A 136,370-nucleotide genomic window follows, 5' to 3' on the forward strand; every position below is an offset into this window, starting at 1 on the left:
CCCAAGAAGATCAGATTGGGCCCTTTACACCCCTAAATTGGTGGGGGGATAAAACGACCTTATAACTTAAATTTGGTGTGTCCAAACAGGGCCTACGTCTGTATGTTTCCAAGCATGCCATTTTCTTTATAAAATATCTGCATATGATTATTCCTACATGTTTAGAGTTTGTTTGCTGGGGTAGACTTGAAGTTGTCATCGATACAGGATTTTGAAAGAAGGAAAGCAGATGTCAATTACCAGCCAACCCACAAGTAGAGGATCTTTTATTTTAGAAAAATAAGAAATTATGATTGTGTTCTCTTAAATATCAGTTATTATTTGAAACACCCACCATTTGTATTTTGCGTTGTATTTCTTCTTTTTCATCTTTTTTCCCAAAATGCATCTACAGAGTTATAATGAAATACTTCACTTTAGACCTTTCAGATATGAAGTCAAGACATTACAATATAACCTGGTACCTCGCTCTCGCTCTCCATTGTTGTATGTAAACCAATCCTTTCTGTTGACCCCCACCACCACCACCCCTCCCCCCAAGCCCCCCTTCCCTCTTCACTCAAACATTGTTTCTCTATTCTTGAGCATTCTCTCTCTCTCTTGTTGAGGAACAATCAATGCTTGGGTTCATCAAGGATTGGGTTATGAGCTTAGGTAATGTGATTGGGCTACGAACAAATTGATTTTTTTCTATTGTGTACTTTCTCTTTGTATAATTCATATCCACAGAGCCATCATCTCTGATACGTTGCTTTGAAACTAGTGTTTTTGCCCAATCAATTTTACTTTTAACCTTCTTATGCATTACTGAAATTGCTCTTAAAGGTATATCTATGAGGTGAATTCTTCTCTTAGAAAGCTCAACTGAATAATATTGTTCAAAATCAAGTGAAACTAGAAAATGCAAAGTAGTCCTCCGTAAAACTTTTTGAAAAAGGGTATTAAGGAATTTGAGAATAAATATAAGTAGTAGAAAGGATAGAGATACTTTACCTAATTGGCTATATGGCCTTAAACTTCACGAATCATCATAGTTAGTGATTTTTAAGGCATTTGGAAAACAATTCCCAATTTGCGAACCATACCACAGTATGTAGCACTAATAACATTCTATATCGTGTTGACTGGAAAGTATATCACGAGACCATTTACCTTTGATACAAGGTGGTCACAATTAATCTTGATCATTGGATGTGAAATTGGGTCGCTACATTTATTTCATTGACCAAGCTCAAAGTTCAAAAGAAATTTTTTCGAACTTTGTGACACATCGAAGATATCAGATTTCATATCAAATGGTTATAAATAATTATGACCTCCTTGTATCAATGGTAAATGGTCTCATTGAATACAATCTCGACATGTATCATAGCTTGATACTTCCCTATTTCTCATGGTTTGGGGTTTCTTTATCCAGTTCCCAAGGATCCTTATAAATGTGGTTCCTTATAGTGTTTAAAAAACTACCCATCTAGATCAAGAATCGGAAACTATGATCGAGATTGGTGTGGGACGACTTGGATCCTTATCAGAATTGGGAATTGGTCTAATTTAGAGGGACTTAGCCAGTTTTGTCAGAGAACCAACAAATCTAATAAGGTCTGGGCGATTTGGATCTGCCGAATCAGCCAATTCCTACCTAATTTATTTTTTAATTATATATATATATATAAACTAATATCTATTATCTATTTATATATATTAAACGAGAGGAATACCTTCGCTATTCTTGCACCACATGTCCTTTTTATTTTCCAAAATTGCCCTCACTCTCAAGGTAATGCATCTATCCCTCTCTCTCTATAACACACACGCACTCTCTCCGTGTATCTCTCTCTCCCTCTCTATAAAAACGATAAGCATGATTTTTAATTTTATATTAGATATTCTTTCCTATAATCTCCTATCTCTCACTCTCTCTCCCCCATATTTCTCTCTCTCCCTCTCTATGGTTTTTCTATATCTCTCACTCTTTTTTTCCTAAAATCTCTCTCCCTCTCTCTATAACTCTCTCTCCATGCATCTCTCTTCTCTCTCTAACTCTCTTTCTCTCCACGCATCAAATCTCTCTCTCTCTCTCTCAAATCCCGTACATGAGTTTCCTTTTCTTATTTATATAGGATTTTCTTTCTTCCGTTCTATTTCATATATTATATAGTTTTATCTTCTCATTTATATGGGATTTTCTTTCCTCCATTCTATTTCATATATTATATATTATTTCCTATAATCTCTTCTCTCTCACTCTCACAGTCTCTCACAATATTTCTCTCTCTTCCTCTTTTCTAAAATCTCTTCCACTCTTTTTCCTATTTCTCTTACTCCCTCTTTTCTAAAATCTTTCTCTACAGTTTTTCTATATCTCTTACTCCCTCTTTCGTAAAATCTCTCTCCCTCATTCCTAAAATCTCTCTCTCTCTAACTCTCTCTCCATATATCTCTCTACCTCTCTCTCTTTCCATGCATAAATCTCCCCCTCTCAAATCCCTTATTTCTTTTTTATAGAGATAAATATGAGTTTTCTCTTTCTATTTATATGGGATTTTTTTTCTTAAAATCGACTCTTGTATCTCTCCGGATGAATTGAATCTCACAACTAGAAAAGATCACCCACAAAATTTCTACTCTTTATGGTTTCCTTAAATTCTCTCCCTTTCTACTAATTTCTCATTCTGTTATCAAATTCTCTCCCTCTCTACTGATTTCTTATTCTCTATTTCATTGTAGGTAATGAATCTTTTGGTTGCTATCTCAGCTCGACTTTGTTACATGGAAAATCCATCCAAAGATAGTGCAGCTTATATTGCATAATGTTTTCGATTACTCTTAATATTCAATCTTTTTGCTCACCCAATAACTTTTTCTGTTAGAGTCCTTTGCAGGTATTTAAGATTTAGGTTGTGTTCCTTAATATTTCGCATTCCTTTGTCTTTGTGAGCTTCCTGGTTGTATCTATTGCTCTGGAATTTTGTCTTAAATGGTTTCTTAACTAAATCTCAAATATAGGCAACTACTTTGGACTTTTCATGTTCGTTTACTGCTGTTTTTGTTTTGGACAATGCAATTTCTTCTTTATGTGATTATATGATACGAATGGTGGTAATATTACTATATCGTATTAGGGTGTCAAGGAATTTGAGTCCTAAATGATGATGACCTTCTCTTAGAGAGAGAGTTGCTTTCTCTGGCTCCTATGATTTATGTTGGACTTTTGATGGGAAGAGATGAAGAATACCAGATCTCCGAGGAATTGATGGCAATGTCGTGAGACTAGAGATCACAAAGATCAGGTTTTACCAGAACAACTGAGAACTCAAAAATAACTTCTTTGTAAGTGCCTCTCTATGGCCATGAAAATGCCTAGTTATAGATGGATGGAGGAGGTCGTTCTCCAACGTTCGGCTTCCTCTTGGAATCTTTGAGAAACATGACTCTCTAATCTTGGGAGATGGGAAGTTATCATCTACCCGTTGGATAAAGGCATATTCTCTCTCTAAGAAGCTTTTTAAGTGATAATTATGAAAACATTAAGATAAATAATAAGATAGAGAAATATGGGACATGTAAGGCCCCATAGCCACTCACACGTAGGAACATATCCTACTTGGCTATAAGGGCAAGATACATTAAAATATCATAAAGTTTATATCACTTAGTGGGTTTAACATTTATAAATATATCCTTGTCATGAGGCTTTTAACGCTAGCATAGTTATACATTTCATAACAAAAAATATCTAAAGTCATATCATAGGGTTTTTCACACTGATGCGATTTTTTTTCTAATGACCAAGACATCAAAGAAAATTATCCCATTTGGGATATCCTGACTTAAATATTCCTAAGTCCCATCAAACTTATATGCTTTGATAATATTTCTGAACTTAATCCCTTTGTTAAAGGGTCTGCAATCTATACCTGAAGATGGCAAATAATTTACAGTTATTTTATTATTTTCAATAATATCATAAATATAATGATAATCAATTTCAATGTACTTACCCTTAGAACTATAAGTTCCATTTCTAATTGATGAGATAGCAGCCTGATTATCACGAAAAAATTTAACTTGTCCGTCGACTATATCTAGCTTCAAATCATTTATGAAGCCTTTAATCCAAACGACATAACTTGTAGCAATGCTACAAGCAATATACTTGGCTCACATAGTATACCGAGCTACGTAACGTTGTTTCTTGCTAGACCAAGAAACACATCTACCTCTAAAGAGGAATACAAATCCTGAGATTGATTTTCTATCAGTTGGGTCTCCAGCAAAGTCTGCATCAGAGTACCCAGTAACCTTTAAGTTAACAGCTTAGAAGCACAACTTGTAATTTTTAGTTTTCTGAATATATTTGAGTATCATTTTTACGGCTTGCCAATGAGCTATTTTAAGATTACTCTGAAATCTACTTACAAGACCATATGCATGACTCAAATCAGGTCTTGTACACAACATGATATAATTTTTGCATCCTACAGCTTGAGAATATGGAATTCTTTCCATTTCAGCTTTGTCACTATCACTTAATGGGCACATTTTTTTTTACAATTTTAAACCTTTACAAACTAAGGTATCTATGGGCTTGCAATTTTTCATTTTAAATATCTTTAAAATACTTTCCAAATAATTTTGTTCAGATAAACATAGAAACCTCGAACTTTTATCTCTTGTTATTTTAATGCCTAATATATATGAGGCTTCTCCCATATCTTTCATCTCAAAATGGAAACCTAGTCATAATTTGGTACAATTAATCATGCCAATATCAGTACCAGCTATCAAACTATTATCTACATATAGTAACAATATAACAAAATTGCTCTCACTGTTCCAGACATATACACAATGGTCTAACCTATTAGCTACATAACCAATTTCAATGATTGCATTATGAAAAGTAATGTACCACTTCCTAGAAGACTGTTTTAGACCATATAAAGATTTATTAAGTTTGTATACTTTGTCTTTTTGGTCTTTAATTATATATCCTTCTAGTTGTTTTATGTATATATATTCTTTTAATTCTCAACTTAAGAACGTTGTTTTGACATCCATTTGAAATAATTCTATATCATAATATGTAAATAATGCTTGGATGATCTTAATAGATGAAAATTTTGCTACATAATCTACACCCTCCCTTTGGGTGAATCCTTTTGCTACCAACTTAGCTTTATATTTATCAATGGATCCATTTGCATTAAGTTATTTTTTTAGATTCATTTGCAACCAATATATTTTCTATCTTTAAGGAGGTCAACCAACTCCCAAACTTGATTTCTTTTAATATAATCAAGTCCATCATCTATGGCTTGAGTCCACTCAGCTGAGTCATGTGAGCTAATAGCTGCACTTTAACTTTGAGGTTCATCTATTGAATCCTTACTCGTTGAAGAATAATTATCTTCATTCATAAATACATTAAATTCTTCTAAAGTCATAGGTGGGGTTCTAGTTCTTTTAAGCTTATTTGGTATACTTGATTCAATTGAATCATTCTCACTAATTGTAGAGGGAAACTGTAAAACAGGGTCTTGAGGCCCTTATGTTTATCAATTTCATGTAAGTCAATAGGCTTACTTAAAATATTTTCATCATTTATCATCACGACTTTCTACTAAGGATCTAGTCACCTGGTTATAAAATCTATTAGAATTTTTTAAATAACCTATAAATGAGCATTTTATAGTTTTACTTTGTAATTTATCTCTCTTTTGTTGTGGTATAAGAACATGTACCCAAGAACCCCAAACTTTCAAAATAGTAAGCTCATGTTTTCTACCCGTCCATAATTCATATAGGTCAAGTCTATAGATTTAGTTGGAACACGATTAATAATATACATTGCAGTGTTGAGAGCCTCACCCCCAAAATGAGGTGATAAATTTGAGTGGCTCAACATAGACCTAACCATGTCTATTAGAGTTCTATTTCTTCTTTCAGTTACACCATTTTATTGTGGCGTATATAGCATGGTTGTTTTGTGAATTATATCATGCTCCTTACAAAATTCAGTAAATAAGGTGGAGCAATATTCACCTCTCCTATCTATGCGAAGAATTTTAATATATTTACCTAACTGATTTTCTACCTCAGTTTTATATTCTTTAAAAGTTTCTAAAGCATCATATTTTTTACTAATTAGGTATACATATCCATAACGTGAATAACCATCTATAAATGTTATGAAATATTTCATACCTCTATGTGTTTTTACATTTAATGGGCCACATATATCAGAGTGAACAATACTAAGTAGTTCAATAGACTTTTACCATCTAGGGAAGGAAAAAGTTTATATAGAGTCGAGGCTCTGAACAATCAAATTCGAGTCTACCTCAAAAATTTCACTAGAAGAGACTGTTTTGATGCCCAAATATCTTCAAATTCATCATCTCGACATCAAGATGAATGGACATGAGACAAAATGAATTTCAAGTTTTGGAAAAAGTGTATTTTGTAATGCACTTTTGAACCATCTTTCAAGATTTTTAAGTCTTTATAGATCTCTGGATCTACACTATTTTTAAAACTTTAAACTTTATAAATAAAAATGAAAATATATTTTAAGGCTATCAAAAAGATTTCCAATTTTGAAACCATATGTCTCGATACTATTTGAAGGTAGGCTCTAATTTGATTGTTTAGAGCCTATGCTCTATACAAACCGCACCCTTTAGGGAAAGGCTTTTTAGTTAATTTATCAGAAATACATAGCTCGCATGTTTTGAACACAATTTCTTCTAAATTTGGGAGTAAGCCTCTTTTAACCATTTTATTCCTTGTTTTTATTTATATGTCTTAATATTAAGTGCCATAAATATGAATTATTCATACACATAAAAGCATCAAAGAGGCATCAAAATAACCATAAAGAGATGAACTTTCGTTAATGTTCAATCGCTAAATATTGTCAATTTTAGTACCATACACCAATGCTCTAAAATGATTCCCAATGGTGACTCGACTTGACCTGAACCTTATTTCATAACCCTTGTCATAAAGCCTAAGGATAGATATCAAATTACGCCTCATCTTGGGGGCATACAATGTATCAGTCAATAGGAAATTTGTTTCTCCTAGTAAACACAACTTAAAAGTACTAACAACAAGTACAACACAATAGGTGTCATTCCTCATATAAATTTGTTGGTTACCGGCTACGACCTCCTTCAACTCCATGAATCCGTCTTTAGACCTCAAGATATGTCAAGTGGAGGCTGAGTTGACCCACCAATTCCTCAAATCATGGTCAGCAACCAAAGATTCTAGGACTACGCTGACCAAGTCATTTTTTTTATGTTGATTATTTCGAGCAGAGTTGTTATTTTGGTTCCTATTTTTGTTTTTCAGCTTATGACAATTAAACTTGATGTGCCCAATTTTCTTACAATAAAAAGAGGTTTTCTCAACTTTATTCTTTTGATTTTTTAAATTTCTCCCCTTTCCATTATACATATTATAATTCTGATTATTGTAAGGTTTATTAGAGATCTTAGAAGATGAACTTTGAGTAAAGTGGAGCCCATTTGATTTCTTCCTTATTCTCCTCTCAACTGCAATACTGAGGTGTATGAGAAGATTCAACATAGTTATCCCTTGTACATAATAGTTTAATGCAATTACAACAGGCTCCCAAGATGGAAGGAGACTGTTAAGGATAATGGACACTTGCATGCGATTAGGTACTGGATTTTCGGCCGCAACAAGGCCCTTTGTGAGCACTATCATTTTATTAACATGCTCGACCACTGTGTCTGATTCATTCATTTTCCAAGAAGTATATATTTTTTTAATAACAATTACACATGGGTCTCAGAAGTGGTCCCATATTTTTCTGATAGGGTACCCATCATACTTTGAGTTGTAGTGTGATCTTCAAAGACTAATTAAATCATCTTGCATAAAACTCAACATAGTAGTCCTAGCTACTTTGTCATCTTCTTTCTTCCTTGATCATTGACATTAGGCTCTAAAATTGGTGGTTTTGCATCTAGAACATAGTTCAACGTATCTTGGAATAGAATATATCTAATTTTTCTTTTCCACATAGAAAAATTGGTTCTATTGAGTTTTTAAGTTTTGATAGTTTTGAAATGACTAGCCTAAATGTCATTTTAAATTTTTTTAAATAATGCCTAAAAGCTCAAAAAAAAATTTAATTTGTATTTAAGAAAAAGGTTATCTGTTAGTATAATCAATACGTTCCCGACTTTGTATGGACAGTGACTTCAATGAAGAATTCTATCAAAAGGTTTATGTTCACACTGCTGTGATGTAAGAAAATCAAAAGGTAAGGAAACAATCTATTTTATGTAATTCTTGCACAAGACTAATTTTCATAAATATATGAATATGTTTTAGCTCTAGAGAGAGAGAGTCTACAATGATATTTAATATTTTTCAACAAAATTATGCCATAACATAATCACAAAAAAAAAGGAATTCACAAAATCAAGATCATGAAATTTTCTTACTTAAAGAGACCAAAGCATAAGATAATTATGCGATGCAATGACAATTATTATGCAAATAGAATATGTAAAAAAAAAAACTCTAAATCGTAATCGAAGCATATAAAAATGCAGCAGCAAAAAATAAATCATTGGCTGCAATTATATGTCTCTTTGTCTCTCTCTCTAAAATTCCAGCAACAATTTTGTGTCTCTCTAAAAATATCAAGAGGTTTGACTCTCTAAAATCCCAACAATAGCTCTATCTTTATCTCTAAAATTACAACAGTACTAAAAAATTCAAGGGTTCCTTTGTTCCTATTGCAAAAGCACAGACCCACTTGCTAGTTCAGAATTAATAATCAACCTGGTTGAGGCAGACCTTTGGCAAGGGAAAAGCTACTCGTTGGTGAGAGGAAAACAACAAAGTTTCCTCTTATCTTATTCTAATTCTAATTAATATATATATATATATATATATATATATTGTCCTTTATGAGTGGGGATAAACATGGAGAGAAAACACAATTGAAAAGCCAAAGAACTTGGGCTGATGAATTTTTGCCCTCTATGTCCATCCAAGGGAAAAAAATGGGAAGATAAGTACCTGATCGCTTTAACAGAAAAATAAAACTGGGATCGACCTTTATGGCAAAGAAAGAAATGTGGCTAGTTTGTTAATAAATATTAAGTTTTTTTTTAAAAAAAGCAAAATTCATAGCAAGATTCAAAGCATAATATGCATTTACTAGAACCAAACTTGTTTACATATATATATATATATATCAAGAATCTCACAAAGAAATATAACACTAAAACAATATGGAAGATAGAATCTGGCTTGCTCTGATACCAATGTTGGACTTTTGATGGGAAGAGATAAAAAACACCAAGCTCCCAAGAATTGATGGCAATGTCATGAGACTAAGGATTGCAGAGATCAAGCTTTACTAGAACAACTGAGAACTAAAAAATAGCTTCTCTGTAAGTGCCTCTCCATGGCCATGAAAAGGCCTAGTTATAGATGGATGGAGGAGACTGTTCTCCAACGATCGGCTTCTTCCTGGAATCTCTGAGAAACGTGGCCTTCTAATCCCGAGAGATAGGTAGTTATCATCTACCTATTGGATAAAGGCATATTCTCTCTCTAATAAGCCTTTTAAGTGATAATTATGAAATCATTAAGATAAATAATAAGATAGAGAAATATGGGACATGTGAGGCCCCATGGCCACTCACACATACCAACAATTTAAAGTTCCAACTGTGTAGGATTTGAATTTAAGGAATCAGTGTGTTATTGTGTTTTGGATGAATTTTTGTATTATATTTCTATAGTAACTGTAAAAAGTAAGTATTGGTAAGAATAATTTATTTTTATTAGAATGTTATGGTTATATATAATTGCAATTACAAATAATATTATTTTAAAATTTTATTATTTTTCCATGTGTACTCTCTCTCCTATTTATTTCATGATTGGATAGCAAATATGATATATAATATGTTTACATTATTATTTTGTAAGTACCTACATGCTTTCTCTTCTTCTATTGTGACTATTTTTTGTGGGTCAAACACATGATATTTCTAATCCATTGATGTACAAGATAAGGTTTTGATCATAGAATAAAGCGTTTCTTTTTTCTCTTTTTAAGTTTAGATCACATGTACATGCAGACATTATGGAATTCGTAAAGTTATCTGCTGTCACTAGGAGTTTTTGGATAGTACGAAGCCATGGCAAGAACGCCAGTCTTCTGTAACTCTACATTACATTTTCCCTGTCTTCTTTGGATTGGTTAGCGCCCTCCTACACATCTCCACCATACGCATGGCACAAGTTTGTAGCTGATCAGGACCATGAAATTTGAGGTCACGCTGTGCATGGGACTAGCCTTGAGCTAAACCAGTCAGATAATTCTAATCGCCTTGTCGATCGGATTTTACCTACTGGGTACTGAACGCGGACGGCTGCTACCTTTCTCTTCAGCACAAAAGAAGGGAAAGCATGTAGGTATTTAAGATTAAGAAGAATATTCATAAGTCATTTTTGCATGCGGACGTTTTAGCAATTTTAGATCCCTATATACTAGGGTATTAAATTTAGAATAAAAATTTCAAGATTTTGCTTTGAATTATTGTAGTGAAATTAAGGGTTTTGGTTTGATTATTATGATATTTCTATTATTTGCTAATGTGATTTTCAAGGGAAACATCAGGTAAATAGTTGCATAGTATTATCAATTAATTATCAGTATTTGAATTAAATATTACTTATTCTATTTTAATCGCATAGTGATAAATATATAAATTTAGTGATAAATAATGAACTTTTATGTTTTATATTTTATATCAATTAATAATATTTGTCAAAAAATCGTTAACATAAATAAAATTAATCATTCTTATTCAATTAAAAACAACTTAATAATCGAATTATGCCTTTTCAAAAATCTTATTTCAAAATGAAAATTTATTCAATTATAACTACATCATATATATATATATATATATATATATAAAGTGGGAGGAATAACCTCGCTATTCTTGCATCACGTGTCCTTTTTTATTCTATAATTGCACTCTCTCTATTATTTACACAGGTTAACTAAATTTGAGAGAGAGAGATAGAGCGAATGAGTACGCACAAGATATTGGTTGCACTAATATCTTTGACCATGTAAAGAAAATCAAAGAATTCGTATTAGAAATAGAAATGAGAACATTCCATATATTTTGCTTTCCTAAAATCTCTCTTCTATTCTTTCCCTATGTCGGGATTCTTTTTGTTGAAGGATTCACGATCAACCCTGCAATATCCTAATTTATTGGAGTTGTTTTATTTGTTGCTATTCTTTTGGGATGATAGCTCTGTCAAACCACGTTAAAATCTGAGTGTCTTCTTCTTCTTCTTCTTATTTTCATGGTATCAGAGCGGTAGCGATCCATTGCTCATCGTTTTTTCTTCATTGGCCTTCATCCAGTTGCAATATTTTGTCGAAACTTTTGCAGAAGGTCTAGCACGGTTCTGTGCAAGCTCTCTGTTGTGATCTATCATTATCGTTGCAATTTCTTTGACCTGGTGATGCAAGAGCCGGATATCTCTTGATGTATTTTTGCTAGAAGATCAATTGGAAGAAACTATGTTATTAACCTCTACAATTTCATAGATTTTTTTTTTTTGGTTGCGGCTTGTTATAGTTTTGCAGATTTTCCATTCTTTTTTTGACAGCAGTTCGCATCGTTTTGTTCATCTTCATTCTGTGATCCAGGGAACAGATATTGGGCGGATATTTTTTTCTTATTTGTAGAGATTTGTTGGTGCTACTCGGAGATTTGCTGCGTTCTGAGCAACGTTCTTCTCAGTGAATTTCAAGCTGATAAGGCTCTGCAACTCATCTTTGATGTGAAAGTTTTGAGAGCTCTTCCCTCAAGAAAGTTTGGCTTCATCGTGTTGACAACATCTGCTGTGAAAGAATGTTGGGGGTAAAGTCCTTGGCTTCTTTTACTAAATTGACTTTCACTCCCTTTCCATGAGTTTATTTTTTGGGTTGCGTTTTCCTTGCAGAATTGGTGGTTGTGTTCATCAGTTTTTTAATCTGAGATTTAGTTTTGGTGGAGGTGTTATTCTTTGTTATTTCTTGGAATTTCTTTTTTAATCGTCGCCTTTGTCATCTTCACTTAGATCATTTTTTTCTTATGGTTGATAAGGATAGTAAATCTAAATCTTCCACACATGATTTTGAGTCCAATGCTAGTATTAAACTAACTACTATCCCGCTCAATGGACTCAATTATATTGCCTGGTCAAGGGCTGTATCTTTGGCCTTGGGTGGAAAATATAAGTTTGGGCATGTCACTGGAAAGACAAAGGTGCCTAAGTCTAATGATCCTACATTTGAAGATTGGCAAGCCAATGATCAAATGGTTTTGTCTTGGATTTTGCTTTCTATGCAACCTGCAATCGCTGAAATATTCACCCACTCAGACACAACTATACAATTATGGGAATCTATTAAGTTTGTAGATGGTAATCAATATAATAGAGCTCGCATATATCAATTGAAGCAATAAATATCTCAGGTTAAACAGGAAAAGTCAGTAGCTCAGTCTCAAACCACTGTGGGATGAGTTGGCCACTTATACTCCTGCCACTATTGCTTGGCCGTCATCCAAAAACGTGTTGAACGAGACCAAGTTTTTCAGTTTCTTGCTACTTTAAAACCTAAATATGAGAGCTTAAGAAGTCAAATATTGTTGTCACCTGAAATCCCTAGTTTCGCAAGTGTTTACTCTACTATCTTAAGAGAGGAAACTAGGAAGAAAGTGACAAATCATGAAAAAAATAATACTGAGGTAATTGAGAAGTCTGCCCTTGTTGCAAATAATGAGAAATTTGAAAACAAGAAGTCTACTAATAACAAAACAAGAGGAGGAGATGGTTTTCGTGGACATAGTAGAGGGCATCGAAATAGAGGAAGGACCACCTTTAAATGCGATCATTGTAAAGCTCTTGGTCATACAAAAGACTGATGTTGGCTTTTACATCCCTACTTAAGACCGTCAAAGGATATAGGAGGTGAAAGAACTGGCTCCCAAGCATCCATAACTGATTCACAAATTACTTTGGAGAAAATTGCTCATTTTTTCCAACAGTATGGTAAGAGTGGCAATATCTCAACACATGACTCTCCCCAGGAAACAGGCAATTCCTCACCTTACTCTTTTTATTCTCATTCAAATATTCATTATTTGGTTATTGATTCAGGGGCTACTTTTCATTTGACTGGTAATCTTAAGTGCTTAACCAATGGGTCAATTATTCTTGTTCATGGTTTTGGAAAATCTAAAATTGTCTCTAACTCTCATGATTCTGAAGTACTGTTTCTACCATCATTTCCTTCAAATTTGTTATCCGTAAGCAAGATAACCAAATATCTAAACTGCAATGTTCTTTTCTCTCCTTACAATGTTGTCTTTCAGGATCGGACCATGGGGAGGAAGATTGGTGAAGGGAAAATTTCAAATAGATTATATATTCTCGATCAAGAAAATAAAGCCTTGGTGGCTAAGTATTTCAGTAGCAAGTTGTGGCATGCTAGAGTTGGTCACCCTTCTCATCATACTTTATAAATTTTGATTCCTAATCTTAGTATCGATTTCCATGGGTGTGATGCTTGTCAATTTTCTAAATAGACCAAACTTCCTTTTCAGAAGTCTATGCATGATTGTGATGTGCCCTTTCAGTTAGTGCACTCAGATGTTTCCGGACCTGCCGCGATTGATAGTTATTCTGAGCATAGATACTTTATTTTATTTATTGATGATTGGTCACGCGTAACTTGGATATATCTTTTAAAACCAAAAGATGCGGTCTTTTAAACCTTTAAGGAATTTAATGCTCTTGTGTCCAATCAGTATAATGCCAAGATTAAAAAATTTTGATCTGATAATGGCACTGAGTATGTTAATAAAAACTTTTCTTAGTACCTTACTAGTCTTGGCATTATATATCAAACCTCGTGTATCGAGACCCCCTAGCAGAATGGGGTTGCTGAAAGGAAAAATATGCACATTCTCGAGGTTGCTAGGTCTTTAATGTTTGAGAAAAATGTTCCAAAAGGATTTTGGTCTGAAGTTGTCTTGACTGCCTGTTACTTTATTAATAGACTTCCTAGTAAGGTTCTCCATGATAAATCCCCTCTTGAAGTTTTAAATAAAAGGAAGATTAACATCTCTCACATGCGTGTTTTTGGGTGCGTTTGTTTTTCTCATATTTTTTATCATAAGCGTGATAAACTTGATTCCCGAGCTAATAAGTGTATTTTTGTTGGATATTCCTTCACAAAAAAGGGTACAAATGTTATAATCCAATACAAAAAAGATTGTTTATTTTTAGAAATGTTCAATTTTTTTAGGATGAACTTTATTTTCAATCCAACTCTGAATTATCTGAAAATAAGGCTCAAGGGGAGTATCTTCTTCTAGTTCCTACTAGTCAAAACAACAGTTTTTATAAAAGAAATATAGAGAGTCAGAATATTGGCAATAGCAATGAGAATGAAGCTGGTAACGACAGTGACACTTCGAAGCCCCGTGACCCATCCTCCTGATCCTCCCCTTCGCAAGTCATCTCATGTTACTCACCCTCCTTCAAGATTGCTGGACTTTTTAACTTATCATGCTACTTCTCATCCTATTCAAAATCAAATTTGCTACAAAAATATTTCTTCAAAGTACTCTGCTTTTTTGAGTTCTATTTCTAATAATGTTGAACCCACTAATTTAATGATGCCTACTCTCAACATGTTTGGAGGAAAGCCCTGGAGGATGAACTATTGGCCCTTGATAAAAACCATACTTGAGATATAGTTCGTTTACCCAAAGAAAAAAAAGGCCGTTGGTTGTAAATGGGTTTTCAAAATTAAATACAATAGTGATGGTACCATAGAGAGACATAAGGCAAGACTTATTGCCAAAGGTTTTATTGAAACATATGGTGTGGATTATAAGGAAACCTTTGCCCTGTTATTAATATGGGTACAATTCGGATTCTGCTCTCCATTGTTGTATATTGTGGATGATCTTTGTGGCAAATGGATGTTAAAAATGCATTCTTTCATGGAGACCTTGAGGAAGAAGTGTACATGAACATTCATTCAGGTCATCCTAAAGAAGGAAATCCTGAAGTTACCTGTAGACTTAAAAGACTTTATATGGACTCAAACAATCACCAAGAGCGTGGTATGCAAAGCTGAGTACTGCTCTATTAAGTATAGGGTTTAAAAATGGCTCTGCCGACTCTTCCTTATTCAATAAGAATGGAAAAAATGGAATTGTTGTTGTCCTTATATATGTTAATGATATTATAATAACTGGTAATGACAAAGAAGGAATTTCAAAGCTAAAATGACATTTTCAAAACAAATTTGATATTAAAGATTTAGGACAACTCAAGTACTTCCTTGGAATTGAGGTTGCATACTTCAAAAAGGGAATTTTTATATCTCAAAGAAAGTATGTTTTGGATCTCTTAAAAGATATTGAAAAACTTGAGGTCAAACCTCTTGATATTCCATTCGACTTGAATAATAAACTTACTTCTGATGAAGGGGAGCCTCTTGAAAACATTGATAGATTTCAAAGACTTATTGGAAAACTAATCTATTTGACTATTACTTGACCAGTTATCGCTTATAGTGTTAGCCTAGTTAGTCAATTTATGTATGCCCCAAGAACTAGTCATATGATTATTGTTAAAAGAATCCTTCGGTATCTAAAATCTTGTCCTGGAAGAGGAATTTGTCTAAAATGTAACAATCACATTGATATTGTCGGATATTCTGATGCTGATTGAGCTGGATGCCCGAATGATCGAAGGTGTAACTACTACTGGGTTCTGTACAATAGTGGGTGGAAACCTTGTCACTTGGAAAAGTAAAAACCAAAGTGTGGTCGCCAGATCAAGTACAGAAGCCGAATATAAAGCCATGGATGCAACTACAAGTGAACTTGTTTGGTTGAAGTTTTTCGTTCAGGACCTCGGATTTTAAGTGAAACTGCCAGTGAAAATGTTTTGTGACAATCGGGTTGCCATTCATATTGCTTCAAATCCTGTATTTTATGAAAAGACTAAATACATTGAGGTAGACTGTCACTTTGTCCGTGATAAGGTTCAAGCTGGAATTATTAACCCTCCATTTGTTCAAAGTGAAGACGAACTAGCAGATATTTTTACCAAGGCAATTTCAAGGTCTAAGTTTTTACAAGCTTTGAGCAAGTTGGACTCAATTGATATTTATGCACCAACTTGAGTGGAAGTGTTGAAGGATTCACGGTTAACCTTGCAGTTTCCTAATTTATTAGGTTGTTTTAGTGGGAAAGCTTTTTATGTCTCCCTTACAACATAAAAATTCTATCCTCCCCCTACCATTGACCCGTCCATCTTTTATCAAGAGAGCCACTCATCATTTGATCTTATATCCGACGTCTCAAAGTATTTCATTTTTAGTTTTTTTTTTAATATAATTTTTATGAATATAAAATTTGGTACGTGCCATCTTCTCATTGGGGCGCACCTATAAAAAATATTAACAATAATTTTTCTATAAAAATTAATCACCAAAATACCCTTTGAAACTTTCAGGGGTATTTTTTTCATTTTATTTCATTGAAAATATTTTTTTTATATTCTTCATTAGTGCAAGTTTAATATAGGAATGGATGTCCAAATTTTGGTATCAAAATAGTTTATAGAAAAAAATTAAAAATAGAATAGTGTAGAGACGTGACATTGTGATGGGGAGCAATCTTAGCCCTCCATTAAAAAATAGACTGTTGGATAAGGGGGAGGATAGAACTTCTATGTTGTAGGGGGAACATAAAAAGCTTTCCCTGTTTTATTTGTTGCTATTCTTTTGGGATGATTGGGATCACAAGATCCTATTAATTTGGGGAGTTTCCTTCTGACTCGTTCTTTTGTTTTGTGTATAAATACCTTGTAATGTTTGATGAAAAGATATAACAAAAAGTAGTAGAGGGTTGATACTCGTGAATGTAGGCAAGCTCTGTCGAACCATGTTAAAATTTAAGTGTTTCCTTCTTCTTTTTTATCTTCTCATATTTATTTTCACTTGTTCTTTCTCCCTCTTTCCTAAAATCTTTCTCCCACTCTCTCCCTCAATCTCTCTCCTTTCTCTCACTTTCCCATCTCTAAATAAGTTTCACAATAGGTAATATATTTTACTTTCCTAAAATCTCTCTCCTATTATCTCCCTCTATGGTTTCCCTTTCTCACTCCCTCCGCAAACTCTACTGAAGGCAAATCTCTCGTTTCCTGGCATTGGTGCTCGACCTATGTCCCTTTTTTCACAGACGTTTTTTTCTTACCCGAAAGAAAAGTCAGTTCAAACCTCTGTGTTAACAATTAAGGTGAAGTACTTCGTCAGTTTACAACTAAAACCAATTACGATTAGTTCTTCCAAAACTTTAATTACTAAAATAATGTGGTAAATAATTTTCTTTAGTGGAAAGCATTTGATATATTCCATAGTCTATTGATATTAAAAATAGTTGGAATTTATGTGCAGATGCAATTTTTTCCATCGTAACTTTAGAGCCATAACCAACTTCTATTAAAAGGAGGACCATAGGTATCATGTATTGCTATGATATTCACGATGCCACATATGAGATATGATTTTTGTTATTGTTTAGAAATTAGATTTTTGCAATATTTTTTTATATGAATTTTAATTCTTTTTATATATTATTTTAATAGGGATTTTGAACATCTAATTTAGGAGATTTATTTTGATATATTATATTGTTGGCTTGAATAATTTATGACATTGACCTTTTATCTAAAAAAAAGAGCCTCAACATTTTTTTTCTTTTTTTTTGGATGGTATGAATAACTGGGTAAATATGGCTAATAATCAACAAAGAAGTAAATTTTTTTTTTTTGCTTGTAGATTTTTTGACACTTTTAGATCCCTATTTACTAGGGTATTAGACTTAGAATAAAAATTTTCGGGTTTTGATTTGAATTATTGTAGTAAAAAATTAAAGGTTTTGATTTTATTTATTATGATATTTCTATTATTTGCTAATGTGATTTACAGGGAAAACTTCAGGTAAATAATTACATATTATTATCAATTAATTATCAATATTTGAATTAAATATTATTTATTCTATTTTGATCGTAGAGTGATATGAAACTTTTATATTTTTATATTTTATATCAGCTAATAGTATTTGTTAAAAATAGTTAACATGAATATAATTAATCATTCTTATTCAATTTAAAACAAATTAATAATCCAATGATGCTTTTTTGAAAATGTTATTTCAAAATGATAATTTATTCAATTATAACTAAATCAAATCACATACAACGCACGTGCATAACACTAATTTATCTTAAATGATATGAATAACCTTAAACTTTCATCATTAAAAACCATAAGCAATATTTTCTTTATTAGTAACTTTGAATGTAAGGATATTTTCATCATTCAATTGGAGCCCCTGGAAGGTCAAATTACCTTAATTGTTCGAGCTTTTCAATCCTAAATAATGACAATTTGAAAAACCTTAGTGAATGAAAATAAAAAAGATAACATTTAGATGTTGGATCCAGATCATTTGACCCTTACCATACAAGGCTTCAAACCCTTGCAATATTTTCCCGAATATATTTTACTTTGGTCATTTTTTGCAAAAGGGTGCAGTTTCTGTAAGGCCTAGGTTTATGAAAACAAAGTAAAGCCTATCATCTGATCCTTATCTGAAAAGTAATTTGGGCATCAGAAATCTTCATAACAGCTCTAAACTAATTTCAATAGTGACTATCAAATTTGAAGCTAAAAAACTAGTACAGATCTTGCAAATCCGTGAATACTTATTTTTGGGGTGAAATAGACGGTTAATATAATGTATTACAATATATCCTATTTTTAGGTCTTGAAATCCTACTTTTTTTTTAAGGTCATAATATTGAAGGTTGATGCCTCATTGAGGGTATGACCTTTAATAGAACAAAATGGGGGACCATGATTCATGTAATCGACCACAATTAATTAGAAAAAGGATATGACGATGATGATGAATGTTAAAGGCCAAGGATCAATTTGAAGGTGTTAAAATTGCAATTTTTGCATTCACCCAAAAAAACTACAATATGTTTGGTATGGATGAAAATACTTCCAGAGAGATATTTTCACATGAAAAAACTCCTTTGTGTAATTAAGTACACACTTGTTTCATGTAAAAATATTTTTTGAAAAATATTTGCATATAAAAGAATTCTCTCATGTAGTTAGGTGTGAAAATATTTTCATACTAATTGGTCTCAGTGCATCTTTTTACACCAATTAGCAGTTAATTTGTGTAAAAAATATTTTGACACCTAACTATATGAGAGAATTTTTTCATATGACACTAAGTATGTGAATTTTATCACACTAATTAGCTCTAATGTAGTTTATATATATATCGGCAACAAGTTGGTATAAAAATACTTGCACATGTAATCATGAGGGGGGTTTCTTCACGTGAAAATAGCATGCCAAACTTACCCTTCAAGGTGAGGGCTTTTAGGTGCTCTAGCCCTGTGAAAACATTTTACTTTGGGAAAATAATGTATATATTTGTTATATTTATTGTTATTATGCGATTATCTCCAAGTTTTCATTATTACACTTATACTTGTTTTTTCAACTTCATAACAGATTTTTTTAAAAAAAACAGAGCTGTCTATTTTTGGTTTTTCAAAAACCCAAATGTTTAAAACTTTCTAAGTTTCAAAAATTAAAAAATAAGTGATTTTGATTTTTCAAAAACCGAATTGTGCCCCTTCTTGTAAGGGACATGATATTTCCTCGATTCTTTTTGTTTGAGTATCATGACGTTGGGGAGCCGGCTGTGAGAGCCTATATGTGCGAAAATGGCCACGTCTCAAGAGCATGGACTGGTTGGCCCACTTTTTTTGGGTGAATCTAGAGGGCCCTTACCTTTGGTAGGAACTGAACCAAATTGCCGAGCAATAAGTTGGAGAGACGGTTAATCTCAATTTGTTGCTTTTCGGGTGAATTGCATTTTTTCTTGATGTTGGTATTCTTTCTTCTGTCTCTAAGTTGAAATGCATTTTTCTAGTTTTGGAGCATCGAAATTCTAATGAAGATTATGTGATAATTGGATGTAGATAACAGATTTAATTTTTAGTTGCATTCCTTTCTATTCCATGTGTGACCGTTTTTATTTATTTTTCTTTGATATGTGACTTGTGTTGTAGTTTGTTTTATGGTCCTTCAGCTGCTATTGCACAAAAAGAACTGAGCAAGTCCCATGTCCCCTTGCAAAAACAAAAGTACAGTTTTTAAAAATCGAAATCAGTTAATTTTTTATTTTTGAGAAACCTCTTTGGGTTTTTTAAACTTGAAAGGTTTAAACATTTTGACTTTTGAAAAATTGAAAATGGGTAGTTCCATCTCTTTTAAAAAATTGTTCTTAAATTGAAAAAATGGGTATTGATGTAAATATAATGGAGGTATACATTACTTGCCCTTAAAACTTTCTTTTCGCAATATCAGTGTTCAAAAGATCAGCCGATTATTGAAAACATCAGGCAAGTAAATCGGGATCGGTCACTGGCCGATCTCGATTTGTCCTGATTCTGACACCCATGTATTCTGAAATTTTTTTTCAGTGTATAATCGGCTTATTTTTTGAACTAATCGGTACTAATCGACAATTTTTTTGAAAAAAATCACCCAATTTGTGCACTGTTCTAGTGAGACTTTTGAACACCATTCTCTATCATTGTAAAAATCAATTTGGGCTCTATCATTGTCCAGTTTCTCTTCCCAATGTTGGGAAGAGATCTTGGTTAGAAACCTTGTGAATAATCTGCAACATTGAGATTGAGATTTTTGTGCTTTTGGAGGTATATAAGACCCCAAGGTCACATAATTGGATTTCTTTCTTGGAGGTAAATGAATTAAGAATCAAGTGACACACCTGCTCTCTAACATGATGCCTTTAAAAAGCCGCACATGCAATTAATGACCGATTATTTATTACAACTTGTTCTACACAAAATAGCTAAAGCACAATATAAATGCATTTCATAAAATTCATTTAGTTTGTTAGTTGATTTCCAAAATAGCTAAAGCACAATATAAATGCATTTCATAAAATTAATTTAGTTTGTTAGTTGATTTTTCTTGCACTCATGAAGTTTTATGTCTATGTGAGCATAATGTATATTGTCGGCGATTTAATGAAATTGCACATGTAAAATTTATTGGAATTATGAATGCGCATATGTACTTCTAATCCTCTTTTTAAGATTTGAGTGGTACATAAAAACTATAATCCTATTTTTAAGATTGAGTTTTACATAAAAATCAAAGCTTAATTGTAGAAATCCTATGGTAACAACTCATATAATCTATTTTTAAGATGCTAATTTTTTAAGATGCTAATATTATGAAAGTAACAATCGTATGATTTTATCCATTTTTAACAATCAGGTGCAAAAATCACACGTGTACGTATGAGATTGAGATAAACACACATCTAGCTGCAACGATCCTAGGAGGGGCAGCTTTTGCAAGTACAAGAGAACATGCCCAAGTAGGTTTATTCATTTTAACTGTTTAGATAACTCCACAGATTTGATCATAAGAAGTATAATTTGCCTGATATATTCAAAGGGAAAATCCTTTTTTCAAAAAATTTTCAGGTTTTTTCTAAAACCCAATTATGCCCATAATAGTTTTTTAATCTTGCTTTTCTTATGTGACAATATAAATAAACAAAAGAGAAATGATCTTATAGGACCCTCCCCTACCCATGTGTGTAGGATCCCAAATGATTACCATTAAATTTGGCACGGATCTATATAAAAGTCAAGTCTCACACCCATGTGATAACTTTTTTAGAGATCCGTACCAACTTTAATAGTGATCCTTTGGGGTCCTATACACATGGGTGGGGGAAGGTCCCATAGGATCATTATTCTAAACAAAAAAAAAAAAAAATAAAAAATAAAATATATATATATATATATATATGGAAAAGTTTTTCCAACACTTATAGGTGAAAATGAATAGTATTTTTGTCTACCTTCATAACCGTCCAAATTTTATCGCGCGATCACGATTGTCCGGTAGTTTTTTATTTTTCATTTTTTTTTTCTACAAATCAGAATGATTTGAAATTTGGAGGTTATGTACATCTTAATGAGGCACATCTAATAAAAATATAAACAAAATTATCTGTGAAAAATAAATTGACCAAAATACCCCTAAAAATTTTCGAAGGTATTTTGATCAATTTTTTTGTTGTAAAATATTTTTTTTATAATTTTCAAAGATTCCCCTATTTTTTATGAATACACGTTCCAAATTTCAAGTCATTCCTATTTGTAGAAAACAAATGAAAAATAAAACACTACCGCACAATCGTGATCGTACGATGGATTTTGGACGGTGATGAGGATAGGCGAAATCATTGTTTATTTCCACCTATAGGGGTTGCCTAGTATATATATATATATATATATATATATATATATATATATATATATATATATATAATATTCTTTACCAAAATTATATGTTTTTGGAATAGTTGCAGCGGGCGATTTGATTAGAATCGGTCGAACTAATCGATTCGGGCCAGTACGGAGTACTCGGCCCGATCCGTTGTTTTGAGCACTGCTCAAAAAACATAGAAGCGGAGCCGAATCGCTGCTGGTTTGAAAAACGACCCTCCTGCGCTGCTATTGATTTGAAAAACGACCCTCGCTGCAGCGAGAAAGAAAGGCGACGCCCGTGGTGGTGGTGGTGGTCGTGGCAGTCGGTAGGCATGGAGTTTGAGAAGAGGAAGGGCATGGCTTTGGCAGCCTTGGCTTCAGAATTGGGCGATAAATCCCCTAAAGGATCAGTCGATGCCCCAATCCTTCTCTTGCTTCGCACCATCAACGCCATTCCCTCCTATTTCACCACCTCCTCTTGCTCTGGTAGAATCTCCATCCTCCTCCACCCTCATACCATTACGAAGAAGAACAAAAAGAAAGCGGGGGATTGGTTATTTGTGAGCCACGAGCCTGCAAATCCGGAAGCCGTAGTTCGGCTCTTGTTCGACGAGCAAGAGAGAGAGCAGGATGGAGGGCTTGTTGTGTTCAGATTTGAGCCATTCATTCTCGCTGTTGATTGTATTGATGTAGCCTCGGCCCAGTCCCTCGTCTCCACAGCCATCTCTTGTGGTTTCAGAGAGTCTGGTAACTCAATTTCAACCTCTCCTTCTTCGTACTTTTTGGTATTGGTTGGTTTTAATTTGTCTTCTCTAATGGGTATTTGTGGACCTTTTTGCTGCCATTTTATGTGCTTCAGTTTGCTTTCTATTTTGTTGTTGCGGTCATTCTTTTAGCTGGTCATCATTGGATTTCTGGTTAGTTGTTGGCTTTGTGAATAATTTAAGTGTGTATGAGTTGCTGCAAGTAATTCATTTTTTAATAGTGTAGAATTTGGAATAAAGGATAGTGTAGAATTTGCAATAAAGGAAACAATGAAAAGAGAGAAAAATCATAAAGAGATATACGTGGTGTGGCAATGGTGCCTACGTCTACAGAAGGTAAACCAGTATTTCATTTATAGGGATTAGGCTGGTTTACCAGAGATTTTATAGAGTTACAATTCTTGTCTTTTAGGTAACGAATCTCACTACAATAGTAATCCCACAAATAAGAAACTCAATATAGAAAACTTAGTATCTTGTAATATACAAGATAGGAAACTCAATATCTGATTTTTATAGCTGTCAACATTCCCCTCAAGTTGGTGCGTAGATATTAATGGAGCCCAACTTGAACAATATCTGATGGAATTTTGTCTTTGCAGTAGCTTTGATAGACATGCCTACAAGTTGGTCTTCATTTCGAGCATAAGGAGTACTAATAATTTTTGACAGAACTTTTTCTCTCACAAAGTGACAATTAACTTCTATGCGCTTGGTTCTTTCATAAAAAATTGGACTCGAGGCTATATGCATAGCTGCTTGATTATCACAGAACATCTACATTGAATTGATCGTTGGGAACTCCATATCTCGAAATAGGTATTTTAGCCACATCAATTCACTAGTACTTGAAGCCATAGCTCTATATTCGGCCCCTGCATTGGATCGAGCAACTACATTTTGTTTCTTGCTTTTCCAAGTAATTAAGTTTCCTCCGACCAATGTACAATAGCCGGTAATGGACCTCCTGTCAATTGGACTACCTGCCCAATCAACGTCAGAATAACCAATAATATTAGTTTGACCATTTGGTTTTATCCAAATACCTCTGCTGGGTGACGACTTAAGATATTTTAGAATTTTGTCGACAGTCTCCATATGACATGATCTAGGAGCATGTATAAATTGGCTCACAAGACTAACTGCATACATTATATTTGGTCGTGTCATAGTCAAATAATCAATCTCCCCACAAGTCTCTGAAAGTGGCTCACATCTTCAAGAGGTTTTCCATTTGTTGAATTCAGTTTGCAATTAATATCGATAGGAGTGTCAATGGGTTTGACTCCCAGGTTCCCAGTTTCTTTCAACATAACTAATACATATTTCCTTTGAGAAATAAAGAGTCCATTTTTTGAATGTGCTACATCAATGCCAAGAAAATACTTTAGTTGAACAAGATCCTTAAGGTCAAATTTCTTGTGAAGTTAATTTTTAAGTTTCATGATGCTTTATTTATCATTATCTGTAATGATAATATCGTCAACATAAATGAGTAGAACTGTTGTACCTGACAACTGTTGTACCTGAAGTTTCTCTTTTTGTGAACATTGAAGAATCAGCTTAACTTCTAAGAAACCGATACTCATTTGGCATACCATGCACGAGGTGACTGTTTAAGTCCATACAAAACCTTCTTTAATTTGCATACAAGACCTTTATCTTTTACTTTAAAATGACCTAAAGGAAGACTCATATAAACTTCTTCTTTAAGGTCACTATGTAAGAAGACATTTTTAACATCCATCTGATGCAAAGACCACCCACAATGAACTGCGATAGACAAAAGAACACGAATAGTATTCATCTTGTCAACTGGTGCAAAGGTCTCTTTATAATCGATTTCATAAGTTTGAGTAAATCCTTTGGCCACCAACCCGGCCTTATGTCTCTCAACAGCCCATCACTATTATATTTGATTTTATAAACCCATCTATATTCAAATGCTTTCTTTCCTTTAGGTAGCTTGACAATGTCCCAAGTATAGTTCTTGTCAAGTGCTTGAAGTTCCTGTTTCATGGCCTTCCTCTACATAGGTTGAGAAATAGCATTTTGAAAATTGGTTGGCTCATAATTATTAGAAATAGAACTCCAAAGAGTTGGGCAGTTATGATCCTGGTCATGTTCAAAACCCTTAGTCCTGGGCATGTGGCACAACGAAGAAGGGCTTACAGTGGGTCATCCCTCTTTGATGTCGGAGCAATGCCTAGGGATCATTTTTGTTGGCCAAAAAAACTGTGTGGTCTCCTATATACAATTGTAGGCATGTGATAGCAAGGGTCAAATTCTCAACAAACTTCTGCACATGTGTGCACATGGCAGCCGCATGGGAAGCGGCCTTATTGAGGGACACGTATACATTTGCATAGAGAGAACATCTTTTGCAATGTGGTGACAAGTGCTGGACTTGCTCTTAAAGGGGGGAACTGAAATCCACATTTTAAGATCATAGTCCCACTGTTTATTATCCAACTTTGATATACCAATCATGAGGCCTTACAACGAGACTGTGGGACATGGTACTTCGTTGGGTTGGATAAGAGAACAGTAGTGGATTATGGTTTCTGACGCCAGTGGAGTGCTCTTATTGTTGCTTGTTTTGACCTATTGGTACCAGTCTACTCTTAATATATTTTGTTTTTGGTATTACAAATGTTTATTTGATTTTTAATATTTTTTTCAGAATTTTTAAAATATTATTTATACTGTAATTTTTATTTTAAATTTATTAATGAATATTTAATAGTTTTAAATAATACATGTGGGACTAAGAATCCTGCTCCACATGTAGGACCACATGCACCCTAGGACCCATGCCCTATTTTTTGTACAACATATTTGACATGCTCTAGTTTTTTTGCTGAACTGGGGAGTACGCCACCTTTTCAATTAAAAGGAGTCACACCGAAATATTTTAACAAAAAATGGCCTCGCCCTGTTTTTAGGAGAACGGGATGGCACGCCCAAATGTTTTAACAAAATGGGGGCACGCATTTTTTTTGGAAAGGGGGGGTATGTTCCACTGCCATGATATAGTTTAAATTTTAAACTAACTTAAAACTAAGATGAGAAATCTAATAAGATTTGGTTTCGTGTATTTTTATGAGAGATCTAGAGATCTAGATAATATTTAAGTTTGATTTTAAACTTAAATGAGAGATCTAGATAAAGATTAAATTTGATTGGATATAAATTTTAATTAGGAGTTAGATTTGGTTAAACTGTAAGGGGATGACTGATTTTTGGGTTGGATGGCTTTGATTAATCTCTCACCCCATTGATTTTCTTATTATCCTAAAAGATTTAGCTGGAAATTACATAAGGTAATACTGAGATGAAATCTTATTCAAACTAGGAGAAAAAATTTTATTCAAACTACAAGATAGATTTTTGCTAGATTTCCTTCTATAAAATGATCTCGTTTAAACCTCTTTAAAACATGATTAGAGATCCTCTCTCTCTCTCTCTCTTTCTTTCTCTCATTCCCCAAAACAAGTCTCTTTCTCTCTCACGCCTCAAAATAGTTCTCTCTCTCTCTCTCTCTCTCTTTTCCATGCAAATATCCTCTCTCTTATTATTTCACGCCACCCTCTCCCTCTCTTTTAATCAAAGAGAAGAACGCCAGCCTCTCTCTCTCCTCTATATTTTGTCTTAAAAAAATAATATAGGTTGCCTTTTAGAGAAACCCTAGATCAAGGGTTTGCTGTATTTTTTTTAAAGGAAGGAGAGAGAAGCCCACCGAGAGAGATTAACTCTCAAGATCAGCCCTATTTTGTTCCTATAGGGTTTTTATAAACCCCAGTTTATTTTAGAGCTTTCGAAAACCTTAGACGAATAAGTATTGCCTACAAAGGAAGAAGAGAAAAGCCCGCTGAGAGAGAGCAACTCCCAAGATCAGCCCTATTTTGTTCCCTAAGGGTTTTTATAAACCCTATTTTATTTTTTAGCTGTTTAATACCCCAGAGAAAGAATTATTGCCTACAAAACTTCCTTATCTTAGAATTTCCAGTAACACCTGAAAGAGTAAAAGTGTGCAATTGGTCAGAGAATCGGGTGTGGCGTGTACTAAGTCCTGGTAGAGTTATTCCAGGAATCTTTTGGTATGCCTTCCCCTTCGTTTTTATTAAATTAAATGAAAGTTGTGGCTATGCAGAACTCAAGGGTATTAAATTCAAAAAATTTTCTTTTACTTTTATTCTAAATACCTGAATTCCTCTTATGTGGGCGACAATATATTGTTCGAAAATCAAAATAATGCCCTAAATACAACCTAAGATCTTTACTTTCATTGCAAAGAAAAATAGAAACTATCCAGGAACTTTAAACTATCTTCCACTAAAATTTTAGCACAAAATAAGTTTCTGACAATTTATAGAAAATAGGAAATAGTATTGAAAATAAATAAAAACTAGTGGGAACTTATTGAAAGATGCCTGAAGTTACCCTACCAAGACTTAGTACACTCTACACTCGATTCCTTGGCCAATGATGTACTTTTGCTCCTTAAGCTGTATTTGGAAATTCTAATATAAGGAAGCTTTGTAGGCAATCCTTCATTCTCTAGAGTTTTAGAGAGCTAAGAAAGAAACTAGAGTTTATAAAAATCTTATGAGAACAAAATAGGGCTGATCTTGGGAGTTGATCTCTCTTGATGGGCTTCTCTCTTCTTCCTTCAGAAAAGAATTCAACAAATCCTTGATCTAGGACTTTTCTAAAAGGCCACTTATATTTTTCTAACACAAACTATAGAGGAGAGAGAGGGTGGTGTGCTTCTCTTTGGTTGAAAGAGAGGGAGAGGGAGAGGGTGGTGTGAAATAATAAGAGAGAGAGGTCTTTTGCATGGAGAAGAGAGAGAAACTATTTTTGGGCATGTGAGAGACTTTTTTTTTTTGGGTGTGAGAGATAGAGAGGGAGGATCTCTAATAATGTTTTGAAGAGTTCAAACTAGATCATTTTATAGAAGGAAATCTAACAAAATCTATCTTCTAGTTTGAACAGGATTCATTTTCCTAGTTTGAATATGCTTCCTTCTCAGTATTGCCTTATCTAATTTTCAATTAAACTTTTTAGGATAATTAGGAAATCTGTGGGGTGATAGATTAATCGGAGCCATCCATTTCAAAAATTAGCCATCCCCTTACACTTGACCATATCCAATTCCTATTTAAAAGTTAAATCCAATCAAATTGAAACTTTATCTAGATTTCCCATTTAAGTTTGAAATCAAACTTAAATATTATCTAGATATCTAGATCTCTCATAAAGATATAGAAAACCGAATTTTAAGTTGGTTTATAATTTAAACTATATCATGAAAGTGGGGCATACCGCCCTTTCCAAAAAATAATGCGTGCCTCTTTTGTGGTAAGATATTTGGGTGTGTCACCACTTTCTCCTAAAAACAGGGCATGGCCCTTTTTTGTTAAAATATTTGAGCGTCCAACCTTTTATCTGAAAAGGTTGCGTGCTTCCGCTTTAGTAAAAAAATAAGGCGTGCCAAATATGCCGTGCAAAAAATAGGGTGTGATCCCTACGGTGGTCCCCACATGTAGGGTTGGATCCTTGATCCCACATGTGTTATTTAAAGTTTTGAAATTTTCATTAATACATTTATAATAAAAATTACAACATAAATAATATTTTAAAAATACTAAAATTTTTTTAAAAAAATCAAAGAAACATTTATAATATCAAAAAAAAAATGTACTAGGAGTGGACTGATACTAATGGGTCAAAACAAGTGACAATAAGGGCACTCTATTCATCTCAGATACCATGATCCACTACTGTTCTCTTTTCCAACCCAACAAAGTCCCCTGACCCACAGTCTCTTTGCTAGGGCTTATGATTAGCTTGTCAAAGTTGGACTAAAAATAGTGGGACCATGATCTTGGAATGTGGATTTTTGTTCTTCCTTTTAAGGGCAAGTCTGGTCCACATTGCAAAGGGGGCTCTCTATGCACATGTATACATATCCCTCTATAGGGCTGCATCCAATGCGGTTGTCATGTGTACATGTAGTGCGGAAGTTTGTCGAGGATTTAACCCCTGCTCTCACAGATGTACAACCGCATACAAGAGACCACATGGTTCTCTTGGCCTACAAAAATGATCCCTGGCTTCTCTCTGACCTCAACAAGGGATGACCCCACTGCAAACCTATTTGGTTCTGCCACATGCCTAAGGCTTAGGGTTTTGGATATGACCAGGGCCATAAACCATCCAATTCTTTGTCAATCAAAACACACACTCCCACTGAAGTGTATATTCTTCTATACATATCATTTTTATAAGCTTTCTAGGCCTTTAAAGGTCACAAAACCCAACCATTCCCCCCTTCGGGTGGTCAAGATCATGGAACCTAGACCTTCGCAGGACCCTTATGGGACGCAGGACCCTTATGGGACGCATAACATTTGGCCTTCCTTGCCCTCTCAACCCTTCTTTCCACTTGCCACCTTTCCTCTCATAGAGAGGATAAAATCATTTGGGAATCAAACCACTCTGGTTTGTTCTCAGTCGCCTCCCTCTTCCTCAAACTTACCTTCCCCCCACCTCGGGAATGCGATCACCCACCTCTTCATCCCCAAAGCCTAGAGTCCCTTTTTACCTCCGAGGATCTAGGTTTTCTTGTGGATTGCCTTGTGGGGAAGAGTTTTAACGGTTGACCAAAAGATAGGAGTTCAAATCCCCAACAGCTGTGTGATGTGTTTAGCTCAAGAGGAGACCAACGCTCACCTATTCTTACACTACCCGTTGGCGGACAAAATTTGGCAGGATACTCTCTCTCCAATTATTTAGGTGTCTCTGGGTGACCTCTGAGTCAGTCACCCAACTATTCTAGCTTTCAACTTTCTTGCTTGAGACTAAATCTGGGTCCATCCTTTAGAAAGCAATGACTGCGGCCCTTTGGGCCATTTGGAATGAGTGCAACAATAGAATCTTCCAAGGCCTTTATGCCCCATTTCACAAAATCAAGGAAACCATTAGGGGCATGGTGTTATTCTTGGCCGCCAACCATAGCCGTTTTAGGCTCATATCGATGTCGGATTTTATCATCAACTTAACCAATATCCTTCATCATCAGTCTTCAAAGGTCCCTTGCTTTGGCCTATGGAGGCCACCTGAAGAGGGCAGGATCAAACTCAACTTCGACGGGTCATCGTTGGGTAATCTAGGACTAGCTGCAATTGGAGGCATTTTTCAAAACCGTAAAGGGATCTCCCTACTCTCGTTCTCCTCCTCCATCAGCCACACGGACTCCACGGAAGCGGACCCTCTTAAAAGGCCTAAAGCTCTTCGATCACTCTTGGGGTCCTTCCCTTTCAGTAGAGGGCCACTCCAAGAATTTCGTTGCCTGAGTCTCTCATCAGTCAGTCCCCCCTTGGAGACTCTGTGTCACGACCTCGCCCCTACCATACTTGCCGGAGGGCGACAGAGTGCGGGATCACGATCAGAGGTCGCGAACGTCACTCAGGTGGGAGTGGCTCAACGCGTTTAGAAATGCAGAATCAAAGCAAACCATGAAAGAAAATAAAAACTCATTCATCAAGCATCATAAACCTGGACAAAATAAAACCATTTATACATATGCATTCTCCAAAAATTCTTTACAATTCTGTTCAAGGCGCTACAGGCCCAACAACAAAATTACAGTATCACACTCAAACAACACTGTGGCACTGCCACCAGATACCTACTATCAAAAGTTCCTTGATAGATCCTGAGCTTCAACCGCCTGCAACCACTGTCCAGCTGTTCACTCAGAATGGTCGGGTATCACTCTACACTGATGGAAAAATAAGAAGAATGAGCTAAAAGCTCAGTAAGTAGATCAGTGCCCTTACATTCCCACCTACATGCGCTCATATAATATAATGTGGCACGTGGATTATCACAGTTCTTGCGAGTCACAGAGTAAAGTCATGCATCACAATTCATTAGCAGTGTAAAACGGAGTATGTTTCAGATATCAGGGCAGTACATATTGTATGAGCTAACAATTATTTCCCCTCTTATCACAATAACAGGTCAGTACCCAAAAAGAACACACAAAGCACATAGGTAAATTCTAGAGTTGTCTACTCCCGAAGTAGAAGTCACATCGATCAGGCCAAGCCAATCCTGTAACTTGGAACTTCTACCTTCATTCAGGAGGGAGGACAATGACAAACGGGTGTCCCATTTCGTAATGTCCTCACTCACGCACACAATCCCCAAAGCGCTTGGGGTTTTCGATAGGCAGTGGTCTTGTAAGACACGACCCTCGCCTTATGCCTTCAGGCGAGAGGGCGTTACGCTACCATTGGGTGACCCAATGTGTAGTGCCCATTTAAATTCGGGGGGCACGACCCTCCCTGTTATTCAGTTTCTCCTCCCGACCCCATTCCTATCATTGGAGTTGGGGCATAGTCAATGATTGTCGGCATCACAATATCCCACTACTAATGGGTGGCCCATTGCATAGTGGTCAGTATCACAGTATATCACAGTCACAGTATAACAGTATCCCACTACCAAGGGGTGACCCATTGCGTAGTGGTCAGTATCACAGTCACACTATAACTATATCCCACTACCAATGGGTGATCCATTTCGTAGTGGTCAGTATCATAATATATCACATTCAGTTGCACTACGTACATGCATGCTCAAGCATTCATTGCTCATGCTTTGCCATTTCAAGAGTTTAAGAACATTCATAGTATCATAAACATGCATTTTTCAGTATCTTATGACAGATAATTTCAATCTCCTTATGAAGGGATTAAGCTATATTCAGAAACATCAGTGTCTAACGTTTGAATAATTTATATAACAGTTTGGGATTTACTGTCATTCCCATCAGAAATATGTATATACAAAATGAGACATGGCATTCAATTTATGAGGAATTTCAACTCAGTTTCAATTTTCACTTGAAGTAGACATATATATCTTTGGATCAAGATAATTTGAAGCTGTTTGTACATTATTTAATCAGTTAAAAGCCCAACACAACAAGAGCAACAGTTTCTGGAAATTGCAGCAATCTATGACAGTGACATGTTACACCAACAAGAGCATAACTCCCAAATTTTAGGGAATTCTGTGATGGTTTCAAAACCGAAGTTCAAGTAGAAACACATCTTTCCAACAAAGCCAATTTGAAAGCATGTGGACTCCATTTGATCGATCAAAAGCACATAGCGACAAAAGTGAATTTCTGAATTCTGCGAACAGTGATATATCCTTCTTATCAGGGGCTTAATTTTCAATTTATAGGGTATTTCGAGATGATTTCAACATGAAACTTTAATTAAATCCACAGATCTTTCAAATGGCAGTGGTTTGAAAGCAATTAGAGGCCATTTGGTCAGTCAAAAGCTCATGGCAAAAGAGGCAACAGTTCTGAATTTCAGTAAAATCTGCTAACAGTGACATGCTTTCACAAATTGAAGCATAGCTCCCCATTTATAAAGAATTTGAATTGAGTTTAAACACAAAAATCATAGTAGACACATGTATCTTTCAAATGGGGGTGATTTGGAGTCATTTGGATGTCATTTGCTTAGTCAAAAGTATGACGCAAAAACATGAAACCTCCCTGGAATTTCACAGTGTGGTCACAACAGGACCCTAAGATCCCAATTTATACTATATTTCAATATGAAACCTCTTTCTTCCTAAATTAGATGCATAGGAACACCATCCTACAAATTTTCAAGGAAATCAAGAAGAATATCAATGCTCATTATATCATGCAAAGGAAGGCCTAATTTCCTGAAAAACAGACCATGTTATGCATCCTTTCCTTTTCACAATTCATAGAAACTCGTACTTAAATTTCATGCTTTTATAATTAAGGACATGCAAGGTGTTGATCCACTTACCTTAAGTGCAAGTGTTCCCAATTTCCTCCCATAACTCACTCTTCAAGCCTCTCAAATTAGGCTCCAACAAAGGCTAGAAAGGAGCTGAAAATGCTAAGTGTTTTGGTTTGTAAGAGTGAGAACATGGCGTGAGGGAAAGAGAGGCTTATGTACTCCAAAAGTGTGAGGTGGCAGCTTGGGTTGGCTAGGTGGCATTCAAGCTTTCATGCAAATGGGACAAGCGGCGGGTGTGGCAGCGTGCAGCAGGCAGGTGGCAACCATGGGCCATGCATAGGCTCGGCGGTGTCGCGCATGGCGGCACTCTTTTCTGCTTCTTCTCACTGCCGTGCATGCTCATTTTCTCCTCTCTTCAAGTCGCCACGCGCACTCCACCGCGTGCGTCTCTTTCTTCTTCTCGCTTCTACCGCCGTGCGCACTCCGCCACGCACGTCTCTTTCTTCTTCTCTCTTCTAGCGTCACGAGCACTCCGCCGCGCGCTTCTCTTTCTTCTTCTCTCTTCTACCGCTGCGTGCACTCTGCCGAGCGCTTCATAGCCGCACGCTCTTCTCTCCTTCTTCCCTCCTTATCTCGCTGTGCACTCTATCTGGCTGGAAAAGTTTGGGTCGTTACACTCATCCCCCCATCAACGAGGAGTCCTCGCCAACTGGACTCAATTCAACCGAAATGGGTATTTTGCTAATCACCTAGTCCTTAATTATGGCCTTCTTTAGGTTCAAGAACATCCAAATATCTGCTTCATTTCCCAAAGCATACAATCCATCTATCTTACAATGTAATGATGGGTGAACTTTCCGGAGGGACTAGCTAAATTTGTTTCCTGGACCACAATATCAACCTTGCCTCTACTGCATTCTGACCGATGCATCCCAATAGCTTTCTTAATAGCTTCAAAGGACTTGTCTCCTTGCTATCCATTGCACCTGCACCCCCACCACAGCAAAAGAAAAATCGTTTTTGTTCTCATTGATGCTTCTTATGTGATGAAAACTTAGTTAACTACTTCCCCTTCTTCTTTTAGCTCTTCACCCTCTTTTTATGGAACCTCTCCATTATCTAGAATTTGGAAAACAATACACTTAAGCTATTGTAGTATTCTCTAGTCCATTCTTTCTATTAGTATTCCCGTGATTCACGGCATTGACTGCAATTCATTATTTACATTGTTTTTAAAGTTTCCTTTCTCATTTTGCATGAGGTTTAGGATCTATGTTGGAGCTACTTACCACATCCTTTGTTCTCTTCCATGGCCTTTGGTTTTCCATCTAGTTCCTATTAAGGACATGATGTGCAAGGGCAAATTCATAAATAGATTTTTATATTTGTCTTTGGTGTTTCACGTTCATATGTAATATTGACATTTCCCTGGGCATATTTGCAATATTACATTTTGGCCTTTTATATTAATATAAGGATGTCCACACCAAAATTAGTGTTGGATGATCCATTCATTCACCGATTGCCTACTTTCGTCTTCTTACCTTCTTGAATTATTTTCATGGTATAAGAGTAGAGGTTGAAGATCGATCCAAGGGGCTTCATTTGAAAGTTGTGATCGAACCCTAATTCTGTTTCCTTCCTTTCTTGAATATCAGACTCTAATTCTATTTTTCCCTTCTCTATTCTAACTCTATTTCTTGTCAAACCCTAGTATCTTTCACATAAGTTATTAATAGAATCATTCTTCTTTGATTCTAAATTTATTGGGAAATTTATCAAAACATCCATAAGAGATTACATATTCAATATTTTACCCATTTGGAACTATTCCAACTCAAATCAATTTCTCTACACTTTTAATCAATATTATTTCATCTTATTCATTCTCTTGTCGAAATCAAATCTAGAACTTTTTTATAATTCAGACGTGTTAACCCTATTTCACCCTATCATTAAGTCAAATGTGATCCAAAAATTCCAAGTAGGATCTGGCCACGTCATAAAATCTTTCTTGACCTCGATCTCCTTGCACCAACTCTATCATATCTCATATTTCTCTTTTCACTCCTTCTCATTCTTAATTTTGAAGTTGATTATCTTAAATAAAAAAAGGAAGAAACTTCATAGCCTACTAAAAGACCTATTCTTCCAAAGCCCTAATTCAAGAAATCTATATTCTTCTTCTAGAAGCCTAAATTCCCACCTTTTCTCAACTTTGAATTCGTACCCTATTTTTTTCTTAAACCCTAAGATTTTCTCCTTTGCATCTCAAATATGGTTTCCTCATATACTAATTTTTCTTTCTCCCCCAACATACTCCTTCATCTAGTATCTATTAAATTGGACTTTACCAATGTCATAATCTGGAAGAGCCGAATCATTTCCCTCTTACATGGGTGAAAACTGATGGGACATCATAATGGAACCTTATGTGCCCCCTTGGTACTCATTGAGGAAGTGATTGCACTTAAGATGGCCGAAAGAGATGAAACTAGTCTCCAACCTTGATTATGCGAACTTGTCCGCTTCAGAGCAATTTCTTTTGTGTTGGCTAAATCCAGCACAGTTTGTATCAAGTGGTAGATGTTTGTTCAACCAAATAAATATGGGATCTTGTCCATGAGCTTTATTCTTAATCATCTAAGGTATGCCTCATGTATATTCACTGTCAACGCAATAGTGTAAGAGAGAGAAATACTACCATTAGTTAGCTACCTTCAACAAGGTGAAGGTACTTTGTGATCAACTGGCTACCATTGGCTGTGAGGTTAGTGATGATGATAAAACACTCTACTTGCTTGGAGGATTAGGTGAAGAGTAGGACCTCTATGTCACACTGGACATGTCTAGACCACCTACATTTGTCCACCCTTACTGCAGCACCAACCCTTATTCAAGAAAATTGAATTGAAGGTCAAGGAATAAAGTGTTATATCTTAAATGTTAATTACTCGAACATTTCTATTAGAGGCCGTGGAAGAGGAAGAAACAACCTTTGCGGTGCACATAGTTGATTCTATCCACTTAAACAACATGGTGGAAATCAAGGATGTGCTGGTCATAACAATCAGTAAGGACATAATGCTCAGGGAATTTTGCTGGTTCACTTTTAGCATGCGAGTGCCAACCAGCTCATCATATGTTAGCTTACTAGGAAAACGCATCGAACCGCCGCCCAATGTTTCCATAGATTTCATTTGGTGTTTCAAAATAATGCAGCTGCCCTAACGTGCTCAATTGCCAATTTTAACATATTGCAACCTCGAACTTCTTCCCACCATCAAATACTTCTTGGATTATGGAGCGTGGGTGATAGTGCTAAGACCGAAAGAATGTTGGGGGGTTGAAATGGGTAAAATAAAATATGAGGATGGTTCAGTTGAGCGGTTCAAAGCAAGGCTAGTTGCAAATGTGTGGTTCGATTGAGCGGTTCAAGGAATATAATTGTTGGGTTATGGCCTTTCAAGGCCTTGACACCAGGAGTTTTTGTAGTTCTTGTTCACAGTGGGAGTGATTAAGAACACGTGACTCAGAATTTGTGTGAGCTAGGTCTAGAGTTGGTATCATAGAGTAACAAAACCTTATATCACAAGGCTTGAGTTTCAGAGGCAGCGAACTGTAGGGTTAAGGGTTGTCCCTAAGTTGGGGTCGGTATGAGAATGCCTCGTGATTGGGTAAGCCAAGGCAAGAGTATTTCATATTTATGAGTATTTTTGTATGTGGATCAGAGCATTTCTGTTTTGAGCATTTCTGAGCAAAGCCCTATGTGAGAAGGAGAGGCTCTAAGAGGACATGAACTACATCCCTAATGGTGAACCCTTCTCACAGCATGAGCGTGAACGACCATAAATGAGAATTCACTCATTGTCTGATCCACTGAGGAGAAACGCGTAGATGTATTAGAGAGAGTACTCCTGCATCTCGAGAGTGCATGTCCTTGGGGGTCTACCTATAATCCACTATAATTCCAAGACTCGGCCATCTATCTAACTTTGATAAGCCAAGCATGGGCCGCTGACAGATACTGTGGACCATGGTTCTTGTTGGGTTAGTTTCGTGAAAATGACTTAGGGTCTCGGAACTAACTGAGTGGAATGCTCAAATCAACAAGATTAGTTTCCTTAAGAATCCTAATTTCTCTAGAAAATTATTTTATTAGTTTCAAAACAGTGGAATATATTGAGTAATTACTGAGAATGTTTTTTTTGTGATTTTTTTGTGAATTTAGTTATTTTTATGATTTTTTCGGAGTGCAAAATAATGGTCTTCTGAAATTGTGTTGGAGAAATTCCATTCAAAGACATCCTAGACCTGGGGTCCAGATCTCCAATGGGCCCCCCCCGGGAAAGGGGACTTGTCGCATGGAATGGACTTTATTGGAATATGTCTTGTTGTTTTATACTATTTAAGTACTTTGCTTTGTCACACATGTGCACCCATTTTTGCATACATGTGTGTTGCCCACATGGCATAACATTTTAAGAAGCCGTGGTCCAGTGAGAAGGGGCTTGCATGTTAACTTTTTCTAAGGTAGGTTCCTTGATTGGTCATGTGTGTGAAACATGTCACATGGGTTTATGACATGCCACATGGGTTTATGACATCGATTATGATTATGAAATCGAGTGGATATTATTTAAATTAAGAGAGAAAAGCAATGTTTTGAATTAGAGAGAGAGTGTAGAGAATTGAAGGGCATACTCTCCTTTTTTTTCTCTCACATAATTTCTAACACACCATGGGCAATTATATAACGTGATTTAAATTGAAATTTTTTATTTTTTTTTCAGAATTTGAAATTTAGGAGGGAAAGTATTATCAATTTTATTTTTTTTTGAAATTTAGGAGGGAAATTAGTAATTAACTTGTACCATGGGATAAAGGTTAATCACAACTACTCATCAACAATAGCTTGTGAGTGGATGTGGGGCTAGGATTATCCCTCTCTCCAAGCCATAGACGCCCTCATATCAATAGTCCACTTTGATCTAGGAAAAAGGCCACCTCACTCTCATATACATTATCTCTAAAACCCTAATTCTCTTATTATGCAAAAGCATAACCTAGCCTTTCTAACCCAAACTTAGAAGGAAGAGAGAGAGCTTCCATGAGATTTGAGAGGAGAAAGAGCGAGAAAATGAAATGTTGTGCCCCCACTTGGTATTTGATTGCATACTCAATGGTGCTTTCTTAGAGATGATCTTTTTACTAAAGGGAGCTTTTACTCTGCATCAAGCCCATCCATCCCTGCTGTAAGTCTCCATCAACTGCAAGGTATAAGCCCCTTGGAGACCTCACTTCTTTGCACATTTGGTTGCCTTTCATGCATATGTGATTTGCTTCCATGCCTAGCTAATTTTACTACAATTTGTCGTGGTTTGAAGTAGTTTTGCTTGCCTCACCATGCACCACTCTTTTTCTCCATGTGATTTCACATTTATTCACATCTTATCTCCATGAGTATTCGAGCATATTTTAAGTGTTGCTTGCCTATTTCTAATGCTTCCCACTATCTAGATTAGACTGGACCATATTCTCGTGCTATCGGATTAGGGCAATATATTGGATGAAACTAAGTCCCTAACCGGCAAAGGTGACTCGTGACTTGTGTCCTTTGTGCACAATTTAGTTTTGTCCATCTATTAGGAGATTGGCATATTATTGTGTTCAAGACTACGTAATTTGTTTTTATTTGATAGCCTAAATGTTTAAGGGCTGAATTTGTTATGTAATATTGAATTTGGCCAATCTCCTTTTTTTGTGATTGCTTCCACTAGTATTGGATCAAGTTAAGGTATTGTAAAAGTCTTTTGGGGTATGTATATTATGAAACTTTGAGCTATGTAAGTCTATATATTGCTGAAAATTAAAGTTAAGAGTTGGTTTTGTTGCCTTCAAGAGAATTTTTTTTTAAGTTTTGTTACCTTGAGCAAGGCCTCTTGACACCCCATCAGTTATTAAGAAAACGAGCCAGGCTATGATGAAACATTTAGTCCTATGGTGAAAATAGGGCAAGAGGTGTTTGATTACTTGCAGTAGCCCATGATTGTCACAGATGGATGCTGAAAATGCTTTCATGCATGGGGACCTAAAAGAAGGAATTTATGTATAGAGCATCCAATGGTATACAGTGAAGGGTATCTATTACTCATGGAGTGCTCTTTAAAATGGTGGCATATATAGGTTGAAACCGGCATCTCTAGTTGCTTATTATCTCTTTAAGGGATAGAGCTGCAACCTGGAACTCCATCATATCATTATTTCCCCTCGTTTCATTCACCTTTTTTGGTTTATCGATCTTTATCTTTTTACGATCTTTTTGTGTGCTTATTTCGATTTTTAGATGTTGAGATTGGGTAATATATAATTCTTTTTTTTCGTTTCTGCTTTAAAACTTGATTTTTGCCAATATTACATTTAGTTGTTGATCTCTCTCACTCTCTCTTGTTTTATCTTTCTATGTAGATAGAAAGATTAGGGCATCAACTTGCATATTAATTTCTGATGATTGTTATTTAGGTATAACGGGTATTGGGAGGAGAATTATGGTGTCAATAAGATGCTCCATTCGGTTGGAGGTGCCATTAGGACAACTTGGTAGGCTCATGGTTTCGTCAGAGTATGTGAGATTCTTAGTTGGTCTTGCTAATGAGAAATTTGAGGAGAATAAGAGGAGGACTGATGCTTTCCTTCAGGCGTTACATATGAAGGTATCATATTTATACTGATCAGCAACATCAAAAGAAATTTGATACTGATCATCATTGATAGTTATAGTAATATTATATTTGTGTTTATGTGCTAGTACTTGTTTTAGTGAATGTGACTCTAGTAGTCCTTTAATCATTGCACTCTATTAAAGTTAATGTTAAAGATAAAAAAACAATTGCTCTCTATTAAATAGTCCTGTACAATTGGTCTCTATGGATGTCATTTGAGCCCTTCATTGCAGTGCCATCTTTTGTGAGTGCGAGAAACTGAAAATATCGGTCTTGATCCCTCTTGCACAAATGCCAAATATTGTTCGCACCTGAACTGAATTTTGACTAAAGCACATGCTGCCAGCAAACTAGCTATTATTATTTTCAAATGCTGCTGAAATGGCCCTAGTTATGTTCAGATGAACCTGACCTCGTTAAATCCATAAAACCAGATGTGGGCACGTAATTCTTGAAAGGGATGGTATAGTGTTCACACCATGTGGATGTTTGTAGGGTGCTGCACAAGCTTCAACAATTTAGATTGAACCTAACCTCATCCAAATATTATAAAATAATTGCATTTTTATTTTTTATTTGAAATTATATTTATCTGAAATTTGGGATGTAAATTGATTCTTATGTGGGGAACAAAATAAAAATAATAAAAAAGATATTTGAAAAAGATATTGACCGAAACATATTTAAGGGTACTTTGGGCTTTTTTATTCAAAATAGTTTATTACTATTCTCACTGGTCTCCCCCTTATAAAAATTAATTTAGACTCTAAATTTCACTTAAATATAATTTTTAAAAATATAATAAAAAGCGAAATTAGAGTTTGGCCATTGGATATGACATTATCTAATTTGAACCGTTGGAAGGGTGCTTGTTGGTCCACATCATGTGGACGAGAGACTTTCCCTTCTTGAACCTGCATGACACTGTTGTATCGGTTAATAACCCTTTCCAGCAAAGGAGAAAGTCTTAATAACATTGGTATGCCTTAGTTTTTTATATTTAGTGTGTCATGCTTTGTGTAATTTCAGCCTTCGCCAAAAGGGCCCTGGGAGACCTCCCGGCCGCCTGGGTGGCCATCTTTTCGAACATAGATTGCAATCTGCTTCCCCCTTATAAAACACTTGAATTTGTAAGCACACAATACGTGGAGTAATAGAAAATGCAACATGGTTTTCTTTTGGTAGGTAGATACCCTTTCTTCTTGTCTTTTGGTTGCTTTCCTCTTAATGTATTTGAATTCTGATCAGTTCCCTGAAAAAAAAAAAATCCATTTGGCAAAGAAATTTCAGCCCTCTGGTGGCCATGCATGGGCCAGATGTAGGAATGTGGCTTTCAAAGACATTTTCTGTTGGTCTCTTTTCCTTTTCTTTTTTGCCATATACTTGGACTTTGAACCTATCAAATTGAATTATAAAATTGTGGTCTTTCCTGTTATCCTTTCTATGCCTACATGCTTTCACTTAGGGATGTGATTTCCTCATTCCCATGTGTATGAATGCTTAATAGTGTACTGGTATATGGAGTGAGCCATTGGGATTGATCAGTATATATAGTATTTAGTACGTTTCCTCAGACTGCTGGGGATGATGTGGTTGAAACTTTTCACAATTGACCTCCTAAGGATTTGGTGCCTTGAGGTGGCATACGTGAATCCCTCACTATGAGTCAAACTCGATTGAAGGATGGCAGATGTGAACTTGGCTAGAGGATGTGAACTTGGCTAGAGGGGGGGATTGTGTTTGCGAAGAGCTTCTCACTAGAATATTGTGTTCAGCCTTAGGACTCTAGATCTTGGTGTTTAGCAGGATGGGTAAACTATTGCTTTGAGTCCATGCTCAAAGCACACAGATCGCATAACGTGACAGATGCGGGAGTTGGGTGGTAGTGTGCATGGATTGTTATGATTCACCAAATTCAGAACACAGTGCCACTTGTATGGATGGATTATGTGCATGATTTGAAAATAGGCATGCATCTCGTATCTTTAATAGTGTGGAAGGACATACAAATGGGTCTAAGTCCCGGAGTCTTCAAACTTGTTTGCAGGGAGAGTCAAGTCATTTGAACCCATTTTAGAAACCTAAAATATTTTGAGATCACATTTTTAATTTAAAATGGTATTTTGGTAATTTTACTACAGTGCCATGAATACTCTGAATTTGTTGAAAGTGTTTTTACTTCTATTTATTGTAATTTTATGGGATTTTATTAATTTTATTTGTACAATTTCTATGTAAGTGTGGCAATGGGCTGGGCCAGCCTTGTCGCTGGCCCAGCCCTTGTCCCCATAGGGGCCTCGACCAGGCAAAGCCAAAAACAAATGAAGAAAAGTCAAAGTAAAAAACACGAAAAAAAGAGTGCCTGGCTGGGTCAAACCAGGCTGGCACTGGCCCTAGCTTGGCCCTTAGGCCACAGGTTTTGGCCCAAGCCCTACTTTTTGAGGGCTGTGCCGACCCGGCCTATTGCTAGCCATATTTGTATTATACCAGGGCCATTCTTGGTATTGTCTATTTTAGGGTTCCTTGAGTGTTCTTTGGAGTGGTGTTTTTTTTTTCAATGCAAGTTAAATATTCTTTCAAACCATGTTTGGGGTTAAGTCATATTTTGCAAAAAACCTTTTGCACATATAGACAGACTTGTGCATTGAGGGGCATTCCTCGTCAAAGGGGGGATTGTCAATGACAAGAGTGAGGTGCAGTGGTGGGACCACTGTGGCAGGTTGCCAGGGCTTTATAGATTGAGCCTCGTAAGATGTTGGGGCTGATGGGTGGATCTTGATCGAAAGAGATTCGATAGATTACACACAGACACTTATTTTTGGGTTGGTGTCTTCTCTCAAGAGGCTAGGGACATTGTGTCTCGGTGTTTTTTATGAATAAATTTAAAGAAAAAGTTTATATAGAGCTGAGGCTCTAAACAATCAAATTAAAGCCCACCTCAAAAATTTCACTAGAAGAGCTTGTCTTGATGCCCAAATATCCTCAAATTGATCATCTCGACGTCAAGATGCATGGACATGAGAAAAAAAATGGATTTCAAGTTTTAGAAATTGTGCATCTTGTAACGCATTTTTGGACCATCAATTTTCAAGGTTTTCATGTTTTCATAGATCTGCTCGATCTACACTATATTTGAAGCTTTAAATTTTATAATTAAAGATGAAAATATATTTTAAGGCTATCACAAAATTTTCAGTATTGAAATTACATTTCTCGAGACTGTTTGAAGGTGCGCTTTACTTTGATTGTTTAGAGCCTCGGTTCTACACAAGCCGCACCCTTAATTTAAATGGGAAAGGGGTCACACACCCGACTAAATCCTTATGTGGGAGCCATTGAAGAGAAGAGAGAGGGGTGGACCAAACCCTAGTTGCCATCTTCTATAGAACCAAAACTCTTGCTCTCAAAAGTACAGATTCAGCATCTCTATTGAATAAAAGCTTGAAGATCTTCGATCTGGGTAGGTAATTCAATGTCTTCGGCTTGCTGGTTTTCTGTTTACAGCAATGAAAGCAGTACTTACTCTTTGTAGGGATTAAAGAACTTCTACAAACTTGTTATAAATAGTAAGTTGTAATAAAAGTCCAAAACTAACCCTAGAGTTCCTATGCTTAACCATGGAGACTGATTTTGATCCAGTAAAGCTGTATGAATCGGAAAATAAACTGTTGTAGCGATGGATTGGAATAGGAGTTGAATAACTATAAGATTATGACAATGTTTAAGGGTTTGAATATGTTCCTTTCATTTCTATTAGTTTCTTCTATTTCTTTATTTATTCTTAGATACATATAAGTGTGTAATTTGTTTCTACTCAAGAATTTGAAGCCATCTTATTGAAAGCAGTTCATATGGTTTTAATATAATATCAGGAAGACCTTAATTTTACTTTTTGAGCTTAGCATAACAAAAAATATATAATAATATTTTGCAGGGTTTGTGTTATATGGGATATCCAAATTTTGGCGATACTAATTGATACATAGGATTTCATTGTTAACATCTTAAGTTATAGGATTTTATCCCATGTTTATTGTATGCTTAGTTAATTTTGTAATATTCGTCAATCCTTTATTTTAATGATTACATACCGAGAATGAATGCACTTGCACAAAAATAGCTTTGTATAAATCCTGGCATGCTGAATACTTCATTTGCCTATGCATAGAGAAACTTTGGTTTTACTTGGAAATATATCATGCTAGATTTTTTCTTAGGAGTCTTTTTTGATATCTTATACTTTCATGGGAACATGCTTTCTTGAAAGCTGGAAATAAAACAGTAAAGTGTACAAGTTGGGGTGTTTTGTTATGTTGGGGTTTGTGGCCTCTAAAGCCTGTGCGAGCAGGTAAATAAATAATTATAGTGTTCTATACACTTCAGTTGGAGTGTATGCGTTGGTTTCTTGACCTAGGGTTAGGCAGTCTATGACCTTGGTCATGTCCAAAACTTTTTATCCTTGGGCGCATGGTACTGCCAAAGATGGTTTTAAGAGGTTCATTTCTTGTTGAGGTTGGAGAGATGCTTAGGGATGGTTTGTAGGCTAGGAGAGCTTCTTAGTCTCCTGGTGCAGATGTAGGCTTGTGAGAGCGAGGGCTAAATCCTCAACAAACTTCTACACAACATATACACATAACACCGCAAACTGGTAAGCAGCTCTTCAAAGGGATTCATGTAGATTTATATAGAAAGAGTTCCTCTTGCACTATGGTGATATGTGGATGTGACTTATTCTTGGTGGTGGTGGTGGTGGTGGTGGTGGTGGTGGTGGTGGTGGTGGGGGGGGGGGGGAGGGGCCTTCACTATTTATTGGGCAGCTTTGATGAGCCAATCATGAGCCCCTATATTAGACAATGGGTCTCATTGGGTTGGTTTGAAAAGATATTCAAGAACCATTGTTAGTGGGTCGGGTGGAATGCATTGACATTCACTTTTCTCGATCCATTGCGACAAGTCCACTTCTAGAATTCTTAGTTTCAACTCGAAAATGACTATGTGATTTTTAGAAAATTTTCAAGGATTTTTAAAATCATTTTCAGCAATAAAAAATCTTAAAAGGGTGTTTCTTGAATGCTAAAAATTCTAGGGACATTGTGGGACCCATGTGGGGGCCAAGGTCCCAGCCTCACATATTGGGGGCCCCACATGGGTGTGGGATGTGGGGCCCATATGGCCCACACGTCCTAGCCTAATAAGGAGGCCCATGTCTTTTCATTTTTGTTAAGGATTTTTAAAATCATTTTCAGCAATAAAAAATCTTAAAAAGGTGTCTTTTTTAATGCCAAAAATTCTAGGGACATTGTGGGACCCATGTGGGGGCCAAGGTCCCAGCCTCACATATTGGAGGCCCCACATGGGTGTGGGATGTGGGGCCCATATGGCCCACCCGTCCTAGCCTAATGAGGAGGCCCATGTCTTTTCATTTTTGTTAAGGATTAAATTGTCTTTAATAAAAGTGTTTTATTAAGGAAGGAAACCTTACGAAATCTTTGAAAAATATTTATAGTTCATATATTGTGGGGTTAGAGAATATTTTGTGGAGGTAGAGAATATTTTATGTTTGAAAAAAATGTTATTTCAAATCTTTTTGTTTTTTTATCAATTCTCTTCGACTTTGAATTCCTACAATCTCTTTATGAGAGAAAAGGAAGTTTTGCTCAAGATAGAATATGGTTTTATGATTGGTCTTGTCGTAGGTTGGCTAGAAGTTGATATCAAAGAATCATGGGATAACGTTCCTAGATTCCTCCCTAATCATGATGGCTGATTCATGGGATGAATGGCCTAGATTTGTTTCTCTCCCACCTCACAAATTAGCTAGGACTCCTATGTCCAAGATGAATTCTAAATTATATAGGTATGCATAGAACCACTTGGAGGCTATAAATGGTGGGTAGCCCTCATTCTCAGCATATGAAATTTTCTAGCCTATCTCTCCTCTTTTCTCCACACCTCTCTCTCTCTCTCTGTCTTTCTTGTTCCAAAAAGTGATGGTATGCACCACCCTATAGGGCTGGGTGTGGCATGCCATCCGCAGGGTTGATAGAGGGGCACGCCCAAATTTGTTTTATGCTCTCGAATCCTAGTTTTGAAAAAGTAGTGCTTAAAGGAGCTTCCTGACTCAAAGAATTCAATAGGGCCAAGAAGATTAGAGATGCATCATGGTCTCTCGAGGACGTCAATTCTAATACTAGGGGAACAAGGTTTGTGGGCATTGAGTGGAAGGAGTGGCGCTATGTAAAACTCAAGGTACTAAATTCAAAAAAGTTCTTGTTTTTTTATTCAATATACCTGAATTCTACTTACATATACCCATTATATATTGCTGTAAATTAAAGTTAACACCCTAGATACAACCTATGATCTTTATTTTCATTCCCAAAAGAAATAAAAACAATCTAAGAGGTTAAAACAAACTTCTACTATAATTTTTAATACAATATATGTTCTTGAAAATGCACAGAAAAATAAGAAATAATGCTGAAATTGTTTTAGAAACTACTAGGAAGACTTACTAGAAAATTCTTGGAGTTACCCTTATAGGTCTTGATCCACCCCACATCCAATTCCTTGACTGATGCCACACTTTTTAGTCCTTTAGGTGTGGCTGAAAATTTTGGGGGAAGCTTTTCAGGTACCTTCCAATCTAGGGTTTTAGAGAGCTCAAAAACTTAACTCGGATTTCTATAACCCTATAGGAACAAACTAGGGCTGAATTTGTGAGTTGATCTCTCTCTTGGTTAGGCTTCTCCCTTCTTTTTTTTAAAATACAACAAACCCTTGCTCTAGTTTCACTATAGCACCACCTTTTTTTGGGTGTTGAGACACATAACAAGAGAGAGGGTGGCATGGCTCCCTATGGGGTATAGAGAGGGAGGAGAAAAGAGAGAGAAAAATTGTGGCGCGGAGAAAAGAGAGAGAGGGAGAGATTTTTAACGTGATGGACAGAGAAAACTTGGACGTGAGAGAGAGAGGAATCTTTTGCATGGGAGTGAAAGAGCTTGTCATCCTCTTGAAAGAGATTAAAAAAATGCCTTTAAATAGAATGAAATTTATCTCCTAATTTGAATAGGATTTCTTTAGGTATGCCTTATCTTTATTTTCTAAGCAGACCTTTATGATAATTAAAAAAACTGTGGCGTGAGAGAAATTTAATCAGAGTCATCCATCCCACAAAATTAGCCATCATGATTTTGGGTAGAAAATAAGAACTTTATCCCCTTATATTTTGACCCAAATCCAGCTCCTTTTTAAATTTAAAATATAACCAGTCTTGTCATTATCTAGATGTCCTATAATCTTTTAGGAAATCAAGGATAATCTATAATTTAAAACTCCTATTAGAATAGGTAACCAAATCTCATTCAAAATTAAAAGATTTCATATCTTTTAACTAATTTAAAACTTTGAAACAAAAAATAAAAAAATATGGGCATCGTTTTCCTAGAAAAGTCGCGTGCAAATAAATTGGGCGTTGCCCATTAGGGGGTGGCAAGTGGTCCCCACACATAAACGAAACACACATACATGTGGGTGGATCCTTGGTCCCACATGTGTTATTTTAAGTTTTGAAAATTTCAGAAATACCCTTTGGATGAATATTATTTCGGAAATAATATTTAAAAATTTTGAAAAAATAGTTAAAGATCATACAAATATTTATAATACCAAAATAAAATATAGTAGGAGTGGATTGATACCAATAGATCAAAATTAGCGACAATAAAGGCACTCCGCTTGACCCAAGAACCATGATCCATTACTATTTTCTTATCCAAGCCAATAGACACCTCTGACCCACAGTCTCAAAGCACGGGCTCATGATTGGCTTGTCAAAATTGGACTATAAATAGTGGGACCATAATCGTAGAATGCAAAAAAGGCTCTCTCTATGTACATGTACACGTGTCCCTCTATAGGGCTGCTTCCTAGTAATGCAGATGTCATGTGTACATACCGTGCAAAAGTTTGTTGAGGTTTTGGCTTTGCTCTCACAGGCCTACAACCACACATAGGAGACCACATTGTTCTCCTGGCCTACAAACATTATCCTTGGGCTTCTCTCCAACCTCAACAAGGGATGACCCAATGTGAACCCTTCTCAGTAGTGCCACATGCCCAGGGATAAGGGTTTTGAACATGATCGAGGCCATAAACCGCTCAACCTTTGGTTAGTCAACGCACACACTCCCATTGAAGTGCGTATTCCACTATAAAATATCATATTTATAAGCTCTCTAGGCCTTTAAAGGTCACAAAACCCAATATTGAGAATCTCAAATCCTGTATAAGGACCTGGTGAAAGGCAACTCAGGGAATTCTATTCTATTTACTAGGGGAATCCTATTTAAGGTTACATGGGAACCTCACCTCCACTACTAGGAGAACCTTGGCTAAGGACACTTGAGGACTTCAATTCCTATACTAAGAAACCTTATTTAAGGCTAGTAGAGGACCTCAATTTCTTGGTAGAAGGATCTCAATCTTTTCAAATATCTTCCTGTGATCCCTAAAAATAAGACCAATCCCCCTAGCATCTAGGGAATGAGCTCCCTGAATTTCAGGTTCTATGGACAACGATCTTAATTATGGGGAGCTTCTAACCTATCAAGATCCAACAGCCCTGAGCCCAATCACGAACTCAATCCCGAACCAACAACTATGGTCTCAAGCCTTGAATATGAAATGGGATCATAATGATTCAATGGGGTACTTTGGAGTGGACCTTGGTCTCCATTGTGGATTCATTGTTTTGTGCTTTTTGGTGATTAATGTTGTCCTTAATATTGAGAAAAAAAAAAAGAATGAAAAAAGGTTTAACTCATTTATCTTCCCCTGATTCACTAGGAAGGATCCCAAATCTCAATGTTATCGAAGGCTCCGACTTTTCTCCCAAGGGTTTCCAGAATCCTCTAAAAAGAAGTTGGGCATGTATGGGAAGTTCTTTTGATAGGGTTTTGCTATTACTTAACACTAGCCGCCCCCCCCCCCCCCCACCAAAAAAAAAAAGAAAAATCCCAAGCAAAAACCAAAGAGAGATATCATTCCCCAACATCAATAAAGAAAAAGAAAAAAAAGAAGAAGATCTCTATGATCGCAATTCTACTTTAAGTCCAATCGAGATGGTCTTCAGATCATCTTATAAATTGTTCCAAAGGTTTGCAAGTCCATTCCCGTACTTGTGGGTGAGCTGGTAGCTCATCTTCTGGGACCTTTTGAGTTGTAGGTAAATCAGAGGCCTTCCTCTGTAATGACTATTGTTGGACTGCTTCTGTTTTGTTTTCGTAACAATTGAAACTTTAGGAGAATGTCATGTCTGAAGCTATAGGTTTGCAGTTTTTCCTAAAGGAAACCAAACTATGGGTTCAATGGAGGCCATATACCATTTTGGTGTTCTGATTGGATGGAGGTGTTGTTGAGTACCCGTGACTGGACCTACCTCTTGATCATGGATAGGGGATTTTGGCCTGTTATTTGGACTGTGTGTTTTTGGAGAAGTATGGGCTGTAGAAGGTGTGCTTTCCTGAATGGCGTTCTTCCTTTTTTTTTAGATTTTGCTTCCTGAAATTAGCTAGGTTGCTGGAGTGCCTGAACCACTAGAGTATGTGACAATCCATGGGTGACTGCTAGGGCAGCAAGGTTGCTGTAATTTCGGGTATTATGGGCTGCTGAGATTTCTGTATGCATAAACATCAAAGTTATCTGATAATCTGGATTTCTTTTGCTGATCACTTTGAATTATAGTATAACTTTATCACAGGCTTGTCAATAAGTCATTCATATAAATGGAATACACACATGTAGTTCTGAGATTTTTCATCTGAACATCAAAACACTGTTTCTGTGTACTTTTTAGGCTGCTTCTTTATCTTGTGCATAAGATGTTTGTTCATTCTGGCATCTACACAGGGGTCACCAGGTTCAGCTGACAGTAAGAAAGATTTTCATGATAGAATACAAGGCTACTCCTCCATGACACGAAGCAAATTTGCTGATCTTGAATCCAAGCAAACTGATATTTTATGTGAAATGAGTTCGTCTGAGAAAGATATCCCGGCTGCCTGTGCAGCTGAACCTCCGAATATGCATATGGAAGATGAAGATCCTTATGATTACAGGAAGTTTTCAGTGGGTAGCATATTGCTGTCATATCATTCAGAAATTGAGCACTGCAAGTTGGATAGAGAAGAAACAGGACATGATTCTGGTAATCTACAAATAGAATAGATAAGCAATTATGTGGGACCTTTTCCCTGATCGACATAATAAATATGGAACCTTTTCATTATGCTGTCGCTTTTATCTTCCACCACATTATTAGTATTTAATGCAATTAATACACCATGGTTTTGAGATACTCTCAACTCTTGTAAACAAACATAAACCTTTCTGTTGCTTTCTGGAAAGACGCATTATGACAAAGGTCACTTGCCGTATCATGAAATGCAAACATGAAATGGTTTGAAAATTGTTGGGCTTTTTATGGCCTTTAAGGGTCTTGTATTTCCCATGTAAGTACTCATGCCATTAATGAAAATGACGAGAGTCATCTCAATTTTGGTGGGAGTGTGGATTGCTCCATGAGGGGAGTGCATTAGGTCATACAAGCATGAGTACCTTAGGACTCTCTCTATAGTTTGGGATCTAGACTTATGCCGAGGAGTTGAAGTACCCAAAGACCTTGGACTCCAGAGGGGCATGAAGCCTAATATATAGAGGGTTTAAGGGCCATCCCTTGTCAAGATCTGAGTGAGCATGGTGGTTGTGAGCCTGGAGGAAGACGCACTCCCCTGTGAGGGTGTAGAGTCTTGGTCAAAAGCTCGACGCACCACCCTTTGGTGGAACTTGGGTGGTCTACACATTTGTGTAGGACAAGAACCCCACACCTTTTGATTGATGTATATGTCTAGTTCTCATGATTTGTCCTTGGGGGACATTGGAAATTTATAAGCAACGTTGTAGTCCATTGACGTCTTGGCGGCCAATCGTGAGCTATGGGGATTATGGACTCTATTGGGTTAGTTGGGAGGTGAAATGTGACTTCATGGTTAGCTCCAGCGTTTCAAAACTAGCCTAGTCGAACCGGACTCGCCCGGTTCGACACGGGAATCGGCACCTCCGTGCCGATTCCACGACATAGCACAAACTCGTCTGTGTCTAGAGAGAACCAGGCTATTCGGAACAGCGAACCGCTCGAGTCACTGTAGCAAACACGGGTGAACAATGAAAAGCCAGATGTATCATCAAATTTTGGATTTTTTTGATGATTTTTTTTCTTTTGCAGGCTTTGGATCAAATATTTCAGGCTTTATCTATCACTTTTCAGCCTTATTAGTCGTTATATTGGAATTGCAAGCTCGAATTTAGATCACAAATCATCGGATTTGTGAAGAACAAGTTTTTTTAGGTTATTTGCCACTTCTTAGATTTCAAACAAAATAGGGCAGTATTGTTTATCAAATCAGAGGGTTATTACTCTTGAGAGTGTTATTGAGAAGAAATTATTCAGCATTTGCGATTATTTTGATCGATTACAAGTCAAATTTGGGTTTGAAGTCACGGTTGCGGAAAAACAGGTAAGAACTTCATTTTTTCCGCCAATTAATCGATTGTAATTGATTTTTAGCAAATAATTTGTTCATAGTATAGGGCTTTGATTCTTTATAATGTTATTCATCATAAAATGTATCCAATTTTATCTATTTTGTTCGATTTGAGGTGGATTTTGAGTTCGAGTCACTGTTTTCAGTTTGCGTCTGCGTTTTTAGGTTTTCCGCCATTCATTGGATTACAGAAGAAATAGGCCACCATTTTTTGTGAAATCAGAGGGTAATTACTCGTGATTATGTTATTTAGCAGAAAGTGTACACCATTTTTGTTGATTTTGGTCGATTACAAGTGAAGTTTGGATTTGAAGTCACAGTTTCAGAAAAAACATGTATTTTTCCGCCATTTAATCGATTCCGATCAATTTTTAGCAAATGTTTTGTTCATATCATGGGGTTTTAGTTCTTTATGATGTTATTCACGAATATTTGTATCTTATTTTCTTTTTTTTGGTCGATTTGTAATGAATTTTTTATTTTGAGTCACGGTTTTGTCAAGAATAGTTAGGTTTTTTTTTTTTCCCACCAAACTACAAATTTGAGACGAATTGAAGCACCAATATGAATTATATTAGAGGCTTTTTTAAGGTAATATTGTTCTTCATATGATTTTGGGTGTAATTTGTCAGATTAAGCAATTTTTATTGCTCAATTCTTAAGAAATGGAGTTGTGGCTGTGGTTTTTAAAAGTTGAAATTTTGATGATCAATTTTTTTGAAAAATTGTGATTTTATGAAAGATCGTGAAAATCGGGACCGGGTTTTGATTATCATGAGAAATTAAATTGTATTTTTCATTTTTATTGATAAATTTTTAATGCAAAAAATTTTATGTTGATACATAAAATGTATGAATATTCTTGATAAATATTTTACGTGATTGCTCTATGTGATTGTGACCTCAATCTAATAAAGTACGTGGTCCGTGAGGGTGATCTTTAGTCAACTAAAGTGATCGTTCGTCAATTTTGTTTACTTTTATGCGCAATCAATGTCCACAAGAATAATAATTTACAAAAATTAACATAATTATATGAAATTGTTGTTTGTTTATGTTAATAACTTAAATATAATTCTGTTAAATTTATGTCAATATAATTATTTTTATATACATTAAAATTATTTTTAAATTATATGAAAGTGTTTTTTAATATTTTAAAATTATTTTGATGTAATATTATAATATTATATTATAATTAATGGTTATAATACTATATTATAATTACAAAAACAGATCAGTGCCCCGGATCGGGCACCCCAAAAACCCAGCATTTTCTTATTTTTCTTGTCAAAAAAAAAAATAAAGGTAACACAACAAGCAAAAAAAAAGGTAATACAATATCTTCTTATTTTTCTTGTCAAAAAATAAATAAAAGGTAATACAACAAGTATTTCTTATAAAAAAAAATAAAAGGTATTTCTCAATACAACAAGTATTTCTTGTTATTTTCTTATTTTTCTCATCAAAAAAAATAAAAAATACTACGAGTACTTAGTGTCAAAAATAAATAAAAGGTATTTCTTAATACAACAAGTATTTCTTGTTATTTTCTTATTTATCTCGTCAAAAACATAAAAAGTAATACAACAAGTATTTCTTGTCAAAAAAATAAAATAAAAGGTAATACAACAAGTACCATATTTTTCTTGTCCATGTATGATTATATACTTCATCCATGATAATTTTATGATTTTTCTTTTGTGTGATGTGAATTTAATGGTTAACATAAGTTCATATAGGGAAAGAAGATCTCAGTATTCGCAAATTGATTGAAAAAATGAAAGTTAATAATGTAGTACCCCCATTTCTTATTGGATTCCTAAAAAACAACATTTGCAATGAATTTTAATAATTTTTTTGGATTTTTTTTCTGGCTTAATCCGACCTATTCAATCGATTCCCGATCCGAATCGCCGATTCACCGATCCGGATGGGTTTTTAAGGTGCCCGATCCGTTTTTTAAACCACTGGTTATCACACACATGGAGTGCTTTAAGTGATGCATTATCTTATAGCATGTTGCCATACTCTTTCAATTTTTTCTTTTGTTAATAATTATAGTAGCATCAAATTTGTTATTTTGAAGGGAGACTTTTTTTTTTTTTTTCTCAAATATTGTCTTAAAATTGTTTTGTGTTCTCAAAGTAGAGGAGTATTTATGTGGAATTATGTATGTTTTTCTCTCCATAGTACTATTTTGGTAGTATATTTTTACCCTCTCCAATACATTAAGAAAGTTAAATATATGGGGTTAAAGGTAACTTATGGCACATGTGGGCCATGTATGTGGTGGTGCACATGTTTCTTTTGCATCACATGCGCCTCAATGGCCATGAATCCCGTTTGGTACAAAGCCATTTTCTAGTAATTATTTGTTTTTGAAAATTTAATTATAAATTTTTTAAGGGCCTGGATATCCTATAAGTGTTTTAAGAGTCGTTCAACAAGTTACATTTTGAAAGGGTAAGAAGCATTAGATACATATAAATAGAAAAGGAAAGCAATAAATGCATATCCATAAAAATAGAAAGCAATAAATGGAAATATAAAACGGTAATTATCATAATCCATGTTCCATAAACTTAGAGGGAAAGAAATTCTTATATTTGCGTCTTGAGTTTTAAATCTAGGCCTTCCAAATAGCATTTAATGTAGGGAACGGTTTGTCCAACTTTGTCTCAAATTGCTATAGGAATTTGCCCTGTTTCTTTTTTAAAAAAATCTGTACAAGAGAGGGAATGATCTCTTTACCATCTTTATCTCTCTCCCTAAGTAGTTGCATATTTTTTTTCTATCCTTACCTCATCCTTTATTTTATTTTATTTTATTTATTTTCCCTACTGATATGTAGGAAGATATGTGAAGAAAGTGGTAGGACTTTTAAATGTTTTGACTGACATATTATCTATCATTTACAATGCAAGAGCAAATAAATATCTGCAGCATAGTTATATATGAGAAGACACAAGTAAATTTAAGTTATTATTCCCAAATATTATGAGTAATATTTGTAAGTATAATCATTTAACTGGAATATATTAATATTGCATCACTCAAAACAAAGAAGAAATATATTCATATTGCAGCTAAATATTTTTTCAAAATTATGATTAATATTTTATTTTTGAATTTTCTCTGTATTTATGCATTTATTGTATAGGAGCTCCTGAACTTGGAAACTCTTAACAAATAACATCCTGCTATAGGTCTACCTTTTGTTCCTCCCACTTCCAACTAGTATGGGCCAGACAGACATCCGTCTTTTAGATAGGTAAATGTGGTTGCTGCTCGTTACTGTGGCAATGAAACTTCTTCTGCGATCAAGCTATATCTTACAGGAATGATATATCTTACAGGAATGACAATACTAGTTGAAGGTGAAGGCCTGATGTGATCCATTTAGTGAGGTGTGACACACCTGTCCTACGAAGATTTTGGAGGATATTTTATGGACTTTTTATTGATATACTAGTGCCCAGTTCTTCAACATTTTCTGAGAGGCAAATGATGTGGTGGATGCACTCAGGAATAGTGCGGTTGCTAGAGAATTTTTTGTTGTAGAGTGGGATCATTAGTCATTGAGTTGTCATTTTGACATCTCTATTATTTTTTTATTAATTTAATAAAATAAATTGTTACTGATCATTAAGAAAGAAAAAGACGCTGTCTTAGGAACTATGCTCCTTCTTCTGGTCAAGAATGTAAAATTTTCCGACAAGTTACAAAAATTAAATAAGTATGATATACAACAGAGATCAACAGGTTGATTCATTATAAGAAGAATAACATAATAATCTTTGGAGTGCCATAGTATCTTTGGCCCTCTTGGTAGAGCTATTGTGAAGTGGAAAAGCCCATGCATTTCTAGATGTGTCAATATCCCTGCATGTAACTTCCAGAAGCTGACCTGTCCATTCCACAATACAATTTGTTGGATTGAATAGTGCCCCAAACAGTTTGGAGGGTTGGTGGGAACTCTGCAGCCTTTTCCAGTCATTGTATTTTATATGTTGTCATGGACATGTTCTTAATTTGATAAGGTCTAACACTATAGTGACTATTCACTGATCAAGTTTAGTTTCATTGCTTCATGGATGGCACGTAGATGCTCTTCAACATATGTTCATCTTTGATTATGAGTGCATACCTGAGCACGAGGATGCTCTAAAACATATGATTTTCTTTGAACTTTGGGCTCCATGCGAATGATGAGAGTGGCGGAGGGTTTGATATCTGTTTTCCTTTAATAAATATGTTTAATACAGTGAAAGCCCAATTTATGCCCTACCGTTGCATTTTTTTTTGGTTAGTATATCTAGAGGTTATGGACTCCTCTAAGTGCAATATGAAATCCCAAAGTGACATTGCAAGGAAACGTGAAATGTTTTGGGAAAGGACCTGTTGGTCTTATTGGTGAAAAATACATGAGATTTGAATGGCAACAGTTGATTTGTTGAATGACAGCATCCATTTGTTGCAGCAATTGACTTCTTAAACCATGGCTTTATTACAGAAATCCACTGGTGTGGGTGTCATTTTTTAATAAAATTAAGGGAAATTTATAAAAATACTTGTGGAGATGAACTATATAACATTTTACCCATAAGGTTTGATTTAATTTCGAAAGACTCATCAAAAGACTCATGATCATGACTTGAAAGTAAATCAAACCTTATGGGTAAAATGTTATTTAGTTCATCTCCACAGGTATTTTGATAAATTTCCCTAAATTAATATTTATGTATTGTTAATCTGATTGGACACAACTGCCTTTTGCTTGAATCTCTATTGAACTAAGGGAAATTAAAATAAATTTCCCTTTATTTTTGGGATCTTTAAAAAAAATCCCCAAATTTTTTATTTTTTTTCTCATTTCCCTTTGTTTTTGTTCTTTTCTTATTTTTCCCCAAAATGCCCTCAGTTCAGAACTAGAAGTTCTGAACCAACTTCTTGTTGTTTTGCCTTCATTGAACTCCAAGTCCCGAACTGGCCTTTTGGTTACGATTTTGGTTTAGAACTTGGAGTTTTGAATGAAATTTTTGGTTAAAAATCTCATTTTAAAAGTTTCAAAAGTTCCCCACCGATGTTCACTTAAAAAATGAAATAAAATGGGTTCTAAAGTTGAGTTCTGAACCAAATTTTTTTGGTCAAGATCTCTATTTCGAACTTGGATTTCCGAACTTAACCTAAGAACTTTGTTTGGAACTCCAAGTTCCTTACCAAAATTTTAACAAAAAAAGAAATAGTTCGGACTTGGAGTTCCAAACTTGGAATGAAGGAAAAAATAACAAATTGCTTTAGAACTTCATGATCCGAACCAAGGGCATTTTGGAAAAAATAAAAAAAGGAAAGAAGGGACGTGTGTAAATTTAAAATTTTGGTGCTATTTTTTAGATGTTGAAAAATTATATGGATATCTACATTAATTTTCTTTGAATTTATCCTATTTTTCAGTTTGACTTTTTGAACTAGCAATACGAGGTTCCAATCTCAATTTTTATTTTACCAGATTAACTTATAGAGCCTATTACTCAGCCTTTATCTTCGTACTTCTGTCCTCGTACCTTGCCATTGGGATTTCCTTTACTCATGGCTATTTTTTGGTCAATTTGGAAGGTAACTTGAGGATAATCAGAGATAAAACACAATTCTATTCTGAGCATTGCAGATTCTGCTCAAAACCTCACTATTTTTTGGGCATCCAACTAGAAACCAGTGAAACATTTTGCCAAGGCAGACTTCATCTCTCATTGCGGTGAAATTATCAAGTTCAATCCTTCCTAGCCCTCTTGATCATCCGACTAGCACACCCCTAATTTAAATTAAACTTCGATGTTTGCTCTTTGGGTAACCCAGGACTATGCGGTTTGGATGGGATCTTTGGTGACTGCGTGGCTAACATCATCTCTTTCTTCAACGACTTACTTGGCACATGTGATTCTACTTGGGCTGCGGCCGGTTTCTTTCTTAAGGGTCTTTCTAGGTTCGACGAACCTACATGGGGGAAGAGCTTCTTGTGGAAGGGGATAACGCCAATATAAAGAGAAGCCTGTTCCCTGGTGTCTAGCCACTGTTTTTTATCTTGTCTTTCATTTGTGCAGGCCTCGTTGAGTCAGCCACTGTCATACTTGCTTGAAGGCTAATGTTGGGGCTAGGACTAGGACTCCTAGTTAAATTAAAAGTCCTACTTGGACTAGGACTCCTAGTTTAATCAAACTCTTAATTCAAATTTGTTTAAAAAATCCTAAATAAATTAGGAGTATTATTTGGATTAGGATTCCTACTTGGACTAAGAGTCTAGGACTAATACTTTAATTAGAATTCAAATCAAATTAGAAGTTTACCTTATCAAGAAGTGGATATAGGTCAAAAGATTTAGGGATAAGGTTCCTACGATTCTGTCTAAATCATGGTGGTTGATTTCAGAGATGGATGACTCATATTATTTCTCTCTCACCTCACAGATTATCTAAATTGTTTTTTAGATATTGTTGAATCCTTATTTGATTCGAACACCTAGGGCCCTTGAGGCCTATATAAGAAGAGAAACCCCACCTTCATTCTCTACACTTTATCAACACTCTCTCTCTCTCTCCCTCTCCTTCGTTCTTTCTCATCTCCATGTAATTTTCGTTTCTCTCTAGCTCTCTCTCTCCCCTCTCTGGCATGCCAACCCCATAACCACATTGGGGTTTTACGCACCACTCAAAAGGGTAGAAAAGGTAGCATGCCTAGCCCTCGATTAAGCTAGGGGGTGCCACTCAGTGGCATGCCCTAGGATTGAAAAGGGCCTAAGAAACCCTAATTGAGACGCATGTTCTCAGCCTTATAGACTTTAGATAAGGGTGTTCCAAAGGTGCTTCCCAATTTTTTATTGATGGATTCAACAAGATCTAATGATCAAGCGCGTCATTGGTCAGGTGATCGGGTGTGAGGTGTATCAAGTCCTAAGGGGTAACCCTAAGCAATATTTTAGTCAGTCTTCGTAGTTTTATTTATGTTGTTGTTCTAATTTCCATTTGTTTCCGAAGTTGTTAGTTCAGTTTCATTTTCAATAAAGTTTTTTTTTTTTTTTTGGAGTAAGATTTAAAGATCCTAGGCGGTAGTTGGTTGAACTTTGTATTTCCGCGTTACATTATGACAATTGGAAGTAGAAATTCCAGCTATTAATGAAGGAAACAAGGAAATTTTTGAGTTTATACCCTGGAATTCTACACAGCCACATCCTTCATTGCTCTCTTGACTTTCTTCCCTCTAGCTGAGCACCCATTTTGTGGGTGGCCACCATTCTTTTTTGATAGTTGTTCCCCCTATGGATATCTTCCGCCCCCCCCCCCCCCCCCCCCCCTCCCCCTCTAAAAAAAAAAAAAACAAAAAAAAGAGAAAAAAAAGCATTCCCTTTACTTATTTTGAACTTGTAGATTTTTACAATGCACCTTTCAAGGTGAACTACCTCTTCACAGGTGCACACCTTTCTCTTGTCCTCTCTCCACCTAAGGGTGCAACGGGTCGGGTCCGGTTGGACTCGGACCCAAACCCGAATAGTATCAAGGTCCAAGCTTTGGACCCAGACCCGACCCGTTGGGTCCAAAAGTTGGACCCATACCCATACCCATACCCATCTGGTCCTGGGTCTATCCTGTCAGGTACCGATTTTGGTCGGGTCCATTGCCACCCTCATTATGAGCTTCTTTTTTTTCTTTTGCCCTTCTTTTACCATCATATACTCATATTATTGGCAACAAGGTCACAATCACCCACCATTAGATTTCAAGCTGTCTGATTTTTCGTTTAGTAGCTAATGATGACTACGAGTTATATTCAATTCTTAATACACCCAAATGAATATGGCTTGAAGTATTTTATCTCCAATAGGTTTTGGGTATGGGTCGAGTATGGGTCGGGTCCAACCAGACTCGGACCCAGACCTAGAACTGAATAGTGTTTGAGTCCCAAATTTGGACCTGGACGTAACCTGCCAAGTCCAAATGTTGGACCCATACCCAGACATGTGTCGGATATACCGGTGGGTCCTAGGTCAGGTTCGGGTCCGGGTTCGGGTCCATTGCCACCCCTATCTCCACCCTTCTTTTTCCCTCCCTCACCTTCTCTTTCCTCCCATTGGAAAACTCTTCCTAGTTCTCTCTCTCCTCCTCCTCCTCCCTTTTCTCACTTCTACCAAATTATTCTCTGATCATACTACCCTCTTCTTCTCTCGTTTCCCCTCCCTCTCTTTATTTCCTCATTTAGGGATTTTTTTTTCTTTTTCTCAAGTCAAAAACTTGGCCATCAAAGGTTTTATGGCTGAATTTTTGAAGACCAAAAGGTTCTATGGAAAAACCATGCTAGTTGGAAGAGAAAGGTAGGTTTATGTCCTCTTTGATGAAGGACTTAGTCTGCTGCTCATAGAGAACCCCCCACCTAAACCGAGAGGCAGTGCTTATGAGAGACAAACAATTAAGGATGCTACTTGTAGATGACTACTTCCCTTTTGGCCATGTATACTTGTTAAGTGAAAAATCAGAAGCCCTAGACCGTTTCATAGAGTATAAAGCTGAGGCAGAAACCCAAACAAACCTGAAAATTAAAGTCCTTAAAACCGATAGAGACAGTGAGTGTTCCTTGCAATTATTTAAGGAGTTTTTTTAACTGAGCATGATATCATGCACCAATATACTATGCCATACAGTCCTTAACAAAATAGGGTGGCTGAGATACGAAATAGGACCATGGTAGAAATGATGAGGAGCATGATGGGACATGTTAACAGCCGGTTACATTCTTAACTGGACTCCTACAAAAGCAATTCCACGAACTCCTCGTGAGACTCACTAGTCGTGCTCTGTCCCTTGACCACTTAAGAGTGTGGGGATGCTCAGCTCATGTCCTAGTACCTCACCAAAACAAAACAAAGTTAGAACCTAAAAATCGTTAAGTGCATCTTCATAGGATAACCACACCATGGTATGGGATACTAGCTATCCTAGACACAGGGGCAGTCTTGGAGTGTAGGGATGCACACTTCCTTGAGGATGAGATCCTTAAGGGGTGTGCCACTCATAAGCAAGCAGATATTTGTGCGCTAATGAGTGACATGGATGAGATTCGAGACACCTAACCACCGTGTCCTTGAAGAAGTAATCGTATTAGGAGAACACCTGATTTCTTTACCTTCCTAGGAGAATATTATGAGCGAATTGAAGAAGAATCCTTGCGTGAACCATGATCCTATCAAGAAACCGCACAACTTGTCCAGAAAAGAATCAGTGGGAAAACGTCGTGATTGATGAGTTTACTCAATTAAACAAAACCTTGTTTGGGATCTGATAAGGCTACGTCCTGATAGAAAACCTATAGGCTGCAAGTGGATATTTAAGAAGAAATTGAATTCAAAAAGGAAGCTAGAAAAGTACAAATCCATATTATTGGCCAAGGGATTTACTTAAAAAGAAGTGACATACTATAATGAGACCTTCTTCGTTGTAGCTAAGTTCCCGTCCATCAGGATCCTCATAGCCATAACAGCCCATTTTGACTTCGAACTCCACCAAATGGATGTAAAGACAACTTTTCTGAATGGGTAGTTAGAAGAAGAAATTTATATGAAGCAGCCAAAAGGCTTCATCAACAAGGAAAAGCTTGCTTGTTGCAATGGTTTGAATGGGAGTGATATTGTGTTTATCTCCCTGTATGTTGATGACATGCAAATTGTCAATAGTTCGATGAGTCTTGTTTCGATGAGTCTTGTTGTGGAAACAAAAGCTTTCTTATTGCAACACTTTGACATGAAAGATCTTGGAGAGGCTTCTTATATTCAGAGAATTAAAATAACGTGAATCCGAAGAGAGAGAACCATTCAGCTATCTCAAGAGACATACTACAAGAAAATATTGGATAGATTTGAAATGGATAATTGTAGGCCCATGTTGACCCATATTGATAAGAATATGAAGTTAGCTTAGCCATGTGTCCCACAAGAACAGAAGAAAAAGATGCCATGCAGAGAATCACATACAGAAGTGCGCAATTGGGTTACTGATGTATGTTATTTTGGAGATGAAACTGGACTTGTCATTTGCTATGAGTCTGATTAGTAGGTTCCATAGTCATCTAGGCATGGAGCACTAAAATGCAATAAAAAGAGTTTTGCAATACTTGATGGGAACCGTTAATCTCGCGCTCACTTATGGGCCCAAATATTCAGATACAAGATATTTAGATGTGGATTATCATGGTGAGCCATATGAGATGAAGTCCACATCCGAAAATATCTTCGCACTAGCTAGTGGAGCCATTTCTTGGTGCTCAAGGAAACAGGACGTCGTTGCGCTCTCTAATATGGAGTCATAGTATATGGCTTGTTGTCTCGCTACATAAGAAACTGTCTGGTTGAAGAAGTTCCTAATTAAGCTTAGATTTGAACCGGTAAAGTGCTCGTGTGTGAGGATCTTTTGCGACAACCAGGCAACAATTTGTGTAGGTAAGGACCATGCTTTAATAAGAAATCCAAGCATATAAATGCGGAGTATTACCACATATGCAATGAGATCCGAGCAGGAGATATCGAGGTCGCTTATCTCCCTACAGATGTGATTGTGCCTGATCCTTTGACCAAAGGGCTTGTGGCAAATGTGTTTGCCAAGAATGTACACAGGATGGGCTTGAGAGAGAGTGAGAGGGAGTGATTGTACATCTTTCAAAGGCCAAGTGGGAGATATTGGGGTTTCTAGCCTTTAAAGCCTGTGACCGCATGTAAATATAATAAATATAGTGAGTTGTACACTTCAATGAGAGAGCATAATTGGGTGGTTGACCTAGGGTTAGGCGGTCTATTACCCGAGTCATATCCAAACACCCTTTCCCTTGGGCATCAGCACTACCGTTGAGGTTTTATAGTGGGTCATCCCATGTTGAGGTTGGAGAGATGTCCAATGATGGTTTGTAGGCTAGGAGAGCTTCGTGGTTTCCTTTGTGCGGTTATGGGCCTGTGAGAGCAAGGGTCAAACCCTCAAAACAAAACTTTTGCTCGGCTTATACATATGACGACCGCATAGAGAGGCCCCTTTGCATTGTAGTGATATGTGCATCTGACTTGCTCTTTAAGAGGAAGAACCTGTAAACTACATATTGGGACTATTGTTCCATTGTTTATTGACTAACTTTGACAGGCCAATCATGAGTCCCTACCCATGACTTTGGGTCATTGGTCTTGTTGAGTTGGTTTGAGGACAGATGTGGATCATGGATCCTGGCATTGGTGGAATGCCCTAACAGTCGTTATTGTTGACCTATTTGTACCAAACCACTTCTAGAAGTATTTATGTGTTTTAAGAACCTTAGAAATATTTATTTATTCAGCTTTAATTATTAATTATGTAATTGTTTTTTCTACTGTGAAAGACCTAGAAGGGGAATATTGAAATTTAATAATTTAGAACGTGCCTGATTTTATGTGGGATCCACGTGGGGGTGCCATGGGCCCAGCTCCCACAAATGGGTAGGCCACATACGGTGGCCATTGGGGCCCATAAGGGCCAAATGTCTCACACACACACTCAAAGTGAGATGCCCCTAATAAAATTTAAAATATTATTTTACGAGCCCTGATTGAGTTAGGAGTCCTACAGAACTAAGACTCCTAGTTTGATCAAAACTCTTAATAATATATTATTTATTTAAAGAGACCTAATTAAATTAGAAGTCCTACTTAGACTAGATCTCCTAGTTTGACCAAAACTCGTAATAAAATTTATTTAAACTCCTAATTAAATTACAAATTCTATTTGGATTAGGATTCTTACTTGGACTAGGACTCCTATTTTAATTGGAATGCATTAAATTAGGAGTCTATCTTATCAAGATATGGGTCAAAAGATTCAAGGGATAAGATTCCTAAAATTTTCTCTAAATCATGATGGTTGATTTCAGGGATAGATGGCTCAGATAATTTATCTCTCTCACCTCATAGATTACCTAATTTATTTTTTTAGATATTGTTGAATCTTGATTTGATTCGAACACCCTAGGGCCCGTAAAGCCCTTTAAGGAGGGAAACCCCTCCTCTTTCTTTAAACTTATTATGCCCTCTCTCTCTCTCTCTCTCTCTCTCTCTCTCTCTCTCTCTCTCTCTCCTTTCTCTTTCTCCACACAGTTTACATTTATCTCTCTCTCTAGCTTTGTCGCTCTTCTCTAGGTAGCACCCCACCTCCATAGCACATTGGGGTTGTACGCACCACTCAAAAGCGTAGAAAGGGGGCACGCCCAACGTTAGATTAAGTTAGGAGGCGCCACTTAGTGGCATGCCCCAGGGATTGAAAAGGGCCTAAGAAACCCTAATTGAGACCCATGCTCTCTACCATATAGTCTTCAAATAAGGGTGTTCAGATTGGTAGATTTAAGGATCAAGTGCGCCATCAGTCAGGTGATCGGGTGTGGGTTGTGTTAAGTCCTAAGGGGGTAACCTAGGCAATATTTCTGTAAGTCTTCCTAGTTTTATGTATTTTGTTCTTTTGATTTTGATTATTATTTGCTTCCTAAGTTGTAGATTCAGGTTCATTTTCCAATAAATTTTTTTTTTTTTTTTGCAGTAAGATTTAAATATCTTAGACTTTATTTCTATTTTTACATTATATTCTAGCAATTATAAGTAGAAATTTCAGCTATTAATAACGGAAACAAGGAAATTTTTGAATTTAACTCTGGAATTCTACACAGCCACATCTTTCATTCCTCTTTTATTGTCTTCCTTATAGCTGAGCACCCGGTTTATGGGTGGCCACTATTCTTTTTTGATAGTTGTTCCCCCTATGGAACCCCTCCCCCCCCCACCCCACCAAAAAAAAAAAAGATTTTTCCATACCTCTTTTGAACTTGTACATTTTTATAATGCACCTTTCAAGGTGAACTGCCTCTGCAGAGGTGCACACGTCTCTCTCTTCCTCTCCCCACCTTCTTTATCCCTCCTCCCTCACCTTGTCTTTTCTCGCACCGGAAAACTCTTCCTTGGCTCTCTCTCCTCCTCCTTCTCCCTATTATTAACCCTTTCTCCATCAATTTTCCTCCTTCCCTTCTCACTTCTACCAAATTATTCTTTGATCCTCCTATCCTCTTCTTCTCTTGTTTCCCCTCCCTCACTTTCTTACGTCTTCTTTGTTCTTTTTTGTTCATACTGGACATTTTTTTATATAAGATTACCCGTTATTTGGGATGCCATTGGTCTTACTTCTCGTGAGGAATTTTTGTACCTTATATAATTTGGTAATATATTGTCGCCACTTTCAGAAAAAAAACTCATATAGCCTTATGATCGTATCTGCAGAGATTTCAAAACTAGGGGTGAGGTTATCTAAAACATAGCAAGTTTTCACTGATTAAATTTCTATTTATGGTTGGTAATTAAGTACTAGGTTCTAATCAGTTTATGTATCACTTTGAAGTTAATTTAATTGATTAACATAGGAAAATGCGTTGCATAGACATTCTCTTTTCAAAGAAATATAGGTATTGTATCTTGTACTAGACATATTTTTCTTTAGATTGTGAGCAAACTTGGATAACATTCAATAGAATGTGAAGAAACCGTTTGGCCATTATATAGAGAGAGACTAGGGATTGCAATTTTATTATATTCGACTAAATTTGTGTTTGAGAATACATTGGATGAATGGGTAAGGTTTATTTCCTCATTTATTAGTTGATGGCTTTCAGGGTTTTAATATGTTTCATGTTATTATTGGAGTTACATGATGATTCTTTGGATTTTGGACACTGTTTCAGGGTCATCCAATTCTCTTCAGCATGGCCTTTCAGTCAATGAACTGGTGATCTCTGGTGAACTGGTTGAGAAGCTTCTCCTTTGGGGCCATTCTGCTTGTGTATTAGATACTACAAAGTTTAAGCAAATCCTGGTTTTTGGTGGATTTGGAGGTTTAGGGCGACATGCTCGCCAAAATGAGTCTTTCACTCTAGACCCTAAAGTAGGCTTGTTAAAAAAGATAAATGTATCAGGCCCACCATCTCCACGCATCGGTCACACATTGTCAGTTGTTGGAAACCACGTATTTATTATTGGAGGCCGAGGTGATCCAATACAAATTCTTGATGATGTATGGGTCCTTCATGTAGATGAAAATAGATGGGAACAGTTAGCTTGTTCTGGTAGTGAGTTCCATGCGAGGTATTTCTTAAGCAAAAATTTTGTTCTTTCCATAATTACTACATATTATTCTGTGGACATTCTTTGGGAAATGTCTCGAGTAGAAATCTTCAGTAATTTCCTTTTTTCTGATCATAACATGGCATTGGGGGCTTAGTGGGTTGTAATCTGCTGCGCAATAAAATAATCAGGACCATGTTTATGTTTAGAGACATCTTTATGTGTGTAATGCTGGATAGTTTACAACATGCTTGAGGAGTAGCCTCAATTGTAGCTTCCAAGTTTGTTCCATTTTCACCTTGAGAATTGCCATGTATTGTTATCTTCATATGGGCTAATGTTCTTAAGATTTTTTGACAGTTCAAAAAAAAAAAAAAAAACTGTTCTTAAGAATTGATAATGTTCTTAAGATTTTTTGACAATTTAAAAAAAAAAATAATGTTCTTAAGATTTTTTTTTTTGAAAAATAAATTGTCTAAGGACGCATTTTGGGCCTTCATGTGGGCTATATGACTGAATGTGCGTGCCTTCTTTAAGCAAACTCGACCAAATTCTCCAAAACAAAGTGAGAAATAATATCCTTTAAGGGCTTCTCTCGCTTATAGAGAATTTTCCTTTCAAAGAAATTTTAAAGCAACATATTCAAAAAGTATAAACGAACCCAAAGAAAGAGGGTAAATTTGGAGAAACATCGAAAGTTTAGGCTATTTAGAAATGTTAGTAATTAGAGAAAAGCTCTAAAAGCTATTGAATGAAAGGAGGGACAGTATGCCACTTTATTTGAGCACATAAACATGGAAGGTCTCATCAAATGATTTAGGCAAGAATATAGGAGCTTAACAAGGTAGAGATGTCGACAATTTGTGTTTGTTTTATATCATTTAAAGGTGAATAGGTTGGCTCTTTTGTTTGTTCTTGATGGTGGTAGTGCTCTGTAGTTTTGCTTGTGACCCTCGAAAACTGACATTTTTGCGTTTATCCCCAACGACATAAACACACACACATACTGACTGTTTGGTCATGCGTAACACTTTTCTCCATCCTAGAGTCTCTATACATATTTTTTGGCATCTAGTGACTTGTCCATATTGTCTCTTTTGGGCCTCTAATAAAATGATTATGCATGATGCAGGCATCGGCATGCGGCTGCAGTTGTGGGTTCAAAAATATATGTTTTTGGTGGTCTTGACTGTGGAAGGATATACAGCAGCATGTTTGTTTTAGACACAGAATTGTTGCAATGGAATGAGGTGTGTATCAAAGGGGAATTGCCTTGTGCCCGCCATTCACATTCGATGGTGGCTGTCAGTCGCAAGTTATATATGTTTGGGGGTTATGATGGTGAGAGACCCTTAGGGGACCTATACAGTTTTGATGTTGCCACTTCTCTGTGGAAGAAAGAGCTGACATTGGGAACAAATCCATCCCCAAGACTTTCACATTGCATGTTTGTCTATAAAAGGTATGTTGGCATATTGGGGGGATGCCCTCTCGGATACCAATACCAGAAGTTAGCGTTACTCGATCTGAATGATCTAGTTTGGAAGCATGTTAAGCTACAATCTATCAATGAATCTCTTCTGATTCGTAGTGCAGCTTGTGTTGTTGAAGATGATCTTGTCATTATTGGTGGCGGTGCATCTTGTTATGCATTCGGAACAAAGTTTAATGCTCCATTGAAGATAAATTTGTACAAGATAGGTTTGTTACCTTGTGGTTCTTGTGATATAGGAGACAAATCCAATGCAAAAATTGATGAGAAAGGGCACGACAGTAATACCGGTATTTCCATTTGTCATGGAGATGATCCGCTGGCATCACATGAGAATGATTCAATGTGTAAGGCTACCAAATTGAGTCCTGTATCTTATGATGCTAAATTCAGTGACCACACAGACATAATGGCTGGGAGCAATAGTGATAACAAGTGTATGAAACACTGGGTTCTGCAGATTGAAAGAGCACATGCTAAATTTGGAAAGGATATATTAAAAAATTTAGGGTGGTTGGATCTTGGGAGAAGGGTGTATTCAAGCAAGGATGGAACACAAATTTATTTACCAATAACGAAAAACTGCTACCCCTTTCTTCGAGAGAAATTAATGGCTTCTGCTGAAGGATTTGATAACTGGAATGGCATTTATCCAAAAAAACTGAATTCAGGAAAGGAAAATTTTCAATCGGTTGATTCTTTATCAATATTAGTCAATCTTCTGTTATCTGGTGGTGGCTCCCTAACTATTGATGCCAGTCCTCGTGCTCGAAAGGCACCCAAAGCTCCTCACCATGTATTGAGAGAAGAAGTTTGTTCATTGATAAAGCAGAAAGGCCTTTCTCCAGAGCTGCTGGATCAGTTGCCCAGCAGGTTAGTGTTTCAGTTCTGTGATGAGCTTTAAACTTGCTGTATTTCGTTATTATATCACTCAAAGTCTCGAAGTCAACATTCTCCCTGTAGTCATGACTACTCCAGAAAATAATTCCCAATATTTTATATAATTTTAAAAGGTTTATGTTGAAGGTTTTAATATCTCAGGTGGGAGAGATTCGGGGATTTGTTAATACTTCCCATGGATTCTTTTAAGGATAAGGTTTGGGATTCTATCGGGGAGGAGCTTTGGCCAATTGTTATGAAATCACTTGAAGCAAATCGTCTTGCTCGTCAGGTTATATTATCAGCAGAATATTGCTTTTCTTCAGTTCTCAAGTAGCACCATTTCTTATATTTCAATGCTCTGTAAATATTTTTCTCCAGGAAATGAATGTGACGTGCTTTTTTGTGTAACATATCAGTTCCTTGACTCTGTCAAGTAGACAAAACTTTGTTCTATATGATAGTTTATTTATTATTTGTTCAATTTTTTTATATAGTTTCACCAATGCAATTGCTATTCTTCACGTTAATTGGATGATAGGTGTAATAGAATCAGGTCTCGTCCCTCAATGGGTTTAACTGAAAACTGCATTATAACAATGTAATGAAAGCTGTAAACAATTTTACCTCCCCAAATAAAGTAAGGTTTGTAGAGGCTTGGAGTGATTTCTAAAGCCAAAACCTTCTAAAAAACCTATCAACAGGGAATTTTTTTACCCAAAAATTTGTAGATGACTATCTTCATCCTAATAAACGCATCATGGAGAATCCGGGAAAATGACCCAGAGAATGTTCCTTTTTGAGGGAATAGAAAAATCAGTGGCTGTTGGTTGTCCATTTTAGGAAAGGACAAATGGCTATTGAGGTTTAGATGGATTTATTTGACCTCAAATTTTATAAATGTTCTCATCATCGCGAGGTGATCAATTTAAAATTTTTAAAAAAATTATTTTGGGTTCTTAAACGATTTGATACAAAACTTTTACAGGTTCAAAAGAGTGTATATCAAACTTTATGGTCAAATAAACATAGAAACTAGCACATATATATATATATATATATATATATATATATATAGAGAGAGAGAGAGAGAGAGAGAGAGATGATGTATTGACATAGTGAGAGATATGTACGCGGGAGTGTTAACTAGTGGAGAGACAAGTAGATTTTGGGTGACATTGGCATACATCAGGGATCAGCGTTGAGGCCAAATTATAGTCATTGGAATCTATCACCCCAAGTGGTGATTCCGCTTTGGAATTCCGTTTAGGTGGTTTTTTCAAGGAATCTTCATGGAACCCATTTCCATAAAGTTAGGAATTTTGATTCCGCGTTTATTGAATCTCTATTTGAATTTTTTGGAATTAAGATTCCTTGGCATCCAATATCATGGTTCATAAGTGCACGAAACGTTTTTTGATCCGCATGGAATCTCGCTTCCCCCTTTTGAGAATCTCAATCGGATTTTATTGGAATTATTACAAAGTGGACATCACATCGACTGAGTAGCATATTGTAAAATAAATTTAGGGGTTGTTACATAACTTGCTTTCTACTAGTGCTAGAACTTGCTGACTACTTCTTAAACAGAATTGGCCAAGTGTATAGGGTTTGATTCGATTCATATGGATTACAATGTAGAGCATCACAGAGACACAGTCTCATTTTCAAGTATAAATATTAATTACAAAAGTTTTCAAGTATTATCTACTATTGTGGTGGGGAATGATTCTTTATTCCTTGGGCCAATATTTAGCTAGGACCAGGACCGAAACACCTACATAGGGGGATTTGTTTGACCTTAAACTTTAAACCATTAATCCTTTTTTTTTTTTTTTTTAAAAAAAATGTAATAATTCAACGACAAAATTGATTTTGAATTCTAAAGCCCCTAGATATCCTTGTCCATGAAACGAACTCTCTAGAGTCGTCCTTGGAGCACAAATTGAGATGGAGGATATTTTGAAGTTCTTCAACTCAATTCCTTTTTTAGATTGATCTTAGAGATAAATAGTGTTAATTTGAGAACTCTGTGGCCAAACAAATGGCCCAAACTTGATGTTTTGGTCCTTACACAAACAGTTACAGTATTGACATTTGGCATCTGATCACTATGGGCTTGTTGCTTGCAGAATATTACTCAATTGAGTTTCTTAGTCATTGATGCCTGTATAGGCATAACAATTTCCTGAAAGAAAAGAGTGGGCAGTGCTGCAAGGCCTGAGGCCAAATATAGAAGTGGCATGGAGAAAAAGAATCACAATAGCCCAGAATTTGTCAAGGGGGGAGAGAACTTAAAAGTAGGGTAAGTTCAATTTCTGAAGCAAAAGCCAAGAAAACTACTATTAAGGGTTTTAAATTATGATATTTATGTGGAATGCTTCCTCTGAAGTATCGATATGACCAACCTCGTTGATGGCAGCAGTCGCAAAGTGCTTCTCCCATATGCTATAAATAGTTCCCAAAACTCCACTGGACCATTCCTGTTTTGACATCACAATGTCTTCTCTGAAGTAGGAGTTCCATTGGGAGACTCCCTTGGACATCAGATAGGAATTTGCTTCTCCTGAAAATTTTCAAACAATCAATCTTTCACATTCCCATTGATTTCTGGTAAGCGTAGGTTCAGTGCATCTCTCCCTCAAATTTCATCTCAAAAGGATTTATAGATTTTTTTAAAAAATAAATAAGTGCCCAGACACATTGGTCATTGGGTGGTGTGCTCAAATTGAATCTAAACCATCCATCCTATACAGTTAAAGAGGCTGGCCTGCTCACAACACATTCTATAAATATGGGAAGATCCTATGAACTGCTGCCCTATAAGACAATATGTGCCGGATGGCCTAGATTGAAGGATTCCTTGTGATCTGGATGGCCGTGAAGAATAGACCCTTTATACCCCATATGCACAGAATTTGGGGTCCATCAGGCCCCTACTTTCTTGAGAAAATTAATTTTATAGCATGCAAATCTGGCCATTCGTTTCTTTCTCCTTCAATCTGGACTGTTAGGCCGATGTTGTAGTTAAGGTCGAGTGGCTCATATAATCTACATGCATGCACAGATGCACAGCTCATACACACATGCACACTCACACAGATGTGTGTGTGTGCATGTGTGCGAACACGAGCTCGTGCTCATGTTTGGCCCCCACCTCATGTAAACACCATGAGGCATCCTCGCAAAGTCCATAGTTTTGATGGTTGGAAACTCAACAATTGATCTAAGCCCCTGCAAGTCCATGTCCGTCCTCAAAAAATGGATTTGAGGCTGCTAAAGTAATGCAAATTTTACTGAAATAGGTACCATTGAACTGTACAGTCTAGATCTCATGTTGAGTTGGCATTCAAGATGGAGTATTTTAGTGTTGGGAATACATTTCTTCTTTCAAGACTGGATCATGGGGTCAAGAGGATGAATTTGCTTACTTTTGGGTCTTGAATCATCCAAAATATGGAGAAATTGGTGGGTCCCAGCTGGCTCACTTAAACTGTATTTGTTATAATGGTGAAATTGGATCTCGTGTGAAATGAGAGCATTTTCTTTATCAAACAATTTTATGGGGAATATTTCTTGAGCTGTTATTTTCTGGCCTTCTTGTCAATGTTATATGAGTTCCCATAGTTGTACTTGGTTTCTTGTGTCGACATTTAGCGACACTTACACACATGGCGACATGCCTAGATGTTGGGGTGACCCTCTATTTGTATGTCTCAGCTGCATGTGGACTCAAACACGATGTATCGTTTTGCATGTTAGAAGTCTATGCACACAAAACATCTCATGTCCCGTTCGCTTTTTTGTAACAAAAAGTACTTTGGTTGGAATTTGAAATGGGTGCAATTTTAAATATGCTTGTTTTTGGAAAATTCAATAAAAAATAAAAGTGAAGGGTCTATAGTTTAGCATTACATTGCAAGACATCATATAATTCGATTTTCTAATTTTTTTTAGTTTCCATAAGTTCTCATTATAATTTTATGTTATTTTATATAATTTACATGTATTTAAAAAAGTAGTTTTACGAATGTGTGTCCACTTTAGATATGTACTAGATTTTGATGTCTATGTTGGCGTCGAACACTTATTGTACAAGATTAAGCCTATTATTTACTAAGCATTAATGTCTTCCTCATTCCTTTTTGACGTGCAGGCTGTATATGCAAGACCAAGTGTTCATTGTATGTTTTTGTTGAGTATTTTCAATTGTGAGAATTTCATTGAGCATTTTTTCTGGGGTTCTCCTCATCCTCAGATATTGAAAGGTTGCATGTTTCTTCTTTCTGTCTCTACCATGAGAACAATTTCTGCATATTTGTGATGACTTCTGGTTTTGGGTTTGTCATCATTGGATCCTATTATACGGTTGTCAATAGTGTAAGCTCTCATTTTTATAGGTTCTCTTCTTTGTCTCTTCCATAAGAAAAAAGAAAGTGTAGGGGTTATGTGGCCATTTAAAGGCCTTATGAGAGCGTGTACTAAAATTATATAGTGAAATATTGGCTCCAGTGGGAGTGTGGCCCACTTTGGACTATGAGGCAGTGCCAATGTTGAGACTCACCTGAGTTTTGACAGCTTATGGCTCAAGGTGACGTCTAAAACAAGTAGTCTTGGGCATTGTCTGAGCACAATCGATACGGTAGGAGTTGTGCCCAGTACAAATATGCCGGCGGACTAGATGAACCTTGTGTGTGATAGTTGGCCGGAGAGGACAAGAGCCTAAAACCTCATCATCACTATCACATGGCATGTGCACTAGATAACCATTTGAGAAGCGACCCTTTGGATAAGGGCGTGTGACGTATACATGTGTCGAAGTCCCTGTAACACTGGACTACGTTGGAAGGACCCATGAAGCATAGTGCTGAAATGGAGCCTGGACTTGTCCTCAGGGAGGCACCTGTAATCCATGGACTAGGATCATGTCTGCTTCATATATTGGCCGACTTTGATAGTCCAATCATGAACCCCTGTGAAGGGTTGTGGGTCATGGGAACTATTGGGTCAAGTTTGAGAAGGTGCAGTGAAATGCGGTCTCTAGAAAGGATGGAATCCTCAACATATTTATTATAATCCTAACTTTATGTATCCAATTCCTATAAAATCTTCTTAGATATGTTTACGTATGTTTTAATTATTTTTCATATAATTAAAATGAATTTTTAGACCTCACTAGATATTTTATTTTATTGAAAAATGGTTTTTTAATAAGAAAAAATCAATTTTCTAGATTTATTTTAATCAGAGAAAAATAAAATATTTGATGACAGTATAAAATTATTTTGTTATCTGAAATTATTTTTAATAAAATTATTTTATTATCTGAAATTATTTTTAATATATTGGGGACCCATTAGAATTTATTGGGCCCAACACTTAGTGGAGCATGGGGCCCACATGGCCACCCTTAAGGTGGTGCACCCCACCTCCTAATTTCTTCTCTTTCCTATTTTGTGCCTTGTGTTATAAGGCATGCAATTAACTTGAGAATTTTGGAAAAGTATGGTGTAGAGATTTTTATTGATTTCAAAAAGGGAAAGTGTAAGAATTAATTGAAATTGATTTAGTATTTTCTCTACATAATATTTGATGGGAATAGAGTTATAGAAACTAAGGGATAATGGTTCCACCTCATTCTTTTAATCATAATGGCTGATCTAATGAATGAATTGATGAGATCTCTTCACCCCACAGGTCTCCAAGATCAAATGGCAAGATTAAGTCTCATAAGGATGGCAAAACCCTAACCCTAGAAACCCTTGCCTTTATTTCATATAAATTAGCTATGGGGGGCTTATTCTCTACGCCTCATATCTTAATCTCTCTCTCTCTCTTTCTCTCTCTCTCGAGCCTAAGGGGTGCCACGCCCCTCTCTAATCTTTCTCTATCCAAAGATTAGGGTTTAGAAAAGAAAAGAAACCCTAAGGGGTAACAAACCCAAGTGTTGAGTCTTGGTCTAGTTAATCCCATGTCATGCTCTTTGCATGTTTTTGTCTAGGCTTCCTAGGTTGTGAGACAAGTTCTTTAACCTAGATCCCATGCGCCATTGGTTGAGGAGACTTGGTATGGGGTGTACGAAGTCTTTGGGAGTAACCTGAGGCAAGGTATGCAGTAATTTTCTATTTTATGCTCTCTTGATTTGATTTCATCTTTTATGTAATTTTCAAATCTATGTTATGAATGTAATTTTGTTTTAATGGCAAGCAAGTGAGAGTCTTTGGCATTCTTGTGTTTTTTATTTGGTTCATATATTGTATTTGGACACTTGTGAGTGATTCAGGTGGCAATACATAAGGAAAGATAAAAAAATTTAATCGGTATTAAGTTACCCGGTCACATAGTCCACTTTTCAGAAAATATCTGAGAAATTTTTGTTATTGGCCCATATTGGGTATAATAAGAAATTTCAGTTAGTGCCTCATATTCTTAGATCCTGTTAATCCCTTTCTCTCATTTTTGGTATTGTACTACAGTTTGTACAACTTTAGATACATATTCATGCTTGAATTATTTGGAAAGCTCTTTGTCGCTCTTGTGTGTTTGTTTTGTTGCTTCACAATAGTCAATGGCGTACCTTTTGTGTCATTTTGTTCCATTACAGTGAGTTCTTTGCATCCATATGTTCTTTGATTATTATTATATGAATACTTAATTGCTTTGTCATTTAAATGTCATGTACTATTTTAACTAAAAAGTTTGTAACATAATATGTGCACTGATCTAACTTTATTGTTTAGGGAGTTAACCTTTTGTATTTACTAACTGTTTCTAGGGTCGAATTTCTCCCACTGGGACAAGGGATAGTACTGTAGAGCTCCTTATGGGAGATAATGGCTGGGTTGAGCATCAAGAAAATGGCATAATCTATACTTTTGATGTGACAAAGTGCATGTTTTCTTCGGGTAACGTCTCTGAGAAGCTTCGGATGGCCCATCTTGACTGTAGGAACGAAGTAATTGTCGACTTGTATGCTGGAATTGGCTACTTTGTGCTTCCTTTCCTTGTTAAGTACGGACAATGATTGCTATTTCTTCTGAGTTTTAATTGTTCTTATCTCAGTACAAACTAAGTGCTTAATTTAGATAAAATCTAGCTTTAGAGGAAACAGATGCTTCACTAGGTCCCTGCATTATATCGCTTATGTAAGTGTGAATTCAGGGCCGGAGCAAAACTGGTTTATGCTTGTGAGTGGAACCCTCATGCGTTGGAGGCTCTACGTCACAATGTCCGAGCCAATCATGTAGCCGATAGGTGTATCATTCTTGAAGGAGATAATCAGATCACAGCACCCAGAGTATGTATCTCAGTTAGGCTATATAGCTTATGTATTGTGCTTATGAGCATTTAAATGCATTTACATTGCATTTAAATGCTTAATTTGTTTCATAAAGTTTATTTGGCTAATATTGTAGACTATATAACTGCAATGCATTAGTCTTACTGCTTATACTTTTTTCCATTCAATTTAGTGTGTGGGTCATATGTAAGTTGTTTAGATGGTGTTTGTATTTGTTACTATATTCATTTCTAACATGGCTAAATTTTTCATGGACCAACATCTTCCACCTTTACACCTCTTGGACTTGCTTGTAGTGTGGAAAGCTCTGTATAGGATGATGCAATACCTGCATGCATTGGACAAAAAGGGTGAGTCAAAGTGTTTGGTTTTCTGGGACAAACTTCAAGGGTTCAAACCTTTGACCTCCCTCACCCAAACTGATGTCTCCCGCATGCATGGTTTGATAAATTTAATACCAATCTATTGTGTCTGGGCCTCATCTGGATTAGTGTTCATTCTCTGAATGGGGAACCACTCTCCTTGTTGTCTATGTGGGCTTCACTTGGAGTAGTGTCGATTCTCTAAATAGGAAGCAATGTCCGTGTTGTCTATATAGAAGGTTTTGTTTTCTGAGGTGGCAGATTATATTGATGTCACCTGTAATGCCAATTTGATATCAAAGATACATGTCTGTTGTCTATGTAGATGGTTTTGTTTTCTGAGGTGACAAAGTATACAGATGTCACCTGCAATGCCAATTTGATATCAAAGATACATGTGAGCTTGCATATCTTTGTATCAAAGTGGATTGCCCTTGTCGTTGTTATAGGGTATTTTTAAATGACTTAGACCCCGGCACGAATAAAGGAGCCAGTCGCAACTTGGTCCCACCGTTACTCAAAATGCCTACGAACTACGGAAGCACTGATCAAATAAAACCATTTTTGGAAAAGTGGCAGAATGACCCCAAAACTTGTAGGATGGTGGCTTGGGGTGCTTTAAGCATCCTCGCCAAATTTCAGCCCAATCCGGCGAGTTTAAGATCGATTAGGACGAAATCTTATCCAAAACTTCAGCTTCTATCGCCCTGAAAAAGACCTCATAACTAGAGCCCTAATTTTTACACCTCAGATGAACACCAGACCACCACCATTGGATTTAAAAGGTCTGAAAAGCCTTGTATACCAATTTTCAGCCCATAGGCACTTCTAGACCCCCATATGTCCAACCTACCCAAAATGGATAGGTTTTATACTATTCTGATGAGGTTGCAGGGAAGCAGCTTTCATTTATGGAAACTGCTACATTTGGGCTTGGGATTGAATTTTAAATGGCCATATCTCCTTCATCCCGAACCCGATCGAGCTCAAATTTTAAGGCAAGGTTCGTCTCGTCGACGCACACATTTTGATATAAAATTTGCCCCGAGATGATGAGCGGATGGGGAGAATTCGAATAGAGAAATCTGGCTCGAAAATGAACGATTTGAAAAGTGAAAAAGGTCTTTTGATCAAGTGGGCATATTTTGAGTTCTCGACATTGGATTGTCATGAAAATGAATGCATTGCGATCGTGGGATGAAGACAAACAATATAAAGTAAAATTTGAGCAAGACGAAGGATCAAATTGTGTGCAATTTAAAGATGAAAATGACAAGTTTTCCGGTCGTCGGAATCCCATTTTCCAGCGACTTTCCAAATTGGAAACAAGTTCAAATGACCATCAAATTTGATGATTTTTGTCAGAAAATGACTGTGATGTGATCCTATCAGAGTTGTCATGAAGAAATTTGTCAAAAACATGACAGATTGGCCTACACGAAGAGTTAAAAGTTTCCATGTTCTTAAAGATGGTCGGAACTTTTATTGCCATCAAAAAGTGTGATTTGGGTGTCGAAATGGATATCGAAACGATCGTCATAAATTGAATATCATTTCTATGATGATGGATCATCCAAACGGCCACCGAAAAGCCCCTAAATTGACCTCGAATGTTGTCCATGGCTTAAGCCTCGTTCGAAGGGAACCAATTGGTCATTTCCTACATTGAATGGGGGGTATTTTCTTTATTTTTTACAAAAACGAAAATGCATTTTTAATTCAAGAAAAATGTATTTTTGGTAAAATTAGGCTACTTTTGAGCATCCACCTATGTTTTGGTGGATGCCTATAAATATATGTAAGCTTATTGTGTAATGATTCTTGGAAAAATTGAGAAAATGAAATTTTAATCTTTTAGCTTCCTTCTTAAAGAGAGAATATTTTAGCTGGAGAGAATATCCCTGGGACTTTGAGCTTCCAACTCTTAGAACTTCTGATTTCGAATGTTTCGAACACATAACTTCCAAGCCAAGCATTCGAACCCGGATTCGCGACCAGGTACATAGTTCTCTTTCTTTCTCTTCCCTTGTCTCTCTCCTTTCTCCTCTCTCTCTCTCCCCTTCATCGTCTTTCTCTCTCTAGCCTTCTCGGGCCGACAGTCTAGGATGCAGCCCAACACTATCTCCCTTCTCTTACTCTTATCTCTTCTCTAGCTGCAGGCCCAACACTCAATCCCCTCTCTTACTCTATCTCTTCTCTCTCTCTTAACCCTCTCGGGCCCGCAGTCTAGGCTGCGGGCCTAACACTCCCTCTCCTCTCTTACTCTATCTCTTCTTTGTCTTAATCCTCTCAAGCCCAACACTCTCTCCCCTCTTACTTCTCTCTCTCTTAACCCTCTAGGGCCCACAGTCTAGGCTGCGAGCCCAACACTCCCTACCCTCTCTTACTCTATCTCTTCTCTCTCCTCTCTTAACCCTCTCGGGCCTGCAGTCTAAACTGTGGGCCCAACACTCCCTCCCCTCTTACTCTCTCTCTTAACCCTTTCAAGCCCACAGTCTAAGCTGCAAGCCCAACACTCTCTCCCTCTTAGTACTCTTATCTTTCTCTCTCTCTTCTCCCTCCCAGTCTCTCTCTCCGTCTCTCCTTGATTTCTCTCTCAAATCGAGCTCTCTCTCCCTCTCTTCTCGGTCTCTCTCCTCGTTCTTCCATTCTCTCTCGCCTTTCCCCCTATCTCTTTCACTCTCTCACCCCCAGAATATCTCTCCTCTACAGGCCCTCTCCCCTTCTCTCTCTCTCTCCCCCTCGCCTCTTATGTCTCTCTCTCCCCTCTCAATCCCTCCTCTCTCTCTATTATCTTTTTCTCGCACTTTCTCTCTCCTCCATGAGCAGCAGCAGGACTGCTGCCCCTGTCTTTCTCTCTTATCTTCTCTCTCTCTCTCCCAACCTTCACCTTCTTTTCTCTCTCTATCATCTTTCTCTCATTCTCTCTCTCCTTCACAGGCCCTCTTTCTTTTCCTCTTATCTTCTCTCTCGCTATCCCTAACTCTCTCTCCCTCATCACTCTCCTATTCTCCCTCTCTCAATATCTCTTCTCTCTCTTTCTATTTCTTTATCTCTCTCTCCAAATCCGCACTTTTCTCTCCCTCACGCTGTCCCCATGCACCTCTCTCCCCATGTATTTCTCTTTTTCTCCCCCACATACTTCTCTCTCTCTCCCCCACGCACTTCGCCCTCTGTTTCCCTTCCATAAATCTCTTTCTCTCTCCAAATCTCATCCCCTCTCTCTCTCACACATAAATCTCTCCCTCACGCCACATTTCTCTCTTACTCTCTCTATCTCTCTACTCAAATCTCTCTCTCTCTCTTTTATCTCTCTCCTCTTCTTTATTCTTCATTCCCCTATCTCTCTTTAATCACTCTTATTTTTTTTCATTGGGAAAATCCACTCACCCTCTATCTCTTTTAGGAATCTCTAACATAAAACCCCCATTTTATTTCTTAAAAATACAAAATTCTATCTCTTTTCTAAATTATTATCCTTTCTTTAAAATCTTTGTTATACTTCTTAAAATTCTTCTACTCTCTTTCTAAAATTCTTGCATCATTTGAAATATCATTCTTTACCACACATTTGCATCTATTTCATTTGATTTTAGCCTCTTTAAGATTCTTATTTACTTTCAAGGATTTCTTATCAACCATCATTGTTCGTACATACATAAGCTTCTCATTTCATTGTCATCATGCATTATGCATAAGGGGGCGCTTCAGAAACAATTCACGATGGGTTTAATCCACGAACTCCGTTCTCTTGAATCCTCTGGGTTACCTCGATCACAAGTCGAGTACCTTTTCTTTATCATCCCTTAATACCTCTTGGGAGAGGTGACGTTGTAAGACTGCCCATTTTTTCATCAACCTTTTTTTTAATCGTTTTCCATCTTTTTAGTTATTTGCTTCCCTTTTTTGCCACCATATTTCTCTTCTCTCTCTCTTTGAATCTCTTAACCCATAAACATAAATTCCCACCTCTCAAACCTTTCATAATTAATTGGAGACAAGCCAACGGACGCCTCTAAAAGCCATAGATAAGTGTGATTATAGTGCCATGCAGCAAAGCGAGGAAGCAAAATTCAAACCGCATTGTAAGGACAGTAGGAGGGCTTTCTAAATGATCTAAGAGGGTAACCTACCCGAACGTGTCCCACGAACTCGACGACGAGGGAGGCTCTTAACATCCTAATCGTCGTACTAAAATTCTCTCATTGTTGGTACTTATCTATATGTTTCGCATATGGGTGTTTGAGAGAGGGTTTCTGCCGAACTCAGGTCCCCGACCCGTGACCTCTTTGGGCTCGTAGAAAATCTAGGTCAATCAAGTTGGTGGACCTAGTTTTTCCATCGGCCTGAAGAGGTCTCGGGTCGGGGACCCAGGTTTGGGAGGAAGACTCTCCCTTAGAACAACCACAAGCAAAGCGTGTGGATAGGTACCAATGATGAGAGAATTTTGGTATGACGACTAGGGTGCTAGGAGTTTACCTCATCGTCGCATTCGTGGGATGCATCTGGGTAGGGTTACCCTCTTAAATCGTTAGAGAAAGCCTCCTAAGCTTCTGTAGCTTGGATTGAGTACAACCCCCTTTTCTTTCCAAGCTCTACTTGCTCTAAATTCCATTATGGTTTGCTTTCATGTGTCTCTTCATTTAGGCTTGATGGGATAAAGTTAATTTGAAAATGAATTATAGAAAATGAAACAAATTAGAAATGCAAAAGATGCGGCAGACAAAAAATGGACAGCCTTCCGGCGTCACCTCTCCCAAGAGGCATTATCGGTTAATCGAGAAAGGTACGTGACTTGTGGTCGAAGTACCCCGGAGGATTCAGGAGACGAAGTCCGTGGGTTAAACCCATCGCGAATCGTTTCCGAAGAGCCCCCTTATGTGATATGTATGACAATGATAATGAATATGGAATCTAAGAAGGGGCATATACCAAGATGGTGATGGATAATAAGTATTCTTTAAAAATAGGCATGATCCTTAAATATGCTAAAATCAAATACAACGAATGTCAACATGTGATAGAAATGAAGATAAAAGGATAAAAAAATAGTGCGAGGTTTCAAGCTAAATGAAGTGGAGTAGGTTTTTTTTTAGATTAGAGAACTATTTCAAAAGAAAATAAAGAATGAGAAAACTTCTTAATCAAACAAAAGAATAAGAAAGAAATGAAGAGATACAAATGAGTGAAGAATGAAGAAAAAGATGGATGAGAAAAGTAAGAAAAGAAAAAGAGGAAAATAAGAGATGAGAGAGAAAGAATGTGAGAAGGGAGGAAGGGAGAGAAAAGAGGGTTCGAGAGAGAATAGAAGAAGAGAGCGAGAGAGAGATTCTAGAAAAGAGAGGGCTGGGTGAAAGAGAGAGTGAGATAGAAAGGGGAGAAGGTGAGACGATGAATGAGAGATATAGAGGGAAAGAGGGGAAAGAGGAGAAAGGGAAGGAGAACAGAGAGGGAGAGAGTTGGGCCTGCAGTCTAGGCTGCAAGCCCGATAGGGTAGAGAGAGATGAAAGGGAGAGAGGAACCGAGAGGGTTCCGAGAGGAAGAAAGATATATATAGGCGAAGAGAAAGAATGAGGAAAAAAGGGAGAAACTGGAAAGAGAAGAGGGTCCAAGGGAGAGAGATAGAGACGAGAGAGAGAGAGGTGAGAGACAAAGCTAGGTCCACAACCTAGGCCGTGGGTCCAAGAGAGTTTAAGGGGGAAAGAGAGTGATGGAGGGAATGAGGAAAAAGGAAGAGGGAAAAGAGAGGTGAAATACGTGGGCCCACAGCCTAAACTGCAGGCCCGAGAGAGTTTTAAGGAGAGAGAAAGAGAGACAAGAGATAGAGTGCGTGAGAGAGAGAGTTTAGAAGAGAGAGATTGAAAGAGGGACAGCAGCAGTGCTGCTGCCCGAGCAAGGGAATGGAGAAAGGAGAGAGAGAGATAGAGTGTGGAGAAGAGAGAGTTCGGGTGGGAGAAAGAGAGTTTTCACGAGAGGGAGAGAGAAGACGAATGAGCGAGAGAGAGACATCCCCCCTTCGCTGGGGTGTGCGAGAGAGATAGAGAGTGGAGAAGAGAGAGTTCGGGTGGGAGAAAGAAAGAGAGTTTTCACAAGAGGGTGAGAGAAGAATGAGCTAGAGAGAGAGAGAGTAATTGGGGCAGTAGCAGGGCAGCTGCTCAAGCGAGAGAGATATTGGATGAGAGAGAAGAGAGAGGGAGCTTCAAGTGAAGAAGAGAGAGAAATAGGAAGAGAAAGAGAGGGAGAGAGAAAGAGTGGCTGGGCCTGCAAGCTAGGTTGCAAGCCCGATATTAGAATAGAGAGAGAGAGGAGTTAGGGTGAGAAAAAGAGAGAAGAATGAAGAGGGAAAAAAGAGCTGGGCCCACAGCCTAGGCTGTAGGCCCATGAGGGTCTTAGAGAGGGAGAGAGAGTGTGAAGAAAAGGGAGGGTCTTAAAGAAGGAGAGGAGATGGAGGAGAGAGAGAATGTAAGAGAGAGGGAGACAGAAAAGAGATTTGGGGGAAAGAAAATAAGAGAGAAAGGGGCCACCAGTCTGCTGCACCGTCAAAGAGAGAAGAGGATGAGAGGGGAGAGATAGAGAGATAAAAGAGATTTTGGGGAGAGAAAGAGAGAGAAAGAGAAAGAGGGGGCAACAACGTGCTGCCTCGTGAAAGAGAGAAGAGGACGAGAGGGGAGAGAGAGAGAGAGAAAGCAGAGATTGGGGGGAGAGAGAGAAGAAAGATAAGAGAGGAGAATAAGTAGAGAGTTAGGAGAGAGAAAGAAGGGGGCAGCAGCAGAGCTGCTGCTCATGAGAGAGAGAAGAGATTTGGGGGAGAGAAAGAGAGACATAGAGATTGGGTCAGGGAGTTTACGGTAGAGAGAGAGAGGAAGAGAGGACAAGAACAACGACCGAGAGAGTGAGAGGAGAGAGTGCTGAGCCTGCAGCCTAGACTGCGGGCCCGAGAGGGTCAAGAGAGAGAGAGGGGAGATAGAGTAAGACGGGGAAGAGAGTGATGGGCCCACAGTCTAGAGGGTAAAGAGAGAGAGGAGAGTGAGTGTTGGGCCCGCAGCGTAGACAGGCGACCCGAGAGGATTAAGAGAGAGAAGAGATAAAGTAAGAGATGGGAGAGAGTGATGGGCCCACAGCCTAGACTGCGGGCCTGAGAGGGTCAAGAGAGAGAGGGGAGATAGAGTAAGAGAGGGAGAAGGAGAGAGCGATACAAGGGAGAGAAAATTTGGGAGGGAGAAGAGGGAGATAGAGGTGAGGGGGAGAAGAGAGAAATGAGGGAAGGAGAGAAAGACCAAGAAAGGGGGGGAGATAAAAGGGAGAGAGGGTTCGGTGAGGAGAGAAAAAGAGAGAAAGTAGGAGAAGAGAGAGTAAGATCGAGAGAAAGGGAGAGAGAGATATAGAGAGAAAGACCGAGAGTAGGGGAAGAGATGAGGGAGAGAGAAAAATGAGTGAGAGATCGAGAGGAAGAGAAGAGAAAAGATTGGACCTACGGTCTAGATCGTGGGCTCAAAAAGGTTAGAGAGAGAAAAACGATGAGGGGAGGAGAGAGAGGAGAAAGGATAGAAAGAAGGGAAGAGAGAGAAAGTGAGCCGTGCACCTAGGTAGGCTCGAGTCGTTGGCTTAGCTTGCCTTGATGTGGACCCTTTGGTGAGCTAGGTGAGGTGAGAGGCTTGAAACTCTAAGGGTATTCTCTCTCTAAACAAAAGAATTCTCCTTCTTCAAGAATCGAGCCAAAAGATTGAAGTTTCATTCTAATTTTCTCAAATTCTCTAAGAGTCATTACACAATGAGCTTAGATGTATTTATAGGCATCCACCAAACCTGGGTGGATGCTCAAAAGTGGCCTAAATTTACCAAAAATACCATTTTTTTGAATTAAAAGTACATTTTCGTTTTAGTAAAAAATGACCAAAATACCCCCCCCCCCCCCCCCCAATGTAAGAAATGACTAATTGGTCCCCTTCGAAAAAGGCCTAAGCCATGGACATCATTCGGGGACTTTTCGATAGCCGTTCGGACGATTCGTCGTCGTAGAAAAGACATTAAAATTATTGATGTCGTTGTAATATCCATTTCGACACCCAAATCACACCTTTTGAGGACAATAAAAATTCTGGTCATCTTTAAAAACATGGAAACTTTCAATTTTTTGTGTAGACCAATCCGTCGTGTTTTCAGCAAATTTCTGCATCACAACTCGGATAGGATTGCATCATGGTCATTTTGTAACAAGAATCGTCAAATTTGATGGTCAGTTGAACTTGTTCCCAATTTGGAAAGTCGCCGCAAAATAGGATTCCGGCGACCAAAAAACTTGTCATTTTCTTCGTTAAATTGTGCACAATCCGATGTCGGGATCTCATCCCTTGATCGCATCTCATTCATTTTCATGACGATCCGATGTCGGGATCTCAAAATATACCTACTTGATCAAACACCTTTTTCTCTTTTCAAACCATTCATTTTCAAACCAAACTTCTCTCTTTGAATCCTCCGCATCCGCTCATCATCTCATCATAGAACCTTTTATAGAAGAGTTGTTCCATTTCCTCCCAGGTAAATACGGAATTGGGTGGCAACCAAGAGTACCATTTAAATGCCGGCCCAAATAAGGTTTCAACAAACTGGGGTAGTAATAACCTACAGTCCGCAGCCAATTCCTGACATGCCGACACGAAATGTGCCACATGCTATTGAGGGGATCCTGTACCATTGAAGAGAGGTAATCTTCCTTTCTTATAAGTCCAGGGGAAGGGGAGCTGGTCAATATACACTGGGTACGGCTTTTTGTAGCGGGTTGTTTCCTGTAGATTAGAAGCCTGTAACCCTTGAATAGCCTTATTGAGCATTCCTTGGATATCCTCATGTGTTATTGCAGGCAAAGCGGCATGACGTAAGGGGGTGAAGTTCGAACACGAAAAGGTGGTTGAGTCCTATGTACCTCCTCTTCAAACGGTGCTATAGGGGGAAGACCTGCCGCAGAATATGAGGATGCCACTGGTGGTCGAAAATTCTCTAGATCTTTGAGTCTATCCAAGATTTGGTTGAGAATGGGACCTAAATGAGCCATCGGGTTCTTCGGCTCATCACCGATCTGGCCTACAACCATAATGTTGATGTGTTCTTTACGGATTGGGATTTCCATATCATCCGTGACCTTGCCCCATTTGTTGACCCAATCTGGGAGTCCAGTTAAAAGAGGCTCGGACTGCCCCCATTTGGTCTAGACTTGTCTTAAAGCTTGGGCGACTGGCGGCTCTTGACGGCCTTGGGGCCACGATCCAAGTAACAATGGCTCGTGATGGCCTTGGGGCCGTGTATCTGACAAAGCTGGGTCTTCCTTAGTGATGTTTACCATTGAACACTGGACCAGACGCCTTGCTCCTCTCCCTTCCTTAGTTTGTAAGGGATAAAAAGGGTTCCTCTTTAATATGTCCTCCGAATGAGAAGACAAAGACATTTTCTTCTTTCTTATGAGTGGAAATTTCATCCTTTTTGTTGTTTAACCCAAAGGCTCCAGTATATAACTTCCCAAAACTGAAACTCAGCGTGACACCCTGTTTGATTGCCTTTCTCAGGGAGACCAGAGAAAAGTACATGAGCTTTGCCAGGGTACGGTAACCTAGCTGCAAGGAACTCGGTGTTGTTCTTAGAATGTTGTTTTTAGTCGGAGTAGAGGGGAAAGGCTGTTTTGCTGCTCTTGGGGCGAAGTGGGTACTCGAGGGAACCAGCACGCATGTGGGGTGGAATGGGAGTTGATAAGAGGGTACTCGAGGGAAATGTTTTGGAATACCAGGTTTTGAGAGGTGGTTAGAGATGCATGCTGGCACTTTACCTTAGGGCCAGGGGCAGCATTGTACCTGTGTTTGTGTGCGCTAGCCAGAGATGTGTTTGGGGTGGTCTGGTGACCAACCCAGAGTGCAGTAAATGACCTAGCTTTCAGAATGCCGGTGTTGTTAACTGGCATGGTCTTATGACCACCCGAACTTGCATGCATCGGTCGTGAATTGGACCCGTGACTGAGTCGTGGGTCGTGTGCCCTTTGGGGTGCAGCATATGGACTGCCCCGAGCCAAGGGATTAAAAGAATGTGATGCAACTGACATAACTCGTGAGTTATTCCCAAGTGTGCGTTCGGATCTATGGAGACCCAGAACTGAAATGGAGTTCGGGTTAGCAGGCTGCTTGCCCCGAGTTAACGAACTAACGGATGAGCCATTAGTCGTGTGCATTGGAATGTGTCGAATGGTCTTGTGACCATTCAACATCAAAGGGCTAGCGACCGAAGTACCAGCTCGGTGTGTGTGGGATGCCCTACCCGGATGGGTGGCATATGTGTGGCAAGCATTGGGGATACTCTTTCGAGTACCCACAGGAGCAATGGCTGTAGTAAAGCCATTTGCAGAAGAAAGAGTGTGTTTTTAGAGCTCCTCTCGAGCCTTAGACTGGTGGAAGACCCACCAATAGCAGTGTGATCATGCAAGGGAATGGTTTTGGTACCACTGCGGCTGGAAGAAGAGGAAGGGACCTGAGATCCCTTACTCGCAGTTGATTGAGTCTGAGCTCGGGCAAGAAGGGGAGAGTCCCTTCGCAGTAGAAAGACAGGGGCATCAAGTTGAGGAACTTGGTTACCCGAAATAGAGCTGTTAAGGGTAGGGATCATGAAATCCCCAACCTTAACATAAGGTAAGAAAACCCTGAGAGCATGTTATTATAGGAATTAAAAGCAGTAAATGAAGAAGCTGAACTAGCAATGAGGTGGCGCGTCCCCAGTGGAGTCGCCAATTGGTGGACCTGGGTTTTCCGCGGGTCCGAAGAGGTCTCGGGTTGGGGACCCGGGTTCGGTAGGAAGACCCTCCCTCAGAACAACCACATGTGAAGCATGCAGATAGATACCAACGATGAGGAAATTTTGGTGTGACGACTGAGGTGCTAGGAGTCTACCTCGTTGTCGGGTTTGTGGGATGCGTCTGGGTAGGGTTACCCTCTTTGATCGTTAGAGAAAGCCCCCAAAGCTTCCGCAACTTGGTCTGAGTTCAACCCCCTTTCCTTTCCTTGCTCTAAATTCTTGTATGGTTAGCTTTCAGGTATCTCTTCAATTAGGCTCGATGGGATAAAGTTAATTTGAAAATGAATTAAAGAAAATGCAAAAAATGAAATAAATTAGAAATGCAAAAGATGAGGCTGACAAAAAATTGACAGCCTTTCGGCGTCACCTCTCCTAGGAAGCATTACCGGTTAACCAAGAAAGGTACTCGACTTGTGGTCGAAATACCCTAGAGGATTCAGGAGAACAGAGTCCGTTGGTTAAACCTATCGCGAATCGTTTCTGAATATCCCCCTTATGTGATATGCATGAAATTGATAATGAATATGGAATCTAAGAACGGCCATATACCAAGATGGTGATGGATAATAAGCATTCTTTAAAAGTAAGCATGGTCCTTAAAGATGCTAAAATAAAATAAAATAAATGTCCACATGTGATAGAAATGAAGATAAAGGGATAAAGAAAAATTGTGAGGGTTTCAAGCTAAATAAAGAATGATAAAGCTTCTTAATCAAAAAAATATAAGAACGGAATAAAGAGATACAAACGAGTGAAGAATAAAGAAAAAGATGGATGAGAAAAGTGAGAAAAGAAAGACAAGAAAATAAGAGATGAGAGAGAAAGAATGAGAAGGGAGGAAGGGAGAGAAAAGAGGGTTCGAGAGAGAGAATAGACAGAGAGCAAGAGAGTTTAGAAAAGAGAGGGCTGGGTGAAAGAGAGAATGAGATAAAAAAGGAAGAAGGCTAGACGATGAGAGAGAGAGATAGAGGGAAACAGGAGAAAGGGAAGGAGAAAAGAGTGGGAGAGAGCTGGGCCTGCAGTCTAGGCTGCGGGCCCGATAGGGTAGAGAGAGATGAAAGGGAGAGAGGACCGAGAGGGTTCGAGAGGAAGAAGGATATATAGAGAGAAGAGAAAGAATGAGGGATAAAGGGTGAAACGGGGAAGAGAGCGAGAGGAAGAGAGATCGAAAGGGTCTGAGAGGGAGAGAGATAGAGACAAGAGAGAGAGAGGTAAGAGACATAGCTGGGCCTGCTGCCTAGGCTACTGGGTCCGAGAGAGTTTAAGGGAGAGAGAGGGAGCTGGAAGGAATGAGGAAAAAGGGAGAGAGAAAAGAGAGGTGAAATAACTAGGCCCGCAGCCTAAACTGCGGCCTCGAGAGAGTTAAGGAGAGAGAAGAGATACAGAGAGGGGGAAAGAGAGACAAGAGATAGAGTGCGTGTGTGAGAGAGAGAGAGAGAGAGAGAGTTTAAAAAAGAGATATTGAAAGAGGGGTAGCAGCAGAGCTGCTGCCCGAGTGAGATAATGGAGAAAGGAGAGAGAGTAGAGAAGAGAAGATAGGGAGAGAGATAGAGAGTGGAGAAGAGAAGATAGGGAGAGAGATAGAGAGTAGAGAAGAGAGACTTCGGGCGAGAGAAAGAAAGAGAGTTTTCACGAGAGGGAGAGAGAGAGTAATTGGAGCAGCAGCAGGGCTGCTGCCCGAGCGAGAGAGATAGAGAGTGGAGAAGAGAGTTCGGGCGGCAGAAAGAAGAGAGTTTTCACGAGGGAGAGAGAAGAAGAATGAGCGAGAGAGAGAGAGAGAGTAATTGGGGCGCAGCAGGGCTGCTGCCCGAGCGAGAGAGATGGGGAGGCGAGAAGAGAGAGGGAGAGAAAGATAGAAATTAGATGAGAGAGAGAATGGTTCATGGGAGAGAAGGGGCAACCGAGAGGGAGAGAAGGAGAATTTCGGGTGAGGGAGAGAGAAAGAGTGGCTGGGCCTGCAGGCCCGATATTAGAATAGAGAGAGAGAGTAGATAGGGTGAGAAAAAGAGAGAAGAATGAAGAGGGGAGAAAGAGCTGGGCCTTCGGGCCCGTGAGGGTCTTAGAGAGGGAGAGAGAGAAAAGAGATTTGGGGGAAAGAAAAGTTTTTGAGGGGACAGCAGCCTGCCCCTTGAAAGAGAGAAGAGGACGAGAGGGGAGAGAGGCGTGTAAGGGTGAGAGAGAAAAGAGATTTGGGGGAAGGAGAGAGAGAAAAAGGGGGCAGCAGATTGCTTCCCCATGAAAGAGAGAAGAGGACAAGCGGGGAGAGAGTGAGAGAAAGAAGAGATTTGGGGAGAGAGTGGAGAATAAGTAGAGAGCTGGGAGAGATAGAGAGAGAGAGAGAGAGAGAAAGATAAAGAGAAAGAAGCAAGCAGCTGCTGGTCGTGAGAGAGAGAGAGAGAAGAGATTTGGGGGGAGAGAGATTGGGTAAGGGAGTTTACGGGAGAGAGAAAGATGAACCGAGAGGAAGAGAGGAGAAGAAGAAAGATCTCGAGAGTGAGAGAAGAGAGGAGAGAGAGTGCTGGTCCCACATCCTAGACTACGAGCTCAAGAGGGTTAGGAGAGAGAGGGGAGAGAGTAAGAGGGGGAAGAGAGTGATGGGCTCGCAGCCTAGACTGTGGCTCGAGAGGGTAAAGAGAGAGAGAGGATAGAGTAAGAGAGGGGAGGGAGTGTTGGGCCTGCAGTCTAGGCTGCGGGCCTAAGAGGATTAAGAGAGAGAAGAGAGAGTAAGATAGGGGAGAGAGTGATTGGCCTGCAGCCTAGACTGCAGGCCCGAGAGGGAAGAGAGAGAGAGAGAGATAGAGATGAGGGAGAGAGAGGGTTTGGTGAGGAGAGAAGAAAGAGGAAATAAGAAAAGAGAGTTTGAGGGAGATAAAGAGAAATGAGGGAGGGAGAGAAAGACTGAGAGAAGGGGGAGAGAAGAGGGAAAGAGAGAAAGAAGAGAAAAAGAGATAGAGATGAGGGGGAGAGAGGGTTCGGTGATGGGAGAAGAGAGAGAGTTCGAGGGAGATAGAAGAAATGAGGGAGGGAGAGAAAGACCGAGAAAATGGGGGGAAATAAGAGGGACAGAGAGGGTTCGGTGAGGAGAGAGAAAGTAGAAGAGAGTAGGACCGAGAGAAAGGGGACAGAGATCGAGAGAAAGAAGAGAAAGAGATAAAGAGAAATGATGGAGAGAGAGAGAAAGATCGAGAGTAGGGGGAAGAGATGAGGGAGAGAGAAATGAGAAAGAGATCGAGAGGAAGAGAGGAGAGAGAAGATTGGGCTTGCAGTTTAGACCGTGGGCTGGAGAAGGCTAGAGTGAGAAAGATGATGACGCGGAGGAGAGAGAGAGAGAACAGAAAGAAGGAGAGAGAAGGGAAGAGAGAGAAAATGAATCGTGCACCTAGGTAGGCTCAAGTGCTCGGCTTAGCTTGCCTTGATGTGGACCTTTTGGTGGGCTAAGACCCTTTGGTGGGCTAGGTGAGGTAAGAGGCTTGAAACTCTAAGGGCATTCTATCTAAACAAAAGTATTCTCTCTCTTCAAGAATAGAGGCAAAAGATTGAAGTTTCATTCAAATTTTCTCAATTTTGCCAAGAGTCATTATACAATAAGCTTACATGTATTTATAGGCATCCACCAAAACATGGGTGGATGCTCAAAAGTAGCTTAAATTTACCAAAAATACCATTTTCTTGAATTAAAAATACATTTTCGTTTTAGTGAAAAATGACCAAAGTACCCCCCCCCCCCCCAATTTAGGAAATGACCAATTGGTCCCCTTCGAAAAAGGCCTAAGCCATGGACATCATTCAGAGGCAATTTGGGGCTTTTGATGGCCATTCGGACAATCCGTTTTTTGATATCCATGTCGACACCCAAATCGCACTTTTTGATGGCAATAAAAATTCCTGCCATCTTTAAGAACATGGATACTTTCAATTCTTCGTGTAGACCAATCTGTCGTGTCTCCGGCGAATTTCTTCATCACAACTCGGATAGGATCGCATCATGGTCATTTTGTGACAAATATCATCAAATTTCATAGTCATTTGAACTTGTTCCCAATTTGGAAAGTCGCTGGAAAATGGGATTCCAGCGACCGAAAAATTTGTCATTTTCATCTTTAAATTGCGCACAATCCAACCCTTCATCTTGCTCAAATTTTACCTCATCTTATTCGTCTTCATCCCACGATCGCAATGCATCCATTTCAATGACTATCCGATATCGAGATCTCAAAATATGCCCACTTGATCAAACACCTTTTTCTCTTTTCAAACGATTCATTTTCCAGCCAAACTTCTCTCTTCGAATTCTCCCCATCAACTCATCATCTTGAGGCAAATTTTATATCAAAACGTGTGCGTCGACAAGACGAGCCTTGCCTTAAAATTTGGGTATTAGGTCTAGGATGAAAGAGATATGGCCATTCAAAATTCAACCCCCTCACTAGAATAGTGTAAAACTTACCTATTTTGGCTAAGTTGGGCATAGGGGGGTCTAGAAGTATCCGAATGGGCTGAAAATTAGTATACAGGGGTTTTCGGACTTGCTGAATCTAATGGTGGTGGTCTGGTGTTCATCTGAGGCGTAGAACTTAGGGCTCTAGTTATGAGATCTGTTTTAGAGTGATGAAGCTGAATTTTCGGACCAGATTTCGTCCTAATCGGTCTTAAACGTGTCAGATTGGGTTGAAATTTGGCGAGGATCCTTGAAGCACCCCAAAGCACAATGCTACAAGTTTTGGGTCATTCCGCCACTTTTCCAAAAACAGCTTTATTTTATTAGTGCTTATATAGTCTGTAGGCATTTTTGTTACCGGGGGGACCAGGTTGCGACTGGCTCCTTCCTTATTCGTGTCAGGGTCTAAGTCAGTCAAAAATACCCAATAACAGCTGTGACATTTTTATCTCCCAACACAGGCATATATTGGACCTCCTTATGGAGACTAATAGGGTTGTTATCAAGCCAATTGGTACTCCAATTGATGCAAGCGTCAGACCTTTATCATACAATTATGCAGCCATTAGAAGAAACCAAGTTTCGATCATCATCTAATCAAGAGACTTCTTTTTACCTTTATGAGAATAGGTACCATGTTCACAGTCAGTTCTTTTAGCCAGTTTGTGTGTGCTTCTTGCACTTTGCAGAGGGCTGCAGTTATACGCATTCTTCAGTACTGCAAGTCAGCACCTGGGAAAGGAGTTCTTTTATATAGGAAATCTCGAAATTTTGATATAAATTCGACTCATTGCTGAATCGGCTATCATTCTACATAATATATTGCACATTCATGTTGACGACATGTGACACGAAAGAGAGAAGTTTTGGTAGCTCGCTTTACAACAGAACATAATACTGTTCCATTGCATCTAATGTGTGTGAACTAATTTAGTTTCATGTGTTAGTAAGTGATGTTTCAATTCTCATCCCTATGCCTTCTGCAAGAATCATGCAGGTACCTACATAGCCACAAATTCCTTTCATGAAAAGCTGTTAATGATGACTGCATCGCTACTAGAATAATGGTGGTTTAAGATTAGGATTCAGGCTTGGGCTTGGGTGATTAGCAGTTTGAAGTTAGTAAAGCTACATCTAAAGTTCGATTACTGAGCTACCCAAAAAAGCAAGGTGGTCTGAGATTATTCAACCTCCATAGAAACCAGCTTGCCAATGCCCTCACCAAGGTAGTTGGGAAGCACCGATTCTTTACCATGTTATCAAAGTCAGGCATGGTATATGTACATGCACCATCTTGAGGGATAGTGTTGAGGGGTATTATGGCCCTTTGATTATTATATTTCTTTTATTCTTTATTACTTGTAATTGTCTCATATATTGGACTGTTCTGAAATAGTAAATATGTTCAATGCCATCTTAATCGTATGTACAAACCATAGTTGTTGGAAACGCTTGAGATTCTGAATCGTTTTAGGAATTGAAATCGCGGAGTTGCGACTACCTAGAAGAATCCTATTTTCGGAATCGACGTTTGTACAATGGGAATCGTAGGAAACTAGATTCGTACTTTATAGGAATTGAGAAAAATTGAATCGAGATCCCTACATATGTGGAATCGAGATTCTGATCTCTTTAGAACTGAATTTCTTCGACCTATTTGGAGTCAACCCATTTGGAATCGAGAGTCCTTCATATATGGAATCAATATTCTGACATCTTTGGAATCGAGTTCCTAACGCATTTGGAATCGAAATTCATACCAGTTTGGAATCAAGATTCATATCTAATCGAGTTTCGACCCACTTGGCAATCGAGATTTATAAATCTAGGGGGTTGAGTTTCAACCCCCTTAGAATCAAGATTCCTACATCCACGACTTCTCACGTCTTAACAAGAAGCGCGGTTTCTTGCATCTACGAACTGCGGTACCTAATGTTCAGGAATCTGGATTAAAAAGAATCGAATTGAATATCATTATATGTGGAATCCAGATTCAACAATTGTAGAATTGAGATTCAACAATTGCAGTATCGAGATTCACTCTCTCCCTCTTGTTCTCTTCTTCACTATCCACAATATTTCTTCCTTCTCTCACTTCTAACAATATTTTCACATTTTTAGAATATTTTTTGTTTTTTCTCACATTATTTGGCATTTGGCCTATTGTAGTTCAGTTATTTTTGACATCTTTTTTTGCCAGGGAATAGCTAATCGTGTTTGCCTTGGTCTCCTTCCAACCAGTGAAAGTGGTTGGCCAACTGCGGTGAGGGCATTGAGGTACTATATTCGTTGCTTAAACAATAAGCTTCGTGTAACGTTGTTAATTATAAATCATTCTTTATTTTGACGATGATAATGCCTTTCCAAAAGCTGTGGATATCCTTTCTTTACAAACATTTGTGTCTCTTGTATTTTCTGGTTGTTTCTCATATATTTGCATATATGTGCACGTCATTTCTAATTCTATGGTCATCTGGTGTCTGTATACGTTTGTTTGTGTTTGTACTTGTTTAATATGGGTTGGAGAGAAATATACACAGGATCGATGAATTATAGAGTTCGAAGAAAGCCTCAAAACTTCGGATCTGTGAATCTGTGAACAAGACTTTAACCAAGGTAGAAACAAGGTATCAAGAGTCTCTCAGAGTCATGCAAAAAGGTGTTCCTCAAATGTGTATGTCTGAAAACTTATTCTTGGATGTATATAGTTAATCAACCTCAAAAATGTGAGACTCCTCGAGCTTATTATTATCTTGCTCCCAAAGTTCTAGAGTGAGTCAATATGTCTGGGATGAGTCACTTTGTATGAGTGTAATGTGGTAGCAGGCATGAGCATGTGGAAATCTGAGCTCTCAATAGACCAAACCAGCCTCCAAGTCATCCTTCAAATTCAAATCAGCAAGAAATACCCTCGAGTTGGGTCCATAGTTGTTGGGGTCGGGAGCGGGATATGGATCATGAGCGAGGGAATCGTGAAAGGCTAGAAGATCCCTATGGTTGGGAGCATTGTCCATATGATACATATGCTAGGGATCGAGATCCCAAAATGTAGGGATTTTGGTCTCGAGCTTCTGGAATTCAATCCCAGCCTTTTGAGGAACTTGCTCCTAACCTTATACAGTATGTATAGTCCAGGACTGTACATACTCTTTAAAGTAGGTATCTCTTTGTTTATAACTGGCAATCTATGCAGTATGAGAAGTATAGTTGCATTGCTAGCTAGCTTGAAAATCATTTTTATGGTCATTATCTTAGTCTTTAAGATGGATCGAGATCCCTAATAGTGGCGATTGAGACCTGATATCTAAAAATCGATATCCTTTAAAAATCCATTTCCCAAAATGCGGGAGTAAGATTCTAGAGCAAGATTGCCCCCAAGGTTGCAAGATCCCAGCAACTTTGGTTGGGTTTGATGCAGATCAAGAGAAGGATAATTCAATATTTTTATTTTATTTTTATTTTTATTTTCATGGGTTTTACTTGTATTTATTTATTTATTTATTTATTTATTTTGGAATTATAGTGGAGGTTTGGTAGGGTGTGAGTAAAGAGTCAGTTGTTCTTTTGATTGTTCTTTTAAGGAAGTTTTGTCTTTTTAATTAGAAGTTTGGCATTTTGTCAGTCAGGAAGTTTATCTTTTACAAATAGGGCTGATAATCGATGCTAGGAGTTATCTTTTAGTAAGGTGGGTATCTTTAGGAAGGAATAGGAGGTTTTTAGGAAATAAAGAACCACTTAGAAGGGGTGGACATCTCATCTATGGCTTTGGTTTCTGGTTTTGTGAATGAAAAAAAAAAAAGAAGGAAAGTAGTTAACGTGTAGAGAGCGTGTGTGTTTTACCATTTCAAGATGACAAGTGAGCGCTTACATGTGATAGATCATAAAGTTTGAGTTCCTCCCACATTTTTTAGTGCTTTATAAGATTCTGATAAAGATTTCTATCCTTTAGAGCATAATACTATATCTTTATAGTGCCGTTACACTCGAGCAATATTATCTTTATAAAAAAGATTGCTCCTTTAAATTATCCCCAATTCCTTGGGCCGATTCAAGGAACAACAATCCACGCTTAATGGTTCATACGTAGGGCTAGGAATCCATACTGTACAAAAAGATACAAAATTAGATGCATGAAACATTCACAGACACTGTTCTCGCCATTGTTTAGTAAAAAACAAGACAAGATTAAGCTTATGTGTATTTTTTATATGAGCACTTCATAAATTAGACTATCTTTGGCTACATTGATAGGTTACTTGTTTTATCTTCATTTTTTTGCTACATTACGAGGAATGTAGGGTGCATGGCTTGAGGCATTCTGCCTAACTTCCCTTTATTGGCATTGTAAGCTACTTTCTTGTTATTGGTGTAAATGTCCATTCAAAGAACACTGAAATAATTTTTTCGAGGTTACTTCTACGTTTCTCCCTTCCAAAGAAATTTTATGCATGGGTAATTATACAGGCCTGAGGGCGGTGTAATGCATGTGCATGGAAATGCCAAAGATGTAGAGGAGGGCTCATGGTCAGAACATGTAGTAAGATCAATAAAGGACATTGCTGATTCTATAGGTACTAACCTCATATACGGCTGGCCATATGGTTAGAATTTTCTTGCATTGCTCCTTACTGGTTTGAATATTTTGAGGGTGCAGGTTATTGCTGGGATGTTTCAATTGAGCATCTGGAGCGTGTGAAGTGGTACGCACCACACATTCGACATCTTGTAGCAGATGTGAGGTGTCGCCAATGTAATTCCTACATTTTATAGCAGATAGGTTTCTGATCAGATTTTTATTGGTTCATATGGTGCAAGGGACATCCACATTGAGATTTTTGGCTTCAAACCATTAATTCTTGTGAGTCAATATTAAATGAGTCAAAAGTTAGAAATAACGTGACTGGGTGGAATTTATGTTTGGCATGAGAGAAACTCTTGTAACTAAGAAGGGTTTCTTAAAGACCTAACTCATGTTATAAATATTTATTCTGCCAAGTAATGTTGGAAACTCTGCTCATTGATAATTAATCTACTCATGTTTCCAATAGTTACACTTCCTTCCTTCCTGGACTGCGCTAGATTCCTTTTTATAAGGTGTTGCAAGTGACCTTCAATTTATACCCTTTCAATTCTTACTATTGCACCCTACCCTTAGTCAATACTGATTTCTGCCGTGTCTACTAGTAGTGTCTAATGCAACTGCCCACAATTTATAGTTGCATTAGACCAGCATCAACTGCAAGTTCATTCATCAGTGAGTCACAATGATCACAACTCTAATGAGCTGCTCGCTGCTAGTCTTGAATTGGGCCAGAGTAAGCTAATTTGCTGCCATTCCAAATCTAATACATCCTGCCAATAAAAAATACCTTGGCTTAGTTTGTCATGGAATTCCAAAATGCGACAGGAAACATTTACAACTGCTATAAACTTGTCATGCTAGTGTCATTCTGGTGCAAACTTCCATGATATTGATCAACTTCATGAGGAAAACGCAGGTAAAAATGAGTAACATAATATTGTCAGACACCATGCCAAACGTTTGTGGAAACAAAGAGTCAATCAATGGGAAAAACAAAACCAGTGATTAATTGGCAATCCTTTTATTCACAGGGCTGAAAATTATTCACAAAGTACAGTGGACACGCTAATAATTAATATCCAGGATGGGCACATTTTCAATCAAATATTAGAGAAAATAAACTAGGAGCTTATCTTGCAACCTGTGTGCATAATTTATCTGGAAAGTTTATTAGCAAAGTTGGAATGAAGACTTTTTTCTTCGATTTTCAATTATTACAGAGAACTTTGTTTTATTTTCAGAATTCATATAGTCCTATACATTCAAGTTCCATTTTTTAAAAGTATATGGTGTACTTTATTTTTTATTATTTTATGTAAATTAGATTAATTTTAAATTTGGTAGATACAAATAATTATCATAGTTCAATTCCCAATGAACTTTGGTTATTTATTATTTTTATTATTATTATTTAAATAGTTTTATAGGCGTGTGATAGTAGAAGTCTGAACCTACCAAATTTGAGTTTAATATAATGTATAGATTAAAAGAAAAAATCGCAGATTTTTCGAAATTGAGAGGTCAAATGGCTATATGTTGTTAACAGTAACGCCTGAGTAGGAAGCACCAACACCAACACCAATACCTTGGCTCCTGGAAAGTTTCAATGGTCCCGATTATAAACGTCCAATGGCCTTAGATTAAATACGGATCAATCCAAAGGTCACAATTGTATTTCACATTAAAAATATTTTTTTTAACAAATTCAAATCACTTGAAATTTGAAACATCTATTTTTAAAACATAGACGAATCTAATAAAAATACCAAAAAACTTAATTCACAAAAAATTAAATGGATCAAAATACATCTAAAACTTTCATAAATATTTTCATTAATTAATTTTTTACGAATTATTCTTTTACTATTTTTGTTAGGTGCACCTTGATGAAAAGAATGGACACCCCAAACTTCATGTGATTTTGATTTGTAAAAAAAATTAAAATTCAAGTACAAAATACAATTGTGACTGTCAAATCAATTCAAATTCAATCTGGGTCATTGAGCTTATATTATTTCATCATCATCATCATCATATATATATATATATATAGTAAACCTTTCGAGCACTTGGCAGCTATAATGAATAGTAATAGAGGTGGAATTTCAACTGTTAGATCTTCATCATATGGTTCAAACTGCATATCACTATATGAATTTTAATATTTTTTCTAAAAATTGGATCATAATGAAACTTTAGACTTGTGTACTAATTAAAAAATATATAAAAAATATTTCTCAAAATATAAATGATCAAAATACCCCTTGAAAAATGATAGGGGTAATTTGGTCTTTTTAAATTATTGAAAATATTTTTTTTACATTTTTATATGGTGCACAATAGTGTTAGGTATATACTCCCAAAATTTCATCTTAATCAGATTTATAGAAAAAAAAATAAAATTAAAATAGTGATATGTATTTTGAACCACTCAATGAAGATCTGACGACTGGGATTTCACCTATATTACTATTTATTATAGATGACAAGTGTTTATTTGTTTTTTCCATATATATATATATATATATATATATATATATATATATATATATATAGCTTTTTTCCAATTAATTTGGGTCGGCTACACGAATCCTGATCCGTCATTTTTCTCTATTTAAGGTCATACCCTCAGTGAAGTTATAAGTCCCTATATCTTTTCGGATTACGTCCAACCACGTCTTTTTGGGTTTATCCGTTGCCTTTTTCGATCCTTCCACTTGAATTAACTCCCACCCCCTAACAGGTGTTGTACAGAGTCGACGCCATACATTGCTAACACTCCTAAGCTTGCTCTCTCTCATATTATCGTCTATTGGTGTCATACTTAAATTTTTCTGAATAGATTCATATCGGATTCTATTCCCTTCTTGTCTTGCCACTCATCCATCACACCATTATCATTTCAGCTATACTCATTTTATGGGTATGTTGTTTTTTATTCGCCCAACATTCTGCTCCATAAAACAAAGCAGGTCTCATAGCTATTCTATAAAACTTACCCTTCAGCTTCATTGGTATGCAGCGATCACATAAAATTATAGTTACACATCTCCATTTCACTCACCCAACTCTAATTCTATGTGCAACTCCTCATCAATCTCTCTATTTTCTTGGGTTATCAACCCAAGATATTGAAAGTGTGATCTTATATATAAATATGTGTGCGTGTGCGTGTGCGTGTGTGTGTGGTTTGTATTTGTGATGGCCTAAGAATTTATTTTCATCTCTAATCATTAAATTTAATGCTTCAAAATTGTGTTGATTAAGCAAACGTATGAGCATCTGAAAAATTTTGAAAATTGACAGTCTGAAAATACATTACAAGATGCATTATTTCCAAGACTTGAAATCCAATTTTTTTACATATCCATACATCTTGAGGTCGATACGCTCAATTATCTAAACAACCCCTTCTAGTGATGTTTTAGTTCCACCTCAATTTGATTGTTTAGAGTCTTGCATATATATATATATATATATATATATATATATATATACACTAACTTCCAAAATGTCATTGTACTTTTGTAAAAATTTCAAATTTATTCTTACTTAATGATTAAGTTACCTATTAAAATAAATTTTTAAACAAAAAGTAATGATCTTTTTTATAAAAACACTCATTATAACCACTTCTAATATATATATATATATATATATATATATATATATATATATATATATATATATATATATAACTTCCAAAATGTCATTGTACTTCAAATTTGTTTTTACTTAATGATTAAGTTACTTATTAAAATAATTTTTTAAACAAAAAGTAATGATCTTTTTGACAAATACGACAATCACAACCCATTCTAACATTAACCTTTGTATTTTAAGGGATTGTTAACTCTAGACAAACCATATATATATATATATATATATATATATATATATATAACTTCCAAAATGTCATTGTACTTCAAATTTGTTTTTACTTAATGATTAAGTTACCTATTAAAATAAATTTTTAAACAAAAAGTAATGATCTTTTTGACAAATACGACAATCACAACCCATTCTAACATTAACCTTTGTATTTTGAGGGATTGTTAACTCTAGACAAACCCTATATATATATATATATATATATATATATATATATATATATATATTTCATATCAAATTTAGAAAAGATACAAGCTTGAGCAACTCTGTCCAATAAATCTTTTTTATTAGGTATAGGATATCTAATCCATTTCAAAACTTTATTTAAAGGTTTATAATTTATAACTAACCTAGGAACTCCTCGTTCCTTTTCAACATTCTTATTGACATAAAAGGCTGCACAGCTCCAAGGTGAGGAGCTTGGTCTTATAAGCTTTTTATTTTGGGGATCAGTAATTTCTTTACGGCACATATCTAATAGGATAGTATTCATTTGTATTGGTCTAGCTTTTATAGGTATTTGTTTTTCATCAAATCCTTGTTCATATGGTAGACTGAATATATATATATATATATATATATATATATATATATATATATATATATATATATATATATATATATATATGTCACCATGTTATTGTAATATAATGAAACCATGCTTTTAAAAAAAAGTGCGATTTGTATAGAGCCTAGGATCTAAACAATCAAATTAGAGCCTACCTTCAAATAATGTCAAGAATTGCGGTTTCAATATTGGAAATCTTTGTGATAGCCTTAAAATATATTTTCATTTTTATTTATAAAGTTTAAAGCTTCAAAAATAGTGTAGATTGACATATCTATAAAAACTTGAAAATCTTAAAAATTGACGATCCAAAAACGCGCTACAAAATACACTATTTTCAAAACTTGCAATCCATTTTTTCCTCATGTCCATGCATCTTGATGTCGAAATGATCAATTTGAGGATATTTGGGCATCAAAACAACATCTTCTAATAAAGGTTTTGAGGTAAGCTCAAATTTGATTGTTTAAAGCCTTGGCTCTATATAAACTTTTCCTTTTAAAAAATCATGTTTGTGGCATTTATATGAACCTAAAACTTACATGCACCGTCTCTTAATCCCTAATAATCAATCTCTAAAAAAATAAAATTCAATTTGTATCCTAAATGTGGTTTAAATGAGTCCCTTCCAACAACAAATCTAGACCATCCATTTAGTGAATCCCAATATCTAGTCTTTTACAAACTTCAAATCTTTTTTTTTTTTAACTTTGTTCATCTGATGATAATAAAGTCATCTAAAAAAATAAGAAAAGAAAAAAGTCTCCTAAGGTCTACATCTTTCTAAAATGTCAGCCCATAGGTTGATGGAATGTACTTCCAATGGCCCAAATTTAAATTTCTTTAATGACTCATTTTACTTTTTTATTTAAAGAGCTGATAAACTATAAAGTTTAAAGTAATTTTTACCCATAAATTTGCCTAGTAACCTTATATGTAATTATTATAAGTTCGTCAAAATATAAAAATTGCATTAAATAATTTGAAGGATCACCAAATCATACAAGTGCTTTTTTAAATAATTTGAAACTTGTAATTACAAAGAAACAAATAAATATTGACCACTTATAAATTCAAAAAAAAAAAAGAACTTTTTTCGGAGCTATACTTTTCAAGGGCATTCTTTCAGATGGGGAAAAACGTCAAGATTTTTTGAGGACATTGTTGAAAAGATAAGATTTTTTGGAGGGTTGAAATGAGAGAGAAACAGACTGGTAATACAAAAATGGTCGAACTTCTGTAGGTTAAGATTTGAAGTTGGTTGTGACTTGTGAGATATGCTTCCTATTTTCTACAAATTATTTCATATGTTTTTATGGTGTATTAGCTCCAATTATTTGTTTCTAATCTTATGGGATCTTTATTTAATTATTTCTGTATTTATTTGATTTTATAATTTCTTCTCAAATTTTTTGACGTGGTGTTGTTTAGAAAGAAAATGGAGAAGGTTTAGTGAGAAAGAGAGAGAGAGGCTCTTAGCTTAGAGGGAGAGATCCCATATAGACAGGAAAGAGAGATCCCTGTTAAAATTCTAAGCATGCAAGACAGGGATTTAGAGAGAGAGAGAGAGAGAGAGTCCCAAATGAAATGGGTAATAGAGTGTTTAATTTGTGCTTATCTCCTCCTTATGTTAGAAATATAGAAATTTTGGGACACGGTATCTTTCCATCCACATACAATAAAACCAATTTCAAAGGTCTAGGAGATTTAGCTAAACTCTAAGTGGTTATTAGAAATTTTGAGGGAAAGAGTATATCTCTCTTTACCGCATACCTTTATGTCCCTTTATAAAAAAAACGAGTTTTTCGAAAATCTAAGAAAAGCTAGTCTCACACATATGTTATGTAGAACTTGCTTTGCATCTTCACTCGTATACTGCGATCACATAAATTTTAGTTGCACATCTCTACTTTGTCCACCCAACTCTAATTTTATGTATTACATCTTCTTCAATCTCTCAATTTTCCTATATTGTCGACCCAAGAATTTCAAAGTGCATTGTTTTTTGTATTTTTTGATCGTTAATCTTAACTATTTCCTCATTTCTACTCGTATTATTACTAAACTTGCATTCTATATATTTTGTCTCAATAAAACCGTTAAATTCTAGAGCATCCCTCCAAATGTTTGACTTTGTGTTGATGTTGCTTCGAGTCTCATTGATCAAAACTATGTCGTTCGCTAATAACATACATCGCAGTACCTCATTTGTTAGTGCCTAATTAAGTCGTCTATAAGCATCTTGTAGGTGCGCACGCACACACACACACATATAGAAAAACCTATCAATAGGTCTAGACCTATAATGAATAGTAGCTTAAGTCATGCTCCCAACTGTTAGATCTATTTGAACTTTAATCTTTTTTCTACAAATTGGAACGAGATGAAAATTTGTGGATGTACTAAAAAAATAAAGTGCACAAGAAAAAATATAAAAAAAAATATTTTTCAAAATGAATAGCAACATAAGCTAACTCCCAACTATCAGATCGAATAGTTGAGAATGCATATCACAATTTAAATTTTAATCCTTTTTACAAATTGGCATAAGCTAAAATTTTGGGTTATACAATTGTCACCATCACGCACCATATAAAAATATTAAAAGAGATATTTTAAAAAATTTAAATGATCAAATTACCCTCATCATTTTTTTGGGGGTACTTTGCTCATTTTAAATATAAGAAAATATTTGTTTTATATTTTTCCTTGTGCACCCTAGTATCTAATACACATGCCAAATTTTCATCTCAACAAGATCTTCAAAAAATTTAAAATTCAAATAATAGCATGTACTTTCAACCATCCAATCAAGATTTGACGGCTGATAGTCGACTATACTACTACTCATTATAGGTTACAACCTCTGGGGATATATATAGATATAAAGGCAGAGATTGAGATGGACAACCTGAAACACGTCTATTTCCAATTAATACCTGACCAAATTGATCAGACCTGATTCACAGCTCCAGCAAGGAAATAATGAAACTCATATCATTCATTCTTGAAGAATTTCTTGAGACAAGAGTGTAGTACTTGTAAGAACACATTGTACAATTGGCTCGTGGACAAAACCATGTGATTGATCATGCGATCAGCTTCAAGATGAGAATCAATTTACTTTATGCTCTTAAACCCCAAATCTAACCAAATGAAAAATTATGAGTCAATTTTGGTGGGGAAATTGATTAGAAAAATATTGAGCCCTGAACCTTTTTCCTTTCTAATAAAATTGATCTTAGGAGAAGAATAAATATGATTTAAGAATAATGGCTCAACCGATGCTCCTAACTTGGAATTTTTCCCGTGGGACCAAATGTAACATTAGGTCAGGGGCACCCACCAAATCCATTTCCTAACTTGATTTCAATAACTGAGGGGTCGGTTGGGTCGACCACAACCACCCGGCAGGACCCATTCCGGGTCCAAGTTGGGGTTCATGTTTTGGAGCCAAAGGGTTGGGTGCGGGTCCAAAACCCTAGACCCGAGTTGAGTCCAGTCAGGTTCAAGTCCAGGTTAATCCATACCTGACCAAACCCATTGCCACCCCTACAATTTCTAGGAATACTTGAAAATGAGAGGAAAGTACAAAACTTTCTTCTCTGAAATATGACTCCATGCCCCTAAAATGCTTCATATCCTTGCTACATGCTAATAAATAAACTTCAATGCTTCTTTTTGCAAATGTGTATTTCAAATTCATTATCTTCCTTCCTATACACACCACGTTTGAGCTGGTAGAGAGAATTCAACTGGGGCTGGATGCACAATCAATGAGCACGCGCATAAATACATGGGTCTGATGTTTGTAAGCATTTGTGCATTTTTGTGACCCTAAATACTGTAAGGATTCAGGTTTGAGCTTTGTTTGGTGGAGATGATGGTAACTGCAATAGTACATCCCAAGTTCAAATCCTACAACTGAACGACCCAAAAAAAAAAACAGAAAAAATCATCACTGCTTTTTCTTTTAAAATATAGTTCCAAAGTTTTGCTAAGACCCCCACACTTCCAAAAGGCTCATGCGTTGAACTACTACATTAGAGTTTATTAAACAAGCCCAGCAGAGATCCTCCGATTCAAGACTTCCCAACATCCTGCATGTTACAACTTGTAAAAATTGAGATGGTTCTTTTTGAAATTTTGGTTGCAAGAATTTTTTTCGCCCTTACTTTCCCTTACTGCAACCTGTTGGGCCTTTCACAAGCTCGTAATTATCTCCCTGTCATATACTAAATATAGCTTGTGATAGACTTTATCTGTTCAGTTTCACTTGAACTGCTTTCCGAGTCATCACTATCAGAATCCATTGACAACAATCCATCTCTTGCTGCCCCCTCTGTGAATTGGATGTAGGGGGGATGTCCATAGTAAGAATGACAAGGTTGAGATATGCACTTTGCAGGGGCCGTGAAGGATTGGCATGCAAAGGATCAGTGCTGAGGGCAGGGAGAATAAGGATGTACAGTCGACCACATTGTCAAGAGGATGTAAGGGTTGACCATGTGTTGCATCGGATATGGTGAATATAGGGGGTAGAGTGGTTGGAACTGACCCAAGTGGAGTGCAGGTTTAGTGATGAAAGGAGAACTTGAAACTGATAGATTGTCTGTTAGTGGAGTTTGGGTGTGGGGTCTATTGGTTTGCATGGCTGAGATCGGGTGCATCTGAAAAGATGAATAATTCGTAGGCCTAAACTGAGAAGTGGGACATGTTGGTCTTGATGGTGGGATAGCTGTAGATCTCTGTGTATTCAGAGGCAGCTTGATGGGTAGAGGGGATTGCTGCTGTCTCCTTCTGGGCAGTTTTTGCACTCCATTGATTCCTTTTCCTGACAATGGCACTGGGTCAGGCACAGCCTGCTGTACAATATGGTTTTAATTATCAGATGTTTATTGGGAGGCTGTTGAGGATAGAACTGCGTTTCATGCTAAATAACATGCAATGTCACACTTAATCACAGAGATTCTAAGTGGAAAATTTTGGATCTTACAGTGTTATGCTCCGGGAGAGGATGAAACAACTCCCCTTCAGCATCGTCGTCTGTCCTGCAAATGGAATACTTTCTCAAAGAATAAATAATTTGAAGATGGAATATTACTTTTCAAGATCAAGGCACAGGCTTTATTTTTAGGATCCATGAAGATATTCGATTGATTGATATATATACACACACGAACATAAACGAGTTTTCTCTGCTTTTCTCGAGATGTTACAACAATTTGAACCTAGGGCATCATTTATATGCAGACAGAAGCTTGAGAGGGCTATCATTTCATGCATAAATATAGCTTTTTTTATAACAGTATTTTACCTGTAGTATTTTTGAAGCAGGTCCAAGTTACGGTATTTGGTCTCTTTTTGTACTAAGGCATCAGGTAAGCCAGCCATGAAAAGAACAGTGATGCCCAAGGCTTTGAAGAAGAAGCTTCCACTACATATATTCACGAGCAATGCCATTTGACACATGAGTGGAACAAAAGACTTCAACTTGTTTCTAACCATATGTTGCCTGACATATCTGTAAAAATCCAAATGCTTCAAAACATTATGATTTTCATGTTACTCATTACAATATTAAACTTCAAATTCTACAGTTTAGTTTACTGCTTGGAAGTAAACTCTGTGAGCAGGCAGATTGTAGCAAGTAGCGTAAATGATGAAAAGCCCCTATAGTGGCTAAGACAACTGCACATGGTACAGCCACAAACTACTATTATTCCAGATTCCAGAAGATAAGCATGTGAAGACTTTCCAGATAAGTATGTGAAGAATTTCCAGGATATTTGAAGGCTTCTTGTTTTCTCTTCTTTACAAAAATTACAGGGCCAATACAAAGAGTATCTATTCTTATAGCCATGCTTTAACACTAAGGTAAAATTCTATACATAGTTCAACAAAACTAGCCAATACCATCCTCCCTCCCTCCCTTCTCAAAACTTTTTAAGATTCACTCTGTTTCCACTTCCCATCAGATACTCCCCTTCATAGGGATATTCTAGAATACACCATACTAATTGTGAACTTAGAATTTCCTACTCCAAAATTTTTTACGACAAAATGCCCTTACAACATCATCATCCATGCCTTATCCCAATTATTTGGGGTCGTCTACATGAATCTTGTTCCTCCATTCTTCTCTATCAAGGGTCATAACCTGAGTAAAACCAAAATGCCGTTACAAATATAAAATATTTATTAAAAAATTGCTTGTTTAAAATTTTGAAAGTGGCATATTTATAATTTTAAATTGCTTTAAAGATCCACTCATCATTCAAAAAGTCAAAAGAATTTTTTCAAATTTAAAATTGAGTTTTGGAACGATTTTAAAAAGGTAAAAATACCTTTCCTAAAATACATGAACTATTTATAGTGAAAAGTCATTTTTGAACACATAAAGACATTTTATGGTCAAATTTTTTTGAGTAGTAAATAGTAAGTTTACTGTTAGTGTGGTGTATTCTAGAATATAATCCATATATAAATATATCTTTGGAAAACTATAATAACAATGTGTTTTTGTGTGCTTCAACAATAAGAGACATCGTTATATACCATAAAGGTGTTTCATAAATGATAAAATATGGAAGATAGTGGCTGCATAGGTACCCATGGTTGTTAATACTTGATTATGCCGTAGCAATTGATCGAACAACATCGTGGAGGGATGACAAGCACATGGCTGCTATTGCCTTGGGGTAAGTAATAGCAGTTTAGTAGGCAACATCCGAAGGGACGAAAGGATATGGAAGTTATTGACTTGGGGTAGAGAGAGAGTTCACTATACAATGAGAACATCTCAAATAATGAAAACATGTCATATGAGAAGAATAAAGTGTTTTGTTGTTCTTAACTTCTGAGAAAAAAAAATTGAATAATAGAAGGCAAATAATCACCTCAAAATCTCATCTGAATATTTAAAGCTTTGTATCAACCTGCTTGTGTACCATTCCAAAATAGGATTTCAAGATTCACGCCCAATAAAGTTGTCATAAAACCTCTTCAGATGGAGCAAGGAAGGCCATCAACAAAGGCTAATACAATACCTAGAATGTCATGAGTGGACAGAGAAGATATCCATATACCTAAATGAATGATTTCAAGAGCATATTACTATTAGAAATAAGTGTACAGATTTCATTACTAGCATATAACTATAGCAGTGCAAACCACAAAATAAAATTTTAGATAGCTAACAAACGGCGAGAAATCTGATTTGAGACAGAATCCATAGCATGTCATGACTTGGGTGTCTCAGTCAACACTTCCACAAGTCAATGGAGTGTGACACAGACATAGGAAGAGGAGTCCAAGGATTTAGTTATTTTGAACTGGTCCATATGAAACAACCTGAACTTTCCATGATCTTTTTTTTTTTTTTTATGAAGTTAACTGTTTCATTGAAGAATGGAAGAAGTAAATACAAGTATCTGAACTTTCCATGATCTTCCTATCAATGTTTCCATGGCCATGTGCAAACCAACAAGAGAGCAGGAAGTAACCATGACAAGCCAAATCAACAAGCTTCCCAACTAATTCTAAGTCCATGGACAGGTCAGAAACAAGGAAGACACTATTGAGTTGAAAAGCACAAGGACCAGAAGAATGAAATTAACTAATCCAAGCTAGAAGATGAATGACTACGATAACAGTCACTAAATGACTTCGATAACAGTCACTATGGAACTACACAGACAAGATTAGGTAAGCTAAAAGAGAGGAATTATAACTCAGATGGTTTGTCAATTCAAAGTCCATTTGAATTAACAATCTGAAGTTTAATTTGGGTATCACTTGTAATCTGCAACTGGTATGCATTATTGAATTTGCCCATGTCTTTAGACATGCTTAGGAAAGAAGTCCAGGCCTGTTGGGAAAAATAAACCTAGATTTATACCCTACATCACCAATATCAATGAATTACAAGAGTGGTGATTTCATATATTAGGGAGAAAATTTCATTCAGACTTATTATAAAATCGATTTATAATTTTACCACGGTTTGAATTTGATATGTCAAAGCAGTCCCACACACCAAGGTAACCTAAGGAAAGAACAGGAACTTGCACTTCAAAACATGCTTTCCACTAGCAATTTCCACAACTCTGAAATGATATTCGGTACAGTCATGCTAATAAATTTTAATCTAATAGTTTATAATCACCTGAAGGTCTATGGAAAGTATCATGAATGTTTAACCATCATTTCATAGTGGATCAGAATGATCTCTGGTTTTCAATAACTCGTATGAAATCTAGAAAATAACATGAGGTTGTAATTTATTAGGCATACATAGAGTAAATGAGATGGTGGAAAGCATACTAAGAATTCCATTCATGATTTCTCGCATGTTTGTAGACTATACAAAGAACAGAATGCGTGGATTGTCAATTCACAATGCTCAACATGATCCTCACCAAAAAAAGAAGGGTGCAAATGCAAAAAAAAAGGTGATGATCAGGACATGCCATGGGTGCCACATACCATACCAACACAATGGAAACCAGGACCCTATTATTTGGGAGTACCAAAATGACTTTCTTTTGTTCTGGTTAATATTACAACCCATTCTGATAAAATAAACTTTATTTCACAATGACCTCTTGTTTTCTCTTTGATGTAACAATTGATTAGGTGGATTATTAATTCTAATTCTTGTTTCTTTTGTTTACCCTTCATCTGCGATGCAAGGATGGAATAGTAACAGTATATTAAAAAGTGGATGGCATATGTTGAAAGTTAATTATAAGCCATGAAATTGGTGTACGAGTGTTTTTAGACTATGTTTAGATAGACCAGAAAACTCATGAACAAACGACTCTACCTATAACTGAGGTTTACATGGACCCCATTCAGAATAACACAACCACATGCTCTATCAGGACACATTCCAAAGATTCTTGTTGAGAAATGATACCACTACCAGAGAATCAAATAACACGTGATTTTTGAGGCATTATATCCATGACATGTAGTTATGGGTGCCTGTTAGTAAAGCCACATTACTGGTAAGCAAAGAGGTATTCTTGGCAAATTAAGACAGAACTAGAAACATTGCCTTTGGGAATGATAGTGCTACTGAAGTAGAAGCAAAACCCCCAGAATGTATCTCACCCACAAACATGCACACACACACTGACACCACACCACAGACGTGTGTATGTGGTGTGCATATGGATGCAAAATGTGGGAGTGGATATTTGTGTGCACAAGTATGGGTGAGGAATGTCGAGACACACGCACGTGTATGTAGCAAAAGAGAGATATGGATGTATGAAATCGGATGACAATAATAATTTTTATTTGTTAAAAGCAAACAATTTCATTCCGAGAATGTCATTGATTTGTAAAAATATCATTCCGTGATGAGCAAAAGGTGGCCGCCTTGCAATATATTGTTTACGAGGAAATATAATTCAGGTAGAAGCTGTGAATATCTGAAAGAAGTGATCCCAAATCACAGGTCAAATATGACAAATCCTATTAGACTTACTCATTTTGAGGAAGATTTCGTGTCCTCCCACCTTATTTAATGCACAAAAATAAGCAAGATGGGCAACTTGCATCAGATGGCCGCATGCCCTTCTCCTCTTCGAGTATTTGTACAGGACAAAGCATTGGGTTTTGTCGATTAGGGTAAAATATTTTCCTCTGGACACCAGGGTTTTCATATAAAACATGCTCCTGTATATCAAACACATATTATATCCACTGGGGTTCTGTCATATTATGCAATGAGCTACTCACTATGTAAAGAGAGATGAAACTTGAGAGACTTTGGGAGGCAGGTAATGACATAGTAAAGCTACTACTTCAATGATTTAGAAAAACAAAAGGGATCACCATAGACGGTTCAAGTGAGTTTCATAACATACATACAAATGCAGTATTCCATGTGTCTGTTTACATATCATAATTTTCAAGCGTACTATGTATTATTCTTCCTTGAGGTGAACGACAATAACCATGGCCCTAATAAAGTCAATAATAGTTCACATTATATGAAATTTCAGATATCTTGTAGGTCACCAACATTTGAGTAACTTTAAAACTAGAAGCAGCTGCGAACAATTAGCACATCAAAAGCCTAATCTACAAAGGAATAGTATCAATAACAGAAGAAAAACCTTCATGAAAATTTTGTTGCCGCCATCAAACTATCAGCTATTTATCATGTATAAGGGCCATTGTAGTCATTGAAATAAAAGAGAAAAAAGCGAAGTGCGTGGGGCCTAGACAAAAACCTAGAGAGTGTTTTCTGCTGCGTTGTGTTTGAAAGAAACCTCGAAGAAGGCAGGTCAGAAAAAAGTGACTCTAGCCTCCAAAATCTTTCCAAAACAAAGACGAGGTGAAGGTATTTGTCTTTAGTGCATCATCGATCCGAGGGAATCATGAGGGTCTACGAGATTCTAGAGGATAAAGGGTCAGGGGTTTTGCTCGTATTTAGGCCTGTCAATGTTCAAAAATGCAGATTTGGCCGCCTAGATGGTTTGGGTGCCTAGCCGCCTAGGCGCCCACCCAAAGACAAGGTGCCCTCACCAAAATTGAAAACCCCCCCCATACGTTATATGCTCAATTTCATCGTCCAAATGAGAAAAAATTCAATTAATCACAAAAAAATCAATTTTAGTTATAAACACATAAATATATCATTAAAAAAAAAAAAAGTAAAAGAAAAACCACATGATCCACAACATAATATATTGTAGCAAAACCAAATCAAAACCCCCTTTCAAATATGATAATACTTTAAAAATAGCAAAATCAAATTGATGTCAGTGCAAACCTCATCTATTGGAATGCCAAAAGTCCTCAAAATCAACTACTAGAAGCTCCAAATCCACCCACGACCTATTGCCTTTGTTTTGTGAAGAAATCGAAAAAATCAAAAAGTCATTAATCTTTCGATAAATCTCAAAATAGTGGTTTTGAGGGAGTTTTTCTCACCCTAAAAGCTACGATTTTGGTTTTGGGGGTTTAGAATACCCCCCTCAATCATTTTTCCCCATTTTTTGGGGTGGGAAATGACTTTTTTTAACCCTCATCGAGACCCATTTTCGCCTTTTTTCAACTTGTCATGAGGCGGCGCCTAGGCAGGCACCTAGACTATAGAGCCGAGGAGGGGCCTTGCCTGCCTAGGCAGGCGCCCAAACGCAAGCCGCGTAATGGCCCCACCTAACAAGTGCCTAGGTGTTTTTAAAAAATTTCCAAGGCAATCGGGAGGGCGAATTTTAGAACATTGAGTCTTGTGTATGTGGAAGGAATATTAATAAAAGTTGCCTAAATATTGCTGAACACTTTTTACAGTTCCACCTCACAGTCTAGTCATGAATTGCTCAAAATCCTCAAGATGTGTAGTGATGGCCTGCAAACCTCCATCATATAATAGAGAAAGAGGAGGGTGGAAGTGATCATGGCAATAGAGGCCATGGACGAAGAGGCAGAGGCCGCATATTCCAGCCTAACCAAGGATGTAGTCTTCTGCCTAACCTAAAAACTTTCAGTAGAATATCAATGTTGGAAATAATGGAGGAACATGTCAAATTGTGACCTCCAAAGCCACATCAGAAGGAATACTATTATTGATATATAACTAAAGGAAAAAAGCTCGAACAATGGAGACCACACAGCTCTCCTGGCCTAAAAATCTCTCCAAACTTAACAAGAGATGTCCCTATATAAACCCTCAATGGTAGTGCCACATGCCCAAGGCTAAAAGTTTTGGACATGACCTAGGCAATAGACTGTCAAACCCTACGTTAGTCAACCACAGTACACTCCCACAGAAGTGTAGAATTCACTATGATTTATTATATTTACATGCCGGCCTTAAAAGCCACAAACCCCAACATAGCCTGAGTTCAAGTTGGACTGGCAAGTTTTAGAGCACAGAACATGAACTGAACCAAAATAACTTAATTTGTTTTATAGAATGCCGATTTATTCTATATATGATGTTCATCTTTTATAACTTTAATTTATATGAGTATGAGTTTGGCCTCTAAGTATTAGTTGGCGTTTGAAAGAAAAGATGTTTCTATTTAATAAAACCAAACAAAATCATGAACTCATCCGAACCAATGTTGGCAACCGGCATCCATCCTTGAGTCATTATAATATTCGTAAAATGTTTGTTTTCCATGCATGACTATATCTACTTACTAGGTAGTGTTCAATAAGAAACACAGCAGTCAACCTATGCTATGAGAGATCATAACCAATTGCACTCAGAACCCATTCATGATACTCATCCTAGTGTTTTCCCCTTCCAATTTTGAATCATCACTTGCAAGACCATAAATCTAAAACCTGATTTGAAATAAAATTTAAGTTGACAAAATTGAAAGAAAATTAACAATAAACTCACAAATGCAGACAGCAAGAAGTCCCATAAAATGAACCAAACAACAGAAAGAGGACAGCTAAACAGAGCAGCAGACCCAAATATTAAACCTACGGAAAATAAAGCTAAAGATCAAAGCATAAAGAACTGCATACCCCAGGATTTTCTAGAGAAACAGATGGCTCCCCTTTCCGTAATATGCTAAACTGATTAAAATCCAATTCGTACATATCTTCACATCCATGTCGTATACCAAGAGAAGCAAAAACTATAATTTTCCGCATAGTGTGAGTCTGAGCATTTTTTAAGGAAAGCAATTCAGATTCCATAATTCTTTTGACTTCCCTTGAGCAGAAGGGAACCTTAGTGGGGTTTCTATATGAAAACACATTTCCTGACCCCTTAAGTGGATTTTCATGACCGGAACAGCTCAATCCCGAAAAAGGTTTGTATCTTTTGAGTTTTTTACTGACTTTGAATTTATGCTTTCCATTCTCCCTCTTATTGATTACATTTCCACCATGTTTATCTACTCTAACAACAGGCAACAGCTTTCCTTCACTAAAATTTCCATGCTCTTCTTGTTTCACATTCAAACATGTGTGTGCCGCGAGAGCTTCAGTTGATTTTTCTAGTCTGTGGAACTGTATCGCTTTATTTTCACTTTCTTCTAGGCTCATTAACAATCTTGTTGAAGTCTCAGCAATACCTGATTCCTCTCCATCTTCATCTTCATAGCTATCATTATCATCAAAGGACTCGCCATCGTCATCGGGATTTCCATAATCTGTGCCAGAATCATCTACTTTGTTATGGTTGTCAAGACAGAGAAATTCAGTCTCGTCCCTGTACATCCAATTTACAATGTTGACATTTTCATTGTCCAACTTTGGAGTGCATTGTTGATTCTGTTGCTTTAACTTCGCATCGGTATCATTATAATTTGGTACTTCTGTACCAACTTTAATTAGTGTTGTTATTTGCTCTCTTCAACTGCTTGATTCTATCACAGAGCTCATTTTGGCAACCACCCTGGAAATTATGCTCAAGGATCAGGTTCCAAGATATCAAAACAAAAAGATGATCCAATGTCAATTAACCTGGAAAACAATGACATTAACTAACATATTCTCAGAATTTTCAAAACCAATCCTTGACAAGGCACCTGTGATGAATTCGCAAAAGTAGTTTTAGCACAGAGATTAGAGATATGATTTTGCAAGATGGTTAGGGAATATATTTCAATCGATCATCGCAGAGTACGTTCATTTTGTGCATAGAACCGAGTGAAGTTGCTGAAATACAAATATATGAACACATTACCAAATCTCAAATGCATTAACAAAGGGCACATGTTAGAATGTGATCAAAATGATTATAAGAAAGTGGGGCATATCAAACATGGCAATTACCCTTGGCCTATTCTATTCCAACTTCCAAGTGCACATATTGGGGACCATTTGATTTCCAAGCCAAATTGCAATTAGACCATTTTGAAAATTTGTCACTTTGCAATTTGGCTTCAAAGGGTGATTGAAGAGAAGACTCCCTGCAACTCTGGACTGTGTTGGAAGACCCATGAAGCATACTGCTGAAATGGGCCATGGACTTATCCTCAGAGATGTACTTGTAATCCATGGTCTAGGATCGTATCTTCTCCACTTATTGGCTGACTTTGATGGTCCAATCATGAACCCCTACGAAGGGTTGAGAACGTGCAGTGAGATGCGGTCTCTAGAAATGATGGAGTCCTCAATGTTTTTTTCGTAATCCTAACTCTATGGATCCAATTCCCATCAAACTTTCTTAGATATGTTTTAATTATATTTCAGATAATTAAAATGAATTTCTAGACCTCTCTAGGTATTTTATTTTATTAAATATGATTTTTAAACAGAGAAAAATTAATTTCCTGCATTTATATTAATCAGAAAGAAACATAAAATATTTGGAGGTTTTATAAAAATTATTTTATTATCTGAAAATTAACTAGGTTCATTAGGCCCACCATATTGTGGGGAGGTAATGCCCACATGGCCACCCACCTCCTACATACTTTCCTAAATTGAAATATGGCAATTATGCCACATGTTGACTTGATATTTTAAGAAACCTTTTTGTGTAGAGATTTTGATTGATTTCAAAATAGAAAGATGTAAGAAATTAATTGTCATTGATTTCAAAATAGGATAGTGTAAGAAATTGATTTTGATTGATTTCAAAATAGGAATGTGTAAGACAATAATTTTGATTGATTGATTACTTTCTCTACACAAAATATTTGAGGGGAATGGAGTTTTGGAAACTGAGGGATAAGGTTCCTTCCTTTAATTATGATGGTTGATTTTGGGAAAAAATGGTTGAGATCTCTTCACCCCATAGGTCTTCAAAATCAAAGGTCAAGATTAAACCTCATGATAATGGAAAAACCCTAACCCTATAAACCCTAGCATCTTGTCTATAAATACTAACTATGGGGGTTCTATTTTACATCTCTATATATCTCTCTCTAAGCAACTAAAGGGGACGTGCCCCCACTCAAGCCTTCTCTCTCTTCTTCTCTCATTCAAATTAGGGTTTAGGAAAGAGCTAACCCTAAGGGGTGGCACACCCAAGCCACACAAGCCCTAGCCCTAGGCCTTTGCCTCATGCTCATGTGTTGAGCCCTGGTCAAAGAAACCCCATGTAATGCTCTCTAAGAGTTTTGCCTAGGCTTCTTTAATTGTGAGGTGTGCTCTTGACCCAAGATCTCGTACGCCAACGAAGGAGGATACTCGGTTTAGGGTGTACAAATTCCTTGGGGGTAACCTGAGGCAAGGTATTGTTTCATATTTTGTACTTCTGTTGCTTCCATTTCTTTCTTATGTAATTTTCAGTTCTACATGATGATTATGCTTTTCTTTTAATGCCATGCAAGTGAGAGGTCTTGGCTTTTTCATTAAGTCAAATTGTATTTTGGACACTTGTAAGTGATCCGAGTGGCAATATGTATAAAAGAGTAAAAAAATTTAATCGATATTAACTTGCCCGATCACCTAGTCCACCTTTCATCTCTCTCTCTCTCTCTCTCTCTCTCTCTCTCTCTCTCTCTCGCACACCATTCATTTTTAGGGATTGAGAGAAAAAAATCTTCAAAAATTCAAGAAGTTTGAATATTTTTCTTCCTCTTTTTTTTTTTGCTATTGAAAAATTCAAATAATACAAAACCTCTTCTGGAATCTAACATATTTTGCATAGGATTCGTTGTGAATCATCAAGCAACGTTATAAGAGGGTTCTTTTATGAATTAGAGCTCAATATCCATCTGAAACATCGAGGATCAAAGATTGGGCAAAAAAGATAAATATCTATGAATTTTGATACCTTTCCTTCTTTTGAAATGTCTTCTTCGGGTTTAAATAGGATGGGGGATCCAGGAGGCAAAACTGGTTTGCGCCCAAATAAAAACAATTGAAACAAAGTTTTGTACAATTTTTGTAACCAAGATACAAATGCGAGGACAAATACATTTAAAAAAAAATGCCTTGCCGGTATGAAGGGGGATGTTGTCCAAAGTGAAGATACTTAGATAGATGTAGAAGGAAGATGCTCGACTATTTTGGATTTTGTTTTCTTGAAACTGGCTAACTTATTAATTAAAGCAAAACGAATTACAACACAAGTGGTAAAACTGTGACCAACAAGGAGGGTGCTAAGAGTACGGGGAGAGAAGCAAAGAATACAAATAAACCCAAAAAATAAAATACGAAGTACAAATAACATCGAAGCTACAAGAGGGAATAGCAAAAAATTGAAATATAGGAGAGGGAGAGGAGGAGAAGGAAGAAGGTGACGAAGATCTGCCTTGAAGAGAGTGGATTGCGAGAAACCGATTAAGGTTGGATTTGCAAAGAACAGAAGATGGTAACTGCAGAGGCGAGCCTTGACGACTGGGTCTTCGAAAGGCCTAAGAAAATGATTGTCGAATCCTCAGGAGAGCAAACGGCCGAGCCCCGAGAGAAAAAGCTGAGACAACTTGAATAACTTCAAACCTTCATTAGCATGGACACATCTCCCATACACTTGGACAAACCCTAAGAGACAAGCTTCAAAAAGATAAAGAAAAAGAGAGAAAGGAGGAAGGGATTGTGTGCTGCAAAAGGATGCAAAAAGAGAGGAAGGGAAGAGAGTATGGGAAAGGGAGGAAGGGGAGAGACTATGGGATAGTGTGGACGAGAGGAAGAGAGTGAAGAGAAGGTATGGGAGAGAGAGGAAGAGAGTGGAGAGATGATAGAGATGAAGAAAGTAGGGGAGAGAGGGGAGATAGTAGTATAGGTACCAGAATCGAGAGTGAAGCCAGAGAAAGAAACCCCCCAAAACCACAAAAATGTTCAGTAAACAATCATTTTTCTATTCTTACCTTCTTTTTTTCTCCTTGTCATCTTCTTCTTCTTTTTCCTTTTTTTTTTTATTTTTGAAATTTGGATTTTGGATGCCAAAAAAAATAAAAAGGTGGCAAGTGAGGCAAGCATTATAGAGTTCAAGGCGGACTTGAATATATTTGGTGGTACCGAGGAAGATGATGTTGAAGGGAAGACTAATGTGAGTTCCTCATAAAGTTCTAAGAGAGGAATTGGGTTTAAGAAGCCTCATATGAAGAGGCCTGGGGATGTCATTTAACCACCCCTCTCTCCTGCCCCTCCGAGTCCAAGGCTGCAATAGAGAAAGGGAAGAAGCAAGTAAAAATGAAACTAGGTTTAAGAAGAAAGACCAAGCCCGAGTAAATCAATATATTGGTCATTGGATATATCAAGTGGGAATTGCTTTCGATGCTTCTCACTTCAACGGCTTTCATCCAATAATGGCGAAAAGTGGCCAATTTGGGCCAGGGTTAAGGCCCCAACCCCATATAATGAATTTTCCTTTAGGGACGATGTCTATTGATGCATCTGATGATATTCACAATGCACTTTCTATTTTTTCTTTGGTTTATGAGAGTACTGAGGAGGTGGAGCACGTCATCAGGTAGTAAGAAAGCTACTGCCAATCCGTCTAATGCTAATTTCTGATGAAGAACACTCTACAAGAAGCTCACAATTAAGGCTATTGTTGAAATGCCAAGGGTAAAGGAGGCACTTGATAAGGCTGAGGCCATGACAGTGTTCATCTACAGTCACACCCTTATCATTAGCGTGATATGCAAGTTCATTGAGAAGAGGGATATTGTGAGGCTTGGGCTCACAAGGTTGTCACATCTTCCTAACTTTATAGAGCATAATGAAGAAGAGAAACCAATTGCAATTTGCGTTCGCTTCAAATGATTGGGATAGATGCAAGGGGTCCAGGCAAGCTAAAGGGAAGAGAGCATGTCATATTGTTTTATCTAAGTCTTTATGGAGTGGGATTGTGTAAAACTTTAAACAAAACTAACGAGATTGGTCAAGGGTCAAATCTAATGCCTGCTTAAATATGGGATTTGGTGAAACTCTTGGTACCTTTTTTTTTTTTTTTTTTTTTTTTTTTATGAGTGCAACTATCATTGGTATCAGTCCTAGCTCCCACATTATGTGCTAACTCGGTGTTGAGTTGTATCACATAATTCATGTGAACAATAACAAGGATTAAATGGAAAGAGGACTAGAACAACTTATATACAAAAACTTATGGGGCAAATGATAAAACGTAATCACATGAATATCATAATGAAATAAATTTAAAAAATGAAGAAACAGCAAAACTACATATAATGGAAGACTACTTATATAGAATCGAAGAAATAGTTTGACAATAAAAGCAGAAGGAAAACTATTGGTTTTGTTGTTGTTGTCAGCTCATACACCTACAGGAGCTTCCAAAACTTGAACATTTAATATTTCACCATTACTAGTGTGTTTGAACTCTGAAGCATGTCGCACGATATGTCTTCAAGTAATATAGGAGTTAGCTTCCATGATGCATGTCTTGGTCTGAGCTTTTAAACATTAGATAAAATCAAAATTCCAGTTGGGCAGTGCATTAGCATCATTCACAGAGGAATTTGTGCAGGTTACAATATTGTATGCCAAATGAGCAAGTATGAGGAACAAGAAGCAGAAATGCCAACTAAGTTTGTTCACGTTGACTGATGCACATGGTACATATCAATAGTTAGGCATATTGTTTATTCTAGTGTTATTAAGGCCAAAGGAGATGGGAATATTTGTCTGGTACTGACAGAAACATGCCTTTTGGTCGAAGATGAACCAAAGGAAAGTAGCATCGGTTAAGTTAAATCGGTTTGAAAAGGATCCTTACAGCAATACAATGTTAACTTTTTCTCTAAAAAAAAAGGGGTTTGAAAAGGACAAGAAGAAAGGAAGCAGAGAATTATTACATTGTTCTTCTCTTTTCTAATTTACAGTTACAAGAATGATCAGACAGGACCTCCCACTCTCCCAATTCAATGGTCACTACAATCTCAATAGGAAATGGTTATGACATAATTATTTACATGAGTACAGGACCTGAATTGAGCTGCAATGCTGTGGAAGAAATACAAGGGTTGCAATTTTTTCTGGTAGCATTTCCAAGGTAAATACGTTAATAACCATTTTTTATTATCATTGTGGGAAGACATGGCTCGAAATCACCAGAGTTACTCGGGTGCAACATTTTGCCCAGTTTGAGGCAAACAGATGGGAACTAGCCGAGTCAGCCCAGTTCCCAATATTTTATTATATTTTTCTTTTGGACTCTGCTGACTCTGATAGATTAGGCCAAGTCTGTCAAACATTACTTGGTTTGAAGTCCTGATCCAAGTGCATGTTTTCCAACCCTTGGTAATTAGTAATCATAACAGCAAATAAATCATGTGGAAGTTACTACTTCAACCTGATTCAAGATAGTCATAAATGAGCACCAAAAGTCATTTAATACTAACATATTCCCCTTTGGCAATTTGTTAATGGACAAAGACAAACGCACATACGATTTTACACCATGGATTTCCTAACATAGCATGTCTATTTTGATCTAGGCCGCCGGATTTGCCGTATTTATTATTCAAAAGTTAGTAGTAATATATTTCAGTTAAGGAACATCAAGTATCTGCACCAAGTCATAGACAATTCAAAATCCTAAAAATCTATTGAAATAGACTCTCTCATATGCCTAATAAATGGTACATGACCACAGTGTCAACTCTACTACTCAAAATAAGCAACTACATCAACAGGTAATTTGTACTGTGTGGAAATAAATCAAATACTAGACAGCCAAATTTAATACCATACTATCAGCACAATTCACTAATCTAACTCCTCCCAAGCCTCTCATGCCAGTCCCAAGCCCAGAGAAAAGAGGAGGGTTGTATTGGGTTAGCAGCCAGCATAAAACTTTGCTCCATCTTTCCATGAATCATAAACTAATGTTATATATTCATGATAAGGTGTTCCTTTGATAAATAGAATGGTGGAACAAGATTCGTGTAGCCAATCCCAAATTGTTGGAATAAGGCCTAGATGATAACGATGATGATGATCAGCTTCATTCACAAATGACTAATGGCATGACAATATACAGGTGAACAAAGTAAACGATCACCCAAAGCCATTTTCCTTATGCCTGCATCAATAATATCAACAGAAAAAACACAAGCATTCGCCGCTTGGAAACTAATTTTCTTGATTGAATGAGAGACAGACATAAATAAATTGATAAATAGATAGATAGATACACAGAGAGTTAAATGTCATGTACAGATAGGCAAAGTTAAATGTCATTGTCCTGGCAAACTCAGAGAGAAGAACTTAAATGCCATATTTCAGGGAAATAAAGAGACAAAGTGGACATTTGAAAGAGAAGAGAGAACTGGGATGGGGTGAGGGAGAGGATTTCTTACTTGTTTCTATTTAAAGTCATTAACTAAAGCCTCCAACAACGATATCCTCTCCATTAGCTCCACATTCTTCTGCCGCTCCCTCTGCAACTCCGCCAATATCTCAGCCACACCCTCTGCTCCCCTCTCCAAAGAAACAATCTTCGCTCCCTCAGAGTTCTCAGCAGTAGAAGGGTAGCAACCCAAAGCAGCCGGTAGTAAAGAAGAAGAAAGATAATGCTTTATATTTTCAGAAGGATAAGGGGCAGGTCGCGCTGTTCCACAATAACACAATACAGGGGCGGAGGAGGAGGAGGAGGAGCCACCTCCATTAAACCCTCTGCCCTCAGAAACAGGGGGCTGCTGCTCACCATTCATGAAGTACCCGTTGCAAGTTGCTGCACAAGTGCCGTCGCCGTCGCCGTCGCCGTCGCCGCCGCCGCAGATAAGAGAGTGAAGTTGAAGATCGTTGTTGAGAATGTGAAGGCCTGCCATGCCTCCTGCCGGACCTGTAAATCGCAGTCACGCCAACAGCTTTTGGGAAAAAGGGCGTGGCGTAATTGACGTACGGACACAAAACATTAGGAGAATACGAAATGGGCTAATTTTTTTTATAAAAGGTCGATCAACCTCATCCATAATTTTTTATTGTTTTAATGTTTTTCGTTTTTGTTAGTAGGGCTCCCCTAGCTCAGTCTAGAGAGTAATCCAAAGTCTCCACCTCGTAACGTTCTTTTCTTCCAAAAAAAAAAAAAAAAAACAACCAGCAGTACGAGGATAGAGACCTTATGTCGCTTTAAAACCGATTCAAGGCTAATTTCTATAGCGATCTGAGTTCACCATCCTCATACCGCTATGGAACTAAGCCCTACCAACGAACAAACTAATAAATAATAAATCATACTCGAAGTAAATGACAATTTAAAAATAAGAACAAAAAATACAAATTGACCAATTTTTCATATAACTTTTAATCAAAATTGACCCATTTTATATTTTCCTATTTTTTGTAACCATACTAAATTACTCAAAAACAAACAACCCTCATGCAAATTGAGTCCATCCAAACAAGCCATCTAGTCACTTAATCCCCCAACGTACACACTATGGTGTCAATGCGCAGTAAAAACCTCTATGAGAAAGTTTTTGCCATTTGAATTGTTGCTTTTTTTGCTTATTTTTCTTGAGAAGTGGTAATTATTAAGGAAAATTATAGATATCCCAATTGACTTATTTCTAGGCATGTCATCTCCCAATATTTTGTAAATCATACTCCTAAGCTTAAAGCTTTTTATGTTTGCAAACATAATTTAAAGTAAAAAATTAGGCTTTTTTAGACCAAAATACTCATGTTACATTTTCCACTTTCTATCTCTAAGCCGGTCAGGTACAAAATGCCAGACCAATACAATTTGAGACCAGCTCTGTATTCAAGTTATGCTAGATTTTTGCCAAACCTACACATGTTGAGCGTTAGTTTTGAAATCATGGGTTAAAATTGGGGGTATTTTGGTTAAAAACTCATTTTTTTAGTTGAGTGGTGGTTGTAAAAAAAATTTATGTTAGGGTTAATAGCATGGTATCAAAAGTGTTACGAGGGAGGATGGCTAAAAAGTATTGATTATGAGGTTTTTTATATTTTTCCCTAATTATTATGGGAACTAGAAAAGCTTTCCCAACTTTTTTTCCTCGTATTGTTTTAGGAAAACCGTTCTATCTATTTGGGTGTGAAACTTATGGTGAATAAACTTCCTCAAGCACTAGAGAACTGCTACCATAGAAAAATAAAAAAAAATGTGCCTTAAAATCGTTAATAAACTTCATGGAAAAAGCTGTCAAAATACATATAAAAGATCAACTATTTAACATTATATCTCTGACCATAGTTAAAAAAATATAAGCTAATAAATTGTTTGAAAGTAAAATATAACGACACACCCTTTATAGTGTGTGTATCTCGTTGGGTACCATCCCCAATGAGAATATTGCTTTTGTCAAAAACATAAAATAGTATTGGAACCAAAAATCCTAGTAAGACTTCTCAAAATGCATTTCCTTAGAAGGCCTCACATATTGCATTTCTAGCCCTTTGGGAAGAGTAGATTTTACATTTACTCTGCAGACCAGGGATCCATGAGTATTCTTTTACCCTAATATTAGCAAAATATTAATGAACAATTTCTTTAAAAAGTTGCTTGAGTTCCTAACAGTGTTCGATTGCACGAACAGGCTGCAGAAACAGGCCATGAGCCAAGTCCAAGTAACCTATAACTGATGTACCGGCCAAGCAAAAAATGAATTAAAAAAAAAAAAATCCAAAAAGTATATTTCCTATTAAAGTAAGATTAAAAAAAAAATTCTAAATGAGGTTAAAAAAAGTAGTAAAAAATAGATTGTGAAAAATCAATTTGTGGTAGCTATATTTTTAAAATAATCAAAAAAAGATGAGAAATGTAAAAATAAGTATTTATGGCCGAAATACTTTCCAATATTTGATAAAATAATAGACACATAAAAGAACATGTTACAAGTAGATTTCTTATTTTCTTTTCTTTTTTTGATTTTTTATATCTTTTTTTAACTTTGTTTAAGATCCCCTAGGATGACAGCCAATTCAGAGATCTGAGCATACTCGCTCAACTAGTCGAATACCGGTTCCTAGAAAACCTTGATAAGTTGCCATCAAATGGGCAGAGTGCATTCATCTTTTAGGGTAAATGTGAAAAGTGCTATTTCCTTATGGACAAAACATCCCACTTATAGATGTACAAGATAAAAGATAAATACAAATAATTCTCAAACCCATGATTGAAGGGATGAGATAACAACAAATAGTTATAACAATAACAGGATCTCATTTTGAATGGGTCTTCTAACTTTGAATTTGAAATCACATCTAAGCTAGTCCGGGTGTAATTCAAAACTTTAATTCAAAACCGTCAATACTCCCCCTCAAGCTAGTACATGAAGACACATAACACCCAGCTTGGACAACAACAAATGAAATTGTGCACATCCAAGGGGCTTGGTCAAAAAATATGCAAGTTGTAATCGTGATGGCGCGTACGAAGTGGAGACTAGGCTGGATTGTATCTTTTCCCTAATAAGATAGTAGTCCAATTCTATGTGCTTGGTACGTTCATGTAAGATAGGAAAGCAGCTTGGTTCTCACAATTGAGATGCATAGGGCGAGAGTGAGAAACTCCAAGATCAGCAAGGAGAAACTTAAGCCATGTCAACTCACAAGAAGAGGTGGCCATAGACCGATATACAGCCTCAGCCGAAGAACGTGCCACAGTAGTTTGCTTCTTAGTGCGCCAAGAGATGGAACTTGCGCCTAAAAAAGTAAATACTCAGTAGTAGGATAACGAGTCATGGGACAACTTGCCCAATCTACGTCAGAGTAGGCCGTGATCTTTTTAAGTCACTTACAGATGGAAGCATAATGCCTTGCCTTAGAGTGGCCTCCAAATATCATAGAACTCATTGAGCCCCATCAAGATGGGGCTTGAGAGGTGCCTACATGAATTGGCTAAGCACGTGTACTGAGTAAGTGATATCAGGGCGTGTAATCGTCAAATAAATGAGTCGTCCCACAAGACGCCTATAAGAACCAAGATCGGCTAAAACAACACCATCATCCACCTTTAGCCGAAGATTTTGCTCCATTGGGAATCAGACTAGTTTGGATCCAAGAAAACCAATTTCTTTCAAAATGTCCAAAATATATTTTCGTTGGCTAATGGAAATGCCCTTAGCTGAGTGGGCAAGCTCAATACCAAGAAAATATTTGAGCTGCCCCAAATCCTTGATGTGAAATTCGAATCTAAGTAGGATTTCAAACGATTGATTGAGTGGATTTCATCGCCAGTAACAATCACATCATCCACATAAACAAGTATTACGATAAAGTGGTGATCATTGGGATGGGTAAATAAAGAATAATCAGCAAGGATTGCTTGAAACTGGTTGCCTTGAAAGCAGTGGAGAACTTGTGAAACCATTGACGAGAAGCATGTTTGAGGCCATATAAAGATTTGCAAAGTTTACAAATGAGCTTCTCGCCCTTTCGAGTATTACCAGGTGGAGGAATCATGTTCCTCACATAAGTCTCCACGCATAGTGTTGTTAACATCCAATTGGTGTAAAGGCTAATTCCTTACAGAGGTAATGGCAGGTAAACATAGCATGGTAACTAGCTTGGCGATAGGTGCAAAAGTCATATAATAATCGAGTCTTGCAGTTTGTGTATATCCTTTGGCAGTCAAACGTGCATTGTATCTTTCTATAGATCCATCAACACGGAACTTAACCTTATAAACCCATTTGCTACCAATTGGGCGCTTACCAGGTGGTAAGGGCTGTAGGGTCCAGGTTTTGTTTTCTTCAAGGGCTTGAAGTTCTGCGACCATAACATTTCTCTAATGAGGTTGTTGGATGGCTTGTTTAAAACTAGAAAGTTCATATAAGAAGAGATACTAGTCAAATAAAATTGATGAGGAGCAGAATAAACATCATCAAAAGGTAGGGGCAACATGGTAGGGTTTACCTAGGGCAACTAGCCCTGGAAAAGACTGTTTAGAACTGTGAGACGAGAAAGTAGGCACGTTGTCCCAAGATGAACTACAAACATAGTCATTAAGATATGTTGGTTTGTGAGATGTTTACTGGGAGCATCGTATGGAAGGCAGCAAGTTATTAGGTGATGGTGGTGAGGGGGTAGGTAAGGGAATACTATTATCGGATGGTTGTTAGTCATCAAAGGGAGAGGGATTATGGTTTGAAAACAAAAAGCATTTTCATAAAAGATCACATCCCTACTAGTGAAAATTATGGTAGAACTAAAATCATACATCCGGTACCCTCATTGTCCAAGTGGATAACCAACAAAAATACAACATTTTGCCCGAGGGTCGAACTTGTGTCTTTGAATGTCACTGTTATGGGCATAGTATAGACATCCGAAAACACGAAGGTGGTCATATTTGGGCTTGCATCGAATAAACATTTCATATAGAGTTCTTCCCGAAAGAATATGAGTAGGCAGTCAGAATATCAAGTATACAACCGTTAGAATACATTCTCCTAAAAAACAAATTGGTAAATGAGCTTGGAAACGCAAGATCAATGCTACCTCCAAAATGTGGTGGTGCTTGCGTTCCGCAACACCATTGTACTATGGAGTTTGCACACAAGTTCGTTAGTGTAATATGCATTACTCATGAAAAAGAGTTTGCATGGAATTAGATAAGAATTCAGTGCCATCGTCTGTTCTAACTTGTTTGACATGATAGTGGAACTGAGTTCTTACCATGACAAGAAAGTTCTTCATAAAAGGATATGTTTCATATTTGAATTCCATTAAGTATATCCAAGTACATCTAGAGAAATCATCTACAATGGTAAGAACATAATGAGCACCTAAATGAGAAGGGGTCGAATAATCTCCTCAAATGTCACAGTGAATAAGTTCAAAAGGAGAAGAGCATTTATTCAAACTAAAAGTAAATGGGAAACATGTTTGTTTAGCCAAAATGTATACATCGCAAGGTACAACAGAACATGAAAAAATATCTAAATGAGATAAAGGTAAACTAGCCAAACTATGTTGGGATAGATGTCCTAGTCTTCAATGCCAAAGTTCAAAGTTTGCACCATGATGTGCAAGAAGAGCAACTTGTTTATTTCTAGGTGGTTGAACGTAGTGATACAACCCATCTCTCATCTCACCCAGTCCAATCAACTTCTTCGTTTTCAGGTCCTGGAAGACACAAAATGTTGGAAAAAAATTGTAGCACAGGTTAATGAAGTACTTAACTTACGGATGGAAATAAGATTAAAATTGAAAGATGGCACACAAAGAACACCATCTAATGTAAAAGTAAAAGAAAGAATGGACTTTCTAATATGAGTAACAGGTATGTTAGTACCATTTGGAAGACATACGTGTTTAGCATTTGCCTTTTCAGTAGCATGACAAAGCAAAGATAAGGCGGGTGTAAAGTGGTTAGAAGCACCTGAATCAATGACCCAAGAGGTAAGTGGAGAGTGGATTGCATATACAATGTTGTATACGTGCAAAGTTTGTTGTTGAGGGTTGTCCATTAGTGTTTAAGATTGATAAAAGTCGTTGATATTGATTGGGGGTGAGTTGTAGAAGTGGAGATTCAACCCCACTTGAAGGGGAAGGAGCAAAATCAATAGCAAAGTCAACAAAAAGTGTTGTAACAGCAGCTACTTTAGAGGCTCCAACACGTGAAGCAACGGCCAAACGAGATTTTGGGTACTGATGCAACTCAAAAGATTTACTGTGGTTATGGCCTATTCCACCACTGTGAGCATAGGTAGATTTTTATTTTCCACGACCAAATGTTCATGGATTTTAAGGTGGATGAGCACACGAACCTTTTAGAGCAGCAACTTCTCTAGCAGAAGCACTAGTAACTTGGATGTTTCTTTAACTTTCTTCTTGTTAGAGTAAAGAATAAACCTTATTGATGTTTGGTGTGGGTTCCATGATCAGAATCTGGGTCTTTAGAGTTCCAAAAGTCTCATTTAGCCCCATGAGAAAGTGATATACATGTTCTGATTGTAGATGAGCCATCAATTCTTTACTTGCTCTACATGAACAAGATAACATCTTTGTATAAAAAGCCAACTCATCCCACAACATCTTTAAGGATGTGTAGTAAGCACATACCGACGATTATTCTTGTCTAAATGTGTCTATAGACCTCTTTAATTCATAGATTCATAAACCATTTCCTTGAGAGAGCATATCTTCAAGGTCTCACCACACCTCACGGGTAGAAGCAGTGCAACTCACGCTATTGTCAATATCAATGGAAACGCTACTGAGTAGCCATGAAATCATCATGTTACTACAACCTTCCGAAGCCATAACTATGGAAGGTGGAGAATCTGGTTTCTCCAAACTTCCATCAACAAAATATAGTTTATTCTTAGCTGCAAGTGCCACTTTAATATCATGCTTTCAAGTGGGATAGTTATCACCAATAAGTCGTTGAGAGACTAAAACCATACTTAAATTATCCGAAGGATGCAGGTAGTATGGTGAGGAGTAATCAATAGAAAAGCTTTCTCCAATCCCATCAATTGTCAAGCGATTGTTCTCAATAGCGATGGAGTCATTGTCTTGTTGATTATTGTTGGGGTCGTCGGATGCCATGAGAGAAGTTTGAGTATGCTGCATGTTCTCTTTCTAACTTTATGCTACTGTTTTTTGTGGGCAAAGTCTAATAGCCCAAGAGATAGGAAATATTGCATAAATGTTACGATTTGCAATTGCTAGATGCTTGCTCAGAACCCTAGGGTTTTGTTTGCATATCCAAATGTTACAAGAACTTCAAGATGAAAAGGAATCCTCATAACATGAGATGAATGGAAAAAAATATAGAGAAGTGCATAACAAGGACTTTGCAAGGGACATGTGAAATTAGAGTAAGCATGAGAGAGAGATCAAACGTTGAAGTGCTTTTTTATTTGTAATAGTAGGAAAGAATGAGGGTTAGAGAGGAGAGAGAGAGAGAGAGAGAGAGAGGCACGAGTATTAAAATTCTTTTGCACTCAAAAGAAGCAATGCGTCATCATGGGTACATCGCCAATATTCTCTCTAATCATGGAGCCATGGCTATATCGCCAGAATTCTCTCTAACCGTGGACCCCTTCTCATACATGCATATATTGCCAAAGGGTTTATGGGTATGACCCGATTCTCTTATTAACATCGCTCTTATACCATGTTAAATATGAAACGTGCTATTTCATTATAGACAAAACATCCCACTTATGGATGTACAAGATAGAAGATAGATACAAATAACTCTCAAACCCGTGATTGAATGGATGAGATAACAACAAATAGTTATAACAATGACAGGATCCCATTTTGAATGGGTTTCCTAACTTTGAATTTAAATCACATCCAAGTTGGTCTGGGTGTAATTCACAACTTGAATTCGACACCGTTAATAACAAATAGTTATAACAATAACAGGATCCCATTTTGAATAGATCTTCTAACTTTGAATTTGAATCACATCCAAGCTGGTCTGGGTGTAATTCAAAACTTGAATTCGAAAGCATCAATATTTAGAGTAGACATCATTTGGACTACTATTATGGTAAGGTTTTTCTTCTTCTTCTTGTTCCTTCTTTTTTTTCCTTTTTTCTTCGTTGGTGGATTTGTTGTGATGAATAGAGATGATGTGCGAACTTTTTAGGCCTAATAGACCTTCTTCAATATGGTTTTTTCTAGGAGCGTAGACCTCATTCATACAAATTTTAAGGCGAGTTTTTCTTCTTCTTCTTTTTTTTTAAGGTTTTTTTTTTAAAATTGGTTGTCGTGATGAATAAAGATGATCTCCAAATCCCCTTAAGTATGCTTTGTTGATAAATGTATGGGGGAAATGGGAGTTGTAGAATATAGTCGTGGATGACATTAAAAAAAGAAAAAGGAAAAAAAAAACAGAAAAAAAATAAGATAGTGTAACCTTCATGTTTTCAGTCACGCTATAGCATTCTCTCATGACTGCAGTTTCCATCTTATTGATATAGATCAATGTGCAAAAAGGTATACCAGGCAAACCAATCCTCAGGATATCTAAGAACACGAGGAAATATAAAAATCTTGTCAATCATTGAACTGAAAGGGCGAGCCTACAGAGTACCAGAGTGAACTCAAAAGAGGAGAGAGAAAGTGGGTGTGACTTTTAGAGAGAGAAAACCAATAGAGAGTTCTAGAGAGGTAAAGAGAATGTAAGAGAAAACAAGTGTAAAAAAGAACATATTTAAATGGAGAAATCAAACCCTTGGATCACATCTAGTAAAAATGGGGCCAACTGTGAGCCCGACCCACACCCATGTACAAGCTAAGGGGGCTTTTATGCTGATGCAAATGTGTATAATGTGCCTGAAACACCTTGCTCTCACGTTTTGCATACTTTGCATATGCACCCACACTCTCTCATTTATTCCATAAACATAAATAATGATAGTGTTTCCAAATCTTTTGGCATACTTTACAATCTCTCCTTTGTTCCATGAAACCTAAAGCATGAAAGTATTTCCAAATAAATGTCACCTTTTTAACATACTTTGCACATAAACCCCATACTCTCTTACTTGTTCCATGAACATAAAGTGTGAGAGTATTTCTAAATAAATGTCACTCTTGTCTGATTCTGTTATTCAATGTGAGAGTCAAACCCAATGCTTTCTCTCTCTATTTATTTAAAACTTAGGAAAACTAGATTCGAAAGTATATTATTTTGAAATACTCCATTAGTATTTATTCAAAATTAAAAATACTAATATGTTTTCATCCTTGGGATTAAAATGTGCATTCTAGTTATTTCTAAATATTAAACATTTTCCCTTCCACAAAAGAAATGTCTCAATGAGCAAAATAATGTTTCGTAAAATTATTTTAACAAACACGGTGGACAAACTACACATCATAGACATCCCTTAGTGACGTCGAAGAGTTGAGGATAAGAAACTACTTTGACCTCCTCCTATCACGACATGTCCTTAGAAACCCCTATCTTTTACTTTCCATGAAACAATGGTCATTCCACTTCGTTGCTCTTGTACTTGCTGCTGCATGTTTGTTTAATCCATTCCATACTTGATGTGTTGTAAGATTTTAAAAAGCTAATGTTGTGTATGAATATATGCTCTCGTAATAGAGTCTGAGCACTTTTAACATAATGTTCCCAACTCACCTCCACTCCCACTATTAGCATATCAAATAGTAATAATAAGGTCCCGGTTTCTACACAGGCAAGCCCACATACATAGAAATGCGGGCCTCTTAATAAATTTATTTTTAAGATGGAATTTGGGACTTAATTTTTGAAGACATGTGGAGTTTGTCACACCCCAAGTTTATAACACTAAATGACAGTTTATTATTAAGGAACAAAATAAATTCTAAATTTATGCTATATATTATATTGTTGCAAAAGAAATTTTTCCATTCACAAACTTTCAAACTTGTACAAAGTCTATTTCACAGCATATAATAACATGAGGATTTATAGATATACAAATTTGACCTTACAAAAGTTACAAAGGCGAATTTATCCACGATTACAAACTTCTTCCAAACTCCTCCTACTGCAATTACTGTGAAAAAAGTTACCATAATTTGATGAGTTTGGCTACTCAGTAAGTGACCAACATTATCCTTAAAAAATAATCATAATTGACAAATGTAGATATTTTCTAAAAGAATGCATATTAAGCAGGATTTTGACATATTGATTTCATATATTATAATACATGCTATTTGACATATTCATTTCTGATCTTACACACGTCATGTATTCCTTATTGGACAAAGCAAATAAGCATGATATATAAACTATATGCACATGACTCATATTAAGTTCAACATTAAGTATCATGTATAATCAAACAAACATTCACAACCACAGAAACCCTGCAATAAGCCTCTACGATATGTATTCATAGAAACAGAAGTCCTGCAATAAGCATTTACAACAACAGAAGTCTTGCGATAAGTATTCATAACAACAGAAGTCATGCAGTAAGCATTCACAACAACATAAGTCTTGTGATAAGCATTCACAATAACAAAAATCCTGTATTAAGCATTCACAACAATAGAAATCCTGTGATAAATATTCACAACAACAAAAGTCTTGTGGTAAACATTTACAACAACATAAGTCCTGTGATAAGTATTTACAACAACAGAAGTCCTGCAGTAAGCATCCACAACAACAGAAGTCATGTGATAAGCATTACCAACAACAGAAGTCTTGCAATAAGCATTCACAACAATAGAAGTCTTATGATAAGCATTCACAACAGCAGAAATCCTACAGTAAACATTCACGACAACATAATGTATATTAAAAACAACCTGAGGAAGAGCATTTATGGAGAACAATTTCACTTTTAGAAACATACAATTTAACACAATTCAAAAGATTGAAATGCATATAAACACTTTAATAGAAATGCATAATTCAAAAGATTTTACAAAGTACCCTACTGGCGTCCCAATTAGGTCACCTATATACCCTACCAATGTCCTGAATGGGTCCACCTAATCCCTGTAGGTCCAAACATACCTCACCCGCGTACCGGATGAGTCCAAATACCCCACTAACATCTTAGATGGGTCCACTTAATCTCTACAGGTCTAATCATACCTCACCGGCATACCCGATGAGTCTAAATACCCCACCAGTGTCTTGGATGAGTCCATTTAATCCCTGCAGATCCAATAATGCATCACCGGCGTACCGGATGAGTCTAAATACCCCACCAGCGTTCTGGATGGGTCCACTTATACTTAAATTATCTCTGGAACTCTTTAAACATCAGAAAACATCAATATCATATATTTAAAATATCATTGAAGTCCTTAATGTGAATTCACTTGAAACAATTAATAACAATCACTTTCCTTGAAATATCTATAAGTAGCCAGTCAAACATTTTGGGCAATAATTTCAGAAAGGTAGTAGTTCGAAAAGACATTCTTGAAATGTAACATGATAGACAGTCTAATATCAATAGAAAAACTCTTATAGGAACCCAAAACTTAATACGGAATTATCACAATTTATGGGAATGCAAATTCGTAAATACTCATTTCACAAGAATAGATAGCGTTTAGACGGATAAAATACAATTAAATACAGAAATGTGTGAATCTTACAGTAGTGGCAATACTACAATCAAGTGCAGAAATATCAATTTTTCGAATAATGATTTTATGAGAGAATGAAATCATTTGCACGTGAATTAACAATAGAAGGAAATCTCACAATTTTACTAAAATAGGAATTACCAATTCTACTTTAGAAGAAAATGAAATCATTTACGCATAATACTTATAAAAGTGATGTACAGAATATCATAATTTTATTAAAAACGAACTATTTTTTAGGAGAATGAGATCGCTTACTTATGTGCCAGTTGAGATGCGAGAGAAATTAAAATACTCATTTGATTTTAAGTCAACACAGACTCTTTATCATCTCGCTTCACTAAGGCCGAGAAGCATCTTTGGCTCAGAACTTGCTAATGTGTGGACACAATTTAAAATTCATCATTCACTTCATGATGCCATAAGATAGTCATCCTATTTATTGAAAGAAGTCGTCCCTACTTCACATGGATGTTTCTTATCCTTTGGAACCCTTGTGGCCCTAAATGGCCACCAAGCAACACCATCAAGGACAATATTAAAAATTGTGAAAAAGAAAGGCTCGAGGCTCCCAAGACAATATTTCAGTCCATTGTTTTCGCTCTTCTCCATCGTCTTTATCCTTCTCAAGATGTACAGTAGCTCGTTCTATGGGTTTGTGTAATGGGGTGATAGAAACAGGTAGAGGGCATATGCCAAGCGCCAGAAGCATGAGGACCAATACGATGAGAGAGAAAGAGATATAATACCTCATCAAAAGAGACGTCAATAGAAAATTAAAAGGGGCGCACCCCTACTCCTTATAAAAGTTAAAAAGCAAAGTAATGGTGGATCTGAGGTCCACCCAAATAACTTTGAACCATCCAAGTGTTTAACAAATGACTTAATTGAACTCTATAATACAAAATTTAGTGTATTTTATATAACGGAATAATTCATGTGTATTAATTTAAAATTGGTACACATAATATTATAATGCTAAATTTATTATTATTATTATTATTATTATATTATTATTATTATTATCTAGTTTCAAAAATTTTGAGTCATCACAGAAATCATGAATATGAATAAATAAATCAATTTTAAAAGCTAAATATGATAATTTTAGTAAGAAAATATTTGAACCGTTAGTTTTCATTGTTTTTTAGATGGAACACTTACTTGCATCCATATTTAAGATGGATGCTTTACACTTTCTAGACCGCATATGTAGAAATGCGGCTCAGCCAGAATGAAACAATTGTCCTAATAATGATAACACAATATGGGTATTGATGCATGGGAAGCTCGGTTTGGTAGATCTAACAGTTGTGATTTTTCCTTCACTAGCATGCACTCTTGACAGTATTTAGGTACGCACCTACAATAACGTATTACGCGTAAAAATGTACATGTTATATGTATGAATAGCACATGTAGAAGATGAGTATGTGTGTTACAGTTTTTTCTTTTTGACAAGATAGGATGTGTATATGGTTACACATTGAAACCAACGTAGTAAGGATATAGATAGGCGCATGCCTATACACAAAGATTATGTCCGACACTTTTAAAAGATTAACTAATAGAGTAAGTTTATATAAGGGTGAGGCCCTAAGCAGTCAAATTAAAATGAACCTTAAAAACTCACTACAAGAGATTGTTTCGATCTACAAAAATCTTCAAATTGATCATCTTAATGTCAAGATGTATGAACATGAGAACAAGTGGACTTTAAGTCTTGAAAATAGTGCATCTTGTAATACATTTTCTGAAACGTCAATTTTTAAGATGATCAAGTATTCATAGATCTACTTGATGTACACTATTTTTTAAGCTTTAAATTTTATAATTAGACATGAAAATAAATTTTCAGGTCATCACAAAGATTTTCAGTACTGAAATAATATCTTTCAGCAATATTTCAAGGTGCACCTTACTTTGATTGTTTAGAGCTTCAGAACCACACCCTTTGCTAATATACCATGTTGACATTCAAGTATAGAGCATAGTTAGCAAGTCTAAGGGAAGTTGCTGATCTGTGTGGTGAATGTGGGCCATTTCGTGAAAAGTAGCAATCCATATTTTTAGTTCTTTTACAATGGGCATAGTTTCTTTTTTAGTATAGAAAAGAAATGAGTATTGCTCCTCTTAACAATAGCCGCCCCAGAGAGAGAGATTCCATTGCATTTGCCTCCCCTGCTTGTGTTTGATCATGTTGGGTTTGGTGATAGCCAAATCCCCATTACCCATATTTTATTCTAAAGAATTAAGAGTGAAAAAAGACTTTCTTGGGAAGCAAGCAAGTGATCTCTATATAATAGGCTGAGAAAGAAATAATACCCATCATTTTGAAGGTCACCCCTTTGGGGGTTATGAGAAGGGATCTCCAAGATGGAAATTGGTCTCCAAGAGAGAGAGACATGGCCTCCGAGAGAGAGGTGGTATTCCCATGAATTTTAGATTGGTAAGGCTTCCATTTTAGAGAGAGAAAATATCTCGATTGCTCTCGAGATTATTTTTCTGGTAGCAGTATTGTGGTGGAAAAGAAGTTATCGATTGACGGTATTGCTCTGTTGAGAGAGCGAGTTGAAAGGAAGATCGGTGATGGTCTTTTATCAATGTTTAGAGAGAGGTATATCTCTTGTAACCCAAAACTGTAATCTTCATTGTGATAGTGGATTTTTAGTTGCCGAGGTTTTGGATGTAGACCTACGGGGTGAACCGCGTAAATCGTGTGTTGTGATGATGTGCTTTTTTGCGTTAGTTTTATTTCTCGCACTCGATTTATAGTTGGATTCATCTACTTCATATTTAGCCAATCATGTACACGACCTTGGGTGGAATCCCGGTATTTGAGATTCCCGATCCTGCAAGCTAGGGGTTCCCAAGAACCCTACAGATTGGTTACTTTTATCATTGTAGGAAAGAAATGAGTATTCCCCACCTTAACCCCTATCTATCCATTTTAAATTTAAAAATCATCAGAAACATCTTAGTTTTTTTTACCATTCAGGACCTCTAGTAAAGGGAACTTATATCTGTAGCAATAAGGAGCTTCTGTTGAAGCATACGTAGCCTTGCTAATTTTTTCATCCCAATGAATGCCTATCGAAGTTGATCCATCCATTCGCAGCCCTTTGTCACCTCCTACATCTCAATAGTATTTGAATTATTGTTTAGCATCTTTGAAGATTGTGAGGTAGTCTCTCCTTTTATGATAATAAAAAATGCATATCAATTGCAAAAGAATTACAATAAATTCTAGTGTCAAAGCAATTGCATGAGACCATCACATGGGTAACAATACCATATAATGTCCGTTGCCTCAGTTTTAGTGGATGAGTGATTATGGATTTCGTAGTTCATTGAAAATATGTGATGCAACACTCTTTAGACTCAAGCCATTGCAACACTATTTCAAACCAAATCACATTTAGAGGTAGTCTTCTTCAACCGGATAAATCATATTGACTTTAATTCACTCCGGTCTAAATTCAATATCAACACCAATAATTGTTTCATGAGTTGTGAGACCAACTATCTAGTCATATCAAATACTTTTCAACAAAAGTAATACAAACATAAACGTATTCCCTATACACAAGAAAAATAGAAATTGTTGCATATGGCCTAAAGTATCAACAATTTGTTGTTAAATGACCATCGGTTCAAGATTGACTATAATATGCTCTTGCGATACTTGTGACTGATTATTTTGGTGTATATCACGATGCCTCAAGTTTACACTATAATTCATCCCTTCCATATAGTCATTGTACCATTGGAAAAAAGTACAGTTTGGACACCGGTAGTACTTTCCTCCATGGTTAGATAGAGAGCTTGATGTACTTAAGTTGTATTGTAAGTTGCACCGTGGACAGATTCAACATGGATATCCTCCAGCATTTGTGGAAACTGATGACATGCTGGCTAGTTCAAAGGTCTAGACCTACATTCCAATTTCATAAAAAGGAAACAAAGGAAATGAATTTCTCTTGGAAATCTCTTTTTTGTTTTTATAAGGTTTTTATATTCTCATACAAAAACAAGCATCCCTTATAGACTCAATAACTTCCTTTAAAGCACAAGTCAAAAAAAAAAATGTATAGTATAATCAAACACTTAACAAATGGAAAACAAATCTCATACATATAGCATGAAACACCTGGACCAAACTAGTCAATCATTGCAGGTTAAACAAATAAGCCTATTCAAATCAGATATACTTGCAAGCAAACAATGACAATTTACACATGATACGCATAATACATACTTTCAAAGAGACACTACAGAATCTGCCTAGAGTGAAAGTTTAATTTATTTTCTTTTTAAATGGTGAGCTTTTGTATAATTTAGCATATATGCCACCTTGTCTATGTAGCATACAAATATTGGTAGTACATGTGTAATGCTTTCTCAATAATAAAATGGCTCAAGAAAGTAAGTTCCAGACTACCAGATAAGAAACATAAGCCAGTAATAATTTTCTATAAGAATAATTAATAATGCCATGCATTAACATACATTTGACTCATTTCCATTAAAAAGGCATTCAATTTGATCTATAAATTGCACCTAATTGTATCTGATAAAC

General features: G+C 36.8%; 1 protein-coding gene, 1 long non-coding RNA gene and 1 other non-coding gene across 32 annotated transcripts; 2 read left to right on the forward strand and 1 right to left on the reverse strand.

Moving 5' to 3' along the window:
- Positions 1 to 11,243: 11,243 nt before the first annotated feature.
- On the forward strand, positions 11,244 to 13,627 carry LOC148783149 (uncharacterized). Of its 2 annotated transcripts, XR_016050371.1 has the most exons (3): positions 11,244 to 11,544; positions 11,735 to 11,948; positions 13,446 to 13,627. It is a non-coding gene; the product is annotated as an uncharacterized LOC148783149 (long non-coding RNA). The 2 variants fall into 2 exon arrangements; XR_016050370.1 differs by having other exon boundaries at positions 11,244 to 11,948.
- Positions 13,628 to 22,714: 9,087 nt separating this feature from the next.
- On the forward strand, positions 22,715 to 95,910 carry LOC18445684 (Met-10+ like family protein / kelch repeat-containing protein). 12 transcript variants are annotated; one of them, XR_016049329.1, is made up of 12 exons: positions 22,715 to 23,253; positions 39,599 to 39,789; positions 49,708 to 50,005; positions 65,181 to 65,580; positions 66,692 to 67,924; positions 68,093 to 68,222; positions 70,063 to 70,235; positions 74,706 to 74,941; positions 75,092 to 75,227; positions 93,064 to 93,140; positions 95,328 to 95,434; positions 95,518 to 95,910. XR_016049329.1 is itself a non-coding variant. In XM_006855817.4 (11 exons), the coding sequence occupies exons 1-11, from the start codon at positions 22,839 to 22,841 to the stop codon at positions 95,631 to 95,633; spliced, it is 3,339 nt and encodes a 1,112-aa protein (XP_006855879.1). In that variant the 5' UTR covers positions 22,715 to 22,838; the 3' UTR covers positions 95,634 to 95,910. The 12 variants fall into 12 exon arrangements, 4 of the variants coding, with proteins under 4 accessions (XP_006855879.1, XP_020530122.1, XP_088714375.1 ...); XR_002282911.2 differs by lacking the exon at positions 70,063 to 70,235 and having other exon boundaries at positions 74,706 to 74,835; XM_006855817.4 differs by lacking the exon at positions 70,063 to 70,235.
- A 7,859-nt stretch (positions 95,911 to 103,769) lies between these two features.
- On the reverse strand, positions 103,770 to 120,674 carry LOC18445683 (uncharacterized). 18 transcript variants are annotated; one of them, XR_016049337.1, is made up of 6 exons: positions 120,109 to 120,674; positions 112,406 to 113,282; positions 109,432 to 109,591; positions 105,222 to 105,428; positions 104,901 to 104,955; positions 103,770 to 104,766 (listed from the first exon to the last, which is right to left on the reverse strand). It is a non-coding gene; the product is annotated as an uncharacterized LOC18445683 (transcript). The 18 variants fall into 16 exon arrangements; XR_016049335.1 differs by having other exon boundaries at positions 109,401 to 109,591; XR_016049336.1 differs by having other exon boundaries at positions 103,770 to 104,769.
- Between the last annotated feature and the right edge of the window lie 15,696 nt (positions 120,675 to 136,370).

The sequence above is a fragment of the Amborella trichopoda genome, chromosome 2 (assembly GCF_054954075.1).
Source record: "Amborella trichopoda isolate Santa Cruz 75 chromosome 2, AtrichopodaSantaCruz75HAP2 v2.0, whole genome shotgun sequence".
NCBI classification, from domain to species: Eukaryota; Viridiplantae; Streptophyta; class Magnoliopsida; order Amborellales; family Amborellaceae; genus Amborella; species Amborella trichopoda.

Coding starts and splice junctions, on each gene's coding strand:
- LOC18445684 (XM_006855817.4), top strand. CDS start 22,839: ATGGAGTTTGAGAAGAGGAAGGGCATGGCTTTGGCAGCCTTGGCTTCA. Junction 74,942..75,091: donor GTGCTTCCTTTCCTTGTTAA/GTACGGACAATG, acceptor GTGTGAATTCAG/GGCCGGAGCAAAACTGGTTT. Junction 95,435..95,517: donor GGACATTGCTGATTCTATAG/GTACTAACCTCA, acceptor TTGAGGGTGCAG/GTTATTGCTGGGATGTTTCA.